The sequence below is a fragment of the Vitis riparia genome, chromosome 17 (genome assembly GCF_004353265.1).
Source record: "Vitis riparia cultivar Riparia Gloire de Montpellier isolate 1030 chromosome 17, EGFV_Vit.rip_1.0, whole genome shotgun sequence".
In the NCBI taxonomy this organism is placed as follows: domain Eukaryota; kingdom Viridiplantae; phylum Streptophyta; class Magnoliopsida; order Vitales; family Vitaceae; genus Vitis; species Vitis riparia.
Genome location: NC_048447.1, coordinates 15,500,444 through 15,622,013, shown reverse-complemented (window position 1 = coordinate 15,622,013; position 121,570 = coordinate 15,500,444). Strand labels below are relative to the sequence as shown.

The 121,570-nt window shown below is 34.3% G+C and overlaps 14 protein-coding genes, 1 long non-coding RNA gene and 1 pseudogene across 18 annotated transcripts in view; 6 read left to right on the top strand and 10 right to left on the bottom strand.

Moving 5' to 3' along the window:
- Positions 1-668: 668 nt before the first annotated feature.
- On the bottom strand, positions 669-2,577 carry LOC117904346. Its single transcript, XM_034816924.1, has 4 exons — positions 2,257-2,577; positions 1,987-2,108; positions 1,130-1,279; positions 669-1,013 (listed from the first exon to the last, which is right to left on the bottom strand). Exons 1-4 carry the CDS (start codon positions 2,473-2,475, stop codon positions 872-874), a joined length of 633 nt encoding a protein of 210 aa, XP_034672815.1. The 5' UTR covers positions 2,476-2,577; the 3' UTR covers positions 669-871.
- A 4,466-nt stretch (positions 2,578-7,043) lies between these two features.
- On the top strand, positions 7,044-8,889 carry LOC117904466 (peptidyl-prolyl cis-trans isomerase CYP26-2, chloroplastic). Its single transcript, XM_034817075.1, has 2 exons — positions 7,044-8,008; positions 8,622-8,889. Exons 1-2 carry the CDS (start codon positions 7,140-7,142, stop codon positions 8,722-8,724), a joined length of 972 nt encoding a protein of 323 aa, XP_034672966.1. The 5' UTR covers positions 7,044-7,139; the 3' UTR covers positions 8,725-8,889.
- On the bottom strand, positions 8,778-25,347 carry LOC117904464. 3 transcript variants are annotated; one of them, XM_034817074.1, is made up of 8 exons: positions 25,055-25,347; positions 23,998-24,202; positions 14,155-14,278; positions 13,697-14,037; positions 11,646-12,651; positions 11,067-11,561; positions 9,836-10,017; positions 8,778-9,175 (listed from the first exon to the last, which is right to left on the bottom strand). In XM_034817074.1, exons 1-8 carry the CDS (start codon positions 25,135-25,137, stop codon positions 9,092-9,094), a joined length of 2,520 nt encoding a protein of 839 aa, XP_034672965.1. In that variant the 5' UTR covers positions 25,138-25,347; the 3' UTR covers positions 8,778-9,091. The 3 variants fall into 3 exon arrangements, with proteins under 3 accessions (XP_034672965.1, XP_034672964.1, XP_034672963.1); XM_034817073.1 differs by having other exon boundaries at positions 11,067-11,593; positions 11,636-12,651; positions 25,055-25,346; XM_034817072.1 differs by having other exon boundaries at positions 11,067-12,651; positions 25,055-25,345.
- Positions 25,348-25,646: 299 nt separating this feature from the next.
- LOC117905133 (mavicyanin-like) lies at positions 25,647-26,593 on the top strand. The gene is made up of 2 exons (XM_034818042.1): positions 25,647-26,007; positions 26,123-26,593. The coding sequence occupies exons 1-2, from the start codon at positions 25,821-25,823 to the stop codon at positions 26,467-26,469; spliced, it is 534 nt and encodes a 177-aa protein (XP_034673933.1). The 5' UTR covers positions 25,647-25,820; the 3' UTR covers positions 26,470-26,593.
- A 518-nt stretch (positions 26,594-27,111) lies between these two features.
- Positions 27,112-31,343, top strand: LOC117905165 (RNA-binding protein PNO1-like). Its single transcript, XM_034818090.1, has 2 exons — positions 27,112-27,218; positions 30,243-31,343. Exon 2 carries the CDS (start codon positions 30,268-30,270, stop codon positions 30,940-30,942), a length of 675 nt encoding a protein of 224 aa, XP_034673981.1. The 5' UTR covers positions 27,112-27,218; positions 30,243-30,267; the 3' UTR covers positions 30,943-31,343.
- Positions 31,344-32,827: 1,484 nt separating this feature from the next.
- On the bottom strand, positions 32,828-41,688 carry LOC117904559 (DEAD-box ATP-dependent RNA helicase 27). Its single transcript, XM_034817232.1, has 12 exons — positions 41,265-41,688; positions 39,900-40,085; positions 37,394-37,579; positions 36,272-36,355; positions 35,411-35,452; positions 35,224-35,295; positions 34,835-35,134; positions 34,436-34,474; positions 34,230-34,334; positions 33,982-34,050; positions 33,770-33,895; positions 32,828-33,288 (listed from the first exon to the last, which is right to left on the bottom strand). The coding sequence occupies exons 1-12, from the start codon at positions 41,613-41,615 to the stop codon at positions 33,106-33,108; spliced, it is 1,743 nt and encodes a 580-aa protein (XP_034673123.1). The 5' UTR covers positions 41,616-41,688; the 3' UTR covers positions 32,828-33,105.
- Positions 41,689-41,851: 163 nt separating this feature from the next.
- Positions 41,852-46,967, top strand: LOC117904560 (RNA-binding protein PNO1-like). Its single transcript, XM_034817233.1, has 2 exons — positions 41,852-41,941; positions 45,939-46,967. Exon 2 carries the CDS (start codon positions 45,964-45,966, stop codon positions 46,636-46,638), a length of 675 nt encoding a protein of 224 aa, XP_034673124.1. The 5' UTR covers positions 41,852-41,941; positions 45,939-45,963; the 3' UTR covers positions 46,639-46,967.
- Positions 46,968-48,906: 1,939 nt separating this feature from the next.
- On the top strand, positions 48,907-53,406 carry LOC117934392 (kinesin-like protein KIN-8A). Of its 2 annotated transcripts, none has more exons than XM_034856046.1 (7): positions 48,907-50,011; positions 50,529-50,802; positions 50,951-51,001; positions 51,082-51,174; positions 51,276-51,641; positions 51,913-52,599; positions 52,909-53,406. In XM_034856046.1, exons 1-7 carry the CDS (start codon positions 49,239-49,241, stop codon positions 53,014-53,016), a joined length of 2,352 nt encoding a protein of 783 aa, XP_034711937.1. In that variant the 5' UTR covers positions 48,907-49,238; the 3' UTR covers positions 53,017-53,406. The 2 variants fall into 2 exon arrangements, with proteins under 2 accessions (XP_034711937.1, XP_034711938.1); XM_034856047.1 differs by having other exon boundaries at positions 48,909-50,011; positions 52,975-53,406.
- A 3,210-nt stretch (positions 53,407-56,616) lies between these two features.
- LOC117904627 lies at positions 56,617-58,515 on the bottom strand (annotated as a pseudogene).
- A 184-nt stretch (positions 58,516-58,699) lies between these two features.
- On the bottom strand, positions 58,700-67,248 carry LOC117904626 (protein Dr1 homolog). Its single transcript, XM_034817320.1, has 6 exons — positions 67,082-67,248; positions 66,877-66,939; positions 64,959-65,048; positions 61,451-61,545; positions 59,237-59,305; positions 58,700-59,068 (listed from the first exon to the last, which is right to left on the bottom strand). Exons 2-6 carry the CDS (start codon positions 66,929-66,931, stop codon positions 58,910-58,912), a joined length of 468 nt encoding a protein of 155 aa, XP_034673211.1. The 5' UTR covers positions 66,932-66,939; positions 67,082-67,248; the 3' UTR covers positions 58,700-58,909.
- Positions 67,249-70,074: 2,826 nt separating this feature from the next.
- Positions 70,075-72,887, bottom strand: LOC117904625 (wall-associated receptor kinase-like 8). Its single transcript, XM_034817319.1, has 3 exons — positions 72,060-72,887; positions 71,844-71,960; positions 70,075-71,441 (listed from the first exon to the last, which is right to left on the bottom strand). The coding sequence occupies exons 1-3, from the start codon at positions 72,874-72,876 to the stop codon at positions 70,255-70,257; spliced, it is 2,121 nt and encodes a 706-aa protein (XP_034673210.1). The 5' UTR covers positions 72,877-72,887; the 3' UTR covers positions 70,075-70,254.
- A 2,057-nt stretch (positions 72,888-74,944) lies between these two features.
- On the bottom strand, positions 74,945-79,465 carry LOC117904885 (wall-associated receptor kinase-like 2). Its single transcript, XM_034817693.1, has 3 exons — positions 78,139-79,465; positions 77,882-77,992; positions 74,945-76,241 (listed from the first exon to the last, which is right to left on the bottom strand). Exons 1-3 carry the CDS (start codon positions 78,953-78,955, stop codon positions 75,010-75,012), a joined length of 2,160 nt encoding a protein of 719 aa, XP_034673584.1. The 5' UTR covers positions 78,956-79,465; the 3' UTR covers positions 74,945-75,009.
- Positions 79,466-81,818: 2,353 nt separating this feature from the next.
- LOC117904886 (wall-associated receptor kinase-like 2) lies at positions 81,819-85,963 on the bottom strand. The gene is made up of 3 exons (XM_034817694.1): positions 85,011-85,963; positions 84,729-84,839; positions 81,819-83,091 (listed from the first exon to the last, which is right to left on the bottom strand). The coding sequence occupies exons 1-3, from the start codon at positions 85,822-85,824 to the stop codon at positions 81,890-81,892; spliced, it is 2,127 nt and encodes a 708-aa protein (XP_034673585.1). The 5' UTR covers positions 85,825-85,963; the 3' UTR covers positions 81,819-81,889.
- Positions 85,964-96,476: 10,513 nt separating this feature from the next.
- LOC117904901 (wall-associated receptor kinase-like 8) lies at positions 96,477-99,786 on the bottom strand. Its single transcript, XM_034817713.1, has 3 exons — positions 98,762-99,786; positions 97,987-98,091; positions 96,477-97,811 (listed from the first exon to the last, which is right to left on the bottom strand). Exons 1-3 carry the CDS (start codon positions 99,597-99,599, stop codon positions 96,601-96,603), a joined length of 2,154 nt encoding a protein of 717 aa, XP_034673604.1. The 5' UTR covers positions 99,600-99,786; the 3' UTR covers positions 96,477-96,600.
- Positions 99,787-110,497: 10,711 nt separating this feature from the next.
- On the bottom strand, positions 110,498-111,477 carry LOC117904155 (wall-associated receptor kinase-like 1). Its single transcript, XM_034816669.1, is given in 2 exon segments — positions 110,498-110,841; positions 110,844-111,477. Coding segments are annotated over 2 exon segments (807 nt in total). The 5' UTR covers positions 111,307-111,477.
- A 7,217-nt stretch (positions 111,478-118,694) lies between these two features.
- The window catches only part of LOC117904903, a 5,881-nt gene continuing 3,005 nt past the window's right edge, over positions 118,695-121,570 (top strand). Inside the window, exons 1-3 of the long non-coding RNA XR_004649632.1 lie at positions 118,695-118,895; positions 119,660-119,749; positions 119,847-119,941. This is a non-coding gene — a long non-coding RNA (uncharacterized LOC117904903). The remainder of the gene's footprint in view (positions 118,896-119,659; positions 119,750-119,846; positions 119,942-121,570) is intronic.

Sequence of the window (121,570 nt, the reverse complement as noted above, 5' to 3'; positions counted from 1 at the left end):
TGTGCCACGACGCGTTCTACAACTGTTATGCCATGATGCATACCATGATCTCTGCCAAAATGAGTTTAAAGTAATATATAAAAATTATTTATTAATTTTAAATATATTTTTTAATTTTTTATTTCTTCTATTTTTTTTCTCTTCTTTTCTTCTTATTAAATCATTATTTAAACAAACAAAACCTAACTTAAGTTATAGTCATCTCATGAAACTATTATTTAATTTTTTATTTTCTTTCTTTAAATTAGTTTAAAACTATATTTTTAAAGTACGATCCAAAATATGTATTAAAGCCATGATCTAATACCACTTTTAATAATTTTTATTTTAAAAAATAAAAATAAAAGATAAAGTATGTAACATATTTTAAACATTCATTTCAAAAGTAGGTCGAAATGTATATGACTTTAAACTTAACCTCGGGTTATTTAGTACTTACTCTTAATGATTCATTTAATAATGGGACATTGTGGATCTATTTATTTAATTATTTAAGCTTTTAGTAAAATTAGTAATTTAATATGTCACTAAATTGATAACCAAACATTCTAGAAAAACAGAAGTTCTTAAATTACAATCAAATGATAAGAAAACTTTTCCTTTTTGTTCCACTCCTGTGGAAGGACAACCAAATCGATGAATCAAAGAGAAGCTAGGGTCACTCTTAGTTGTGCCAAAAGAGACAATGCCATAGCAAGATGTTACAGGGGTCAGAACTTTGTAATTAAGCATCAGCTGAGAACTGGATGAAGTCAATTGGACTATTCTATATGCAAGTGTGTTGTGTAAAGCATACATTATTAAAGCTAAAAAAATCAAACCCACATTCAGACCCCTTCAAGATCACTGTGACAACAAAAAACACAAAGAGCTATGTGCTTCTAATGAGACGAAACTGAGCCTCCTCCCTCGAGCTGCTCTTCCTCCTTGAGCTGCCGCTTGATCTCCATATTATTGCAGAAGGGCTTGGACATATTCGGTATCGAATTTTCGGGGGAAGGGGGTCAGGGACACTGCAAAATGTTGACGCAATTGGATCATTACAAGGCCCTAAATTCTATAGTTTAGACTATGTTAAAAGGGGTGGTTAGAGATTAGAACAGTTTTCAGAATGTGATAAGAATCTCACTGTAATCCAGCGAGATCGATCTGGGAAAAGTCCATGTTGGTTGAACTGTCTGGTATTGACGAACTGTCTGGTGATGAGTTTGCATTGCTCTTGACGGCAAGGACTCTGCAATTGAAGCTGCTCGCTATGTTGTTGTGGGCCATTGCCAACCTGCACCATATGAAAAAGAAAACCCTACATTGAGTTACAAACTTACTTACAATATCGTTTTCTTCTCTTCTACTACCAGCGCAAACTCCACAAAGATTCAAAGCTTTTACTGTCTGTGTATGCTTTTCATCCTCTCCACTCGTATTTGGAGCTTATGTTTGCCTCATGTGGAATTCATGGACCCCTCCATTAACCACAGAGCACATGTATGCACTGAATCGCAGAAATATATGTGATGGTCAAATGTTTTTTATCTTTATATTTGGTTGTCTTCCCATGAGGGTGCCTCATATGGGAAGACAAGGGCCCAACCCCAAATGGGTCCCAGCCACCCATACTGTGGTGATGATGATTCTATGATTTTTTGAGCCATATGATCTTGGGTTAATTTGGTCCATACCGCCCCATCACAAATGCGATCTTTCCAAGATGCTTCGTGTTGAGATCCACATCAGAAAAAGGGTGCTCCAGAGGCATCTACTCTTCCTAAGAGTCACACGGAGCTTTTTCCTTTGTGGAGCCCAACATTTATGGATGCCTTCTGTGAGTGCCCAACACTCTCCAATCACTTGCATTATTGGGGAAAAAAATGGTTGAGACAATATTGCTAAAAAACCAACAGAAACAGTTGACCATTTCTTCTTCTTCTTCTCCGTCAAGGCAATGAACTGAAAACTCCAGAATTATGCAGTAATTAATCAACTTACTTGTAAAGAAAGCTCTGGTCATGGAGCCCCACGACCAGCGCTGAAGCACCGATCTCTCGTACCACGGCAACGATCCTATCGCCTTCTTGGTCGCCTTCTGTGACAACTATCTCGATCTTTGTCTGTAATAGTACTAACCATTTAATTATGGTATGCATATAGACACGAACATGAGGGTGATCAGTCACATAAAACGACGGAAAGAACCCCACAAAGGAAAATACAAAAGAAAAAAAGAGGGAATTTTCGAGTTTTGAGGCAGAATCTTACATTAGGGAAGTCGCTGCATATGTCCTTGAAGGAGAGAGCCAACTGGAAGCCTTTCAAGCGTGAGAGCCTAAGCTTCTTCTTGCTTCTGGACCTCTTGGGGAAGACATGGAGGAGAGTGATCAAATCTCCATAACGAAGCAGATTGTGAAGAGCCCATTCGAAAGCCGTTCTTGCTGCTTCCACATCTTCAACAACTACTACTATTTTTCTCATATCCATTGCACCCCTCTCTCTCTCTCTTTTGCTGGCTCAACTTTTTGACGGGTTAGGGGGTTTGTCAAATCTTAAAATGCAGAATACTTGAGCCTTGTCTCTTTCTCTTTCTCTTTCTCTCCTAAGTCCTACCTCTCTAGGGGTTGGCCCAATTGGATTGGGCAGGTTAAGACATAGAGTGAATGTAGCAGTGACTTGAGCCCACCCAATCCGAATTATTTAATCATATAGTGACATGATTGTTGAGAAATCTAGCCTCATCATAATTCTTACACTTTCAAACCTAATCACACTAGACATCCCTTTTTATGAGTTTGGTGTTCAATCAATTCAAATCATTTATCTTTTCTTTCATAGTTTCAATCGAAACATGAACAAGAACGACAGTAAATCACGATATCATTTCACAAGACGAAACAATCGAACATGAAATAAAATTTTAATTCTTAGTAATTTGTTTTGAAAATTATAAAAATTATTTTCATAAATTGTTATATAAATAGAAACATAGATCAAATGAGATGGCATGCTAAGGAATCTTCATTAAATAGTAAAGTAGACGAGACTTATCTAAGTCTTCATAAGGTCGGTCAACTTCATTAAATAGTAAAGCAAACACGACTCCTTATTTTTTAGATGGAGTTGCAAATGGGGTCTTTAATGACCATGCATCTTTTGGAGAAAGCATTTCTAGTATCCCAGTCCACATTGGATTTTTTCTATTTTTTCTATTATTTTTTGAAGTAATATGTATTTTTCGAATATAATTAATGCAATCAGAACCTCGTTTGATAATAATTTAAAAAAAAACGATTTTCACTCTTAATGTTGAAAAATTATTTATAATATTTTTAAAAAAAATATTTAATTTTAAAAACATTTCCTAGAAGTGTGGTCTTAATTTGCTTTTACATATTTTATAATTTCTTAGAAAAAAATACCTAGGTTTAAGACAGCCCATGTAGTGGATGGGCGCTACGTGTACGGTGGGGAAGGCTGTTGATTAAAATAATTTGAGTTGAATCAATGGCTGTGATGTCACCACCAATTTTAAAAACTCCGGCCATGACGGAGGAAAGGGTGGCAGAGTCGTCAGAGAGTTGTGGCCTTGTGTCTGGCTTTTTCCCATTGTCTGTCTCTCTCCGGCTCGTTCGGGTATCTATTTATTTTGCCTTCTCTTTTTAGGTTCTACTCCCATTGTGTAGCCCACAAACTTAAGTGGCACCTTATGCTTTGACATAAAATTGATTAATTATATAAGTGGCTTATCTTTAGGAAAAAAATTATTTTTTATTAGATTATAAAATAGCTTATTTCAATTTGAAGGAATTTAGTAAGTTCCATGTTAGTGGTAGAAATAAGAAGAAACCAAAAGAGGAAATCTAAAAATCTTAATTTTAGGAAAAAGTTTTAGTCTAAAAAATGTTTTTAAATAAAATAAATTAAAGACCTATTTCATAATCGTATTTAAAAAAATTTTTAAGAATGATTTTTGAAAAATGATATTTTATAGAATAAAAGTTTATTTGAAAACTTAATATATTTTTAATATTTTTAAATGTACTTTAAAAATAATTTTTATATTTAATGTTTTATTTTTAATCATTGTATATATATATATATATATATATATATATATATTTATTTATTTATATAATTATTTTTTAAAATAATCATTTGAAAATAAGTGAAAACGATAAAAAATAATTAGAAGATATTATCTAAAAACATCATGTTTTTATTCTTAAGAACAAAAAATAGAAAATGATTTTTGGTTGTAAAATGATTTTCGTATTTTTTTGTTTAAGAAAATAGAAAACTGTTTTAAAAAATAGTTGCTAAATATGCCTTTAAGTGTTTTAGAAAATTTAGAAAATATTTTTAAAATTTTGAAAAATCATTTATAATATTGAAAAATCACCTATAAATTTTTTAATTTATTTTTTATTTTTTAAGAAATACTTGGAATGTGATTCTCTTAAAAACACTTCCAATAAAAATACTTCTGTAAAATCGCTCCAAATAGAAACACTCCCAAACTGGTTGTAAATCTATTTAGGGGTATTTGACCTATTAAATATTGTAATATTCTACACTAGGAAATATTGTATATTTCTTAAAAAGAATTTAAAAAATAAAAATGGGAAAAAAACCTTTTAGAAAAATTAGGCCAAACATTTCGAATCACGACATATTTATTGGTATATGATTGTATATTAATACAATAAAGCATAGTAGCATAAAACCACAATGAACAATGCAAAATTGAAGGACAAGTTTTCCTAAGAATTTCAAGCCAAGGACTTTGCCATTAAACACAAGAATGCTTTAATTTATGTCCTTACCAACCCTAGAACCCATTGTCCTCTACCCCTTTTTTTTAGCTAGCTAGCTAATTAATAATCCATCATCCAGCAATTACTCACAATGAAGGAAAAGAAAGAACAGCAGCAAGAGTGTTGGTCCATCAATAATGGGTTTTTACTTGAAGCTCTGGGCAAAGTATCACACAGCAGAAAACAGATAGGACAGTCCAGTTGCCACCCCCATTAAATGGCACATGCATGTGGATGGATGCTTGGATATGTGCTTTGCAATTGCATCCTTCTAATGTCCAATAATAACTCCTGATTGTGATCCCACCATTTTAGAAATTGGATCATGGGTTTTTTCGGCTATCCGTCTCATTTTTAATATAAAATTTTGAATCTCCGTCTTACAATCTGAGGTAAATTCGTCCGACCCACCTTGGTACCATGCCCCAGCAATTTGGCTTGACACCATCTTCTCCTTACTAGCTTAATTTCCCCTCGAGACACATTGAATAAGGGGTAAGTACTGCTCTTAAGTCTTAAGACTCTTAACCACTCTCTTACACAACAATTCATTGTTAGCCCACCACATATATTTGACTCATCTAACAGTTTAAATTTTTGGGTTAAATAGACCACCTAACATGATCTTAATCAATTAAGACTTTAGCATTCAGGTCTCTCAATATGTTTGTGGACAAGGACGAAAGGGTATTAAGTTGATATTCTTTTAATTGTTTTTATTTTGTTGTACATTGTGATTGTGGACAAGTACGATCTTCATGCTTTGTTTGTTTTCTAGCACATACCAATATTTTAGCTCGCTTTTGATTTGTTCTCTTGTGAGACTTTCATGACAATTACAACAAAGCAAATCAAAATTGCATCACAAGATTTGATGAAACTATTGATTGAGAAAACAAATAAACCTTTGTAATCTAGATGGATTGTTGGAGTTTGACTCAAATTTAGAATTTATTTAAGAGTGATTTGATTAAAATGTTTTTTTTTTTGTAATATCCTTATTATAATAAGTCCTATAAAAAATCACTTAATGTTTGGATATAAATTAAAAATGTGTTTTTTAAATTTTGTCAAACATATACAGTCTGATTGATAACTGTTTTCGAAAACAATTTTTTTGTTGTTCAAAATAAAAAATTAAGAAAACCCGTTTGACAATTAATTTTTTTTTGTTTTTTATTTTTTTAAATTATTTTATATTGTTTTCACTTGTTTTTTAAGAACTGTTTAAAAAAATAATCATATATATATATATGTAAAATAATTAAAAATAAAATACTAGATATAAAAATTATATTTAAAAATATTAAAAATAAGTTAAAAACATTTTAAATTTTGAAACAAACTTTTGTTTTTTAAAACAAAACAATATAAAACAAGTTTCAAAACTGTTTTTCAGAACCATTTTAAAAAACAGTAACTAAACAAATCCGTAATTTTATAAAAAAAAACTTTTAAGCATTAAGAAGTTGTTTTAACCACTTTTAAAATCATTGACTTTTAGTTATCTTACAATAAATTTTAGTTCCAAGCTCAAAATATGCACATTTTTAATTGAAAAATTTCCTCATCCACCAATATATTCATTAAGTAATTAGTTAATCTATTCCATTGATTTGATCAAGTAGAGTATACCTATTACATATATTCTTCTATGGAGACAAGTCAGTATCAACTTCAAGAAAACATATGTTGATCTTTTTTAATGTTTTTTGTACAATTTAGCACCCTACCTCTCTTTACCCATGATTGTACACAAGGATTTGGCTGGTAAAGATCACATCAAAGCCATTGTTTTGCTGAGTTTTTCACACCCATTTCCTCTTTTAACCTTTTTTTTTGTTTATGGGACCAAATAATCTTATTAATTACAAATGTAAAACTGGTTTCTTTTGAAGTCGTAATTATCAATTGAAACTTCAATTAAAGAATGAAGCCTTAGTTGATGATTGAGGTTTCAATTTAATTTTTTTTTCTTTTTTTTTAATGATATAACTCCAATGTGACAATAAAAGTATTATTTTGAATATAAATTTGATAAGATAATTAAATTTATTTATTTTTCTTTTTTTGCATAAAAGAGATGTTTTGGCCCAAACTCCAACTTCAAATCCAATCCCAGTTAAATTTCAGTGCCTTTGCACAAATCAAAAGATGGCCCAACCCATGTGGGGCGCCACATGATCTACAAATACACATTCCAAAACCATGTATGGTTTCGCCTTTTATCTTTCTTATCCACAATCTCTCTGGGGGCAAGGAGAGGCTTCGCTTTGTAAGTCAAAAGAAGGGCTTTTGTATGAGGACTCGGGAGGAACGACTTCTCACATAAAAATGTTGCCAAATTCTAAAATTCTGCAGTTCCTTCACTCTCCACCACCAGCCCTTCCTCCTCTGCCACAAGCCCCCAACAACATACCCACTTATCCATCTCCTCCCATCCTCAAACAACACTGCAAATTCTCCCGCCGAGACTTCACAATTTGCAGCAACTCTTCCTTGCTTCTTCTCCTGGGCTCTGCACTTGTGGAATCCAGGGCACGGGCTGAAGAAGGTTCTGCAGTTGATGCTGATAAAACTGATGGACTACAAGAGAACGCTCTTCCAAATTGCACTGCTAAAGCTCCAACTAAGCGAGCATTCCTTGATATATCAATTGATGGGGAGCCGGCAGGAAGAATAGTTATAGGCCTATATGGAGATGATGCACCAGCTGGAGCTGCTAGATTCAGTGGCCTAGTTAGTGGGGCTGCTGGCATTAGCTATAGAAGAAAGGAGTTTGTGAAGATCATGCCAAACTATGTGCAACATGGTGGGGTGAGGTCTTATGGTGTGGATGCCGAGCTTGCAAAGCGAACGGGAAGCAATTTGGCAGCTGAGAGTCTGGTAACAGAATGGGAGAAAATGAATGAGAAGTGCCCAGGAACAAAGAATTTGGCAGGGAGTGTGGGCATTGTTGTGAGGGATCCAACCAAACCCCCACCTAAAATAAAGCTGGTTGCGAGGGGAGGGAAGTTGGAGATTGATGAAGAGGATGTCGGAGCGGACCCCAATGGAACAGAGTTTGTGATTACCAGCAAGGATTCGCCCGAATTAGATACCTCAACTTTGGTAATTGGAAGAGTATTGGAAGGTATGGAAGTTGTGAAGAAAATTGGGCAGGTGAAGACTGTGCAAGAGAACACTGGTTCTCCTTATTTCAGGTAGAGTTCGGTTCTTACAGCCTTAGCCACAACATGAATACATCAGAGAACTTCTAGGCCTACAATATTGAAAATCAATTATTTTTCTCCCCAAAACAAAGCATTAAAATGATGATTCAACTTAATGTTGGTGGATGATGTTTGTATCATATTAAAAGATCAATAGGTCAACCAAAACACGACATAAAAAACAATCAAGTTAAAAATATAAATCCGAACCTAATCTAATTATTTAACTCATTTAATAATTACGTGATATTCAATAGTCGAATCAAATTAGATTTTGAATGAGTCTATATGATAACCTTCCTAACTTGAAATGTTTATTTAAAATCAAATTTTAAATGTTAGAACTATAATCAATCTACTTAACATGATTATTAAATAAATCAACTAGAGTGATATTCATATGTCATGCATGTTAATACAAAAACAACCTATTTATTAAACGAATTAAACTCAAATATGATCATACTCAATTTAAACCTGTGAAAAACGTATTGGATTCAACTTGTGTTGACAACTTTATGACCCTTAATCCAACCTACAAACCAAGCATGAAAGCCACAAATGATTAGAGAGATGATAGAACTTCTCACTGTTTAATGAGCAGGGTTGCCAAGTTGATCGGAGATAAAAGAGCAACGGTTGCAGAAAGAGGCTTCAACCGCCCTTATTCCAAGGTGCTCATCACAAATTGTGGCTTGATCCAATAGCGGAGAAAGATGTTCCCAATTTTTGCCTTTTGATTTTGTCATAGAGTGTACAATTTCATGTGACAGAATGAATTCTATTGCTATGACTCGATATAGCTCCACTTACATTGTATCATTGTGTAAGTAGACCTGGATATGTAGGGAAAATGCATCTTAAATTCTCAACTAGTTTGGCAGTAAATTACAAAGCTGCTACTACGGTACTACCACAGGTTTGCTGACATTTTATGGACTTCAAAAGGGGATAGCATGCCTATGGAAATACATTTGTCTCAAGTACCTAAGCATCCTACCAAAACTGGCGAAATCGGGATGTTTGAGGACCTCTTTTGGACACAGCAAATTCAACAACTCAGCATACAGCACTTTAGGTCGATCCATGAGTGCGCTTCATTCTTTTTTCTGATGACGACATGAAAAGCTTTCTAACTGAAGCAATGGGATCATCCACCTGTGCAGAAGTATACAGAGAAAAAGGATTTCACTTTAAGATGACACTACAATAAACAGAGACAAAAGACTAGAATATGTTGAGGTTCTCACTGAAATATGGAGTGAGTGGGTTTGCCTGGGTGGACATGCAGGCAATAATAATTCAAATCATGAATATATTTACTGGGTTAGGCACTCTATTAATATTATTTACTTTGATTTGCCTATCCAAAAAAGGTAACAGTTCAGATTTAATATACTTAAAATTTGGACAGGAGTGCTAAGCCAAAATTTCAAACCCCAGGACTAATTAGAAATATTTTTACTTAACATCATCATCATTGTTGTATCTAATATTCATGAAAAGTCGCTCACTGAGTGTGCTACACTTCAATACCATAGACAAGTACTCCAAACTCAACACAAATCTGAGATGTGTTTGAATTAAATACCTATCTTAGAGACAGCAAGATTAGGGCAGGATAGGTTCCTACAGGATCATGCTAGGTGGGACTGGTTCAACGCTACTGTTATTCCTAAGTCCATGTGATACCACAAGATGTATATGCACTTTACCACCCAATTGGTTCAACCCTGTTGTTATTCCTTGGTCCATGTGATACCACAAGACGGATATGTGCTTTACTGCCCTAACAATGGTATTGAAGTTTTGAAATACCTTGATCATGTTCGAGGGTGAAGGATGAGAAAAATCTTTCTGCTGTTGTAAAGCAGAGAGAGTTTGTTGCCATCCAGGTGCTGCACCGCCTGCTGCTGCAATCCATGGGCAAAAGTGTCTGTGCTGCCAGATTGGATCAAACTCCATGGCTTTATCTATTGGTTGTTGCTTCAGATCATTTGCTAGAAGAATAAAGGAAGCATGGTTAATCTCTGCTAAAAATTAAATATCTTTATGAAAATGTAAACATAAAAAAGCATGTCATGATCAGTTGCAAAAACCACAAGTTGTTGAGGCAAAGCTCCTAGTCATCAAAGGAGGGAATACCTGTTCCGAGCCACCAACCAAATTATAACCAAAGAATCTGGATAAAAGAATGTGCAGAGACCGGTAACATGATATACTATGTGCTCCAATCATCTCAACAATAAAGCAGGCACATTTGGAAATAGCACCAAATTATAGAGATAAAACTGATGTCTTAAGTTCTATTACCTAAGCCTTGTTTAGTGTGGCTTTTTAATTTTGCCTAAAGCTCTTTCTGAATGTCAAAGAGTTTTATAATGTATTCCACTACCAATAAAACATTGCAAAGTAGAAGAGGTTTGAGGCCTAAAAGCTCCTTTCAATAAAATTAGGAGACACATTTGTAGATGCATAGAGAAAGAAGTTTCAGAATTCAAAATTATTTTACATGTTGAATACAAACATCTTCTCAAAGAAGGCAATTCACTGGAAGTTACAACTGTGCTAAATAGGCAATTGATCTTCCTCTCTGGTTTTACAAACTCCCCATTCAAAAAGGAACCTCACCCTTCCTTCTATCAAATTAATCTTTTGAAGAAAAGGGCTTCTTCTAGAAGGTCATAATAAGTTCTTCCACCACCAAATTTTTACTGGAAAAAACTTTTGGAGCTAACAAGCCTACTTTGACCCTTCAAAGGTTGTCCCAAATGCAACCATAATACTTACATCCTCATATGTGACCTCCAAAGGTTCTCCCAAATGCTACTATGACATACATCCTTACATGTAATCACTAAAAGAACATGCAATAATCTAGAATCAATGCTGTACTATTTACATCTAGTTCATGAGGAAGTATGATAATAGCAATAAAAGTGGATTGTTGAACCAAGAATGCAGAACCGAGCAAAAAACCAATAAACATTTTTTTTTTTTTCAACACTCATGATCAGGATGCAGAAAGACGAGCAACATTTATGCTTACCTATGCCACAGGCTACAGCTTCGTTATTTACAGGAATCTGTCCTCTGTCTTTGACCCAATCGTCACCCTGGCTATTTGGTTGAGTGCTTAAAATGTTTTGGACCTCAGAATATTTGTCTCCTCCTCTTATGTGTATGTTACAGGCATTATCAGTTCCATGAATCTGCTGAAGATTGCAATCATCAGCCCCAACCACCATTAATGAATCATCCTCACTGATTTCTGCATTTCTAGTTGTCATATTAGCATCTGCACTTGTCATGCAAGAATCTCTAACTTCATTATCTGCACTCTCAGTTGCTGCTGGGTTAACTGCTCCAACATTATCTGCACTCCCAGTTGTTGTTGGGTTAACTGCCCCAACATTATCTGCACTCTCAGTTGCTGTTGGGCTAACTGTCCCGACATTATCTACACTCTCAATTGCTGTTGGGTCAACTGTCCCGACATTATCTACACTCTCAGTTGCTGTTGGGTTAACTGTCCCGACATTATCTACACTCTCAGTTGCTGTTGGGTTAACTGTCCTGACATTATCTACACTCTCAGTTGCTGTTGAGTTAACTGTCCCGACATTATCTGCACTCTCAGCCAACTTGCTATTTTGACCAGAACTTTGTACTACATCTTGCGTTTGAACTTTGAAAATAGAATCATGCATACCAGTTTCAGGAAAACCCAGTCCCTGCTGATTGACATTTGGTCTTTCCAATGACATGTGATTGTTACTATTTCTAAATGCATCATCTTCCTCACTGATGTTGTTATTCAAACATGGAGATTGATCATTGCTTGTAGCATTAAATTGTCCATCACCATGTCTTTTGCTTTCTAGGAGGACAATGGATTCTGGCTGGGCAATTTGTGGAGTGACAGTGTTTTCTGTGTGGTTTTTTCCCTCCAGAAATAAACCCTTTTTATTGGCACCAGATGGACTATTTTCTTGATTAACACAGCTACGATCCCTAAAATCATGATCAGAAGAAAACCGTGCCCTTAAATTCTGACCTATAACAGGTATGGAAATTGTTGCTCTGAAGTTTTGCTCCGTTGGTGGAGGACCCCCTGCAATTGTCAAATTTAAATTCAACAATCTTTCATTTGATGATCTAGCACCATTTGCATCAGCGATCATGACAGCTTCAGTACTGTTGACATGGTTTTCTTTTCCTGAATCCTGAATTCCAGGAGCACCACTGACAGGGCAAAAGACAGTTCCTTTACAATGAAAAGCATTGCTTTCACCAGTAACTTCTGAATTTCCAACTAATCTAAAAAACTCTGTTGGACGTTGAACTGTAGAGAAAGCCCATAATCCAACGGTGGCTCCACAAAGGCTGCATTCTAGAACAACAGAATGCTCAGACTGTAGTTCACTAGATGCCATGGGATCTTCATTTGCTTGCATACTCTTATCAGTGGCAGAAGAGTGGATGCTAATTGGAGGAGTCTGCATATTAGCAACTATACGAGACAGATCCAAATGATTGACATCTTTAGCAGATTTACATTGCTGATCCTTGGAGTCAACCACATAAGGCAGCAAGCGAGGCTTCCAACCACATAAACTTATGAGCTTTTGTGCCTGCACATGCTTTAAAACATCAATAATCTTCATCCAGCATCCCAAAAAAAAAAAAAGAAATGAAAATCACAACCAACATGAACGGGCGCATTTAACAGAAACAAGAACACAAAACAGAAGATCTTGTAATTTAAAATTCATTAGAACACAAATGGAATATTTTCACTATCACCAGTTCACCAATCCTGTTGTTTGGCATAAACACTACATAAAATTCAAAATAGTATCATGAAACATTATTATCATTTAAGTAGTGAGAATTAAGAGGAAGCACATATGCAAGAGAGCCTAAGACAAATAAGAGAGAAGCAATGTCAAACTCACTTCCAGATAAAAGCTATTACTAAGAATTACCAGTAACAAGAAAATGAGCATGATGCTAAAGCTATCTCTCATTTTACAACAGGCATAACCAGTGAATTAGATGTAATCATCACAAGGGACAGAAATAAGCTGGCTTTAATCACAGCCATAAGGTTCAAGGAGGGAGAAAGAGAAATGCTAATGACCAAGAATGCATGGCAGAGAATTTTGAGACTATATGGAATCATTTTTTCTCTCACAAATATATATATACACAAACATACATGCCTATGAATAAAAGTATTAAAATATGAGGAGTTTAGACATCAGAACAGGGAAGCTGATAGGCTTCACAAAAGAGGAGACTCAAGTGTCCTTTGCTTTCTTGGGAACAGTAACACCTTTACTTGCGCAATGATTGCTAGGGGCATCCTATAGGGTGTTTTTTATTTCTTCTTTTTTTCTCCTGCCTTTTTTCTTTTCCTTTCTGCTTGTACTGCTTCTTTGTTGAAGGATCTCTCATCTTTATTTCTAAATTTTCTCTCCTATATATGATATTCTTCATTTCTCATGAAAAAATAAAATAAAATACAAAAAAAGGGGGGAAAAAATCAGTAGACAACACTGATACAATCAAATGCAAATAACTACAAGCCCTACCCACATACACATATTTAGAATAAAGTACAGATATCAGAAACAGCTTAGTATCTATAGCCCTCTAAGCATATAAGCGTGGTACCTGAAAATACAAATTAGCAGAAACTGCATCACATTCACTTCCAAGATATTCTGTCTGAGAAGAATCCGCAGACACACTGCCAAATTCCAACACTGAAGATTGTCTAAGAAAATGCTCCAGCTGAGGACTTCTCATGTAATTAATGGCTGCAGATGAAATCAAGGGAAGGGCTACAAGTTGCAAAAGAGCAGAAGATCGTTCTTTGTAACCATCCACTAAATCTTGAACTGTTGCAGGTGGAAACTGTGCTAGCATCTCATCACAGGCATTGTCCATCCATGGGCAAAGTAGTTTGTGTCCATTATCCAGCTTTAAGCTGAATACCAAGGCTGCCTTCTCAACTGAGAGAATAAATGAAAAAGTTTTAATCCAGTTATAAAAAGGACAACAGTTGCTGCACAAGTCAAATCATTGATTATTAGCACATGATATAGAGAGGAAAGAGAAGCATGGCATGCCTTGCTGCTGTGTCCAAGATGATGGAGTAGAAAAGAGAAGACGTGCTCCACAGGCTTCACAGGCTATGATGTCCATTTCCACATTCACCCAGCCTCTTCTGGCACAATTTACAGCACTTATCACCTGGTAAAATGGAAGACATCATCATTACTACTTCAAAAGAAACAACTTTAAGACCAAATGAATATAGAAATTGGACCAAGTTAAAAACAAACTTATGCACACCCTCTTTTCATTCAGAGAAGGACAAGGAACCACACAGTTTCTCTGAAGAGGCAGATAGAAAACTATGAGGGTAAAAAAAAAGGATTCTAAAAGTGAAAACACAAAGCTTCGAAATGAAACATCCAACGAAGAGATGAAAATTTTAAATTAACTTTGTATATCCAAAAAAAAAAAAAAATTAATTTCATGTAATTCCACATGAAAAAAATAAAATAAAAAATTGAGCTTAAAAATTCAAGCTTCCAGAGTTTCATATGTAAAATGTAGAAGTTAGGCAAATGGAAAACTGCATACATTCAATATCCCAAGAAAATTAGAAGTTACCAGAAAGTAAGGCATAGTGAAAAAAAAAATTGAAAAATATTGATTCTCTGAGTGACTCTTTGTTACCATGTCGTTGAACATTTTATGAATGAACTGTCAAGCAGAAAAAAGGGAACATCCTAGATATGTACCTTATTCACTACTGAATCAGCATCAGAGAAGGTTCTCAAGCTTGATGGTTTATAAAACGCTAATTTCTTTAAAGATTCAAAGTTCAACATTCGTATGGGTTGCATTTCACAAATGTAACATTAAAAAGCTAACTTCAGTTGCATCTAACCCATTAAAATGCAGTGACCAGTTTGGGAAGCACACATGTAAGAGATGCAAGGGAGATGGAAGAAGCAAGGCAGCCTTAAAAATATATAAAGAACATGGGAAGGGTACTTACTTGAAAAATGAAAATGACTGACAATCCTAATGGCATTAAGGGAATCTGAGGTGTTATGGAACATATAATAAGACTCAAACTTTCATTTCCATCTTCTGGACCATGGCTATGTTAAAACAACTGGATTAAACAGGGGGCTTTTTCATCAAAGCAAGAGACTTGACCTAGACACAACAGGTTTCTGGCTTAGGCATTTGTTAGGCAAGTGCCAAGTTTTCTGAATGGGCCTGATGGGAGGTTTTCTGTACATAACAAGATAGGAGTACTCAACCTAAGGGTGTTGAGTTATGAAAGAAGACACAAGGGACTAAATTTTTTCATTCTCTCCTTCCCCTGTGATCAACAAAATGGATTTGGTGATATTGGATTAGGATTGTAGAAATTTGATTTGGAAAGATGTGGGAAATTTATTCCACAAGAGGTTACCTCTCCCCTTTTTGGAGAGTTCTCAATCTCAACAGGCTGAGTGGTTGCATTTTGTTTTTATTTTCCCACCATATTGCCATCTTCTATTCTTGTCATTTGATGGTGGAAATCTATTGGCAGCTCACAAGAGACAAGCACGGATCGCTTTCAAGCAAAGTGCATTCACTTATCCAAGAGCACATAGATGCAAATGTAAGATAATTGCAAAGCTGAAGTAACATAAAACATATGATTTCATCCATCCAAAGCATAAGCTTCTTCTATTTATATTACTAAAAAACAAAAGCAATTCTCTCTATTTGGTGTCCCAACAAACAATTTGACTCAAGGAAAAAAAATCATATTTTTCCAACAAATTACACTTAAAATGTGCTGGTTTTTAATATAAAATAAAGAATATACTAGTAAAGAAAATATATCTTAATGTGAAATAAAGGATATACTAGTAAAGAAAATATATCTCCATCGATAAAAAAGAACTCCTTTCCACATGGAAAACTCTCCCTTTCCTTGGTATCTAGATGGAGAACAGAATCAACATCATCTACAGGAACCATTTAGAGATTAGATCTATAAAAAGTCTTTAACATAGATCACAACTCCCTCTTCGAGCAGCAACTGCTCACAACTCCCTCTTTGGAAAACAATGATTCACTTTCCAACTCCTCAATACTTCAATTTTATACATCTTCATTCCCAAATCCTATTCATCTAGAAGTTAGTTTTTTATGTATTTCATATTTCAATCTTTTCATTCATAAGGCAATTTTTCCATATCTTGAGAGGACAATTACACAAGCATTCTACAATGCTATACAGAGATAATGTGTATTGACAATAGATTTTGAGAATCTGATTTTGGGAAGATTTATGGTGGGCTGACCAACCTTTGTGTCCACAATTTCCAAGTCTCTATAGAGTTATCTCAGTGAAAACCTTCACCATCTCAGTCCTCTTTGGTAAGTCCTATCCGCTCTCTTGGAAATTTAACTTCTATCGCAATTTCATTGATATAGGAATTGAACTTCTTGAAAGACTCGTGTCTTTACTTAACTCGGTGCACTTGTATCATTCTGTTGTAGATTCAAAAGCCTGGTCTTTATCCTTCTCAGGCTTATTCCCAGTAAAAAAAATTTTCTTGGCCTTCTCAGGCTTATTCACAGTAAAAAAAAAATTTCTTGGCCTTGTCCAATTTCTCAAATCTTATCTTGTTCCTTTTAGCCAATTTTTTTTAGAAATCAAAAACCCCTACCAAGGTCAAAGCCTTTGCTTGGTTGGTAGCACATGGGAAGGTAAACACCAATGACATGCTACAGTTGAAAAATACTCTACAAATCTCTTAGTCCTCATTGGTGCATTTTATGCAAAAGATATGGAGAATCAATTGACCATCTTTTTCTACATTGCCCATTAACTTTAGGGCTATGACATAAACTCTTTAATGCAACAAGGATGGATTGGGTTCCGCCTAGGGGTATTGGAGATATGATGATTATTTCTTTTTGAGGATTGAGGAATTCAATTAGAGGCAAGACTCTTTGACAAATTGCTTGCCTCACCTTATTGTGGATTGTGTGGCAAGAGAGAAATGCTAGAATTTTTTAGGAAAAGTGGATAATAGAAGAGATGTTGTATCGTATCAAAAGCCAGCTGGCAGATTTGCATAATGCAGAGGTCTCAAAGCTGTCTATTATGGTGATAAATTAGTATAGAAATGAAGGGAGGAGGCAGATGTTGGTTTGCAGTGGATTCAAAATCGTTTGAAATCTCTGTAGAGGTGATTGGGGAGAGATGTAGGGGAATCATTGTGGAAAGGAGTAGAGGTTTTACTTCGTGGGTCAGGTTTGGAAGTCTCAGCTTGTGCTGCTTGCTGGAAGGGGTGGAGGTTTGCTGTAGGGGTCTTGTTGTGCAGGGTCTGGTCAAAAGGTGGGAAGATGGAGGAAGGAGGTTTAAGTTGGAAAGTCGAGCAAATGAGGCAGGTAGGTTTTTATTGTGTTCCGTGGTTGACCTGGAATCAAAGAGATATTGTTTAGTGTTTCCAGAAGGAAAAGGAATTTTGGGAGGATGGGTTCTGCTGGCTGAAAAGCTTCGCTCTCTGGGGGTTATTTCTCGGGTTGAGTCTAGGGGAAATGTTACTTCTTATGGGACAGGGAATACAGTAGGGGAATCTGAAGGAAAAGCCCAAAAATCCTATGTCGATGTGGTGAATTCAAGAGTGAAAAAGGCAGGGGAAACACTATGGTTACAGTTGGGAGAGAAAGACATCTCAACTGAGAGGAAGTTAATGGACCGATGTCTGGTTGGCAGATGGGGACATAACCCTCTGTTGGATTCAGAAATGCATGCTCTTGAAAGTTGGGGGAGAACCTGTTGGAATATTAAAGGAGGACTGAAGTTCGCAAGGCTAGGGGGTCCTCTCTTGCTGATCGAGTTTGAGAATAAAGACGAGGCAGACAAGGTGCTTTTAAGAGGAAACAGATGGTTCAAGGAATCGACTATGCATTTGGACAGGTGGGACCCAAAAGTGGGGTGTTCTCAAAATGGCGAAAGAGCCAAGAGTGTTTGGGTAAGAGTCATGGGATTGCCGTTGCACCTTTGGAGTCAGGAAGCCTTCAGAAAGATAGGAGACTGTTGCGGGGGATTCGCTGAAGTGGATGCAAATACTGCAAATCTCAAGGAACTAAGGTGGGCCAGAATTTCAGTGAGATATGCAGGCGTAGAATGGCCGAGTACCATGCAAGTAGTAGTGGGATCTTTTTGTTATGCTCTCCAGCTATGGTGGGAGGTAAAACCAGGCCTGTCGGAAGTGGTTCCGGCCATTAGAAAAGATAAGGGCAAGGAGCGGGAGGTCAGGGATGACGGAGAAGGAGTTACACGCGCTGGATTCATAAGGGTGGGAGAAAAGATGTATGGGGAACCTGCAAAAGTGGCTGAGAGGTACAACGCAGAAGAAGGCAGCTGCAGCACGAAAGTTCAGCCCTCTGGTACTGTGCAGGGAGCAGCATCAGAGACTGACGGGTCAAAAAGAGACCGATCTTCAGCTGGGGGGAAGAGTTTGCACTCTGGGCCTGGAGATTTTATGCCACTGGGCCGGCAAGATGATTCGGGCTGGGAAAGAGAGCCCGCTGAAGAGGGCCAAGGGATTAAAAAACCAGAGGTAATGGGCCGGCCCAATTTAAAGCTTTTTAAAGGCCGGACGGGGGAGAGAATATCCATTTTGGAGAATGCAAAAGGGGTTAGGGCTCCCGATGGGCGACGCAGTGGTGGCGGAGAGCAGGAGGGGGATTTGATTGGGTTCAAGCTAGGATCGCCTCGTCCGGTCGTCAATTCCTTAGAAAACACTGACGAGGCGTTATTGGAGGAGGCTTCCAGGTATTCCGATCAAACCTCTTCTCCTTTCTCATCTTTGGGGAAACGGGATATCTCTCTCTTTTCTACTCCTTCTGGGTGGGACGGGAAAGGTGTCGTCATGGCAAGGACTTCCGACCGGGGAACAGCTTCTGATGACGAAGGGGGTGCAGTCATGGACCCGCTACGAATGATTTTGGCGGACGGAAGGGAGGCTGAGGTTTCGGACATGGTGGGTAGAGAGGCTGGGAATACCGAGGAATTATCAGTGGGGGTTTTGGGAAGAGATAAGGAGGAGAGGGGCAAAGAGGGGGATTTGTGTTGGCAGTCTAGTAGCCTGGCTAAATTTAGCCGTTATCTAGGAATGCCGACGGAGGGATTTGAAGGGGAAATATTGTTCTTGCTCAAGAGAATGAAAGAGAGGAAGATTCAAAAAGGCAATTTGGATGGCACAAAGAGGAGAAAATTAGAGACGTCAAAATTCGAAAGAGAATTGAGAAAATTGGAATGGACTGTGAACTATATTGGAGGTGGAGGAGGAGGTGAAGGAGGGGGAAGCACGAGTAGGTCTAAATGAAGCTCCGAATGCTCACCTGGAATGTAAGAGGGGCTAATAATTGCGACAAAAGGAAGGTGATCAAAGCTTTGATTAGGAAAAATAGGGTGGACTTGGTTTGCCTACAGGAAACCAAGATTCAGGAAATGACCACGGGCATTGTTCGGAGCTTAGGAGTGGGTAGATTCATTGAATGGGGAGCTATAGACTCAAGGGGTGCAGCCGGAGGAATAGTGGTGATATGGGACAACAGGATGCTGGAGTTGGTTGACATGCAAAAAGGATTGTTCTCTATTACGTGCACTTTTAAGAGCTGCGAGGATGGTTTTATATGGACGTTTACTGGGGTTTATGGGCCAATTTTAAGGAGGGAGAGGGAGAGTTTTTGGGAAGAGCTGGGGGCCATTAAGGGGCTTTGGAATGGGCCGTGGTGCGTTGCAGGGGACTTTAATGCCATCCTGAGTCCGGAAGAGTGTAACAGAGGAGGGAGATTGAACTCAATTATGAGAAGGTTTGCAGAAGTGAAAGAAGATCTGGAGTTAAAGGACCTGCCCATGGTGGGGGGCCCTTTTACATGGACTGGAGGAGCGGGTAATCAGTCTTCTTCAAGGTTGGATCGTTTTCTGGTTAATGAGGAGTGGGATAGCCATTTTGGAGATGCGAGGCAGTTTCTCCTTCCAAGACCCGTGTCCGATCACTTCCCGATTCTTATGGATGGTGGGGGTATGAGAAGAGGCCCTATCCCGTTTAGATTCGAGAATATGTGGTTGAAAGCTGAAGGTGTCAAGGATCTTCTGAAGCAATGGTGGGAGGAAGGCAGATTCAGTGGATCTGCAAGTTTTATCTTGGCTGAAAAATTAAAATTTATGAAGGCTAAGCTGAAGGAATGGAACAGAAACAGTTTTGGAAGGGTTGAATATAGAAAGAATACGGCACTGGAGCAGATGGAGTATTGGGATGCAAAGGAGAAAACCAGCAGGCTGTCATTGGAAGAGCTGGAAGCCAGAAACGAAGCGAAAGAAGAGTATAAAAAATGGGTCTTACTTGAAGAAATCACGTGGAGGCAAAAATCCAGGGAAGTGTGGCTGAAAGAGGGAGATAGAAATACCGGTTTTTTCCACAAAATGGCCAACGCACATAGGAGGAGGAATAATGTGGACAGAATTAAGATTAACGGAGCGTGGCTCACGGAGGAAAATGATATCAGGGAAGGGATCGCCAATGCTTTTAAGACGTTGTTGTCTAATCCGGGGGAATGGAGACCTTCTGTTTCTGGGCTGCAGTTTGAGATGTTAGAGCCTTTGGACGTCAGTGCATTGGAGTCTCCTTTTATGGAAGAGGAGGTGCGTGACGCCTTAGAAGGCTGTAATGGGGATAAAGCCCCGGGGCCAGATGGATTCTCTATGGCCTTTTGGATTTTTGCTTGGGATTTCGTGAAGGCTGATGTGATGAGCTTCTTTAAGGAGTTTCACGAAAATGACAAATTTGTTAAAAGCCTAAATGCAACATTTATGGTCTTAATTCCAAAAAAAGTAGGGGCTGAAGCTTTAGGGGATTATAGGCCTATAAGCTTGGTGGGAAGCTTGTACAAGTGGCTAGCCAAGGTATTAGCCAACAGGCTAAAAAAAGTGGTTGGAAAGGTGGTCTCAAAAGCTCAAGGGGCGTTTGTGGAGGGTAGACAAATCCTAGATGCAGTGTTGATAGCCAATGAAGCCATTGATTCGACCCTTAAGAATAATGAGAGCGGCATTTTGTGCAAATTGGACATAGAGAAGGCGTATGATAAAGTGGACTGGAACTTTATTCTCACAATCATGAAGAAAATGGGCTTTGGGGAGAAATGGATTAGGTGGATTCGGTGGTGTATATCCACTGCAAGCTTCTCAGTGATGATCAATGGAACCCCTACGGGCTATTTTCAAAGCTCCAGGGGTTTGAGGCAGGGTGATCCCCTTTCCCCCTACCTCTTTGTCATTGCTATGGAGGTCTTTAGTGTTTTCATTAAAAGGGCAGTAGAGGGAGATTTTTTATCTGGTTGTAGGGTAAAAGGTCGGAGCCAAGAAGGGGTCCTAATTTCCCACTTGCTGTTTGCTGATGATACACTGGTGTTTTGTAAACCTTCTCAAGATCAGTTGACGTACCTCAGTTGGCTCCTCATGTGGTTTGAGGCTGTTTCTGGATTGAGGATAAATTTGGAAAAAAGTGAATTAATTCCAGTAGGGAGGGTGGAGAGTATGGATGATCTGGCTGAGGAGTTTGGATGTAGTATGGGTAGTCTTCCAACTACCTATTTGGGATGCCCCTGGGTGCTCCTTTTAAGTCAGTCACAGTTTGGGATGGAGTGGAGGAGCGCTTCAGAAGAAGGTTAACTATGTGGAAGAGACAATATTTGTCCAAGGGAGGAAGGGCGACTCTCATTCGTAGTACTTTATCGAATTTACCCATCTATTTAATGTCATTGTTGTGTTTACCAAGCTCAGTTAGACGAAGATTAGAGAAAATTCAAAGGGATTTCCTATGGGGTGGGGGCAACCGGGAGCATAAGCCCCATTTAGTAAGATGGGAGTTGGTGTGTTTAAGCAAGGTGAAAGGAGGCTTGGGGGTCAAAAGCCTATCCCTCCTTAACAAGACTCTTCTTGCTAAGTGGAATTGGCGTTTCGCAAATGAGAGAGAGGCTTTGTGGAATCAAGTGATTAGAGGGAAGTATGGAGAAGCTAGAGGGGGATGGTGCTCGCGGGAAGTGAGAGAGGCTCATGGTTTGGGTTTGTGGAAAGGAATTAGGGCGGATTGGAAGTTGGTGAGTGATAGGATGGCTTTCATAGTTGGTAATGGAAGAAGGGTGAGCTTCTGGAGGGATAGATGGTGTGGGGAGTCTCCTCTGTGTATGACCTTCCCCTCTCTTTTTGCTGTGACGGTTGAGAAGGAAGCGAGGGTGGCAGATATATGGGATCCTTTGGCTGAGGGGGGTTGGGGGGTTGGAACCCCTGTTTTTTAAGAGCGTTTAATGACTGGGAGGTTGAGGAGGCAGAAAGATTTATGGAGAGGATCAGAGTAAAAGAGTTATTGAGGATGTGGAGGATATGGTATCGTGGACTGAAACCAAGAGCGGTAAATTCTCGGTCAAGTCTCTTTATATAGCTCTTGAAGCGGGTGGTTCATCTTTGTTTCCTTCAAGCTTTATTTGGAATGCGAATGTGCAGCCCAAGATTTGTTTCTTTGCATGGGAGGCCACGTGGGGCAAAGCTTTAACATTGGATCTAGTCCAGAAAAGAGGATGGGCCTTGGCGAACAGATGTTTTATGTGTCTTGAGAAAGAGGAGACCATAAACCACCTCCTTCTTCATTGTTCCAGGACGAGGGCTTTATGGGATCTTCTCTTTGCCTTATTTGGGGTGTCTTGGGTTTTGCCCTTTTCAGTTAGAGAGACCCTTCTGAGTTGGAATGGCTTCTTCATGGGTAAAGACCGCAAGAAGGTGTGGAGAGCTGCTCCTCTTCACATTTTTTGGACGATTTGGAAGGAGAGGAATCGTTTGGCATTCAAGGATGAGTCGGTGTCAATTCAGAGATTGAAACAATCTTTTATTCTTACTTTATGGGCTGAGGCTAAGTTGTTCATAGACGATTGCCCTCTAACTATAGCTAATTTTATTGATTGGTTGGGCTCTAAGTAGGCTTGTGGCTATAGGTTTTTTGTCTTTTGGCCTTTGATGGCGGGTGTATAGGTTTTGTATACTTAGAGTCGCTATTTTAGCGTCTCTTTCCCCCTTTTTTAATGAAATTCATTTACTTATCAAAAAAAAAAATAGAAGAGATGTTGTGGGACTTACTTCACTTCTACTCCTCTCTTTCGGCCTCTTGTACTATTGTTTTTAGCGGAGTTCCACTTTTTTTTTTTTTTTTTTTTATAAGTAAAAGCAATTGTATTAAGAATGCCTAAAGAAGTACACTTGAAAGTAAGAGGAGTTCTACTTAATGTCATTCAATGCAGTTGGTTTTCAGTTTGTGATTCATAAGGGATGGATAATAGTAAGATGAGTTGACTTTTGACATGATTTATGCAATTTGGACTTTGAGATATGTGGTTAATGCCTTTGTGTATAGGTTCTTGTATAGTGGAGGTGTCTAGTCTTACTTTGATCAAACTCTGTATTTCGAGGGAAGGACCTCTTATCCTTCTCTTATACTTTTTTTATTATTATTAATATATATTTTGTTTATGATAAAAATAAAATAAAATAAAATGTGTTGCACATGCATAGCATGTGCTTGGTGACTAGTTTAAAAGAAGCAACCACAGCTTGAACTGAAACAGAAAAACTAAAGTAACTTACAGATATAAAGAAAGAAAAACACGAAGCTTTAAGAACCAAAAGTCATGAAATTAAAGCCCTCCTTTCTTATCATCTCCAGATCACAAAAATAAATAAGGATCCCATCATGGCATAAATTCAAACCCAATGCTATATGCATTTGAAGACAGTATATGGGAAATTTTTGCTAAGTTTGTATATTTTTTATTCCAAAAAATAAGACAGGAGACAAGGCTATAATAAAGTGGGCTCCAGAATGAACCTTAGGTTTAGCAAACCAAGTCATAGATTTGAATGTAGCTAATCTCTTCATGAGATCTTCTCGATCCCATGGCCTGCACAATGGAGCCTGTACTGGAGTAGTTGACTTTTGAATATCCTTTCTTAATTTTGATTCAATTGCGGATGCAGACATTGGATTTGGGCGCTTTTTGCCTTTTGACGATTGACCATCAGATGAACTATCACTGGAGAACATAAATGAATCAAACAAATAACAAAACTGCAAAAAGAATATGTACATACATGCTCTTGAGCTAATGCATACACTTTCAAATTGCATAAACCCTTATCAAGAATATCCAGTGAATCACCGAAAGCAGTTGGGTGCAAGATATTACGTTAAGCAAACATAAACCCCGAACAGTAAAAATACTAAATCAAGAAAAAAAATTATAGAAAAGAAACCAAATATCTGTACTGTATTTTCATTTACAAAACAAGAACATCTGTAGAACAATGAGAATTGAGAAAAAATATTGTGTTAAACTCTGTATAGCTGCTGAGGAAACCAAGGAATATAGAAAGAAAATGAAATATTTTGCGTCATAGAATTCTTAAAAGTGCGTTCTTACTGTTTTGATCAACTTTTCTAATGTGATTCAAACAGATACTGTTTTTTCTTCTTCCTTTACCTTTTCTCTACAATCAAACAAGAGCTAGGAAAACATTTGGATTAGCTTTGATTAAAATTAAGCAAATAGAAATTATAAAAATCTTTACCCCGTAGGCGATGAATTCGATTCAAATTGCAAAAAACCCTAAACACGATTCAAACACCAACGAAAAATAAGAGAAAGATAAATTTAACCTCTGATTGTTCGCCAAAGAAACGAAAGAACACACAAAATAAAAAAGACTGCGATTTTCCTTGTCTTCGTAATCGGAAAAATGAAAAACCCATCTGAATAACATCCCCAGCTGCGTGGAGTTTCCTGTTTTCTCATTTCCGAACCCAACAGGTCCAGGAATTTTGAATATCTATTTCTTTCCCTAAATTTTCTCGGCAAACACTCAGAAGCAAGAATAAAAAGGCTAACCTGGGAGAGTTGGGTTTGGACTTGGGGGGATGGAAGAGCTTGGCCATGACAGACTGAAGCCTTTTCTCAGCCTCTTCCGACATTGTTCTCTTCCAATTTCAGAGAAAATAAATAGTCTTTTAGAATGTTTAGAAATGCCAAAGCTTCTTTGTAGTGGATTGATTGAAGAGGTCCACGCGTGAATTTGGACGATAGGGTAAAATCCTGAGAGAGAAAATCGAAACCCTAGTCTCAGTTCCAATTCCAAATCAAAATAATCAAATCTCAGTTCTTTAAAATCTGTGGAGGCGGAAGGTGGTGGTCCGTAGTCTTTTGAGTATAGTACAAAAACGAAGAAAATTAAACGATGTCGTTTTAACTGGTAGTGAAACGGAGAAATTGAATTTTGGGAAGTTTAACCACATCAAATTTGAGTTACTGGACCCCTTGTGAGTGGGCCTGAAACACGGGCCAACCCAAACCCATACCCAAACCCAAACCCAAAAGTAAAGTTTGGAAAACAGTTAATACCAAGTCAAAGATTACAATCCCTCAGCGGTTACCGCCAACCATGCCCACTCCCCTCAGATTCCTCTCCCTCATCTCCCTCTCTCCTTCTCTCTCTCCCCCTCTCTCCCTCTCTCTCTCCAACAACCTTCATCCATCCTCTAACTCTCCCTTTTAATTCCAACAAACCCCATTATTCTCTCCTACACATTCTATTCTTCTTCTTATTCTGCTACTACCACTTCCCAAAGAGTTGAACCCAGCAAAAATAGCTCCCCAAATGGCCTCCGTCTCCAAAGCTTCTCTCCTCATATTCCTCTTCTTCTCCCTCCATTTCTTCCCTGTCATCTCCGTCGAGTTCCTAGTCGGTGATGACGACGGCTGGGCTCTTCCATCATCAAAGAGTGGAGAGCAAATGTACAATGAATGGGCATCCCATAACCGGTTCAAAGTCGGCGACACCGTTCGTGAGTAGCTCATTCCATTAATTTCTTTGCATCATGGCATAGTATACATGTCTAACTTTCTGAGCTGCTGCTGATGCTTTCCTTTTTTTCTTTCTGGTAATTTTCATGGACGTAGATTTTAAGTATGAGAAGGATTCAGTAATGGTAGTGACGGAAGCTGAGTACAACAAGTGCCATTCCGCCCATCCCATTCTTTTCTCCAACAATGGCGATACCATCTTCTCACTGGATCGTCCTGGTTTGTTTTACTTCATCAGTGGGGTTGCAGGGCACTGCGAGCGAGGGCAGAAGATGATCATCAAGGTCTTGGAGCCGCCGAGCCCGCCGGTCCCCAAACAGAATGGGACGTCAAATTCGTCGAATTCGTCTCATAGCAGTGGTGCAGTTGACATGGCTGCTGCCATTTCTGCTTCAACAGTTGGGCTGTTCATCATCTCTTTCTTTGGGGTTCTTCTGTTCTAATTGTTTTGGTGCTTCTTTCCTTTAGTTGGGTGATTATTAAGACAGTGAGATTAGTTATTGCTATTATGAGAATGACTTAATTTGATTCTGAAATTTTAATTAATCTTTCTCCTTCTGATTTTCAGTCCTTATTTTTACTTATTTTCTGTGATGTTTGTCAGTTTGTGAGGCCCAGGGCCCATGTTTTGATTTTCGTTAACCTCACATTTTCTCTCCCACATCCAATTTGCGGTTATAAGAATTTATAAATTTTAATTACACTTCAATTTTTGTCAAATTTAAAAATAATTTTTTATACCACAAAAATAATAAATATAAAAAAAATTAATTATCTCTATTAAATTTCATCAAACTTTCCTAATTTTTGTCAAATTGCATACATGTCGTGTCTAGATAAATTGATGATACATTTTCGACAGATACTAAATTATTATTATTATTATAATAAGAGTTAATATAAACTAAATCAACCGGCTAAAATAAAAATATTTTGAAATTATTATTATTATTATTATTTGTGGAAACTCCTAAAATTGAAGTTTAAATTTCCCCTTATATCGAATGGGTATTATAGCCCGTGATGGGGGACAAATTTGTCAAATTACACTTGCGAAGAGACATAAGACTGAAGTTCCGTGGTAAACCCTAGGGTTAGGGTTTTTGGCGAAGCTGTGGTCTCTGAGGAAGTAGAAGAAGAAGAACAACAGCTTCCGAAAATCTCTCTCCTTTCTCTTCAAACAGCCAAGCAGGTCACCACTCTCTCTATATTTATCTTCAGATTTACAGCCAAACGAGTTAGGATTGTTTAGGTTTTTTTGTTTTGTTTTTGTTTTTGTTTTTTTTTTTTTTTTGGGAATAATTATCTCAATTCTCGAGCCTGATGATGTCCGCTACATTCAAATGGGAGTGGGATTAAATCATGTACTGTTTTTATTCAATTTTTCAATACAAGGGACGAAGACCACAAAAAAAAAAAAAAAAAAAAAAGAACGCTGCGTTTGAGTTCGAGTTGATTTTATTATTCACAGATATATGTAGCCTGCGGAAGTAAGGAGTCATTCTCCAAAAAATTTGAACTTTGATGGAATTCGAAGTTATAAATAGGAAGATTTTTCTTCTTTTTAGTTTTTTATTTTTTATTTTTAATTTGGCAATTTTTCTGGGTGATATATGACAGGTCTAGCATTGCAAATTCTATATAATTGCTGTTAGTGTATGCCTTAATTTTGTAATGTAACTTTTTATATAAAATTTCTTGTTAGATTATGTAAAATTGCATGCCTAAATTAGGTTGCACCTTGAGCACAACTGAAAAGAATTAATGGAAAACAACTTATTTAATCATGGATGTTCTGCATCGAATATTTTAGGTGGAAGATGTATGTGACATTAAATCGAGGAAGACCCTGCTTGGGTTTCTGTTTGGCAGAACCCCTAACTCATGTTGGAGATTATATCATACAAGTACCAGGGTGCATTCCAACCTCCAAAAATAGGGGCTTAATTTTGTTAAGTCAGATTCTCACAAGTTAACCTAGATATTGGATGATTAGGTGAATATTATTTTATTTTATATCCTGGAGGAGGTGGTGGCCATGGATAGATTGACATCTTTATTTGGGTGCTTGGTTGGAATGCTCCTGTCTTTTATCTTGGTTTGCCTTTGGGAGTGTTTCATAAGTCTTGAGCAGTGTGGAATTGGTAGAGGAGAGAGTTAAAAGGAGACTGGCCTCTTGAAAGAAGCAATAATTGTATAAGAGGAAGAATAACCCTTATAAGTTATAAGGGATTACTTTCTTGAGTCTTCCAACACATTTCATGTCTCTATTTGCAACACCCAAGAAAGTGAGGATCGGATTGAAAAAGCTTCAGAGAAGGAAAATGCATCTAGTCTGCTGAAGGATTGTTTGCACTGTGAGGATTAGGAATTATGAGGCTAGAGTAAGGCAAATGGTTGTGGAGGTTTGCTCATGAGCACGATAGTCTATAAAAGAAGACCACACCAGGAAAACATATGAAAATGGATAGGTGGTGGAGCACTCTAGAGGTGGGAGAGACTTTTGGAGTGAATTTATAGAAAGCCGTTAGAAGAGATGAGAAGATTTAAGTCTTTGTATGACTATTTAGGTCAAAAATGGTATGAGAATCAAATTGGGGTTGGACAGATGAGTGAGTGGAAGCCCTTTCAATGAGGCTTTCCCCTTGCTTTTCATGTTTGCCTTTTTCCAAGAATGGTACTGTAGCAGATTTATGGGGAGGGAAGAGTAGAGCCAATGGTCCTTGCATTTCAGTAGGCACCTTCAGGATGGGAAAGGGCGGTGGCAATTCAATTGTGGGGCTTATTCATTATGTGAGAGTGCAAGGAAGCATGGACAACTTATTTTGGAAAGAGGATATAAAGGAAAGCTTTTGGGTTAGGTCTTATTGTAATTCCTTATGTGTTGCAATTAATGAACTTTTCCCTGCCAAAGGAATCTAGAGGTCTTGTTCTCCCCTAAGAACCTTTTTTTTTCTTCCTTTATTTTTTTCTTTCTTTCTTTCTTCTCCATTTTATTTTTTGCATGTGAAGCAATATGGGGAAAGACAGTAACCCTATATTCCCATGAAAAGCGGGTAGACAATGGTAAACAGATGTAATCTCTATAAATATAAGGTTTATGAACTAAACTAGATAATCAATTTTTTATTGGGTAGTGTTTTGAAGTTTTAGTTTAGCCCTCCCTTTTTGTTTCTTTAATAAATTCAAGGCTTTCATCTCTGAATGAGATGGTAGTCTTCCTTTGAGCTATGCCATACTTAAGAAACCGAGATTAGCCTTTTGAAGAAGCTCACATGTGATGTCCACTTGTGTCCTTCACTGTTCAGTGGGTGAGTGACATCGATATTAAGTGGTGTCATGGGAGAATGATGAATGGGTAGATCTGGACCTTGTTTATAGAATAACTGCCCTTAGGAAATGATTGTAGATTCTATTCCTCTATTTAGATCTTAGAAATGAGAAGGGATATCACTTATTGTTTTTTGGTTTTAATTGAAAGTAGGAAGAAAAATAACATATACAGGAAATTAGGAGGAAATTTGTTCATATTGAAACTCCAAATTGTCTTTTAAAAGGAGGAAAGTTGGAGAAAGAGTGAAAGAGAAGTTTATTGGTTTTAAGCTTGTGGTTGCTTTTTATTCTGTCTTATTATTGTTATTTTTTCACCTTTCTACTCCTTATGTTACAGTTTTTGTTAATCAAATGGAACCTAAACTTCTTTACATTTATTTGTGTTATATTAGGGGGAACCCAGACGAACTCATGTTTGATTTCAATTGGTTTTTTAGTCCTAAAACTTCTTTCCTTATTTTAGACAGACAGCAAAATCACTTGTCATGCTCTGTTTAAATTAAATACTTGACTTTTATTCTTATTTTTGTTTTTATTTTTTTGTAAATAATGGTTTTATATGTGCTTTTTGGTTAAAAAGATCTTTAATATGCTATGACCTATTTTTATTATTGTTATTATTTTGTGAAAGGGAACTTAATAGTATCAAATGATATCTTTGATGATGATGGTGTTCATATTATTATAATTGGGTGGACATAAATATACTTTTAACTTGTGAGTCTTAATATGCTTATTGACGGCTATTTTATGGTATAAGATCGATCCAGCTATTGCATTACGATGGATCCTATTGCTCTGAACCATCACCTCTTGACATTTAATATAATCTATGTGTACATATAAACATTATGAATTGAAATTTATTTTGATATTTCCTCAGAGCCAGCATTTAACTGAACCACACCATGCAATCCAACGAACCAGCCACTTCCATGGAGGTTGAAAATGTTTTATCGGAACCAAATCCCACATCTGGGACTTTTCCATCAAAGCCAAAGTTTGAGCCTCTAAAGGCTCATGAGATATCTGAAGGCCGAGTTCAGTTTCGGAAGGTCTCCGTTCCACCCCATCGATATACTCCTCTGAAGAAAGCATGGATGGAAATCTATACACCAATATATGAGCAGATGAAAATAGACATTCGAATGAATCTCAAAGCTCGCAAAGTTGAATTGAAAACCAGGGCAGACACTCCTGACATTAGCAACTTGCAGAAGTGCACTGATTTTGTCCATGCTTTTATGCTAGGGTTTGGTGTGGTAGATGCCATTGCCCTCTTGCGTCTGGATGAGCTTTACGTAGAATCTTTTGAGATCAAAGATGTTAAAACTCTTCGAGGTGAGCACCTGTCTCGTGCCATAGGAAGACTGTCTGGTAAAGGAGGCAAAACAAAGTTTGCAATTGAGAATGCTACAAGGACGAGGATTGTAATTGCGGACACCAAGATTCACATATTAGGATCTTTTTCCAACATTAAAATTGCAAGAGATTCTCTTTGTAGCCTCATTTTAGGGTCCCCTGCTGGAAAGGTATATTCAAAACTCAGAGCAGTTACTGCTAGACTTGCAGAAAGGTTTTGAGCTTTGCATTTTTGCTGGTTACTGGTAGACATGCAAAAAGGTTTTGTGCTTTCATTTTTGCTGTTGTATCGAGTCATCAATTTTGGATAGTTTGCTTTAAGATCAAAGGCAGTGAGCTCAGGGGGAAATTTTCTGCAGTTGGCTGTTCAACGCATTCATTTTTCAGGTGTCTGCTTGTATTCCAGGGGTTGGATGCAGGTGGATATCTGCTTTTAAGGACTTTGATTTTCTCAAGCCTTTTTACTATATGTTTTTGTTAACATCACGTGTCTTGCATAGGCATGGTTGAATTAATTTTGGATTGGATAGGAGTTTCTCGAGTCTTGAGCTTTCATCTCTAATGTATAATTGAACAACAGTTTTCTGGCAAATTAATACCAAATGTACTTCATTTTAGTTTATATATTTAGTCTGTTTTTTTTTATTAAAATATTTTAAACTTTCAAAAATATATCCCATTCTTATTATTTCATGTTAGATATTAGATATTAAAATATATTTTTTTATATAGGTAAAAGCAAATAGTATTAAGATGTCAAAAGGGGCACATTAAAGTACACATTGTGTATCGAATGACCACCAAATAGCGTAAAAAAGGATAGGGAAAATAAAAAATACTCTTCCTCGATCTGACTCCAACCAATCAATGGAATCAACTAAGGACATAGATGAATGTTCTATAAACAAGTTAGTTTAAAATAATAAACTTACAAAAATAAAAATTTCAGTTTTCGAACAAAGAGTTTCACATTCTTAAAAGATCTATTTCTTTTTTTCCAAATTGTCTAGGAGAGTTGTTTTCCACACTTTTTTTTCAATAAATGAGCATACTATTCTAACAAAGTCTTTTTTAACTGTAGAGTGGAACACCTAAAACACCTTGAGCAAGAAGAACAAGAGCTCCCACAACACAACAATCTTGTTTTTTCACAATATAGTATTTGATCAATCAACTCCTCATGAACATAACAAAGGGAGCATTTACTGCTAAAGACTACCTTCTCCTTTGTAATTGGTCTAAAGTCAAAACTCCCCCTCACATTGCCTTCCAAGCAAAAAAGCTAACCTTTGGAGGAATCCATGCCACACAACACTTGTTGGAAAAGGCTCTATCCTTCTTAGCTCAAGGATAGAATAAAGAGACTTAATAGAGAATCATCCACTCTTAGTTTAATTTATATTAATTAGTTTAATTAATTAATAAAAATTAAACTAATTATGCAACTTTAATTACTTCTATAATTGATTTTCTTATAAAAATTCATTTTCATAAAGATGAATTTCCATTTAATATCTTCTTTCTAATCATATATACTTATGATACAAAACTTTTTATTTATTTACTTCTTGTTCTCTTCAACATGATTTCATATTTCTCATTGGTGAAAGAAAAATGGTAAAAGCAAAATCAGATTGATAGTCCTCATCTTCCAGCTTATTTTAGTTCTCCTTTTAAGTTGCAATGTTTTTTATTTATGTGGTAGATCCTGTGCCTAACACTAAGAAAATGATTTCATTCTGGAACCTTATCTTTGTCTATTTGATTTCTAGACATGTTGGCTAGGCCAAGGGCCTTTGTACTGATTTTGGTGAAGCTCGTTAATCCTGAGAAATTTGAAGGAAAATGGGAAAATGTTACTGGTCTTTAGGAAAAAATCTTACCTAGAGACACAGGAGATCAATACCAAATAATTAAAGATAAAATTTGTGATCTTAAGGCTGTATGAACTCTCAAAATCTATTATATGCTCACCTATGTGTGTGTTACATGTAAAAAATAAAGATATATAATGACTATTTGGCCACTTTCATTCTCATCTTCTTGGCTGACCAACTGTATATTGCTAAAAAGATGGCTTATTTCAAATTCCATGGCAACCTAGAATAAAAATGAACCATGAAGTTCTTTTCTGAACAAAACATACAAATTGTAGCTTAACATTTCGCATAAATGATAGATGCTAACAGGTATAGTTCATCCAGGGTTTGTACCAGTATCACAATTGAGCTACAAGCTTTGCTGGTAGTTAATAAAATACTTAGAAAATTTTTGTATTATATCAACAATACCTCAACATGGAAAATTGCAAAAACAACAAAACCTCTGATCAAAATTTGTGCAGAAGCATGCATTGTTTCTGGATTTGAGCTCTACTGCTTCTGTTAATACCTCACAAATTGTCTCTTATCATCTTGACCTCTTTGCCTCCCATAAGGGTTGCTCTCGCTGAATCCATTCCGGCTTCCTTCAACCTTACGCGTCTTCTTTCTAAACTTAGATGCACTGCTGTCTATGCTTAGATTTACCTTTGGCGGTGAAGAAAAGCAGAATGAACTAGCAACCGCCTGTCCAGATCCAACCAAGTTTACAATTTAAATCTATACATAGAATGCTAACATTGTGATATGTCCAGCAAATTCTGTTGAACATACTCAATTATGCATGAAATGTTCATATATAACACAAAACATGGTGCAGAAAATTACCAAATTTGTGTTTTATCTTAATAATCCATGAGGTATTCACATATAAAATAAAAATACGGGTATTTCCTAAATTATTTGTCAAATTTCCCAACAGAACTTAATAATTTGGGAATACCCCATTTTTTAACATCCATCAGTTCCCTCTTACTCAAATTCATCTCTGAATTTTTTTCCCCAAATTAGTTAAGATTATTTCCGGTTTTTTGAACAACATTTTCCTGAAAAGTCCTAAACATAGAACAAATTTAGGCACCACTAAATCATATTTGTCACTATGTACACCACCATAAGCAGATACAAAGAAGAAACTGCAATTAAGATGATGGTAGAAGGGCCACACCTGAAGATCAAGGCGGTGAACATTGAAGATATCCTTCATAGAATGTGAATTATATGCCAATATATAAGATCTATATGCATCTTTAGCAGACTTGTTCAAATAATAGTTGTTGCTCACCAACTTTTCCTGCAACAGTTCCAATAGTCCATTTTAAGTTCCCCATAGTATTAAAAATAAATGTTAGTTTTAACTTTGAGAAAGCAGATACATACCAGGTGAGATTGCACATTAGCCAGCTTCTTTACATCATATTCATACTCTTTAACAGGTACCTTTGCAGCCTGAAAGAAATGTTATTGCTTAATAAGAAATTTTTTTCCAAACCTCTTCCACATAACAAACAATAAATGTGGAATTTCTTTTAATTGTTTTCTTCAGGCAGGGGGAATTGCATCATTGATACAAATTACCAGCTTTCTTGGATCTTTTTCCCCTTTCTGTTGCATTAAACAAAATGTACCTTAAGATAGCGAAGAAATTGCAACTCTTCTGGAATCAGAAAAAGCAGGGCATTTCCTTTTTTACCCTCCCCACGAGCTGTTCGGCCAACTCTATGGATGTATTCCTGAATCCAATCCCAAGTTGCATGTTATTCCAAGGATACTTAAGAATAGAAACAAGAAAAAATAGCATTTAACGTATAATCAAAAAAGAAAGAGGTGAAACCTTGGGCTCATCTGGAGGGTCATACTGCACTATCCAGTCCTATAAGAGGAGAGAAAAAAAAAAGTGAATCAACAATAGTGTAAGTTATCAGCATAAACAATAACTTCAACTTTTTGACTTCGGAAATAATAAAGTTTTCATCCATAAAAATGGATGTATTTGGATTAAAAGATTATATTATTAAATAACATAAAGAAGCTAAGGGTAGAAACAAATAACAAGCAGTACAGTTAATAGCACCATTATCATGGCAGTAATATCTTCTCTTTTAAAATAAATGGGGCTGAGGTATTCATTGTTATAACAGGCATGCAAAAAGAAAAGAAAAACCTTGACACCATTGTAAGATTAATAACTCCCCTTTCTAAAGCCTTGGTCACTAAGATGCAAGAAACATACCACATCGGGAATGTCAAGACCACGAGCAGCAACATCAGTACATAACAAGATGCCTTTCTCAGCTTTACAGAAGTCAAAGAAGGTGGAGGTCCGCTTCTGCTGCTTTTGCTTCCCATGAATATCAAGGCAATCCACCTGAATGTATCTGAGAAGTTCTGAATGGTACTTCACCGAGTTACATGAAGAGAAGAAAACCATCACTTTCTTTGACAGATTCCTCTTCAAGAAGGAATACAAAAGAACGAATCTCTTGGCACTTGGCACGACACAATACCCTTGCTGCAGCCCTTCATTAGTGACCTACAAGGTCCAGTATCTTGTGAGGCTCTGAAAGTGAAGATGTAACAAGCAAAGCACATTCATAACTAAAAATTTCAACCATTCATTACCTTTGTCCTCCCATCATCCACATCAATATAGACAGGTGTTGTCTGGAATGATAAGCGTGCAAGATCCTCAACCTGCAGACACATTGCTTTGCTTAAAATCTAACATAAAAACTAAGGCTTAACTATCAGTTTTAGCATGAATCAATAGGATTGTAATCACTGTGAGACTAAAATAAGACAAACAAACCTTCTTAGTTTGGGTGGCTGAGAAAAGAGCAGTTTGCCTCTCCTGCAAGTTAAATAGGATGGTAATCAGCTCAGGAACTCCAGATGTCTTTATATATATATATATATATATGTATGTATATATGTATATGCTCTGATGACTGATACATACATCACTCAAACTATGACTAGAATAATGGAACACAGAACATAGCTGATTTTAACAAATATTTTAATGTGTAAACAATGCTTTAGTGTGTAAACAACTTGACTCAACACAAGAAAGCCTTTTTTTTTTTTTTTCTGGTAGGCAAATAACAAAGTAAAATGACTTAAACTAAAGAAAGCCTTATTCCCAACTACTTGAGGTAAGCTCCAACTAGAGTTATCTGTGAGTGAAAAAGCAATCTAGGAAAACAGATCGCAAGCTAGGTGTAGGGATCAACTTGAACTGTTTCTTCAAAGAGATAATACTCCAAATATCAGGTACACTATCTAATGCCATCATTTGCCCAAGTGAAGGAATCTAAACTTGAGAACAGTGCATTTTCTAGAGCAATATCACTTGAGAGGCTATACTCCCAGCCAGACTCACTAAATAGAAAAGAAGCTCCATTTTCAATATGCTATATCTGAGTGTAAATTTGACAATATTATTTATTCAAAGTCATCCCTTTCAATATTATTATTTTCTTTATTGTTAGAATAACAAGATTTTTTTTTTAACTCATGAAAAAGATCTATTGGGCTTCTGACCAAAAAAAGAAAAAAAGAACATCAAGAATTTGACATGAAAAGGCAAAGTCAAATTACATTTTCTCCTGAACAATAACAGGCTTATGTCAACTTAAAATCAGGCATATAGATCACCAAAAAAATTCACCTTTGGTAGAAGCTTAATAATTTGCTTCATTTCTTCCTCAAAGTTCGCTTCCAATATCCTGTCAGCCTCATCGATGATGAGGCACTGCAAGTCCAAGAGATTCGAAGAAAAATTAGAATATATACACAATGAGACATGCCTTCAATGACTAATTTCTTTCATAGAAGACAGCAATGGGATTCAGATATATGCATGTCCTATGGGCTTGGCCATGGAAGGTTCCTCGATTATAAAAAAAATGGGATTCAGATATATGCATCAAATAACCTTATCCCAAAGATGAAGATGCTTCATTTTCTTCAACTAGAGTCATAGCTCAATTACAAATTTCATGTAAACATGAGAAGATGTCAACTTTGTTGTGCTAATAATCAAGTAAATATATTGGACTCTAGATGATTTCATGACAAGTGCCACTTAGCAATAAAATTTCATGGGGAAGAAAAAAATTACTGAATCAGACATGTAAACCCTAATTGTGAGAACATCTCAGGGCATGTTAAACTTGAAAGAAGATAGGCAAAAAGGGCCAAAAAAAGACATTGATAAAATCAACAAAAAAAGATTCTAACTCTCCAAATGAAGGCATGAATTTGGGATAACTTTAAAACTTGTGATGCAGACCAAAACATTTGGAAGGAGATCACAGTGGGTAGAGTAATACAAGAGGAAAATTAGTCTACTAAAAGCATAATGTATAAGTAGGTTAGACATAGAATAACTAAGGTTGAGGCAGATTTCTTATGAAATAGAAAATAATTAAAATGGTTATTTTTCTTGTTATGACTTAAATAGAAATCATTTAGGATTTCTTTTGCCTCACAACTTTGAATTATGCTATATCCTTTATGTTCTCAATGATTCTTTAAAATCTCGTATTTCTTTATATATACATCCATAGTTACGAATTAAAAAATAAAAATAAAAATTCATAGAAAGAGAGCAAAAAACTTGTCAAGCAGTCTCAAAGCAACAACATAAATGGGGCTTATGGGATAGGTGCAGTAAAAGTTTTCTCTTTTCTACATGATGACTCCTAAGTTTCTTCTAATCTGATTGAACAAATAATCTTCCCTGCCCCTAGTAACCAAAATATAAAATGCATGTACATATGTATTTTACCTTCAAGTTTTTATATATGAATCCCTTGGTATTTTGAAGGTGGTCAAGAAGTCGGCCAGGAGTTGCTACTAATAGATTTGCACCTTTTGCAAGGCGTTCGGCTTCTCCCCTTCTAGCTGAGCCACCGATTACCAAGCCAAGAGTCTGTGTATGATACTTGAGAAGGTCCTTTGCCACTGCATGAGTCTGCATTATTAGAATGGGGAATTAGTCCACAAGTTGAAGTTCTTCATATAGAATGTCATTTTATTTCTACTGAAGCCAAATTTGATAAAAGAATCTTACTTTAGAAACAGAAGAAACTTAAGAATGGAACAAAAATGTAAGAATATAAAATGTATAACTTAGGAATTAATTTATTTTTGAGTGGTGCTATCAGCCTTCCACCCCCTAGCTCTCTACCATGTATGTGCATCAGAATTTTGTTCGGAGAGGCAATTTAAGATCTATATATATATGGGGGGAAAAAAGGTACATCATAGCACACAGGATGTACAACGGGCACAAAAAGGCAAATCCATTCAAGAGAGAAACACAAAAACGTGTGTGCATTAAAAATTATAATTTATGATTATAAAACATATAAATGTGCCAAAAGGAAATTAGAAGCAGAGCACAAATACGATTTATCCATTTAAAGCACACCTTTTTTATTTGCCTTTTTCAGGATAAGTGAAAGTACATAACAGAAAGATTTGGAGTGATAAGGACACTATAAGATGCAAGCAGAGCTTCTGACCACACTCTTTTAGGAGCTAAAGCTTTAAAAATAACTTTTGGGTTTCCAATAAATGTAGGAATTAAAGATATAATTTTTGCAACTGACTCTTCAGCCTGATTTGATTCAGGTGTCCAATAAAAATTTTTCAAAGTAGTCACCAAATTAAAAACCTTGCTTGCTTCCAAGGTATGCAAGGACTGCAATTATGCATATAACAAGAATTTTTCAAACATCAAACACTAGGAAAACTACAAAAGCATGTAAAATTGAAGCAAACAAGAACATTAGTGACGTTTTAGTGGTATGGTCTAAAAATAGACCAATACCATTTTCTCAAAGTATTGAATGAAACCTTGATGTATCATGATACATATTGTCAATACAAGAAACAAACATGCATAGGTTAATATTTAAAAACTATATAGTTTGACAAGAAAAATCCATAGCAATAGTATTTAACCTTCTCTCCAACTCTATTTCACCCCTCAAAAAATTTGAAAGGGCAAATGAAAAAGAGGATTTTATAGGAAAAAAAAAGAAAAAAAAAAAGAAAACCATTCTAACAGAATTTTATAGTGAAATAGTTTAAGGAACTTTTCAGAGGGGAAGGGTATGATTATTAAGACCTTGAGGACATGTATAAGGCAAATCAAAAAATGAAAAGGGCAAACCAAAAAGAGGATTTTATAGGGAAAAAAAATGAAAACCATTCTAACAGAATTTTACAGTGAAATATTTTAAGGAACTTTTCAGAGGGGAAGGGAATGATTATTAAGACCTTGAGGACATGTATAAGGCAAATCAAAAAATGAAAAGGGCAAACCAAAAAGAGGATTTTATAGGGAAAAAAAAAAAATGAAAACCATTCTAACAGAATTTTACCGTGAAATATTTTAAGGAACTTTCAGAGGGGAAGGGAATGATTATTAAGACCTTGAGGACATGTATAAGGCAAATCAAAAAATGAAAAGGGCAAACCAAAAAGAGGATTTTATAGGGAAAAAAAAATGAAAACCATACTAACAAAATTTTACAGTGAAATATTTTAAGGAACTTTTCAGAGGGGAAGGGATTGATTATTAAGACCTTGAGGACATGTATATAATATCCAATGTCATTTTTTCAACAAAAATTGTGATAAGAAAATATAGTAGAACGAATAATGAACCTTTATTAATGCATCGTGTTGAAATCAGGATATCTTTACCCACTCCATTATCCCATTGCATATCGCATTTTTTTTTTTAAACTTTCATATTTTTATGTTTAATAAATTTTTCTGTCATAGCATATTAGCAATACAATACCAAGCCATATTAGGCTCTCCTAGCAGGGAATGATAGAAATTTCTTGGTATCTTAACCATGGTAAGCATAAAAGGATTATGATCTTCAGTTGTATTAAAAAACAATAAATAATATTTGAACGAAGAAAATATCAATCCTGAAAAAAATTTAACCATACAACCGGCATCAATTAATCCATTTTCTCATCTCACTATTTGTAGAATCCAGGTTTAGTGAAGCTCATTATTGACCTAGAGGTAGAGAACCCAATAAGCATGGATGCAAGGCAACAAACACTGATTAAAATTAGAGAAGAACACATCCACTTCTCAATCAAAGAAATTTTGTAAGTTTAAAAACAAAACAAAATAAAGCAAAATAAACAAAACCAAACCAAACCCAGAAAAAAAGAGAGAAAAAGAAAAAGAAAAAGAGAAAGAGAAACAACCAAGAGAAGGTCTTTGAGTGTCAGTAGTGAACAACAATTACCAGGACTTACCTGAATAGCAAGCTCCCTTGTAGGGCAAATCACAACAACACCTGTCCCATTCCGTGGCATAAAACTAATGTGATATAACAACTCCACTGCTGGTATTAAAAATGCAAGGGTCTTTCCAGAACCTGTCCTTGCAGCTCCAAGAACATCTTTTCCCAACAAAAGTGGTGGGATTGCTCGGGCTTGAATCTGCAGATGTAGCAAGAAGTTATAAATAATTCACCTCAATGTGCAACATACAATATGATAGATAGATAGTGTCACACACACAAATCTGGGTCTCAAGTCTTTTGCATATGTGCGGTGCCTAGATGCGCTCTAGGCCAGCCATAGCCAGTATGATACAAAAAGGTCAAACAGTACCAAAGAAACCTAATGCAGTGAACATGATACATTATAAGGAGCTGGAGAAATCTTTGTCCTTCCACTAATTTCTTAACTTCTTCTATTTTTATTTTCCTTATTAACAGGTAAAAATAAATGACTGATAGTCCACGGATTTATACACACAATTATTGCCTTTCTTAGAATATCTAACTTAACTAATTATTTTCCGCAGAGAAATTCTGCATTTTCGTGAAGCATTCTTTTTAGTTGTGTAGCCCTCCATTTTGACTTCTTAGAGAACTGAGAAAATAACAGAAAAGAAACTTTTGAATCTTATAGTCTATACTATTTTTATTTCCAACAAACAAAAGAAGGAAAAAGAAAAAAGAAAAGACTACCCAAATTATTTGAATCAGCCTGGAAGGTTTGGGGTTTAGATTAGCAGCAAAAGGAGGTGTACCCAATGGCTTTCCTTTGCTTGTTTTGGTACATTCGGAGAGAGCATAATGATCATAGTTTTAATGCAGAAGAGCATTCAAATTGAAAGTTAAAGGAGACTTTCATGAAATCCCTATTAAAATGATCTAGGGTTCCATCGGAGATGGAAAATTGTGCAGTATTGGATTTGATTGATAGCCTACCAGTAGATAACTGCATATAGCTTTGCCTTTTTTTATTTTTATTTTTATCGGGCGGTTTGCCTTTCGAATGTTAGCACCAATTGCATACCTCAGTGCACATAGGGTGCCCCCCTTTCTTTAGGCGCATTATATAAATAGTTTTCATTGTTTCAATGAGTCAAATGGTGAAGATCTCAGGTACAAAATTTGAACCTCTCTAATGGAGTTCCACACACACACACACATAGATATAGATAGAAAGATATATAGGGTTTTCTCGAGTCACAAATAATGAAAGATCTTGGCTACAAAGCTTCAAAATTTTCAATTTTTTGTCCTTTCACTTCCCTAAGTTTTCTGGGCAACCAAACAGGAGAAACATGAGAAACCGCAAAACCAAACCAAATTTTCTGTAACAAACCTGAGTCATGTTCTCGAAGCCCATGTCATTAATCGCCTTCATGGTGGGCTCAGACAAACCCAAAGCCGAGAACGCCTCGGTACTCATGATTCCAGAACCGCTCTTCTTCGCCTTCTTCTTCTCCTTGTGGGACTCGACCGCTTCCCTCTCCTCTGCAACTTCCTCTTCTCTGTCTTCCGCAACTGCCTCTTCTTCTTCTGGTGTAGAATCTTCGTCATTGTTAGCGGTATCAGAGGGTGCTGGCTCTGACTCCTTCGGCATCTTCTTAGGTCTACTTCTCTTTCGCTTCTTCTTCTTCGCTTGATCCTCTTCAGTTGAAGCGTGAGGCTTTGCTTCTTCTGCAGTAGCCATGGCTGCCACTATGTTGGTGGTGGCTATAGTTAGGGTTTACTCGAGCAAAATCTCTAGAGCATGGGATATTAGAATTTTAGAATTGGTGGGTTTTAGACTTTTAGGGTTTTAGTGTGAGGTGTGTCTTTATGATTTTACTTAACAGGCCTTCTATTGAATGGCATTCAAACATGTGCATAGGGGCAAATTTGTCAATTAGTACTGACATTGACCTATATAATAATATTTCAGTTTGAACCCACTTCCTCTTTAGCGAGGCTGCGGTCTCTGAAGGAGGAGAAGAAGAAGAGCTCATTTCCATACGACCTTTCTTCTCTCTTCAACAGGTCTCCCCTTTCCCTTCAATTCTACATCCAATCAACTATGCGATTTTTTATTTCTTTTTTTGCAATTATTCTGAACACGTTTATGAATATTTTGGAACACTGGATTATTTTATGTTGTTTGTAAATTTTTTTCCCGAAAATTTTCTCAATGGAAGGATTTTTCATGAATCGAAGTTAGGTTCTCTGCGGAATTTCTCGTTGACTAAGTTTCTGCTTCCACAAGGTGTCCGATTTCTTGTTTGAAACTTGAAACTATTCTTTATGCCAAGGAAAAAGAATAAGTCATTATATGATTTTATCTTGGGACCTGTAAGATTTTTTTTGTGTTATATCACTTGTAATGCTTATTTCAAGTGTCTTTTTATGCAAATTGTGGATGGATAAACAATTTTTTTTAATATATTTTTTCGTGATATATGACGAATTTTAGGAAATGGTAGGTATGCCCAAATTTGCAAGGTAAAATTTTTCAATAATTGACTGCTAAATTTTATAAAATTTCATACCTAAATTAGGTTCTTCCCTCCACGTTTCAAATCAATCTTGCTTTCAATTTTCCAAGTAAATTATTTTTTTCTAAGCAAAATTTCAAACACTAGTGGGGAGAGTCAACTGGGGATGATGAGTTATCCTAGATTGTTGGATCATCGAGTGAATATTATTTTGCTGCAATTTCTTAGTTTAGAATAGAACTATAGTCCTTATGAGAGTTGGTTTCCGATCTAGAGTTATTTGGAATACATGGACCCAATGAGGGTTGACTTTTTTTGCATGGGAAGCAACTTGGGGAAGGATCATGACATTTGGCTGTTTGCAAAAAAGAGGGGTGTCTTTAGTAAATTGATGTTTTATGTGTAAAAGGGTGAAGGAATCCACCAACCACATACTTCTTCATTGTGTTATAACTGGATTTTTGTGATAGTTAGTTTTTTTGTTATTTGGGTTGCAATGGGTGATGCATTCTTCAATTAGATTGATGTTGCTAAGCAAGAATGAGGTTCAAGTAGGAAATAGAGAAAGCTTGGTTAGCTTCCGATTTGTCTTTTCTGTATCATTTAGCATGAAAGAAATCAGAGGGCTTTTGAAGATATGGAAATCCCAAATCAATTGCTAAAATCCTCTTTTATACATTTCCTTTTGGATCATGTTAGGCATCATATGGAAGGGAATACCATCTTTTTTATTTTGTTGATTGGTTAGAAGCTAAGTGGTTGTGGGCAGGTGTCATTTCCCTTTGATTGCTCTCATTTCTTTGTTCTTTTGGCTTGGTTCCCTTTGAATGCTCTTAGTGTACTTTGGTGAGCTTTAGCCTTTCCTTTTTGTGTTAGGATTCTTATTATACAAACTTAAGGTAAACACCTAAGAGGAGTGAATTGGGTGCTGATAACTTTTTGCAAATTATAATAAATATTAACTATGATGAATGTAAGAGACAAATGATCAACAATATTAGAAAACTATAAAGAACAATTGCATACAAATAAAGAGAGTAAGGAAGAGAGAAATGCAAACTCAAAATTTATAGTGGTTCAGCCCAATCCCGGCTTACATCCACTCTTCTCGAGCTTCAATCCCAAGTTTGAGGCTCCATTATATCAAGGCTTCCAAACCAAGTCTTCAAGCTTTACGCTTGAATTAATTGGCTCCAATGGACACTTACAATTTTTCTCAAAAGATGCCTCACTCTTGAATTATCTAAGTAGTACCCCACACTTGGCAAATCTTAAGTGATACCTTAAATCTTTTCCTCAAGTGATACCCCACCAGAAATTAATTTTTCAATACAAATTCTTAGTTTACAATTTTTTTTGCTTAAAGAATATAATAAAACTAAGATTGAGAGGTGTACTAAGAATAGAACGCAAGTTTAAGCTCAATGCACTCAAAATATTTTCATAAGACTCAAAAGATAATTAAATAATAGTTTGAAACTTTTCTCTCTTTTATAAATGAAGTATAGAGCTTTTATATAAGAATTAAAAGGTCAAACTAGCCATTAGAAATAGTCGTTAGAAATGTGGTCGTCCACGTGGTCGTCCGCATGCTAGTTGTTGGAGCATTTAATGAGGTATAGAGAGTTGTTGGACGCCAAAAGGTAGATATGGACGTCTACCTAGTCGTCCACATTGCCAAGCGAATGACAACATGGTCATCCACATGGCTTCCAATAGCTAAAACGACCAAAACAGAGCAAGTAGGCGATCGATTGCACATTCACATGACAATTGGATGATCTCTTAGACATCTAGATGTGCTCTAGCCCAATATTTTGTAAAGTTCATGCATGTTTTGAGGTTAAAGCCTTTTTTAACTAATTCATATGAATGTAAACCACCTTCTAACAAAGTTTTAACTGATAGTTTGAGATTTTCAAGTCTAAAGAACTTCAGTTAAGTTGATAATGTTTTTAAGAAACTTTAAGATTTTTATCAAAAGCTTGAGGTTTAGGTATGTCTTTCCATCCTCAAAATGATTTTTATATACATTATAATAGTATAAAACCAATAAAAAACTTATGGATGAATGTTTTGGTGCTTTGATAAAAATATGCAATCCTAACTTAATACACCCATCATCTTATATAAAGTATTCTAATGATAAACTTGATGAATATTTTTTTTTTTCTTCATGAATTCCTCTTTTGCTCCATGTATCTTCTTCTTGATGGTTCCAAGGAGATTTTTCTTGTCTATTACACTTAAATATAATCATTAAATCCAAATCTTGTTCTATTATCATCACAACATATTAACCTAACCTTGGTCTAACATTTTGTACCTCCTATTTTCTCTATCTACAATATTTTCTGCGTGCTTATAAAAAACTATCGTCCTTATAAACTATATCCTGTAGTCTTTTTTTTTTTTTACAGTGTAGTGTTTTGAAGTTCTATTTTCACCCTTGTACTTAGTAAACTTCAGGGTTTTGGACTGTGCGCTTCCTTTGAGCTGTACTGCATGCCATGCTTATGGACTGAAGATTAGAATGTAAAAGGACCCCACTTGTGTTCTCTCAACTCTATAGATTGGTGTCATTGATATTGAGTGGTTGCCATAGGAGAATATTGAATTGGTGTTTGGATCCAGACTGCTAATAGATGCTTGACATTGATATCTACCCTTGGAAATGGTCATTGACTCTATTCTCTATTTTGTTGATAGATTGGGCATCAATTAGATGTTGTGGCTGTTTTTACTGTTTTCCTTTCCTCTAGATGTGGTTTGTATGCATTGATTGTGCCTCCATCAATGCATTTCTATTTTTGTCTATCAAACAAAAAGGATGAGGGACAGGGAAAAAGCTTCTTTCTTTATCTTAGATTATCAATGCGAAATTGCTGGTTGTGTTATTTTAGATTTGTGTCCTTTTTTCTGAATTTTTTAGATATTGTTCTTATGTTTGCTTTCTTTTGTCTTTTTGTTAAAGAGATAGGTGAAATTCTTTGGACAATCATTTGTGTTACTATCTTTATTCTGTAAATTGAATGGGACTTTTTAGTATCCAATGATAATTGTAAGATGAAGGTGTTTATATTCTTATAGTTTAGGTTACATAAATATACTGATAATTCTTTAATTTTTTATGCTTGTTAACTACTTTAATTTTTTATGGCATAAAGTTAATCAGGCATTGCTTCAGGTGATGGGCCCTATTGCATTGAACATCACCTTTTGCCATTGACAACCCTAGTTTGTAATAAGGAAGCTAGGAATAAGATCTCCTTTGGAGAACTTATGGTTTTTCCCTCTCAAAATGTCTGCTTTAGGTAGTAGGAATGTTGATAGGACTGCTATCTAATTCATTGCAGAACTTCTATTTTATTATTTTGTTCCAGGCCATCTGATGAATTGAATCTTATTTTTGTGCAATTTCATTTCTAGTATAATCATGCATTTCATTTTGTTACATAATTTAATGGAAACAATAAAATTTTGAAATTTATATGTAATATAATTTTCATATATTCATAATTCGAACTTATTTTGATATTTCTCAGGGCGAGCTTTTAACTGAACTAGACCATGCAGTCCAGTGAAGCCACCACTTCCATGGAGGTTGAAAATGTTTTATCAGAACCAAATCCCACATCTGGGACTTTTCCATCAAAGCCAAAGTTTGAGCCTCTAAAGGCTCATGAGATATCTGAAGGCCGAGTTCAGTTTCGGAAGGTCTCCGTTCCACCCCATCGATATACTCCTCTGAAGAAAGCATGGATGGAAATCTATACTCCAATATATGAGCAGATGAAAATAGACATCCGAATGAATCTCAAAGCTCGCAAAGTTGAATTGAAAACCAGGGCAGACACTCCTGACATTAGCAACCTGCAGAAGTGCACTGATTTTGTCCATGCTTTTATGCTAGGGTTTGGTGTGGTAGATGCCATTGCCCTCTTGCGTCTGGATGAGCTTTATGTAGAATCTTTTGAGATCAAAGATGTTAAAACTCTTCGAGGTGAGCACCTGTCTCGTGCCATAGGAAGACTGTCTGGTAAAGGAGGCAAAACAAAGTTTGCAATTGAGAATGCTACAAGGACGAGGATTGTAATTGCGGACACCAAGATTCACATATTAGGATCTTTTTCCAACATTAAAATTGCAAGAGATTCTCTTTGTAGCCTCATTTTAGGGTCCCCTGCTGGAAAGGTATATTCAAAACTCAGAGCAGTTACTGCTAGACTTGCTGAGAGGTTTTGATCTTTCATTTCTGTTGTTGTTTTGAGGCTTTGTTTTGAGTTTTCGATTTTGGAAGGTTTGCATTAAAGATTAGAAGGCAGTGAGCTCAGTGGGAAATTTTCCGCATCTGGGGTTGTGTCAAATATTGAGATGAGACCATTATAGAGAGATTTTATTCACTTTTCATGTGTTTAATTTTTTCTAATTCCTATAAGCGATCTAAACTAAATATTGATGCTTGAATTCTGGTGGATTCCCTCATTACTCATGTCCTGCTTTTGAGGACTCATCTTCTCCACCTTGTTTCCACATGTTTGTTAACATCATGTCTTTCACGGGCATGTTTTTTTGTAGATAGGAATTTTTTGAACCTTGAGCTTTCATCTATAGTATGTACTTGGACAACCTTTCTCTGGGTGGGTCTCTGCCCAGGTTCAAAGTTCGTTTTCTTTTATGCTGTATTTGATTAGTGGAACTAGAATGAGGTGAATCATTAATCCATTGGAAGAGAGGAGTCGAAATCCTAATGAGAATATTAACAAATGAAGAATAAAATTGATTTCTGCTTGTATGTTTGGGGTCCCCTCTTGTTGGCGTTTCTTTGTACATGTTTCTTAGAACATGTTTTTGTTGTTTATAAATAATAAAAAATTGATTTTTTTATTCATATGAAAAATGACAATAATACCCTTATAAAGTTTAAAGTAGTTTTTTATTTTTTTATTTTAAAAGAACATTACTTAAGAGTTTTCTTTTCAGTTGAATTATAAGATTAAAAATATTAATAATTTTTACTTAATGATTAAAAATTAATCATAAAAGTTCATAAAAACCTAATGAAAAAATAGATGGGTGAAAGTCTTTCCATTGAATGGATTACTTCTACACAGTCTTGAATCATTACATGTTGCAAGGTGACTCCACTAAATACAAGTCTCTAATGGCATTTTGAACTCTCTGAAGCTTCCCATCTCTTTCCTCTTCCTTTGACTCATCTAGAATGGGTTCCTTCTCATTTCAGACAAATCATCCTCATCATCTTCCAAGTCATTTTAGTGTGTACATAACAAACAACAGCACTCTATAAAGCAATCATACAACAGAAAAAAGTAATGTAACATGACAGCAAATCCTACACAAACCTTCTGATGCTTAAATAGATGATAATGCCACAGTCCCATATCCAATGCCTTGTTTCTGAAGCGTGGCACCACATTAGCCTAATGACTGGCTTGTGATTAAGCATTGTTATATACTCTTCAATTAGGCTCTCATTAGGCGAGGCGTGGCACCGAATTAGCCGAATGGCGGCACGATTGAAACGCCATTCCGCTAGATTTTCCATCTAGCTTTTCGATTAATTATCATGATTAAAGAATGGGATAAGGGTGGATTTAAAAACTGGTTCATGATGAGAATATACCAATACTCAAAGGGGAAGAGCATCAATGCTCATCATTTGGTTGCTCTAATGGCCTTCCTCTTGAACACATTTGACAAAAGACTAATCATCCCCCAAACGGATAATCATGTCCCACTGATTTCAATCGGACGGCAAGGAGAATGCTAATCCAGGGATTCATGACTCACACTATTGTTTCCAAGTGTTTTTGACTTTTGAGTTAGAAACCTTAACAAGGTTTGATTAAGGAAAATAGATCACAACATTGGAGAAGGACTATCCATACTTTTACCTTGGTCCATCTTTTAAGAAAAAGTGAAAGACAAAAGGCCAAAGTACTGGTGATATAAAACTATAGGATGATTCTTATCATTCATCCACCATGATTCCAAGTCCTTTAACACCATCTTTAATTCTTGATCTACACCATCACTTATTTTAATTAGTTGTTCATGAGTGTACCGACTCTTTTGTCATGCATTCATTGTTTGGTATCTACACCTTAATTTTTATTTATTTATTTATTTAATCAGATAATATCCCTTGATATTTTTCCTATTTGTCTTTTGAATAGCTTTGTGTTGGTTGAGTAGTGTACCCATGAAGGTTGAGGCAGCTGAGGTGCACCATATAAAAGTTCTCTTTTGCTTACATTGAAAAAGGTCTGATCTTTAATTATTCACATAATTAAAGAGGAGAAATTCCTGTGCCACAGGAGAAATTGAAAAGTGGGCCCACACCGCTATGACCGTTTCGAGTACGAGAGATTTTTTGACCGTTGCAAGCACATTTCAAAATTTTCAAAAAGAGTGATAATGGCTATTCACACCCCGATTTTTGCTTCCTCCAAATCTCGCTGCGCTGCGACAAGTGGGGGAGTGTGGGAAGCAATAAATGGAGTGTGAATAGAATTTTGCCTTTCAAAATACCCTCTTCCCACGCTTTGCTGTTAGCCGTCCATTTCTCCAGACCAACGGTCCAGATTCCAAAGAAGCCCCCAGATCGCACCGGTCTTCAATTTCTCTGCTTTCCATCTTGTCTTCTTCAAGAGCTGTTACTGTTAACGCTTGCTTGGTTTCACATTTAGAGCGATTTTCCCATAATTTTTCTTGTGTTTTCCGGGGAAATATTTGAACTTTCTGGAAGTTTGAGCAGTTCCCACAACTGGGTCCGTGCCAAAAACTTTCTGGGTATGTTTGGATAGTGCGATTTCTTCGAAATGCCAGTGTCAACAAGGTCTCAGATCTTCGAGCAAAATGAATCCAATCCGGACCATAGAACCCGACCCGGGAACCGCCAAGATGAGACCCGCATTGGTCTTCCATCAAGAAACCCACACCACGGCCTCAAGGAGAAGATGAAAGCTCTAACACTCTTGTATGAGCAGCAGAAGCAAGCTTCAATGGCGCTCAAGAACCCCTCCTCCAAGCCTCAAGACCAGCGCTTTTCCACTCATCCCAGCGTCGAGCTTCTCAATTCCATAAAAGCCGAAGAAAACAAACCAAAACAAGGCAATGTGATGAAAGAAAACACTTTGCCCAATTCCACAATTACAAGAACTTTCGTCTTGCCACTCCCTCCAGTTGATGACGCCAAGGAAAATGTGATCGCGGGTGTCGATCGCATTGTGGGGTTTTCGTGTCCAAGAAGGGCTCCGGTCTCCAACAATGTGGCTCGGAAGCTGTCGATGGTGGCTTCGGAGCCTAGAGGGATTGGAGGGACAAAGAATGTGCAAGAATTGGAGGCTATTTCGGAGAGACCCGGAATTGGGAGTAGAATTCTTGTTTTTGTGAGGCTTAGGCCTATGGCCAAGAAGGAGAAAGAGGCTGGATCGCGGTGTTGTGTGAGAATCGTAAACCGGCGTGATCTTTATCTTACCGAGTTTGCCACTGAGAATGATTATTTGAGGCTGAAGAGGCTTCGGGGAAGACATTTCGCATTCGACGCTTCCTTCCCGGATTCAGCAACGCAGCAAGAGGTTTATTCCACTACGTGAGTTTGAACAAATTTGAGCTCTTTTATGTTCCTTTAATTATTGTTTTCATGCTATGTTTGGTCAATGAGAAAAAGGAAAAATTGGATCTTTAGTCTTATTTCCAAGAAATGATTGGATATTTCTGTTGACAATCTGCTGCCGTTGTTGCCTGAAACTTCAACCTAAATTTATTTAAAGTTTCAATTGTCAAAATCTGTGAAAAAATGTAGAAAATGTAGGCCTGAGCATACATTTGTTGTAGTACCAACTGATTGGCTTCTGAGAAAATAGAGGAAAAAAATATAGAAAACGTAGTCCTAAGCACACATTTGTTGTTGTTTCCATTTCCAGAGGAAAAAAAAAATTCTAGTTGGAGTAGACTGTAGTTGTGATCCTACTGTTGTGAAATTTCGAAAAGACTCGCCTGTTCTACATAATTACCCAAAATTCTGCATTCCTTCAAGTAGTTACTGGCTCATTTCTTGATTAGGAAGATGAAACTTTAACAAATAAGGTATCGTTTTGAATTTCCAGAACTGCAGAGCTAGTGGAAGCAGTATTGCAAGGGAGGAATGGGTCAGTGTTCTGTTATGGTGCCACAGGAGCTGGAAAAACATACACAATGCTGGGTACAGTAGAGAATCCAGGAGTGATGGTTTTGGCAATAAAAGATCTCTTCACCAAGATCAGGCAGAGGAGCTGTGATGGGAATCATGTGGTTCACCTCTCCTATCTTGAGGTCTATAATGAAACTGTCAGGGATTTGCTTGCCCCTGGAAGGCCTCTTGTCCTGAGAGAAGATAAACAGGTCTGTTTCCTATTTCGTCGTTCCTCATGAATGATTCAGAAGAATATCTACTACATTTTTGCATTTGTTTGTTGTTTTGTTGATCATTTCTCACACAGAAATAACTTGAATGATAAACTGAGACAAAAATGGTTCAAATACATTGCAGGGGATTGTAGCAGCAGGTCTTACACAATACAGAGCTTATTCTACAGATGAGGTAATTTTCTTATTCCCTTTTAGGATGACATAGATAGATGGTTAGACTGTTGGATTGAATCAGTGTTTGGGTTGTGACAGGTGATGGCATTGCTTCAACAAGGAAACCTAAACAGAACTACTGAACCAACCCGTGTCAATGAAACTTCTTCACGGTCCCATGCTATTCTGCAGGTGCTTATGAGACTTAAGACCTTGTTATTTCATGTACTTCCAATTATAATTTTATGTTCTGAATTTTTAATTTGTTTTATTCTGTGATACGTTTTACTCAGGTTGTGGTTGAATACAAAATTAAAGATGCTTCTATGAATATCATTAATCGGGTGGGGAAGCTGTCACTGATTGATCTTGCTGGGTCTGAAAGAGCTCTTGCAACTGACCAGAGGACGCTTAGATCACTTGAGGGTGCCAACATAAATAGGTCGCTCCTTGCACTGAGCAGCTGCATCAATGCCCTTGTGGAAGGGAAGAAGCACATACCCTACAGGAATTCAAAGCTCACCCAACTCCTCAAGGACTCTTTAGGAGGAGCTTGCAACACTGTGATGATTGCCAATATTAGCCCAAGCAACCTCTCATTTGGAGAAACTCAAAACACCCTTCACTGGGCTGATCGAGCCAAGGAGATCCGGAACAAGGTTCATCCTCTTAGTTTATCAGTTTTGCATTATTATTCTATGTTACACTTGTTGCAACCACATCCCCTTCGTTTTCTAAAACAGTTCTGAATTATGCACTACATTTTTTTCACTAAGCGAACTGATTTTTTAGTATGTAGCTGACAAAATGATGGAATGATTTCAATGTTTCCCATTCTCAAATGTCTTTCCTTGAACTAAAAAGCAATTCTTGTCTCTGTTGTAGATGCTGTTAGTAAACAATATTTCCTGTCATCTTATACAATTGCAGGCATGTGACACCAATGAAGAAATACAGCAATTACCTGAATCTGAAGCTGATCAGGCCAAGCTATTACTTGAATTGCAGAAAGAGAACAGAGAATTACGAGTACAGCTTGCACGCCAGCAACAGAAAGTTCTAACCCTTCAAGCACAGTCCTTGGCTGCAAACTGCTCTCCAACCCCGTCTTCAGTTACATCTCTGTTGTCTCCTCCATCTTCTATTCAACCAAATGAAAAACGGAAACCCAGATCCTCCTTCTTAGCTGGAAACTGTTTCACACCAGAATCGAAGAGAAAAGGAGCAGAGGAGACAGTTAGAGAGCTTCAGCGGACTGTGAAGGCATTAGAAGCAGAAATGGAGAGAATGAAAAAGGATCATGTGTTTCAGCTAAAGCAGAAGGATGATTTTATACGCGACCTTTCAAGGAAAAGTGGAAAACAATCAGAGGGAGTTGTAGTAGGCCAAGGGGTGAAGAGGGTTGTTACAAGAGCGAGCTTGCGCCCTAAGGAACCAACTGGTGGTGAGTTGAAGAGCCCAAGTCATCGGTTTCTGTCTCCAGCACCAACAGCTAAGAAACGAAGTTTCTGGGACATAACTACAGCTAACAGCCCTTCAGTGGCCACTTTAAATGGGAGAAAAACAAGAAGCCATGTCATTTCCGAGCCTGCTGCAGCTCCCTCAATGCTTCTTCAGGTACAGTGATATTTTCCTACCATTGCTTCTTCAGGTACAGGTCCCTTGAAGTATTGGCTGCTTCAAGAGGATGTACATGCATATAAATAGTCCGGTTCAAAAGAATTATGCATACATATATGTATATATTCATGTATATGTGACTATACTTGTATGTAAGCATGTATGTATTGTCCCGATCAAAAGAATTAGTAGACAGCTCCCTATCAAAGGGACCATTTTTCCCATTTGAAAATCTAATAGGCCTCCATAACTCTTTTTATCTTTAATGTACAAGTATCAGTTTCTTTTTTTCTGCAACTGATGCAGCTTGCATATCCATGTTTCTGGTTTGTGTTCATGTTCGGACCACACATGATCAATTGCATCAACCAGCCGGGTTTTTACTCATCAAAAGCCAACGCTTTGAAGCGGTAAAGCAGGAAAAGAGGGCAAAGGAGGGAGTGAGAAAAGGACAGATATGTGATCAAAAGGTGCGGAGACAGTGGCTTTTCATTTGTGATTTTTCTTCCTTAAGACAAGCTTGCTTGCTCAACATGGAAGAAGATATAGCTTGGTAGGCAGTGTTCCTCCTGGTTTTATTTCATGTGATCAGCCAAGCTCCATAAAGGAGATTTGTATTGCTTATTATGTCATTCTTTTCTAAACTGATTTCTTCACTTTAGGTCATTAATCCATATCTCATGAGCCAACCTTTTACACCGCTGCCTTACTTCGAGCTATTAGGGCATTTGAGATTAGTGAAAATGAAATTATAAATATTTCTTTCTTTAGCATTATATGTGAGCATTTTTCATTTGATTACCATTTGAAATAAGTTACTCCAATAGTTTAATATATTGCTTCATTCTAGATTATTCATTCATTTGGGTCCCTATCAGTCTTCCAATAATGCATTGGCAATTTGGCAGATAATATTTCTTGCACTGAAATATTAAATACTACCTTCTTAAGTTTTGAGTTATTCACTGGGGGAGTTCGAAATCATTCTTATTGCAATCCATTAGAAAAATCAATGATCTTCCTCTTGACTCAAGATTTTCTCTGCTTCCCCATTGTGTACTTTCCCCTCCTAGTCTAGTTCTACCTTGCTTTCTAATCTTTGGAAAAGACCTGTACTCTTTTTCTTGACACCTCTCTCTATCAGTGAGTGCATAAATTCATGCAAAAGTTAAATTTGAATCTTGTTGAGTTATCCACCATTTTAGCCTATTTCAGCAGCATGTTACATCAATCATTATGAAATGTTTCATTTTTCATTAGCATGCTGCTGCAACAAGATAATAAAACAAAGCTGATCAAACATTGCTAGGTCCTTCTCAGTTGCTTTCTTTAAGGTGCATTTGGACCATAACAAATGAATTCATTCAGAAGGTGCTAGATAAATAATTATTCTCTTAGACAAACATGATATATCTTTTGAACCAAAAACTAAATAAATCTTCCTGTTCTGTTCTTGCAGAACATAAATCCAATGGCACTAGACTTTGTACCCTAATAGGACACATTCATGGGCATCACACGATATGATGGCACATTGTAATGATGATGTTTCAACTATGGATTCATGTGAAGAAAATGATATGTGAAACATAACAAGTCTATTCAAATATCATTGTAATGCCACACTGAAGTCTCAAGATATCGACTCTTATTTTCCTTTCAACAAAGAAAGAACTTCTAAACAGAAAGCTTGCTTTGTTCAAAGGTGAAAATGATCTATATCATCACCTTTCAAACAATAAACCCTTCTTACCCAACTCTGATGAAGATCAAACCTTGCTCTGTATCACTATGCTCAAGCTCATAGTTAAGAAACCAGATTGTCATAAATCAGATAAGTGCCTAGAGTCTTCATGGCGACCTGGATTCACAGGCCCCTTTAGACAGGCCTGAACTTGGCCCTCAGCCATACTACTATGATAACAAACCATCAATTTTCCAAGCTTCTTAGGGATGGGCAATAGCCCACAGCTTACAGTAACCAGGCGGTTGCCCTTAGATGGTTTCTGGATGGTGTTTCACCATCTTTCCAATAAAATTGTACAGTAAATGCCTACTTACAACACATTCAGATGGGAAACAAAGCAACGGATTCCATAGCCATAGACAGTTAAAAAAGAAAACCATGAACATTCACTAATCCTTTGTGATTTCAATTTGATAATACAAGCATGTAGACTCAGTATAGACCATGGCTCATATACATGAGAGAGGAGAGAGGAAAGCAATAAGCATTTAACAATGAATGCAAGCTGAGTACCATTTTGATGTTGAGGGTTGTTATATCAAATCAAAATCATGTTTCCCACAATATTCCACACATCTCCAGGTATTTTGCTGGACCATGAGGCAAGCTTTTTGGGTTACTTCAACGGTCATTTTTCTTCTTGTTTACCATGACCTTTGCAAAAGCAATCCAATAGTTTATCTACCATCATGTTCCTAGCCCAATATAGAAAACCATTATATTTTATCATCTATGATGTCCAACTTGGATCCCTGGATCCCTTTATTATATATCTTACCATTAACTATTAAGATCAAATGACATGCAGCCTTATCTAGTACCATGGACACATCTTTTTCCTTGATTTTCTCATGAAACAAACATGACACCCTGCATGTTTCTTCCTTTCCCATGTCTGTTCCAGTACTTCTTTACAAAACAACAATCCATGCTACACTGTACTGTATGAACTTGCAGAGTGGTAGGGGCACCTGTTGCAGTAGTAATGAGGTAAGCAAGCAAGCAAGGGTGCTTTCATCACAGCAATTAATACCATAAAAGCAAGTGGCCAAAAGCCAAGCAAATAATAATAATAATAATAAAAGCAAAAAAAATAAAAATTCTTAAAAGAATGATGAGTAGATGATCAAAACGACCTCGGTTTTAGCAATTGTTATCCCAATTGGATTTGCCTGTCCCAGCTGTAACCCACACTCTCTGAAATCCCCTCTCTCCTTTTCTTTTCTTTTCATTTCTTTTCCTTTTCTTTCCTGAGAAAAAGAATGTATGAAAGCCTTGAAACTAGGGGAGGGACAACAACCTTTTGAATATCACAAAACTGCCCTTGTAAGTCCCTCAAACAATGAGAGCATGGCAGTCAACAAGATGGAGAAGAAAAGCAGAATTGTGCAGTGCTGTCAGGGTTGGAATTTCCTTTTCTTTATTTTTATTTTTTTCCTTTTTTTTTCTTTATGGGTAATATTGCTTTTGTGGACTTCTATGATTAGGGCTTTAATAAATTTCTTGGGATCATACCACACAAAATTGTGCATCAAAATCAATGATTGGAACAAACTTTAGACCAGATGCTGAAATTTTCATGGAATGCATGGCCCTAGCTGCCAAAATAGAACATGAGAGAGAGTGAGAAAGAGGAAAAGGAAAAACCCTCCCAAAAAATAAAGGGAATTGATTCAAGATAGTTCTCTTTACAGAGAACTACAGTTATCCATGGAAACACATAAGTTAATTGTATAAAAATGCAGTCATCAATCAATTTCTTTCACTGGTTGAATATCCTAGATGATCCAATCTATTGTGGTGGGTATGGTCAGTATATGTGGGTTAGGCCCCACTAAGAATCTGAAAGGTTCAACCATAGATTCCTCAGTTATAGAAATAAAATAAAATAAAATAAAATCACAAAAAAATAAAAATAAATCCTTGGTGACCATAATGGGATAGAAACAAACAAGGAATTCAATACTGAAATAATTATTTTGCAAGGTCCTATGTAGAAAAGGTTACATTCAAATGGTTACATGTAGTGGACTCCTTGTCAAATGCCCTTATAAACCATGATAAGATGTTCAACCATAACTTTATTGATGCTGAAACTATCCAGTGCTAACCACATATAGAAAAAAGATACAATATCTAGATTGTATAGGCAGTTTGTTTATGATCTCAATAATGAAGTACTCAGCACTATACTACCTTTTGGTAAGTTCTGCCATTTTTTTAATTCTAAAATAGTTTTACTTTCACAGTAAGAGAGAGAAATGATGTAAAGGTGGAAGCAAGACATCTATCAACACTCCATTATATGACAAATCTGCAAAAGAATGGAAAATGGAATAAGCCAAATTGCAAAGACAATCATGACTGCACTAGCCTCCTTGTCTAATCACTTGAGAAAGGATTGATTAAAGAAAGGAAAAAAGAGAAAAGTTTATACATATACACCTTCATCACCCCCCACCTAACATCAAGTTATAGTGTATAGCCATCCCCACCCTAAAACTAACAAACTAACAATAACCCCATTTTCCATTTTGACAGGAAAAAAAAAAGAAAAAAAAAGAAGGAAGAAAAAGGTTGGAGAGATGTGGAGCTCCATTTTGATGGGTCAAGAGCCAAGCAAAGTATCATTGGGTTTACTCTTGTAAAATCTCAACAACACAAAGGGAAAATTTGGTAGCTCAGACCTTCCTTCCATGGCCACTTAGACTCTAAGCAGGTAGATGCTAAGTTCAGGAGCTCCATTGCTGTCAGGGTTCATCATGTAGAAAGCCTCAGAATCTCTAGACCCAATAACTCGCTCGAACTTGGCCCTCATGTACATGAGTTCACCATCCGACCCAGTTTCAGGTCCTTCCCCAGGCAAAACCCCTGCACCCATTGAAATTGGTTCTACTGCTTTCAAAACATTCCACTCTTTGGGTCCACACTCGCGCTTTGTTGCGAATCCACACTTCTTCCCATTACAGTAGGTCCTCCACAGAGGCTCTTCCAGCAGTCTAACTGACTTCTTCTCTTCTTCTTTGTCACACTCCAATGCAATTCGAACTAACCCAGATGCCATTTCTCGGACTAATCCACTTATTGGGGTGGCCAGTTCAATCAAGAAGGCTGGTTGGGAAGTGGGATCCTTTTGGAAGGCAAAATGTACGTGCCCACGTCGGTTCCCGAAAAGAGTACCGACCACTCTGGGGCCGAGACCATGTGGTAATTGTGATCGGCTCCTGCCGAAAATGGTGAGAACCGATCGAAGCCTGGAAACTGCAACGGCCTGCAGTTTCTTCTTTGGTGTAGGTGTTTGTGCTGGAGCTTGAGCTGGAGCTGGAGCTGCCACTGATGGCTCTTGCACCACGCCCTTTTCGTTCTCCTTTTTGTCATCCTCACTAGTGTTTGAGGAGGATTTGAAGGTTGGGGTTTCGTCATCTTCGTTGCTAACCTTCCTAGTCCAGTGGAAGTGTCTCTTGGAGGAGAAATCTTGAGAGTTGCTCCTAGCCATGATTGTCTTCATCTGAGAAAGCAAATCAGAGGGAAGCCTACTCCTTAAAGAAGGTGGGTGATGATAGAAAGAGAAAGAGGGAGAGAGAAAAAAACAGAGACAGATTCTGGCTTCTTCTCTTTAATGGATTTGTGGGGGCTTTCATTTATTCTTTGTTTCTAGTCCTTTGTAGAGAAGAGAATCCTGACAAAAGAAACATAAGGTGCCCCACAAACTGTATTAGGAGGGGAGAATAGGGACAGCCAAGAAGAGAGAGTGAGGTATTTTGAAATGGAGGAAAGGAATCTTAGGAGACAATGTCTTGTGTTATTTCACTTTCTAGTGGGGTAGGGGGAGTGGGGATTTTCTTGACTGATTCTTTTGACTTGAATCCAAAAGACAGTTTATATATATGCAAAGATGAGAAGTGAGAACTAAAGCCACAGGTAAACCAGAGCCATCACTATTCACACTAGACAAGCTCACCACACCCTTCTGCATCAATGTCTTCTAGTGGTAACAGTCATCTGGGTTACTTCGCCCCTTATATTGGGTGTAGAGTCCACATATCACCCACCTGCGATGCTAACACCCCATCATCCTTCATCCTTCATCCTCTATCCTTCATCCTTTTCAACATTGACACTTCAATCACCAGTGGGAGACACCAAAAAACATCCCTCATTTGAATGGTCCTACAAAGGGCATCCTAAGTGGAACCCATTGGGAATTTGCTCTTAAGTGAGCACCAATAGAAGAGATTCAAACACATGGCAAACTGAAGAAGTCCTCCACTATACAATTTTGTTCTCAAGGGTATCTTCCCCTTTCAAAAGAGTAATCATAAAAGTAACACCCACATACAAGTGATTACGTATGGAACAGAGGCAATTTTGGACAAACTCAAACTAATTACATTGAGTTACAAGCATAATCCATAGAGAGAATAAAAATAAACTGCGAGTCCATATAGGTGCCACTACTCTTGCAAGAGCTTTTGTACATAACATAAGGGGGATTAGAAGAATATATGGGATACTCAAGGATGCTTGCCTATGGTCCAAAAGAAAATTGAAGTCCTAAAATTAGCTCTCCAAACTTGGGTCAAGTTCTGATTGTTTTTGGATAGAGGCCCCACCATTCATTCTTGCGCGTGCCTCAGCAAACATCCTCTGCTGCTCTGCCAATGCTTCTTCCTCAGTCATTTCCGCTCCATTGCTCCACTTCCCACCTTTTATGGTGTCCTGTTGGATTGCATTTCCAAAAGAATTATCAAAGAAATTTTGTGTGTGGTATTTTAAAGGTGCAATCAGAGTTCAACTACCGGAAACAACAAACAATAGATAGACAAACACTCTTGTGCAAGGTCAAACTCATTTATGGGTACAGAGAATGAAGAAGTGAAAAATTACCATAGTTTCAAGCTTGTGTTGTTCATATGCAGCATACACCTCCTCAATGTACTCCCCAAATCCAAGAACCTGACAGTTAAATCACATGTATAAATCATTATACAATATGTCACACATACTCTAGTGTAAAAACTGAAAAACCCAAAGATTGTAACTTAAGCCCATAAATACACGCAGTGAGCGTATGCACGTATGGTTTTTTTTTTTTTTTTGATCAGTAAATAATATGTGTATTGCAAATATGCATGTATGTGTACTACACTCATTTCTCTAATTAACACAAAACAACCTATTCCAATGTCTCCAAGAAGTTGTGCCATTTCTTTGGTTCCTAAAAGCATAGAGAAGTATTTATGAGGCCAAAACATATCATATGCCACATTTTTTGTTCTGTTGGTTCCTGAGGTGTGTGGGTCCATTAATCCCAAAAATTTTATATCTGTAAAGCCAGAAGCAGGCCTCAAGTAGATAATCTAAAAGTCCACCCCATACATATTAGTTGATCATCCTTCAAATTCTCTCATTAAATTTGCCTTTATGAAAGGGAGAAAATGATTAGTGCAAAAATCATCTAAAAGTCCTCGTAAATATTAGATGATCATCCTTCAAACTCCCTCTTAATTTTGTTTCTATCAAAGGGAGACAATAATTAGTGATATTATTAGCAAACATGGACACACAAGCAGAAGAGTGTCAGATGCATGCATGCAACAGAACTGGCATGATCACAGCTCCTCCATAGAATGACTAGCAGAAAATAAGACTAGTCACAAATATAAAGCAACATGGCGTGCAATATTGTTTTCTTTGGTATGCACAGGAAGATTTGTACATTGCATGACACCTTCTCCTACCCTACCCTCTGCTCTAAACACCCACAGCCCATTGCATTGCTGTCAGATCAACAGGGTCATACAGATGTGAATATTAAATGCATATTTCGTTTCTCAGGGAACAGAATGTGGTGCTTATGGGCCCATATGGAGGGGAGAGGACACACACAGTCACACAGCTAAAAATATATGCATATGAGTGCTGGTTGAAGAATCATAATAGAGTGAAGATAGGGACAAACACTTTTTTTTTTTTTTTTTTTGTTAATTTGATATTAGTAAGGACTCAGCTACAAGATTTGTCTTTTTGAGAGAGCCATGTTGATCATCATTTGCTACAGACTAGAGGAAAACCCTACCAGAGCCATCTAATGTGATCATAGGAAGCTTAGGAATTATTTAATAGTGGAAGTGAAAACGGTTTTATTTTTATTGCCTTTTTATTTTAATTTTTGCATCATTTTTTATTATCATAGGGTCTGAAATATGGGAGCATAAAAAACATATCTTTAACGTTTTCTAAAAATGACTCCCTTTTCAGCAAATATTCAGTGTTATTGAGAATATGTTGCTAAAAATATTCAGTCTTAACCTGTTTTTGAAAATATGTTTCTAATTTTTTTTTTTTTCACTATTTTTTCATTTTAAATCATTTTTATTCCCACTCTGAAACAAGCCTTACAATCTCATTTAGACTGTAGGTGTATCATTTCCTTACGGTTGTAGTCCTTAAGCTCAACTGAGATAAAACTGCACCACACACATCTTATTAACACACCCACACACAAAAACACACTCTTGAACTAAATACTTATTGATTCATCTACTCTTTCAACAATCTTGCTGGCCACCTCTGTAGTGTTCATACTTCGCAGGAAACATTAGTTAATGATGTTGCACAGTTGAACATTTCTGGACTTTCAGAATAAATGGATTACTCTTTTGATCATCCACAAGAAAGATACTGAAATGGAGCAAATGTATTAGTGTAATTTTCTAGAATATGATGGCAATCATGGGTTACATAGGCATATGCACCACATATCAGTAGAAAGAAATCTAGTGAAGACCTACAAGCATATGCATAATCCTACTGATAACAAAATTTATCATTCCCCACTAAAACGGAAGGAACTTACATATCGGTCAGCAAATTGAAGAACTACCTTCCTAACAATTCTAAATAGAGAGGGGGTGGTGGTGGTGTATTGGTCAGGTGAATTATTTTTTGGTGTGTTAACTAGCAGTTGAAAGTGAAACAAATATGCTGCAGGAAATATTCATAACAGACAGAAGACCAGCCAGAAAGGGGCAGAATACACACAACCATACATTCAACAAATGCAAAACTAAAACATGAGATATTGGATGGGTTAAAAACCTCTAAAGCCTTGAGAACATGCTCAGGTGCAATGGTTCTTTTTTCTTCTCTGCTACAGACGTCATTGGACTCTGAGGAGATGAGATTAATAAACTCTGCAAGTGCACAGAACAGAGAAAGCAAAGTTCATCAATACAGAAAATGTAAGTGCTATAGGCATTTCTTTTTCTCCTCAGTTTGTGCACTTCTTGTATAATTTGTGTGTTCTTGGGTTGTGGCCCCCATTTTTGTTAGGTGCTTATTCTAATACAATTATTCTAATTTGCCTTTCAAAAGAAAAAAAAAACATGTTAGTTGCCACATACTAATAATAAAAGCTGGCAACTATTGCACAAGGCCCTAGATTGAATTGTTAATTTCTCAGAGCTTTGTACCAATAATCAGTGTTTGAGTCACCTGAAAAATTTTCAATTTAACCTTTTGAAATTTTGGTACTAATACACAACTTAAATGTGAATTTTGGAACCTATTAATATTACAATCTGGTTTGAAACATAAGTAGCCATGAATCAAATGAAACAACAAACAGTGTCTTCTCTCATAAATGTGGTTTATTATAAACGATGATGAAAAAAGCAAACATACATATGAACTCTGCAACTATCTACCTCCCCTTTAATTCTACTGATGGAGCTGTGGAGGCTTCTAATGGAACTCAATGGAAGCCTTAGGAGGGATGTTGGAAGATTTTGACAAGGGGAAGGGCAAGTACAGGGTGCCTTTATTTTTATTTTTACTTTTTGTTTTAGGATAAGATAATATAATATGTCCATTTAAAGTGCTAAAAGGGGCAAATCCTTAGCCACATGAAGTACACAAAAGACCACCTGATCAACGTGGTAAAAAAGATTATTTTACTAATCGCCTTATTCCTTAAGATGACAATACAATACAATAACCTTTTGTGGTGTGTTTAGGGACCAAATAAGAGTTCTTCGGTGGGTGGGTGAGTATGCATGTGTGTGTGGGGTGGGGCGGGGTGGGTTTGTTACAATCCTAGAATAAATTTGAGGATAAGCAATTGTTGTCTACTTGTGAAATGGGGATATTGGTTTTTTTTTGGCCTTAAATTTGATCTGCTGGGTGGATTGCCTTCTGCCATCCCATGACAGGTGGCCACTGATGTCCCCTTCTCAAAGCTATGCCAATTGGTAATTCATTAAGTGCATTGAAAGGAAATTGATATGATAGAAGATAAGAATGAATCTGCATCAGGAGGCAGGCTAGCTCTGGTTGGTACCCTTCTAACACATGTTATGTTGGCTTCACTAACCTGGCTTAGTAGCTTTCCAAATTAGAAGAAGTTTTGGAGTGACCAGAAGAGGAGCACACAAATTTGTAAATTATGACTTAAGGGTCTGAGAAAAGGAAACCATTGTAGAGGAGAGCTCTGCTGTGGAAGCACTAATTTGGTTCAGAAGTGTGGTTCTCTGAAGAGTGGGAGGGTCTGGTTCTCAAGTGGGATTATGAGTGGCTTGGAAGTGTTCTTGGGGTGGGAATTTTCTTCTGCCAGAGAAAGATTACTTCTGTAGGCTACACTGCTTTTTAAGGTTAAGAGTTGCTAAAGTAAAGCTTTAACATCTAAATTAGTCCCTACACGCCTTCCTGAACTAAGCTTGGTGCTGGTTGGGCTTAGATCAAATGGAAAAGAAAAAGACTTAAAACAAGCTTGAGCAAAATTCAACTAAACTGATAAAAGAGCTTGAACAAACTGCGCGCAGGTCAAACTCTAGCTATTCACATGGCACCTTGGTCTTTATCATTCCTAACCTTAAGGTTTTCATTGATGAGATTTAGTCACCTTTGGTCCAGATTTTAATTAAACATTTTGTGTTCTGTAATGATATTGTCCTTTTTATTTCAGAAAATTGAAGTCTACAAAGCCTTAATCTCAAACTAACATTGATGAGAGGAAGGGGAAAACATTGGTTCATATCCCTTAGAGACTGAGGACTCTTTTGGTCACTTTGGGTCCATATTTTGAAGAAGCACTTTGTGTTCTGTAATGATATTTTCCTTTTAATTTCAGAAAATTGAAGTCTACAAAGCCTTAATCTCAAACTGCGAAAATCACAACCTTTGAGTATACCAAAAAACTCAACAAAAATACACACCCAGGACCTAACCTTCCGCATTATCCCAAAGATTAGTGCTGTCTACCTAAATATCCTTCAAGTTTACAATTGACAGTTTCAAAAGCACAAGAGATCAGTGTTGTCAAAAGCAAAAGGTGATATCAAAGCAATAAGACTCCTTTTAGTCTAAGGCGAAAGGCGAAAAACAAGGCGATAGCCTAACTATAGTAAGGCGATAAAAAATATACATATATTTACCTATTCGATATTTAACTAATATAAGTGTTGTCTTCAACAATCAATATTATTAATTTTTCATTACTCATGATGTCTTATAAATTAACAAAATAGTAATAATTATTGAAAGTGTTAAATATTGTACCCCATATTATAAAAAACATCATATTGTTTAAAGATATTCATCCTATCTAAATGTATATTCTAATTTTTCAAACATCTAAAAAGCAAAATAAAACACAAAATAAGAGATTGAACATTCTAGAGAAGCTTTAGGTATCATCATCATAGTCATTATTGAAATTAAAATTGTCATTACTTCCATCAAGACTAGATTGATAACCCTCCATCTTATTATTTCTATGATTGATAATATAAAATTTTATCTTATACTTTGTTTAATCCAATATTAGATTGAATGAACTTATAATCTAAGTATGCTTAATCTTAATTCATGGTCAAAGGCCTCGCCTCTATGCCTTGTGCCTTATCCCAAGGTGATTGCCTAGGCGTTGCCTCTTTGAAGTTGCCTTGCCTAGGTCTTGAAAAGGTGACTTTTATCTACCCTGCCTGGCCTGATGGCCTAGGTGACCCAAGCGATCACCTTTGATAACACTGCAAGAGATTCTTCTGTTACTTCCCTTCCAATGTACCCGGTCAGTCTTGATTCCAACTTTAATCCACCAACCAAGGATCAAGTCATCAGCTGAGCAAGGAACTTTTAAACTTAACTTTAAGGCTCACATTGATTCAATAGGAATTCTTCCCTATTTCTATCAATATAAAAAACATTGATGGAACTTAGATCTTAATGCAATTTTTTTCTCCCAAAAAAATAGCCAAAAAAAAAAAAGAAAAGGTCAGAGCAAATCCAACATATGTATCAAACCATGTACCCAAGGATGAATAACTACAGTCATATATGCCCCTAGAAATTCTTCTAGAATGTGGCCCCAATATATTGGGCATATAGATGGGGCAATCACAGTTTTTCAAGAATCATAGCAGTGACTGTTCCTGGTGTCTTCTCTTGCATTGCATATAAAGAGGGAGCTGAGTTATCAAAGAAAAATATTTAAATAAATTGCTACCAAACTAACAAACACCAACTATTATGGACAAAAACATTCAGTAATATGAAAACCAATAGGTAAAAAGTTGATATACATAAAGGATTTCCATTCTTATCTACTCACCTACACAACATTCAATCAGAAGGTCTTGAGCATCTCTTGCAACACGTACATCTGGGGGCAACATCTCCTTGATAATTTTTGTCATAGTAGCTGAAGAGAAATCAGAAGTTGCATAAGCAATCAAATAAACTAATTTAAGTGGTATAACATCAAACTAAATAAGTGCCAAACCAGGTAATGACTAAATGAATCAAAACACATGCATAGATTAATAGTTCATTTCTGGTCACAACATGGGAGAACATGGTGCAACTTCTTAACATAGTTTCTCAAGATAGCCTCGTCTTTCAACATTTCGTTATAGAATAAGACGATTCTTGAGTCTGGTGCCTAAAATAATAAGATGATACTATAACGTAAGAGTCTGTGTACTGCTAATAATTCCTGACTGCTTGACTAGATATTACATCAACTAAACTAAATGCATATTTAGTTTATAAGAACTAAATACATCAGTAAGTGTAAAATATGGTTAATGTCAATAGAGACTCAAAGACAAGACTTGAGATAAAACAAAGAAAGAACACAAGAGTATGGCAATATAATGCCAATTCCACCAAGGGATGAAAGGAAAACTATCTAGTCAAAGAAAAGCAGTTACAATTAATTGCTATTCCTGGTCCAGCAGTGTTTTGTGTTTTTTTTTTTTTTTTTAATCGGTAAATTTTTTTATCCCCATTGGGACTTGAATGTGGAACCTTCCACAAACCCTCCCCAAACCTTTACCACTTGAGCTAGGCCTCAATGGCTATTTCTGGTCCAACAATGTTGTCTCTAATCTTCCACATAATTTACCCATGCTGCCACCATGCTAAGCTCCCTCTCCAACCCAGGAAATCACAATGGCAGAGTTGCCCTCCATCACACAGCCTCAAAACCCTACCTCCCAAAACGTCCAACAAGACTTGGTTTGGCCTTAATAGAAAATCCTTCTCCAATGCAATTTTACATACAATATCAACTGGTTATGCCATTAGCTGTTCATTGTATACTTCTTGTATGCTTTGAAACGCCTTATGGCCCCCCCTTTCCTTTAATATTCTCTTTTGTTTTACCTATCCAAAAAAGGAAAATCAACATTGTGGCAATCTTCATCCCCATTCCAACCCCATACAACTCCAATTGTTGTGGCATCTCTTCCTTACAGAATATTCTAATTCTTTGATTACACTCTTTCCAAATGCACCAAAATAAACATAAGGAACCATGCACCAATCCTTCCTTTGTCTTTTCTTCATCCCCTTTGTCATCCACACTACAAGAAGGTTTTTCGTGCAAGAGATCATCATTAACATAAAGCTTCCAAGGTTTTTCACTGTGCAAGGGATTGTCATTGACATAAAGCTTCCAACTCTAAAAAAAAGGAATATCTCCAATAATGAATGGCCAGTTCATCCATAAACCTTAATAACCACTTCTAGAACTTTTCAAGCATTGAGTCTGATAAAATTAAATTTGTAAATACACTAAAGTTGTAATTTTCCCACTTAAGCATCCACCTATACCACTAACTTAAAAAAAAAAAAATTAATTTAATTTTTTCACAGGGTATTTCATCGGATTCAGTCCTCGCTTCATCCAATTCAGTTGACAAATATATTAAATGAAAATTGGCAACAATTTATTAAGCACTGACTGGTGAAATTTAGTTAATTTAACTGGAAAATCAATCAATTTATCAAAAAAGAAAAAGAAAAATCACTGTTTCAATTTTACTACAATTTTTTTTTAACATCTAATAATTATTGCATAAAATTGAAGCGATTAACCCATCGAATTTCACAAAAAGATGAACCCTTTAACCCAGAAAATCAGAAAAAAAAACGTAAACATGAAAAACATGCAAGAATTTTCCATCATATTCCTCAAAATTAACCAAAAAAATGAAAACAAGAAATTAGAAAAAGAAAAAACAAACCTTTTGGCAGAGAAGCATCCTCTTTGGACTTCCCGACTATATCCATAGGTTCCATTCTAACACCTTCAAACCAAAAACATAAATCAATAAATATGTATAGTTAAACAAAAATTAATTAAAAAAATATAAATAGAAGAGACAATGCAGATCTAAGTATCTAACCCTAATGGATACAGAATAAGAATTTGCGATTCGACTCTAACACCGAATCACCGTGTTGAAATCAACGGAGGAGAACGATTGATGACGAGTCAACGGACTGGAGATGGGAGTTGTTGCACAGAAATCGGATGAAGCGGAGGAGACATGGTGTAGTTGATATACAAAGGCGACGAGTCGTCGCAGGATAAGAGGCTGAGTTCGTTTGCAGGCGATTGTGGGAAACGATCCCTCAAGCGCGTCGAATCCTTTCCTTTTTCCCACGCGCTGTAGGGCGCGTTTAAAGTGGCGTTCCCATGTGGGACCAGGAGTTGTGGTTCAAGCGTGCTGCGAACTTTCAGAAGAGCGCGTGGATAAGTATTGATATTCTTTTCCATTTTTCCATAATACAATTTTGTTTCTCGATGTTGGATCTGATGAACTTGCCAATGAGAGAGGGCGATGTGATAAAGCCGTAAAGGGCTCTCATGGGCCCAATTCTTATGGGCCCGGGCCCGGGCCCGGGCCCGGTCCGAAAAGACCATTCCATTTGTTTTCTAATATGGCCCCCTTTTTGGCATTTAAAGAAAAAATAGTCATATTTGTGGAAACTAAAGTTATAAAAAAGGAAACCTATTTGTATTGGGTAGAAGTCAAAAGCATTAAAAACAAAAAAAAAAACTCAATATTAAAGCTTTTGGACATGGATAATTTTATAAAAAATGCTTATAACTTAAGAAGAATTTAATATGAAAAGTAATCACTATTTTGATTTATGTACAAAATTATTTTATGTTTAATGAAAATTTTAATATTAATGTTATGGTGTTGATGTCGAATTTTGTAGACTCGACCTATCCATCCCTACCATATGTTCCAATATGATAAGTAGGATCATAAGTAACGTGTTGTTATATGTATCATATGATTCTCTGCTTACATGATTATGCATGTCTTGAATAAGAGTGCAACTTGGACATTTAACTTGACTCAATTCGAATCCAACGGGATGTTTGCATAAGTTTAGATAATTATTTTTAATGCTTGGATTAAACTTGGGTTAAGTTTTTCAACCCAAGCTTAATTTGGGTTGGATCAGGCCAAAATTTAGATAACCCAAGCCTAATCCAAGCTTGAATTAATTTTTTTTTTTTTTTTAAAAAAAGTTTATAATGTTTGTTATCGTATACAATAATACTCATTTTCTTTTAAAATTTTTAAATAAAAAATATGAAATTATAATTACATCATATAAGTTTTCATTTAAATATATATATATAAATTTATTTTATTATCTTGAAATTTGGGCTCATTTGCTATAGATATATTAAGAAAAAGTTTAAAAAAGTATTGTTGATAGATTTTGAATTATACAACCTAAACAACTTGACTAACGTGAATTTAACCCGGGTTCAATAAAATAAGGTTAGATTGAACTTAAGTCGAATACTTTAGGTTAAAAGTTGAGTTGTGTTGGGCTTGGGTAATTATTTACTTCTTATCTTGTTGAATTTGTGTTGGAATAGTGTTGATTGTTTCTTAATTCAAGTTGGACATGGGTTAGCTATCAACCTAACCTAGCCTAACCAAGTTGCAACCCTAGTCCCTCATTGTTGCATAAGTGCATTGATGCAACTCATGTTATGTTGGAATGCACACTTACAATAGTGGCAACCCTACCTTAATAGATGCTCATTTATAATGGATCAGGATTCTATTAATTATTTGATTAAAAAGATAAGGGCGACCTTTTCAAGCTCATTAAGGTGGTCTCATAAGATTGGTCAACCTAGATTCCCAAAAATATTGGTGACAACTAGATCCCTCATAGAAAGTAGGCGATAACCAACTCCCCCATGAGGGAGCATTGATTTTACCCTTGTATGGGTGGTGTTGACACACATCTCTCTCATTTCATAAAGGGTAAGGGATGCCTTCAAATCGATATCACCCTATAGCCTCTCTACTTAGTCTTCATACTCCCTTGAAAACGTTTCACTTAGGATAAGGCATCCTGATGCCATTAAATCTACTCGAGTTGGGAGAATGGCTTATAAGGTCCTACTTGGACCTTGTGCATCTTGGTGGTGGGTGAGCTTGGCCTTCCCTCTATTGAGTTCTTAGGATATACTCATGACATTGTTTTGATGAATGGAGGTGGAGGTTTGTCAAGACAAGGATAGATTATAGATGCATCAAATTTGTTTTGACCAAATTAAAGGAAGAGGGGCATGTCGCTTCTAAGGCACCTATTGTCATTGAATGCCATGACTTACCAAGAGCATAAGGATATTGGTGCAAGAGCTCTCTTGTTAATATGAGTATGTGAAAGTTTCTAATTGGATGGACGACTTCAAGCTTGGGTCTCTATAACTTTGGGCCTATTCAAAAGGTCCAAAGATTCATTTGTAAAGAACATATATATAAGAGGATTATAATAGCTCATAGTTTAAAATCCCTAAGAGCTCAACATCAAGAGTCCTTGTCAAGTGCTGCTTTATTCTCTACTTCCAATTAAGGACTTTTGTCACTCACTCTCCCTTACTCTCCTCTAGTCCATTTTTCTCTCCCTCGAGTCTAAACATCTCATTGTCCTTATGTCCCACCTCCAACTGTACTAGCTACCAACAACCCACTAGAAACATATATTTTAAAAATTATTACTTTCGTGTTGAAACCATTTGGAAATATAAATTTCTTAGTAATTAATCATAGACTTGATGATCCAAATTAAATTGTTTATTAGAATAAATATGAGAAGTTTAATTAAGAACATTGTAAATTTTTTTTGAAAATTTCTATTTGTTACACAAAAAACTCTTAATTAATTGACTAAGACTTTCCAAACTCTAATTCCTTTCTCTATATTTTTTTTTTACTTCATAGCTAAATTGAATAAAAAATCTCAAGATTACTCCCTTACCATCCCTAGGTTTGATTGATAGACCCGGTCTTTAAATGATCCACAAAATTAATTTTATGTAGATGTGAATTAAATTTGCATGATGCTATATATGGTGGCTAACTTTAAAATGATCAGATTAATGGAGGCTCCTAATTATTCTATCACATCAAAATCTCCTTACCTTAGATATTGGAAACCAAATTGATGGAAGAAAAGGTTCATAAATGCAGCTAAGACATAGTTCAGTAGCCTTAATGTATTACAACACAAGAGAAACATAAGCATATATCTAAATCTTTCCTATCATAATGTCTGAATTTAAGCAAAATCGTTGACTATACATCATATGAAGATGATTTCTTGTCATGCTGAAACCATTCTGTCGATGTAGAAGTGCCATCCAAAGGCCCCGTCATTTCAGTTACCATGGATTCACCCTTGTGGATTTTTTGTGGTACATGACTGAAAGGTAAAAAAGATGTTCTGAAATGTTCTAACTCCTTTGTTACTTCTTTCATGGTGGGTCTTTCCTTTCCTTTGAAGTGCAAGCATCGACTTGCAAGGTTAGCAACGGCTAAGATCTCATCTTTTCCTCCCTCCTTCATAACACGATTATCAATGATATCGAATAGACGACCTTGTTCCAATGATGATGTAAAATATGCAACCAAGCTTCTTTCTTCTTCCGATCTTGTTGAAGGAATTGGCTTTTGACCAGTTAACAATTCAACAAGGACAACGCCAAAACTATATACATCATTTTTTTCAGTAAAGTGATTTGTTACAAAATATTCTGGATCTAAGTAGCCAAAGGTTCCTTGTACAAGGGTGGTCAAGTGGGTTTGACCTAAAGAGACCGACCTTGATATTCCAAAATCAGATACTTTTGCTTTATATTTATCATCTAAAAGTATGTTTGAAGACTTAATATCTCTATGATATATGGGTACAGAAGATGCTGAATGTAAATATGTAATTGCATCGGCAATTTCTGCTGCTATTTGCAATCGCATCTCCCATGAAAATGGAAATTCATTGTTCTTATCATGGATAAGTTGGAAGAGAGTTCCATTAGAGATGAACTCAAACACTAATAGAGGAACCTCGGTTTCTAAGCAACAACCCAATAACTTCATTATATTTCTATGATTTATTTGTGATAAAATCATAATCTCATTAATGAATTGCTCCAATTGGTCTTCATCAACTATCTTTGATTTTTTAATTGCCACGATTTTCCCATCAATTAACATACCTTTATATACCGTTCCTTGTCCTCCTTGCCCAAGAATTCGATTCTTGTTGAAGTTTTCCGTTGCTATTGCCAATTCTTCTGAAGAGAAAATTTTTGTCTTCTCAACAGCAATCCTATCCGAAGACATTTCTTGTTGCAACAATAAGCCACCATTTCGTTTAAAGAAATGTTCTTTGCACTTTATAACCCTTCGCTTCTTTATAAATTTATACAACCAGAAAGAACCAATAATTAGAAATATCGATCCTCCTATCCCAAAGCTGAGACATGCAAGGTAAAAAAATAATGAATGAAAATTACTTTACTTGAATATATATTTATATAGAGTCAGCAATAGAAGGGAAAATGCTTTAGTACCATCAAGAAAAAATATTGTCACATGTCATATGGAACCATGGATCATTATACTATAATTCATGTTAATTTGAATTTGCCCTTGTTCTTGATTTTCGCAATAACCAAACCCTAGATCCATAATTTGGTTTTGTCCCATGGCACATGTCATGGTTTTTGCATCATCTACCTCTTTATAATCAGAATAAAGAAATATTTGAAATCAGGGGACCTCAAATCATGAATTAACTATGCCAAAAGAAAAAGCTTGAGTATCAACCCATTGTTCAAGGAAATAGGATCAATTTCAAAATATCATGAGAAAATCAGTATTACCTAGAATCAAAGGCTTTGGAGAAGTGGATGAAGTTGAAGTTGAACCTCTAACCACGCAAGAGAAACTGCCATCGGGGTCCTTGCGACATTCGGCGCAGTTCTTGCATACTTCCGGAACTAAGATAAGGAAAAAAATATATATAAGTTGAAAATGTCACCATCTTTTGTAATTGTAAGCAAATCATGGATAAGACTATGGGATTGAGTTGTGCATACCTTGACAAGCAAGGGGTAGATAAGGGTTGCCTTCCTCGTAAGGCAGACAGGAGCAATTGTAGTAAGTATAATTTCCCACTTCCGCTCCGTTCAATGTGTTCTTCTGACACTGACTGCCCTCTACTGCTTCTTCTATCATCCAGGTCAGTTCGATTGAAGCCCAAGATTGCTGGGGAGAGGCTTGATCCGTTGAGAATCCGTTTCCCAAGGCAGCAAACGTACAAGGCGACTCACTGCTCAAATAAGAAGTAGCAGTGGTATTTAGACGGAAAAAATTGAGGTTAGATGGGATTGTGGCTTGGCAGCAGTTGATACCAAAGCAACCACCATTACCAACAAAATTGTTAGTTGTATTCTGGCAAAAGGACGAGCAGCCCGCCAAGGTAACCCCACTCCGGGTGACGAGGACAGCGTTCCCACACCCTATCACCCTCAAACTATTGCGTTCTGCAGAGAAAAAGAAGGGGGTTTCTTTCAAGTCGATGCTGTCCCACGTCCGGTTGGTCTCCTCCTGGTTTTGGCAGTAGGCAGGCATGGGAGTTTGAACTGAAACAGTTTGGTATTCCACTGAAATCTGCTGCACCTCCAGATTGATCCTCGGATGACTCAAGAGGGGTGTTGGGAAAGAAGAAGAACTATTGCAGCTGATGGCGAACCATTCGTTATAGTAGCAGTCCTTGCCTATGCCGAAAGGGTAGGGGATGGAGTAGTTTCCGCAGCGATCTTCGCAGCCTGGTTTAGCCGGAGATGGAGCAGCTGCCGATGCTTGTGTCAAGCATAGTATCGAGATGAGATGGAGCAACAGTGACCCAATCATTGTTCCTTGTGTAATTTAACTCCATGGAAGCTCAATGTTCCCTTTTTTTATAAGTGGGGATTGCAGGAAGAGAAATTTCCGAGAAGGAGATGTGGTTAGGCCCACAGATGCTAAAGTCTACCCCTCATATTTGAACTTCTGGATCTAAGTTCTGGCATTTGGTCAAACGACGGAATTCATTTGAATACCTGACTTCAACAGAAATGTTGATTTCTTAACCTTAAGGGCCACTCCTTCCAGTCCCATGGCGGTCCTTTGAAAAATTGAGTATGGGAATTGGCCCAACATCTGCCACTCGTCATTCATCCATTTTTCCACTTTACTCTTTGAAAAATACTAACTTGAGTTTCAGCCTTGACCCACGACTAGTCATCACTTTCACATTTCAAGGGGTGCGTGCACAAATAGAATGGTTCAAAAATATAATTTTGGATTTCAACTTGCCCATTTGACCTGGCTGCTCATAATTTTAGAGAGTTGACCACCACGTGAAAATGTGGTTTTTTATTCCATGATATTTGGAAGTACTTTACCAACAAAAAATATCTTACATTTTTCCTTATTTTTTCTTATTTTTTGGGTCGGTTTTTCAAACGATTTTTAGCATGATTCTTTTATTTTATTTAATTTAGAGAAAATCATGTAAAAATAAACTATCTAAAAATAGATTTTTAAAAAAAAAAATTTACTTTTCAAAACACATGTTAAAACGAGAAAAATAATTCCATAAACATGGATTTTAATAGTAATAATAATTAAAATTTCAATATCGCCCTCCAGTCATTCTCTCTTAATGATAAACCTTTTTTTTTCTTTTCATATTTAATTATTTGTGGATATTTAAAATTAAATAATAATATATAAGAAATAATTAATGGAAAAAAATTAATATATAAATTAAATAAATATATCTTTATTAATTATATTATTTATATATTTTTTTTAAATTTAAATTTTCATAGACAAATGAGAATCAATGATCATGATTTTAACTTTTATTTATGATTTTAATTCAATGGTGTACCCAACTTTTTGTTAGGTTAAAATGTTTAATTTTTTTATTTATAAGAAATGAAAACTCGATCGGGTTCTAACTTTTACTAAGTTAAAATTTTGAATTTTAGGTACGCAACCAAGTTGCTACATGTTGAAAGTTTTGCATAGTCATGTATTATAATGTAATGTAAGAAGAGTACTCATGCCTCAATTTATCAAGAAGCATGGACCACTTAACAAGTGAAGAGTTATAAAAGGCACTAGACATCCTTATCATCCATGGTGAAATGTCCCAGGATCACACTCAACTTCAATAGCAAAACTATAAGCAATTGACAAGCCCGTCATTTACTAGGATATGTCACTGTTAAAAAACAGCTGATTAGCCTGATTTGAGGAGGACAAGAACATCCACATCAACCACCATCAAAGAGTACCAAGTGCTCAAGCAGCACATGCCCTCAAGGCTTAGGAAAACTTGAGAAGATACTGAGAACTTGGGAGTCTATAATAGGCTTAAGTTCTTGAGTTTTAGCATGTGTCCCACACAACAATAGAAACAATAATTTCATTTTGAATCATAGAGGCAACAACAAGAGTTTCTATGCTAGAAATAATCAACAATAATTTCAGTTTAGTTGTGAGCCCATGCTGAACAAAGAAGTCAGTGCATTGGCTAAGGTACAGTTAGAACATTGTTTGCCAATGCTAACAAAGTGGATGGTGCATGATCTTAGCAGGAATCACTTCAGCTGTGTTGTCCACTAAAAACTTCTCCCCGAACTCATTGTGGACTACAGTCTGATGACCAGGGGCTGTGCCAATCTGAATGAAGCATTGCCTTAAAGTCCTATTTTAAACTGTTCTGGGATCCAAATTTATTCAGATTAAAATTCACAATTTAAGATATTTTGGTGGAGACAAAGTTTGTAATCAGTAATCTGATAACTTCTTTCAAATGAGACCAGTGAATTATGGCTGCCAGTTGATTTAAGATGATTAATTTGCAATGACAAATTTCTAACTTGGAGGGTGCCTTCATTACCCTATGCAATAGATGAAAACCAATTAATTATGGAGAAATGAGTAATAGCATTGTGTAGGAAGCAAAATAAAGAATTGTACATAGCTTATTAATCATCTTATGTTATACATAAATGGTTGAGAATCAGATGAGGAAAATGATTTCCCACAACTCAAATTTGAGGCTATTGAACACGAAGTTGTAGCACCATCCAAAGGCCTCATTGTTTCCACTATACCGTATTCATCCACTATACCGTATTTATCCTCATCAAGAATATCTTGTTGAGAATTTTTAGGCAAAGAAGACATTCTAATACTCTCTAACTCAAAGGTCACTTCTTTCATTGTAGGCCTTTTCTTGCCACTCAAGTTCAAGCACCGCTTTGCAAGGTTGGCCATTGCCATAATTTTCTCTTTCTCACCTTCCTTCCTAACTCGGTCATCAAGAATATCATATAGGTGATTCTCCTCCAATGATAAAATAAAATGTACCACCAAACTCTTTTCTTCTTCGGAACTTGCCCAAGCAACCGGCTTTTTTCCTGTTAAAAGTTCAACCAAAACAACTCCAAAACTATATACGTCACTCTTATCAGTGAATTGACTTGATTGAAAATATTCAGGATCTAAGTAACCAAAAGTCCCTTGCACGTGGGTGGTCAAGTGAGTTTGATCAATGGAAATGGACCTTGATGTCCCAAAATCTGACACTATTGCTCTATACTTTTCATCTATAAGAATATTACTTGACTTGATGTCTCTATGATAAATGGGTACGGAAGATGATGAATGCAAGTAAGCTAGTGCTCCTGCTGCATCTACAGCAATTTGCAAACGCATGCTCCATGAGAATGGGAATTCATTGTTTTGATCGTGGATGAGTTGGAGTAAGGATCCATTGGAGATGAACTCATAAACTAATAGAGGCACCTCTGTCTCCAAACAACATCCGAACAACCCAACTATATTTCTATGGTTGATTTGAGAGAGAATCATAATCTCATTGATGAATGGCTCTAGTTGACTTTCATCAACTAAATTTGATCTTTTAACTGCAACAATTCTTCCATCATTTAACATGCCTTTATAAACTGTACCTTGACCTCCATGTCCAAGAATTCGGCTCTTGTTGAAGTTGTCAGTTGCTTTTTCTAACTCCTTAGATGTGAAAATTTTTGTTTTTTCAACAATTTCACTAGAAGATAGTTGTTGCTGTAGTAATAGACCACCATTTCGTTTAAAGAATTTTTGTTTGCGAATGAGCTCCCTCCTTTTTTTGACTCCTTTGTACAATCCGAAACTCCCAACAAGTAGAAGAAATGATCCTCCACCTATGCTAAGACCTGCATGGCTCAATAATGAATAAAATTACTTTATTATGCAAAATATGTGTAGAAAATAAGAATTTTGATAATGTTATAATATATATATATATATATATATATATATATATATAAAGTTAATTCTCATATGAATACTAAACTGCTACCATTAAAACTACTATATATACTTGAAAAAAATTCCCATGAAAGAAATAGTAAGATTCACTTTAGACCTGAGAGAATACATATTGTTTGGATATTAAAGGCAGTTGCAAAATTTGATTTCAAATTTAAAGAGTTGAACATCAAGGAAAGAGAATGTGTCAGCCCTTAAATCAAGGAAAAACTAATCATTATGCATCAAACCATTAATTAGCATGGCAATGGAGAAAGTTGGTCCCCTAACCAAATATTCAAGCATACCTTAACCAAAATAAAAATTAGTTCAATAATTTCCTAAGCACAAATGGTCAAATTCAACTCATATCTCCAACCATTTGACCTATTATAATAGTGTTAATGTTATAATAAAAGATAGACTAATAGAAATTACCAAATAAGAAAATAAAATGAGAGTAATAATGGAACTAAGGTTTAATATGAGAAGTGAACAAGGAGATTAAGAAACATAATCCAAAAAGCAATTGAAAAATTCCATTATGAAGAAAAATGATTGGATATAAGCATTACCTGGTTTAAGTTCATCAATCATTCCCAAACTACTTAACTATAACCTTCTAATTTTAGGTTCACACTTTTTATTTAGGAACATACTTCAAATCAATACCGAACTTAATCACAGTCCTTGATGTCCAATCAAGAAGAAAATGAGTTTTACCCCAATTTAAAATCAATAATGAGATAATGGATGGATGAACTAGATGAATTAACCCTTTTTTTTTCTTTTATAAGAAAACCTATTGAACACCAATTTACTATTCAAAACAGGATGGATTTTCTTTGGAAAGAAGGAGGAGCTTAATGGGAAGTGTATAACAGCTACTATGTTTCTCTTCAATCCTAATTTTGAAACTTGGATTTCAATAATGAATATCGAGATCAAGGTTGTGATTCATTTAGAACATTTTAGAAGAGTGAGTTTGTTTGTTTGTTTGATTGATTGTTTTTTGACCAAATTATGATTTGGACAAATAGATACATATATCAGAGTACTGCCGACTCTCAGTTCTAAGGATGGATCGATCATTCTTAAAGATGAATTACAAAACAGAGCACAAAAAGATTAGGGACAGAGCACAAAAAGACTGGACAAAACAGAGCACAAAGGGGGGGGGGAGGAGGAGGGGAAGGTCTTCTATTGTAGAAATTAACCAAGGCAACTACACCAGAATTATCAATCTAGCCACCTAAACCATTCATAATATACTTCTTTTGAAGATTGACATCTAGCATTTGATGATTGTGTGTGCAGTTAAACCATTTCAAACCATAAAATATGACTCAAAGTAGCAACACCAGAGTAGTCAGAAATTAAGCCACTGAAAGTGTTGAGAAGAAAGAAATTTTGATGATTGAAGCTAGCTCCTTCAAAATCTTTCGTTCATGCAAAATTCATCGAATACCAAGTTGTAATTTTCAAATGAATTATGGTCCAATAGAGATTCTGATAAAGAAACAAATCAAACCAAATTGAAGGTTACCTAGAATCATAGCTTTTAGCTGCTTCGCCATTCTGTTGCTGGCAAAGCAATGATATTCAGTCCCTATCATGCCACAGTCAAGAAGGCTGCAGTTGGCACAAGCTTCAACCACTAAACATGTACAAAAAAAAAGATCAAAATTGATAAATTATATACTAATTCTTTGAATTTAGAGGAGATGCAGGGCAAGCCAGCTTGTTGAATTCTATTAATTCTACCCAATAAGGAAAGGTAAAAGAAAGAAGAAGAATATATACCTTGACATCCATTGGGAAGATAAGGGTTCCCTTCGTATCTATGCTCACAGCTGCAAATTTCGATAGTTTTTCCGGACTGCCAGTCAAGATCTTGACGGTAACAGCTTCCCAATGAAGTAGTTTTCATCTCCCAGAACATGACCAACGGAGCATAGCCGGAAGTGGTAGTATTAGCTGGATCAGAGTTGTTGTTGGCGTACCAGTCCCTACCGCCCATGAAGGCATATACGCAACCCTCACCTGTCTTGACATAACTCACATCGTACATACCAAGGTGAGTGGATTGATTATTGTATGAAATTGAGGTTTGGCAACACTGTATGCCATAGCAACGTCTACGTGTTCGAGCAATACGACTATCACAATTGGATGTGCAACCCGCTAAGATTTCTGCTTGATCGCCGGTGGCGAGGACTGCGTTGGTGTCACATCCGACCACCATGAATATGTTATGAACGCTGGAGAAACGGAAGGGGATTCCACCAAAATCATTGCTTTTCCATGTTCCGTTATCTGCACATAAGGAAGGTATGGGACTGTTTACCATCACAGTTTTGTATTCCAGTGATACATTGAACAGCTCCAGGTTGAGTTCGGTGTGATTCAAGAAGGGCTTCGGAGGAGAAGAAGAATCGTTGCAGTTGATTGAGAAATAATCATTGAAGTAGCAATCTTTCCCGATGCCAAACGGGTAGGGAATGGAAACATCGCCGCAATAAGCGACACAGCCTTGCTTTGCCAAAGATGGAGCTGCTGAAGCTTCGTTTAGCCATAGTAAGGAGACGATTAACTGAAGCAACAAGGTGACCGCAGCCATGTTCTCTGGTCTTTTGGGTTTTCCAGAGATAGAGAAGGGATGATTTAAAGGTTTAGCCAGAAATCTTGACTCACAATAAATTTCTCATTTCAAGTCCAAATAATGCTTCTGCTTTGTCATTTCTCAATTGGGCGAAAAACCCAGCTCGACCTCAACCAATTTGGTTTTGTTCGCCACCTTCCGCTGACTTAAAATCCAGACGCGTTAAAACTCAACTCAATCAATTGCTTTGACTCACAACTACCACCCACTCCTCATCTCGCTCCTTATTCTCACCTTACACTTCTAGAAACCAAATTGTAAGCTTGAAAGTACCAACTTACCCAGTCTCCTTTTCAACTCTTAAAATACCAGAGCCTCGCTTTGCCAAAGATGGAGCTGCTGAAGATTCTTAGAGGGACAGTAAAGAGATTTTAGCTGAAGCAACAAGGCCAGGCGACTGACTTTGCCTCTGATCTTTTGGGTTTCCCACAGAGAGAAGAGGAAAGAGATAAAGGTTTAGCCAGCAATCTTGACTGGATCAGATGCTTTGATTGATCACAGCCGCCAACCGCCCCACATTTGACCTTTTATCAACAAATTGTCTTGATTTCAACATTCACTTAAATTAAGCCCCTTGAGTCTGACTCTCCACCTGCCACCCCCCACTATTTCGCTTCACCTCTTTGACAAATACAAAATTTGAGTTGTATAATATACCCACATGCCACCTTCACTTTGAAAAATGTGAAGATTGATTTTGTGAGTGAAAGACAAGAAAAAGTAAAAGATTAGATTATTCTATTTAAACTTTAGACAGTACTTGTACAACCCAAATTTCAAAGAGAAATCTCTAGAAAACAAAGACATGGTCTTCGTAAAAGAATCATGATTTAAAATAGAATATGATCATCGCGTGATCTATGTCCAACTAACAAAGTTGTGGAAGTATGGTACATAAACAATAAAAAAAGAAATAAAAGATATATCAAAGAAGACATATATTTTTATATTTGATAATTATATTATAAAAATATTAAAATAAATAAATATAATAAAAATTAGTTAGAAATTTATATATATTTAAATTATTTTATTTGTATATTTATATTAAAGAGTGAATCTCTAGAGAATAAAGATCTATTATCTGGTCTTCGTCAAAGAATTATGATTTAAAATAAAATATGATCATAGCGTGGTCCATGTCCAACTAACAAAGTTGTGGAAGCATTGCACATAAACAATAAAAAAAGAAATAAAAGATATATTAAAAAAGACATATTTTTTCATATTTGATAGTTATATTATAAAAAATATTAAAATAAATAAATATAATAATAAAAATTAGTTAGAAATTTATATATTTTTAAATTATTTTATTTATATATTTATATTAAAGAGTGAATCTCTAGAAAACAAAGATCCATTGTTTGGTCTTCATCAAAGAATCATGATTTAAAATAGAATATGATCACCGCGTGGTCCATGTCCAACTAACAAAGTTGTGGAAGCATTCCACATAGACAATAAAAAAAGAAATAAAAGATATATCAAAGAAGACATATTTTTTCATACTTGATAGTTATATTATAAAAAATATTAAAAAAATAAATATAATAAAAATTAGTTAGAAATTTATATATTTTAAAATTATTTTATTTGTAACTTTATATTAAAGAGTTAAAACAAGTGAAATAAATTTGAAAGGAGATGAAAAATAATTTATTAATTTTAAATTTATTTATTTTTATTAATTTTCTTTTTAGAAAACACATAAAAAAAAAAACAATAATAAAAATCTTGATGTAGAATGAAAATAGTTAAGTACTATATTTATATACTAAGCAATCTTGACGAATGAATAGATGCGCTACATTGATTTATAAATTTCATATCTTGACTTATATTATAATTTTGTCAAACAATGCATTATATGTCAACATTGCTTCCTCCATATTCTAAAAATGTCATTGTCACTTTCACCTAATTTATATAGGTCGTGGCTGCGCATTAGAACTCTTTACAATGACATGTGAAGAATGTGAAGCATGTGAAGGAGTCATAATTCAAAGTAGGTGCCTTTTCTTGTTGTGTAATTACAAGTTGTGGTAATTTGGAGACCATGGAATGCTATTGGTGGTGGCGGTTGCTTGTAAGGTTAATACGCTTGATGTTTGTGAAACCAACTCTCTTTGTCTTTGGTGGTGGCCTTATTTATGGAGCTTATTGGTGGGAACCAACTCCAAAGATCGTTTGTTTATTAAAACAATTGTGGAGTATGGTGTTATGAAATGATAGCCGCAATGATAAATAAAAACAAAATAGAATAATAAATAAAATAATAATAAAAAATATTTACGTAATAAAACCTTTATAATTACGAAGGAAACCTCTAAGAGGTAAGACCATTATGAAGGAAACATTTAGGAGGTAAGACCAAAAAAAACATCTCTTATGAAGACAAAATTATGACCTCTCTCACAATTAAAAGGAGAAAACATAAAATCTTTACAAAATGTTTTTGGGGATGAATAGTGTAGGGGGGTGTGGTGAAGGCCCCCTTTTATAACATAAGGAAATCCCCATTCCCTCTCTTTTTTTTTTTTTTTTTTTTTTGTCTCCTTTCGATTATGGGATGGCTTCAATCTTAAAATTGTTAGTGTGGACATAAAGATCAGTTGACTAATACATGGTTAGTAACACAAAAGATGCAAAAAAAAAAAAAAAAAAAAAAAAAAAACCATTTTTTAAATCCAAATATCCATAATTTTACAATAAGGAAATCAATAGAAAAAATTATTTAATTTGCAATGACAAATTTCTAACTTGGAGGGTGTTTTCATTACCGTATGCAATAGATATCAATTAATCATGGAGAAAGAAATGAGTAATACCATCATGTAAGAAGCAAAATAAAAAATTGTACATAGTTTATTAATCATCTTATGTTTTACATTATGGTTGAACATTAGATGATGAGGAATATGATTTCCTATAACTCAAATTTGAGGTTATTGAAATAGAAGTTGTAGCACTATCCAAGGGCCTCATTCTTTCCACGATACCGTATTCATCCTCATTAAGAATATCTTGTTGAGAATTTATAGGCAAAGAAGACATTCTAATATACTCTAACTCAAATGTTACTTCTTTCATTGTCGGCCTTTTCTTGCCATTCAAGTTCAAGCACCGCTTTGCAAGGTTGGCTACTACAATTATCTTCTCTTTCTCTCCTTCTTTCCTAACTCGATCATCAAGAATATCATATAGATGACTCTCCTCCTCCAATGATAAAATAAATCGTGCCACCAAACTCTTTTCTTCTTCAAGACTTGTCCAAGAAATAGGTTTTTTCCCTGTTAAAAGTTCAACCAAAACAACTCCAAAACTGTATACATCACTTTTCTCAGTAAATCGACCTGATTGAAAATATTCCGGATCGAAGTAACCAAAAGTCCCTTTCACGTGAGTAGTCAAATGAGTTTGCTCAATGAAAATGGACCTTGATGTACCAAAATCTGAAACCTTTGCTCTATACTTCTCATCTATAAGAATATTAGTTGACTTGATGTCTCTATGATAAATGGGCATGGAAGATGATGAATGCAAGTAAGCAAGAGCTCCTGCTGCCTCTGAAGCAATTTGCAAACGCATATGCCATGAGAATGGGAACTCATTGTTTTGATTATGGATAAGCTGAAATAAAGTTCCATTAGAGATGAACTCATAAACTAATAAAGGTATTTCTGTCTCCAAACAACATCCTAACAACCCAAGTATATTTCTATGGTTGATTTGAGAAAGAATCATAATCTCATTGATGAATTGCTCTAGTTGACTTTCATCTATTATTTTTGATCTTTTAACTGCTATAATTCTTCCATCATTTAACATTCCTTTATAAACTATACCTTGACCTCCTTGACCAAGAATTCGGCTCTTGTTGAAGTTGTCAGTTGCCATTTCTAACTCCTTAGATGTGAAAATTTTTGTTTTTTCAATAGTTTCAATAGAAGATAATTGTTGTTGTAATAATAGACCGCCATTTCGTTTAAAGAATTTTTGTTTGCGAATGAGTTCCCTTCTCTTTTTGACTCCTTTGTATAGTCCAAAACTTCCAACAAGTAGAAGTAATGACCCTCCACCTATACTAAGACCTGCATGGATCAATAAGGAAGAAAATTACTTTATTGTGCAAAATATTTGTAAAAAGTCAAAATTTTGATAATGTTATAAAACATACAAAAATATTAGATAATGTTGTAAAAGTATATACATGCAAAAATGGTTGATCTTCTCATTATGTAATTTTACTCAATTTCCATCAAAGTTATTTGGTATGATTACTAAACTACAAACCACTCCCTTAATTACTTCAATATGAAATTAAGCAAATGATGATAAAAGTTAAAACTAAAAAAAGATTGCTAGTCCTATGATAAGTGTAGTTCTTGTTCATTGAAACAACTCACATAATTTACATGAAAGAATTCTAACTAGTAGCAAATTTTAAATTTAAACCATCTACTAGAATCTCTAGATCAAATACTTATATGATCATTGAATTTGAATGTGAATTATTAATTAATAGGTGATCACCTTGATTAGATCAAATGTACGCCTAATTTGTTTGTATTTGTCATTACTAAGAAGCATCAAATCTAAAAGTGAATTACTATTGATTTATTCAAGGGTGTAACAAAAATTGTGATATGTGTGTATAAGAAAATATATATATATATATATATATATTGACTACAATATCCAATAAATCAAGACTAATTAGAAGATAAGTCAAGTCATTTTTTATGTATAGTAGAAGACAACATACCCTCTTAATACTGTTAATGTTAATTTATTACAATATCCAACCTAGCTCCCACTTGTGTGACGTTGTCAATCCACATAGTAGAGTGCAATAAGAATCATTCAACTTGATTCCTTCATTGCACTAGAAAAAGTTGAATAACTTATTTGATCCAACCATATAATCTTTTCTCCTCTATCCACAAACCTTTCCTTGTCCCCAAAACACCTATTATAATAGTGTTAATTTCTTCAACCATTTAACCTATTATAATAGTGTTAATTTTATAATCAAGGATAAATTAATAGAAATAATTAAATTAAATGAGAACATAAAATGAGAGTGATAACGATTCTAAGATTTAATATGAGAAATCTCAAAAAGATTAAAAACCATAGATCTATAAGCGATTAAAAATTTCCATTATGAAGAAAAATAACTAAATTAATATATGAATTTACATAGCTTATTCATAAATCATCTCTTAAATTATTTAACTAGCACCTTCCAACTATATCTACACATTTTTTTCTTTAGGAACATACTTTGAATCAATACCAAGCTTAATCTCAGCCCCTTCTTGATGCCCAATCAAGAAGAAATTCCCATTGATTCAATCACATTTATCCATATACACAAATTACTTTACTTCTAAATTTTTTAAATAATCTTGATTTCGAATATGCAAGCAGTACTCCAAGGAAGGATTAATTTTGAAGGCCAAAACTGGGAGTGCACGTAATAATTTTCTCTAGAAGGATCATAAACCATATATGACTTAAACTAGTAATACCAGAATAGCCAGAAATTAAGCCACCAGAAGTGTTGAGAAGAATGAAATTTTCGATGATTGAAGCTAGCTCCTTCAAAATTATTCGTTCATGCAAAATTCATCAAACACCAAGTTCTAATTTCAAATGAATTATGGTCCAAATAGAGATTCTGATAAAGAAATAAAGAAACAAATCAAACCAAATTGAAGGTTACCTAAAATCATAGCTTTTAGCTCCTTCGCCCTTCTGTTGCTGGGAAAGCAATGATATTCAGCCCCTATCATGCCACAGTCGAGAAGGCTGCAGTTGGCACAAGCTTCGACCACTAAACATGCACAAAAGATAAAATTAATTGACATCTGTTACGTAACAAAGTTGATAAATTTTGTGCTAATTCTTTGAATTTAGAAGACATGCAGGGAAGCCTTGTTGAATTCTATTAATTCTGCCTAATAAAGATAGGTGAAAAAAGGAAGAACAATGTATATATATATACCTTGACATCCATTGGGAAGATAAGGGTTCCCTTCGTATCTATTCACACAGCTGCAACTATCGATAGCTGTTTCAGACTGCCAGTCAAGATTTAGACTGTAACAGCGTCCTAATGAACCAGTTTCCATCTCCCAGAACATGACCAACGGAGCATAGCCGGAATTGGTACTAATAGCTGGATTGGACATGTTGTTGGCGAACCAGTCCCTAACGCTCAAGAAGGCATATGAGCAATCCCCACTTGTCTTGATATATTTCACTTGGTACATACCAAGATGAGTGGATTGATTACTGTACGGAATCGTGGTTTGGCAACACTGGATGCCATAGCAACCTGTACCAGTACTAGTAATACCGCTATTACAATTGGATGTGCAACCCGCTAAGATTTCTTCTTGATCATCGGTCATGAGGACAGCGTTGGTGTCACATCCCACCACCATGAATATGTTATGAACCCTGGAGAAACGGAAGGGCCTTCCACCGACATCAGTGGTTCTCCATGTTCCATTACCTCCACATAGGGGGGTTATGGGACTGTTTACCATCACTGTTTTGTATTCCAGCGATACATTGAGCAGCTCCAGGTTGAGTTTAGAGTGATTCAAGAAGGGCTTCGGAGGAGTAGAAGAATCGTTGCAGTTGATTGAGAAATAATCGTTGAAGTAGCAACCTGTCCCGATGCCAAACGGGTAGGGAATGGAAACATCGCCACAGTGAGCTACACAGCCTTGCTTTGCCAAAGATGGAGCTGCTGAAGCTTCTTTTAGGCATAGTAAGGAGATGATTAACTGAAGCAACAAGGTGATAGACATATCCTCTGATCTTTTGGGTTTTCCAGAGATAGAAAGGGGATGACGATGTAAAGGTTTAGCCAACAATCTTGACTCATATGATAGATTTTCTCATTTCAATTACAAGATATGCTCCTTGGTCATTTCTCAACTGGGCGAAAACCCCAGCTCAAGCTCAATCAATTGGTTTGGCCGCCACCTTCCACCGACTTAAAATTCGGACGCGTTGAAACTCAGCTCAATCGATTGCTTTGACTCACAGCCACCACCCACCCCTCATCTCGCTCCTTCTGACCTAACACTCACTAGAAAACAAATTGCAAGCTTGAAAGTACAAACCTATCTAGTCCCCCTTTAACAACTGTCTTTCAACAAAAATGGCAAGCCCAATTGACGCTGTCTTTTTAATAGACAACTACAAATTGGATTCCTCCTAATAAATTTTAAAAATATTTTTTTTTGAAATGTCCACTTTAAAAAATACTTTTTCAAATGCTATATTTTTTTTTCAAAATCATGGACGCGGCGGCTTCTTGATAGAAATTTAGGGTTAAAACCATGGAAATCTGGCGTCGATATGTCAATGGCCCAACACGTCAGTGACCCCCAGAACTCTTTGGGCCTCAAGATGTGGATCACGGCCCAGTCCAGCTGTGAAACAGCTTGGCTAAAAGCTGCACAATCCTAGCCCTAACAAAGAGATGGCCATTGCGAATCCGATGTGGGATTGCCACTTAAAGAGCTGAAGACAGAAAAAGCTTAAGACCAGGGTTCGTACCCAGGTCTTTTGTGTGAAATAAATTGGCCCTCGCTAACCAAATCTGCTTTATTATTTGAATCACACATGTAGTTTATATATATAAATAATATCATATATATTATAAATCATAAATTTTTTTATTTAAAAAAAGTGTTTTCATGCACTTATATAAAAATAATTCAAATTTCATGAGATCATCAATCAAATGAAGTGCTTAAAGTGGTAAAAAATATGTAATACCTAAATGATCAAAGATGGTACCTTTGACCAAAAAGTGCTAAGTATTTGAAATTTGTATTTTATATTTTATGATTTTTTATTCATATGAATATATGGAAATATACTTTTCTTAGTAAAAACTTTATAAATAAGTTAATTTTAATTATATTAGTATGTATTTTATATAATAAATTAAATACAAGATAATTATAAATTATACATAAAATTTTCAATATTTCTAAATAAAAAATTAAATACATTCTTATTTTAATATTAATAGATTTTCAAACTCAATACATTATTGTTTAATGTTATAAATTCATCATGTATGTATTAATTTCTTCCTTAAAACAACTTTAATTATATATTATTGTTTACAACTCCAATCATATATTATTGTTTTTTCTACCATTTTGGAAGTTTTAATTAATTTCCATTTATCATTTGTTTTTTTTTAAAAAAACATCCATTGATATTTTCTAATATATCCCAATATATCTATAGAATCCAACTACTATTTGTAATATATCCCAAGTTAATGGTGGAAAGGTGTTGCTGGAGAACAACATGAGCTGCAGTGTGGTTGGAATTGGCACAATGGCTATTAACATGTTTGATGGAATGACAAGAACTCTCAAAGAAGTCAAGCACGTACCAGACTTGAAGAAAAATCTAATATCTCTTGGAACTTTGGACGAATCAGGTTATAACTTCAAAGTAGAAACTGGGAAATTAACAATTTCAAAAGGTGCCATGGCTATCATGAAGGGTCAGAAGAGAACTGGCTTGTATATCCTAGAAGGTCACACATTGAAAGGTTTAGTGGGATCAATGTTAAGAACTAAAACTGATAAAACAGTTCTTTGGCATAGAAGACTTGGTCACTTAAGTGATCGAGGTCTAAAAGAATTGCACAAGCAAGGCCTATTGTGTGGGATAACATTAGCAATATTGATTTTTGTCAATATTGTATTCTTAGCAAGCAACACAGGTTGGCATTCAAAGTTGCAATACACAAGTCAAAGGATGTATTGGAATATGTGCATTTAGATTTATGGGGACCTACAAGAATCTCTACTCACTGCGGAAAGATGTACTTTCTATCCTTGATTGATGATTACTCTAGAAAAGTTTGGCTATACTTGTTAAAAACTAAAGATGAACATACTATCTTAACAAAAGTTAAGAGTGGAAGGTTTTAGTTGAAAATCAAACTAATAAAAGAGTAAATATGTTAAGGACGGATAATGGGCTAGAGTTTTACAATGAGGAATTTGAAATGTTTTGTAAAAATCAAGGTATTTTAAGACACAAAATAATAAGGAATACACCTCAACAAAATGACCTAGCAGAGAGGATGAATAGGACATTGTTAGATAAAGTAAAGTATATGTTGTATAGTTCTGACTTATCTAAACATTTTTGGGTGAAGCTGTAATGATAGCTTTCTATTTAGTAAATAGAACTCCATCTAGTGCTATAGACTTTAAAACTCTAAAAGAGCTTTGGTTTGGAAAGCCTTCTAACTATGATCACCTTAGAATTTTCGGCTGCAAAGCTTATGTTCACCAAAGTGAAGAAAAATTAGAACCAAGGTCAATAAAATGTATTTTCTTAGGTTATCCAGAGGTCTTAAAGGTTACAGGCTATGGAATAAGGAATCTCCAGGTGTTAAAATAATAATAAGTTATGATGTTATGTTTAATGAAAATGAAATGCTTTCTATGAGGACTAACACTGTAGGTATAGAGGAAGATTATGAAAACAAGAGTGAGAAAATAAAGACTAATCTTAAATGAGAAAAACACCCAAGAGATGGGTGAATTGGGTTTTTCAAAATTTTTTTCAACATAACAAATTCAAGCATAATAGAAGCAAATATAAAGAGATAGAATTAGAGAAATCAAACTCAGATTTTATAGTGGTTTGACACTTCCTTACCTATGTTCACTCTCCTTAAGCTCCTAACCGAGTGAGGGTTCCACTAACTTGAAGCTTCAACCAAACTTCTAATCTCCTTTACACTTAGATTCCGACTCCAATGGGCTTTTACACAATCTCTTCAAGATTCAACTCACTTGAAGGCTTTAACACTCAATTTTACAAGAATGAATCCCTCAACCTAGCTCAATGATAGCTCAAATACAAATCAAAGTTAGGATGAATCACAAAGGTGCACTAAAGGATATGCAAGTGAAGATTTCATGCACCAAGAAAGAAATGAGAGTTTTTAAGGCAAGAACAAGTGGGTAGACAAATAAATGCAAGTGTTCTCTATATCATAAATGAAGTGGAACTCTCAATTTATAGGTTTTTAACCTCGGGAGCCAAGAAAAACAAAAAGTAGCCTCAACTTGTCGAGTTGAGGGTCGATGGGATCACTAGTCGTCGTTGGAGCATTTATTGCTTTGGCAGGTTACCGTTGCTTCAATCGGACCTCGATCGGAGGTCGATTGGGAAGGAGGATACCTCGACCGGGAAAGGAAGGCTACTAAAAGAGAGCAAGTGTTTTTGCACTCCTCGATCGGACCTCGACCAGGCAAAGGAAACCGGTCGACCGGTACCCTGGCCGATTAAACCGGATGGCCCAGTGCCTCGACCGGTTCAATATTTTGGCTCCAAAAACCTATATTTTTTTGTTCTTTTTTCTTCTAACACTTAGGCAAGGTCTTTAGGTAATTTAATATGTCAATTTTGAAACGTTTTGCCTACGGTACATTTGATAAAAACTCGGGTATTAATGAAACTTTAACTTTAAGGAATAAACCAAGTTTTCCAAAGATGCATAAAATGATATGTAAAACATAAGTGCACTCATTCATTCATCTTACATTTGTTTCCTATGATTAAAGGTTTTCCAAAAGTCTTAATCTTGTATCCATTAGGTCATTTGATGAATTTCCAAATTAATACTTGAGATTCTTTACAATTCAAACCAATTAGTAACTTAACCATGGTTTGTTGTCATCAAAACCTGATTAGGAGAACCCTTGGGCTAACAAAGAGCTTGACACTTGACAAAAGACCATTCTGAGTTTGAGGTGGAGTTATCATCTCAAGATGGTCATGATCAACAAAATGATTTAGCACATAGTGGCCTAGCGACAAAAAAATATTGAGGTGACAGGTTCAAATGTTGAAGGTGGTGTAGAAACCAACTCACAAGAAGCTGGTCTTGATTATCTCTTGTCAAGGAATAGGGCTAAGAGGAACATAAAACCCCAAGATAGGTTTGGCTTTGTAAATCTAATTGCCTATGCTCTATTGACTACTATGAAGTATGAAGAGAGTGAGCCACTCTCTTACCAAGAATCTATAAACAACAATGAATCAATGAAATTGCTCACAACAATGACTGAAGAATTTGAATCCTTATAGAAAAATCAGACCTGGGTGCTTGTAAAAAGATAGCCAAATCAAAAAGTGGTAAGTTGTAAATGATATTCAAGTGAAAACAGGGTGACACTGAGAATGAACCCATATGGTTCAAAGTTAGATTAGTGGCTCGAGGGTATACTCATAGAGAGGGCATTGACTACACCGAAGTATTCTTTCTAGTGGTGAAACATACCTCAATCAGAGTATTGATGTCCATTGTAGCTCAGTTTGATTGGGAATTGGAGCAACTAGATGTTAAAACTAGTTTTTTACTTGGAGACTTAGAAGAAAAAATTCTAATGACTCAACCTGAAGGTTTTAAAGAGCTAGAAAAGGAACATCTAGTGTGTTTACTTAAAAAAATCCTTATATGGATTGAAACAATTCCCAAGACAATGGTATAAAAGATTTGACACCTTTATACTAAAGATTGGTTTCAAAAGGAGCTGTTATAATGGTTGTTTCTATTACAAGAATTTACAAGGAAGTCTGATGATGTTTCTTCTAATAAGTCACAAATTCAAAAGGTGAAAAGGATTCTAAAGTCAGAATTTGACATGATAGATCTTGGGAACGCAAGAAGAATACTTGGCATGAAAATTGTAAGAAACAGAGAGGATCGTACTTTATTCTTGTCACAAAAGGGCTACTTAGAAAAGGTTTTGAAGAGATTTTCCATGGAGAATTCAAAACCTGTAAGTATACCATTAGCAGGACATTTCATATTGTCAATGACACAATGTCCTCAATTTAACGCTAAAAGGAAAGAGATGAATTTTGTTCCATATGCTAATGTTATAGGGTCACTCATGTATGCAATGGTGTGCTCACAACCAGATATTGCTCATTCAGTAAGTATTTTGAGCAGGTTTATGGCTAACCCGGGTAAAGAGCATTAGGATAGTCTCCTTCTGGCACATTCTTTCCCATACTTCTAGAGTGGTTCGACCGTTACTCATCCTTGATATGGTCTTTCGAGTCGCTTTTGGAGAGTCTTAGAGGAAGCCTGGGTCCTCAGTGCGGCTTCAGGGACATTTTGAGACATCGTTTTCTCTCAAGTTTAGAGCCTTTGTGTTTGTCTGTTAGTTTGAGTGAGTTCGTGTTACACTAGCATCGCTGTGGGGGTCTCTTGGTTTCTTCGGTAGAGTTCACTTCATTCCACTCACTATTCACACTTTCTTTTCACTTCAGTGTTCATGTTCCTTGCACTCGTGAACTCTACTGAAGAGGGCATATTTGTAGACCCCCTAGAGGTTTTTTTTTTCTTTTTTTTATGTTTACTCTTCTGACCACCCCAGGAATTAAGCTGATGGGGCGGCTAGATGGGAATGGGGGGTAGAGAGTTGGTGGTGGCAGAGAAAAAGGGAAAAAGCGGGAAAACAAAGAAATGGGGGATTTCGCAAAGAAGGGGGATCTGGAGAGGAAGACACCTTAGGGAGGACCGAGCAAGGAACCAAAGGAGAAGCACCTTGAAGAGTGGAGGTTTAGGTATCCTTCTTTTGATTACGTTCACTCCTCTTCATAGCATTATCTGAATATATATGAGATCCTATATGGGCGTTTGATGGTGTTTTGTTGGGGGTTTTCATTTATTTTTATAGAATTTGAGCTTGTTCATTTTCGTTCTATGTTTGTTTCCCATATGTTTTGGCCCCTATTCCAATGCTTTCATATGAGATTATTATCATTCATGTTTTGATTTCATTTTTGAAACTCACCCATCCGCGCGCATAAGGACTGTGTATGCGCACTCATCCTAGCTTCCATCCAACCCATTTGCTGCATATTTATTCAACCATTCAAACCCATTTCTCTCTTCGTGCCCACTGCTAGTAGCTTTCTTCACCATCACCCTTATTATTTCATTCTTCCTAAACCCAATAAGACTCGTCATTCTCACTACCCATCTAGCCAAACCATTCCCATGCAAACCTATTTTTTTAGTCTCATGCATGCAAAACTGGATGAGGAAGCCATGTAAGCTGAGTTGGGATGAATGCCAGCCGTGAAGGCTATCCAAGTGCTGGAGCTTCAAGCAATACACGCCAGCCATGCACAGGCCCCACGACGTCAGTGCTGGTGGCGCCACCTTCATGGGTGACGAGCCCCGCGTCCTCCAAGCTGCTGCCGGCGCTCATGGCGAGGACCTCCTCGCCACCTGCATCGCAGGCGGCCCTAACCCCGACGACCACGGCACCCATGTTGGAAGCTCCATGCCGAAGATGTTGCCTAGGTGGAAGATTTCGTCTTGTTGAAGATTAAAGGCCTGGGTCATCTTGCCATTGGATATGGACGTTGAGATATAGCCCAAGCCCATATATATTGTTGTGGAGGGCCTCATGTTTGGCCCACCTATGTGAAGTCAGCCCATGCATATCCTAAGCCCACTGGTATAATCTTATCCTATATGGCCATCTTTGATGGCCCATTTCCAAGGCCTATATAAAAAAAATGGATTTTATAAAATTAGTTTTTTTAACAATTCAACTCTCTAAACACCTCAGCTTTATAATTTGCATATTCTCAATTCTATCTCCTAACTTCCCAAAATCCCAATTTCCATATTTATTTAATTAATAATTATTATTTCCGCTATTATTACTATTCGATTGTTTATTCACTTATCTTAAAATCTCATCCTTTAACAAACCTTCAAAATTCTGACTCTCAAATGCAATTCCAGATTTTATTATTATTATTATTATTATTATTTAATTCTAATACTCACATTTCATTTATTTAATTATTATCCTCGTCATCTCTATTGCTTTTCCATCCACTTATTCATTTATTCATTTTAAAATTCCACCTTCTCACAACCTTTAAATTATCTTTCAAAATCTTGATCTCTAAATTTAATCTCCTAATCCCAAAAATTCTCAATATTCACATTAATCTATTTAATTATTATTATTTTATTTATTTATTCTAAAATTTCATTTTAAACAATCATTAAAATTTTCGACTTCCAAATTTTAATTTCTAATTCCAAAAATCCCAATATTCACATTAATCCATTTAATTATTATGATTTTATTTATTTTTTTTTCTAAAATTCCATTTTAAACAATTCATTAAAATTTCCGACTTCCGATTTTGATTTCTAATCTCAAAAATCCCAATATTCACATTAATCCATTTAATTATTATTTTATTTATTTGTTTATTTATTTATTTATTTATTTATTTATTTTCTTAAATTCCATTTTAAACAATTCATTAAAATTTTCGACTTCCGATTTTAATTTCTAATCTCAAAAATCCCAATATTCACATTAATCCATTTAATTATTATTATTTTATTTATTTATTTTCTAAAATTCCATTTTAAACTATTCATTAAAATTTTCGATTTTCGATTTTAATTTCTAATTTCAAAAATTCCAATATTCACATTAAGCTATTTAATTATTATTATTTTATTTATTTATTCTAAAATTCCATTTTAAATAATTCATTAAAATTTCTGACTTCCATTTAATTTCTAATTCCAAAATTCCAATATTCACATTAATCTATTTAATTATTATTATTTTATTTATTTATTCTAAAATTCCATTTTAAACAATTCTTTAAAATTCCAATTTCCAAACTTAATTTCCAATTCCTAAAAATCCAACTCTTAAATTTAATTCCCAATATCCCAATTTTCAAATGAACCCCAAAAATCCAGTTTTCACTCGAAAAGTTTTAATTCTATTTCGGTTCTTAAATAATCTTCTAATCTTCTTAATTACACATAAGCAAAAAATAAATCCTTCATAATTCTAAAACACGGAATTTGTAACACTAATTCATGAACCATAAATTGGGCTTTGGTGGGGGCCCGATGCTTGATCCCTTTTGATCGTCAACTGTTGTACTTAATGTATTTTGTTTGATCTTCATTTTACACTTCGATATGCATGAGCTATATTTCGCATTCATTAATTGTGTGCTAACCCTCTTTTTTTATAGCGCATTAATCGATTGATGCCAAGGTATGCCCCGTTCTCACTTCGGTCGATTCTTTATTGAGTGTTTTGATTCCCTCACGTGCATGATCATCCTGAGTATTCATTGATTTCCACATCAATTGTCACAACAGTTTCATTTTATTAGTAGAAACCCGACTTTAGGGATTTAGAGGGGTGTTATGGTCTTTTACCGTACCTTCCCGATAAGTAACCTGACCCCCGAGCCCGATCCGATTTTTCGTAGATCATATTTTCCAAAATAAGGAGTCGCACTTAGGGTTTTCTTTCTTATTTTGTTTGCCTTTTTAAAAATAAAACAAAAATAAGTGGCGACTCCAAGTCATTTTCTTAATCAATAAAAATCATTTTTCAAGTTAAAATCGAGCTCGCCATCGAGTGGGAAACGCATGAGCCGAAATGCGGGGTCCACGCAATGTTTTACATTACGACATTGGAAATTCTTTTCCAAAGGTCAAAAAAGTTCTATAAGGCATAAGCTTTGTGAAAGCTGAATCAACCAATAAGCTACAACAAAAACTTCGATAACTAATATTTCAAATTATATTAGGCAAATTATGTGCTACAAAATTTCCTAGAGATCTGCATATTTTCTATGATTTAATGATTATTTTGTTAAAGTAATTAATGGGGAAAAATAGAGAAAATTTTGAAAAACATAGTAAAAATATTAAAGACTAATTTCCAAAAAAGTTGAATAGTTTTTTATTTTTTTTAAAAAATTATTTAACTAAACAAATTTTAACGGTTTAATATTTTGTGAAAGTCATTTTTGAATTTATCTTCAAAAAATATTTTTCAACAAATTTTTTTAAAATTCTTGTTTGATTTTGATTGTAAAAAAAAAAAGAGTCAAGCATGTGAGTTATTTACAAGTTGGCCCAAACCATCCTCACTCTTAGGGCCATACTACCACTCTTCTCATGTAACCACCGAAATAAAATCCCTAAAATTCATGAATGTCAATCCAACTATCCAAGAAATAATTTATGATTTTGATTAATTTTACTTGAATTCTTTGACATATTAAAATTTAATGATATTTAAAGAGAGAAAGAAATCAATCCCCACTGAATAAATTCAATATTTTTTGCACTTTATTGTTTCCATAAGCTAGTATTGGAAACAAATTAGAAAACTAGAAATTTGCTACACTATTTGTAGCACGAGAAATTTTATAGTTTGAAAAAGTTTAAGTTCCTTCATTAATAAAATTATAATTCATATTTCCAAAACGTTAACCATGGAACACTTTTATTTTCCCCGTATTATAGCATTATTGTAATATAATAAATACCTTAGGTTTTTATTTGGGTACAATACTTGCTTTAAAATTAATTCTTATGAACATAAATTTTTTTCCAAAAAGAATACTAATTGTTGCATTTTTACTTATTTTATTTCTTATTATTACTTAGAAATTTTGTAGCCAAATTTTAAACCACCAAACAAATTGCATAGATACGATTTTTTATTTTGAAACTGTTGCTCAGAATCTTAAATTTGTTGAATTAGCATGAAACTTTTGTGGAAAATAAATGAAGAAAAAAAAATTACGAATGAGTTTTGAGGCCCTTCAAAATCAAGTTTGAAGCAATTTTAATTTGAGATCAAGCATTCACATCTAAAACTATCTCTTAGGCACTTTTGCTCAAGTCTTCATATCATACTGCACCTCATGGGTGCTTCTATATAGCTAATTGATCGAGGATGTGCTTTTTATTATTAGTTTCTTTTCCTCTCTCACATCCACTTTTTTTCCCTTTCTCTTCTCCATATGTTATGTTGAACTCTTCCTAGAAACTTGAAATCTTGTAAAATGGTTTAAAAGACCTTGAAAACACATAAGTCTCTTCAAACAATTTGCTAACAATTATTTAAATTAAGAAAGTTGATTAATACTAAATTAATATTTTAAAAGCAACTTTTTAACCTCAAAACATATGCATAATTGAATGTTAATCATCAAAGACAAATGCTAGGTTTAATTTAACCCAAGGCTTGAGCTTATGTAAAGTTAAGGCTCGAGCCCAAATTAAGACCTAACTTGAGTTAAAGTTCAAGCAAACACCAATACCCAATTTAAGCTTTTGCTAATTCTTGTTCAACAATTATATATAAAGGAAGAATTAGGAGATAGAAGAATTGGAGGATACAATAGAGATTATACTCACATTTCTACAAATTAATAAAGATTTCAATTCACTCGTAGTTTTTCTATTTAAGAGAATTTTGTGTGTGTATATATATAGCATAAGAAGTGAAAAAAAATTGGTGTTATTATTGTTCAAGGAGATTAATAAAGAATTGTATTCCATGGGTTCAAATTCATAACAATTCAATAAGTGGAAAATATAACATAAATTTCTCATAGATATATATATGGTAAGGGATAATACAAGACTTAAAAACACAACCTAAAATACAATCGGTGTACAACAATCATATATCTATTCTATTTTTCTATCATAACGTGTGAAATAACAATGGTTGCACATCAAATGAAGATTCTTTAGTGTCATCTAAACATGATCCCCTGGAAGTTGAAGTATCATCCATATCCAAAAACTTTGTTATTTCAGTTACAACACATGCATTTTCTTGGAAATTTTGATCAACATTCAAATGTAGGGCAGACACTCTAATGTTATCTAATTCTGTGGTAACTTCTTTCATCGTAGGTCTTTTCCTTCCATTCAAATTTAAGCATCGACCTGCAAGCTTAGCAAATGTCATGATGTCCTTTTTCCGACCTTCCTTCACAACTCGAGCATCAAGAATATCAAATAGACGAGACTCTTGTAAGGATAAAATGAAATGTATTGCCAAACTTTTTTCTTCTTGTGATCTTGTAGATGAAATTGGCTTTTGCCCGGTTAAAAGCTCAACAAGAACTACTCCAAAACTATATACATCACTCTTTTCAGTAAATTGGCTTGATTGAAAATATTCTGGGTCCAAATAGCCAAGAGTCCCTTGTACAATAGTAGTCAAATGAGTTTGATCAATGGAAATAGACCTTGATGTTCCAAAATCTGACACTTTTGCTTTATATTTATCATCTAAAAGTATATTGGTAGACTTAATGTCTCTATGATAAATGGGTATGGAACATGCTGAGTGTAAATAAGAAAGCGCACCCGATACCTCTGAAGCAATTCGTAAACGCATTTCCCATGAAAGTGGAAACTCACTATTTTGATCATGGATAAGTTGAAATAAGGTTCCATTAGAAATAAACTCATAAACCAACAAAGGCACTTCTGTCTCCAAGCAACACCCCAAAATCCCAACCACATTCCTATGGTTGATTTGTGAAAGAATCACAATCTCATTAATGAAGTGCTCTAATTGGTTTTCATCAACTATTTTTGACCTTTTAACTGCAACAATTCTTCCATCATTTAACATGCCTTTATAAACGGTTCCTTGACCTCCTTGACCAAGAATTCGATTCTTATTGAAGTTGTCAGTCGCCTTCTCTAACTCTTCAGATGTGAAAATTTTTGTTTTCTCAAAAGCAACTTTATCAGAAGAAATTTGTTGTTGCAACAACAACCCACCATTTCGTTTAAAGAATCGCTTTTTGACTCTAATATCCAATTGTTTTCTCACTACTTTATATAACCCAAAACTGAAAATGAGTAGCAACAATAATCCCCCACTTATACTGCAGCCTGTATGGTCAAAGATGTAAAAACAGTTTGATCAAAAGACTTAAATCAATTTAATTTTATTTAAAATACTTGAAATAATGAATAAGAGAAGTCAAAAAGAAAAGAGAAAAATAAATAAATAAAGAGACATATTACTAAGAATTAGATGGACATATGAAATTAAATGGGGTATTACCTAGAATTAAAGCTTTTGATTTGCGGCAATGGAAGTCATATTTGTCAGTGCTGCTATTGTAATGGCCATCACATCCCCATCGACAGTTGGCACATTCTCTAACAACTAAAACCAGAAAAATGTTGATACTGTAAAATTGTATATCCAAGTTATAATTGCACACTAAAAATTAAAAATAAAAACTGAGAAATGAAGGAAAAAAATAAGGCTATGTTTGATTTGGGAAGAAAAAAAATGCTAAGAAATTTCTCATTTGATTTTACTCAATGATGAAAGCGAATTAAATATAATTATAATTAATTATAAATTTATATATTTTAAAATATTTAGTTTTTTTATAGAAATATTATAATAAGTAAAATAAGTTTATATATATATATATATATATATATATATATATATATATATATATATATATATATATATATATATATATATATATATAACATCTTTTCTTTCTAGCTAGCAGCACTATTTTCAAAATATTATCATTCTTTATAAATTAATCCATCTATGAAAATATTCTAATTTTCTGAGATTCCATTCTGTTGATGAAAAAACTCATTTCTCTTTGAATTCACATGTAGAATTTTCGAGTGAAAATTTCGTACAAATATAATTGGTAACTAAAAATTTTTAAAAATAAAAACTTTGTATAATTAAATGCTAATTGAAAAAGGTTAATTTTGTAAATAGAATTAAAAGACGAAAAATGTCAAGTTACTTCAATAATCAGTATGTCATGCACACACAAGATATTAAGAAAGAAGCATACCTTGACATCCATGTGCGAGATAAGGGTTCCCTTCTTCAGCCCAGTTACAGTCACAACGATAATTGGAATAATTTCCCCGTGAAGTATAGACTGTGTCATCGACGCAGTTCTGAGGGTCGACTTGTTCTGGGATAAGCCAGGATATGAGTAATGGGGCAAATTCCGCATCTCTAACAATGGTAGGAACGTTCGAAACATTGTTGTAATTGTACGCTAAGAAAGCGTATGTGCAATCCCCTCTTTCACTATAACTCGCAGTGGTATTCAAACTGTAGACATCCAGATCCTCCTGCAATCTGGTTAGGCAACAGTTGATGCCATACAAGCAACCTTTAGTAGTAATAAATTCCTCATTCCTGCCATGATTGTCGCAAGTGGAGCTGCAACCTGCCATGATTTCCTCATTCCCGCCTCTCAGCAGCACATTGTGACAACCCACCCCCACGAGATCGTTATGAAGAGAGTAAAGGAATGGGCTTCCCCTCAAATCTATGCTTTGCCAAGAACTACTGGTCACCTCTCCATTTTCACAGTTGGAATATATGGGACTGTTAACCATCACACTTTTCTGGAAGCCGCCCATTTCTATACTCAGCACCTCCAGATTGAGTTTACTTAGAATGGGTTTTGGAGGATCGGACGAATGAATACAATAGATTGAGAACCATTCATCCTTATAGCAACTCTTCCCCATGCCAAACGGGTACGGAATGAGCATGTCTCCACAATGATCCTGCTCACAGCCTGGCTTTGCCATTGATGGGGCAGTAGCTGATGATTCATCTGCTAGCCATAGTAAGCAGATGATCGTCAGCTGAATCACCCATTGCCCTCTCATTTCTTCTGTAATTTCAGAGGTAGTTTTATTACCAAGCAGATGTACCTAGGCAATGCTCTTTCATGTAAGCTTTATAGAGGGGAATCAAGACGTGAATCGCGTGATCACCTACAATCTTGAAGACCTTTATTTTGGACTCCATTGACTTAACCATCGGCCATCACAAATTTCGGGCAGATGCTCTTGGACTTGGTCCAGGATTGAATTTCTGAGGAGAAAAACTGTGAGTGCACTCCAATGTGGAAATTAATAGAATAAGATTTTCCATGGGAACCATTTGATTTCATCCGTTTCTCATTGGTCTACGCACATTCAGCTGATTTGAAAAAGTAAACACTTCGGAATTAGTATTGGAAATTCCCCATCTTCCATGAAATTCGTTTTCAGTATTGTTGGGTCCCCATCATTTCCATAGTGTATTTTATCAAGTTGTGTAAGTGGACTCCATTGACTTAACCATCAGCTATCACAATTTTCGGCCTTTTATGACCTTATTATAATACCCAAATCTAAATTTTCACACAAAATGACACCACATTCATTTTTTTAAATTTGGGATAAGTCTTATTTTAAAAACTAATCAAATTACGTTAATTTCATATAATTTGAGTGAAAAATAAATTTAGTATAAATCAATGAAGTTGTCATTTAGGAAAAAACCTAATCTAATTGAAATATGTATAAACACTGTTTTAGAATTACTGTCAAACGACTTGTCATTTCCTTCTATTGACAAAGAATTTTTTTTTTTTTTAATAATCTCAGTTGAAAATCCTGTTACATGTTACATTTATATAAAAAAATTCAAAAGAGTATGGGCAAATGCTTGAAAACCGGTCATCTTGTATGTATCTGTGTCATATTCAAGCAACAAGATGAGTGGTTCTAAGGCATTTGCCCGAGTCTTTTGAAATGTAGTGAATTTTTCTTCTAATTTCATTTGACAAGTCTACTGCTACATAAATCAAATTCAAAACAAAAACGTCTCTCTCATGTCTAACCATAGGGTTGAAAAGCCATAAGTAATTCCTAATCGAATCAAAATTATTCAATTAACTAATATTGATTTATTCCCAAATTAAATCCTTTAAGATTGACTACGTTAGTTTTCGAAAAATTTGAGAGAAAATGTAAAAGAAAAAAAGTGAAAGGACAATAAAAAAAAATCATTTTAAATTAATAAATTATTTTTATATATCACTTTAAATTCATTTAACTTATTTTTTCCTTTTATGTAAAAATTAAAAAAAATAAAACATATGAATTTTTAACTAATTTTAATTATACTTGATTTTGTTTTATATTTTTCTAATAATATCGAATATGAAAGAATTATTTTCTCTAATATTTTTTTTAAATAATTTATGAGAACCAAGTATAATCTAAATGACCAAATTGCAATTATTTATTAAGAGAAACAACTAAGAGTGCTAGCAACGCCACAACCACTCTAAGCAATGTCCAATGACAAAATTTACAAGCAAAAATTACTCTTTATTTAAACACCCAACTAATTTGTGTTCTTTCAAAATGAAAATATCATTCAGTAGGTTGAAACAAGTTATGTCCCAAATATGAATAAGTTATTTTCATAAATTAATTTTTAGGATATTTTAAAATTAATATATTAAACAATTTTTTAAAAATTATTAGTTTTCAAACTAAAAGAATAAAAAATATAACAATTAATTTTATAATTGGTGTTAACATGTAAAAATAATTTAAAACAAACAACTTAAACATCTATTAATGAAGAGTTCATTTGATAGTGTTTTGAAATAGTAATTTCAATCTAAAAACATGTTTTTTAGAAAAATTATATATTTGACAAAATTTTAAAAAATTAAAAAGTCTAACGTCATATAAATCATATTCAAAACAAAACATTCCTCTAATGTCCGACCATAAAGTTTAGAGATGGCAAGTAATTCCCAATCCATTCAAAATTATTCAACTCATTAATCTTTACTTTATTTGTAAATTAAATCCTTTAAGACTACCTCTACTTCTCAAAAAAATTGAGAGAAAATGTGAAAAAAGAAAAGAAGAAAATAATAAGTATAAGAAAAGAAAAAGTGAAAAAAAATAATTAAAAAAATTAAAATCAATAAATTATTCTTATATATCATTTTAAACTCATTTCACTTATTTTTCTCTTTTATGTAAAGATTAAAAAAAAAATGTATGAAATTTTGACTAATTTTAATTATATTTAATTTTTTTATTTTTTCTAATAAAATCAAATATGATATAATCATTTTCTCTAATTTTTTTTAATACTTTTCAAAAACCAAGCATTATCTCAATAATCAAATAGTAATCATTTATTAAGAATGTTACCAACCCCATAGCCACTATAAGCAATGTTGAAAGACAAAATTTACATCCCACAATTACTCTCTATCCAAACACCCAACTAATATGTGTTCTTTCTAAATGAAAATATCATATAGTAGGTTGAAGCAAGTTATGCCCCAAATATGGATAAGTGACTTCCATATTGTGACTAGGTTATTACTTAGAAAAATTTGTTAATCTCACTAAAATAAACTATTGCACTAATCAAACTCCAATTTAACCACCCTTTTATGTTAAACTCATGAACTTAAGAAAAAATAAATCAAAGGTTAGGATAAGAATGTTAACAAGATAGGTTCAAGATGGATTATGTGTTCAAAACCGGAAAAGTAAAAACAAAAAATGAATTAAAATATTTTTAAAACTTTCTATAAATTAGGGGTGAAGGAATTCTGGGTAATCGATTTGTGGTTCCTTCAAATCCATCTTATTACCAAAAAAAAAAAAAAAGATTTAGACGAGCCCACATATCTTTGAAAATAACTCTCTTCTATACTTTTCTAGACAATTAAGTAAAGGGCTCTTTTCATCACCGTTGAAAAGAAAGACAACGTAACATTTAATCATTCAATAATTCCAATTTTGATAAGTCAGTTTGTGGCACAAGTTCTAGCCCACGCATAGAGATATTGTAACAGTCAATAAAAATTAATAAGTATATCATTTCTTCTATGCATGGCCAAATCTACTTGTCAAATCAGGATCAAGTGGAGTTCGACTTTGCTTTTCAAGTCCCAACTTGTCTATTGGCTTGACAGCTGGACCAAATTGCGCAGAAGATTCATCAAGGCAAGAATTCTTGTGACAACACGATTGATAATTAGGCTAACATTCAATGCTAGAGAAAGATATTGAATTATTGTGAGGACTATTTTTACAAGTCAATATCCAAAAATACTTTCTTTCTTTTTTTTTTCCCCCTTTTAAGGACGATTCTTTGTTGTCGACCTTGAAATGTGAAATGGTCACAAGAAGTAAATTTGAACTCAATCCAAACTTTTTTTCGTACTCAAACCCTAAAACATGTATGGATTAAACTCGAGTTGGGTTTGGTTGGATTTAACTCCTATAAGTTATATTTTTAATTTTTTGTCCCTTTTTTAAAAAACAATTTTGTAAGGCGAAATTTTTTTAACTTTTAACTTAAAAAAAAAAATCGTTTTTTTTCTTCTTTCTGTTTACCACCTTTTTCACCATATTATAATAGCTAAATCTAATTTTTCATATAATATAAAACCATCTTCATTTTTTTTTTTAATTTGGGATAAGTCTTATTTTAAAAACTAATCAAACTAGGTTAATTTTATTCAATTTGAATAAGAAGTAAATTTGGTATAAATTAGTAAAGTAGTAATTCAAAAAATAAAAACAGAATATGATTGAAATTATTGAAATCCAAAAAAAAATTTCAAAGAGAAAAAAAAAAAAAGGATTTCTCATTATGAATTCTCTTACAATACCAATTTTTTTTATTTATATAATCTCAATTGACAATTCTACTATATTTATTGAAAATTCAAATTTCTGCTATATGTTACATCCATATATACATTCCAAAAGACCATGAGGAAATGTCTGGATCATGTGTTGTATCAGTGTGTCATATTCAAGCGACAAAATGAGTGGTTACTAGGCATTACCCTAGTCTTTTGAAATATAGTGAATTTTTGTTCTAATTTCATTTGAAAAGTTTACTGCCACATTATCATATTTAAAACAAAACATCTCTCTCATATCCAACCGTAAGGTTAAGAAGCAGGAAGCAATTCTCAAAGCATTCAAAATTATTTAACCCATTAATCTTTGATTTATTCTCAAATTAAATCCTTTAAGATTATATTTAATTATAAAAAAAATTAAGAGAAAATATAAAAAAGAAACATAAAAAAAAAAAGTGTTAAACAATAAAATAAATTATTTTTAATTAATAAATTATTTTTATATATCACTTCGAATTCGTTTTCAGAGTTTATGTTTAGTCCCTATCATTTCCAACTGTATTTTATCAAATTTTATCAAGTTGTGTAAGAGGACTCCATTGAGTTGACCATCAGCATCAGCTATCACTGATTTAATGCAGATGCTCTTGGGTCCAGGATTGAATTTCTGAATAGAAACACTAAGGGCACCTTTTTTTATAAAAAAAATTTTGCATTTTTTATCTTAATAAAAAATTTACTTTTTTTATCTTATTCCTCTTTCCAACCTTTTAACCTTATTATAATACCCAAATCTAATTTTTCATACAAAATAAAACCATATTCATTTTTGAAAATTAGGGATAAGTCTTATTTTAAAAACTAATCAAATTATGTTAATTTTATTTCATTTGAGTGAGAAATAAATTTAGTATAAATCATTTAGGAAAAAACTTAATATAATTGAAATATGCTTTTTTATCAAATTTTCTTTTGCTTTAAAAAAATAGATTTAATTTTTTTAAATAAATTGTTACTTCAAAGCAAAACCAATAATATAAAAAATCAGTCATTTAAATGAGGAACTATTCTAAAATAAATATACAAAATTTCAAATAAAGAAAAAAAATGAAAATAAAGGGAAAAAATGAAGAAAAATAATAATAATTTTAAATTAATAAAATATTTCTATTAGTTATTTTCCTTATGTTTCCTCTTTTACGTAAAAATTAAATAATTTAAAAATATATAAATTTTTAATTAATTTTATTATATTTAATTTTCTTTTGTATCCCTTTAAGTGAAACCATGCATGAGAAAATTATTTTATTTATTTATTTATTTTTCTTTAATCATTTATTAAGATGACCAATTAAGAATACTAGCAACCCAATAGCCACTATAAGCGATATCCAAAGAAAAAATTTACAACCAAGGATTACTCTTTATCCAAATACCCAACTAATGTACGATCTTTCAAAAAGAAAATGTCACTTACTAGATTGAAGCAAGTTATGCCCCAAATATGAATAAGTTACTTCCATATTATGACTAGATTATTACTTAGAAAATTCTATTAATCTAACTAAAATAAGTTATTATGTTAGTGGATTCTATTTTATGCTAACTCTACTTGATTATCTAAGATTATATTTGGTTTCCGTAAAATTTGTTAAAAATAAAAAATAAAGAAAAATAAAAAAATAAATTTAAAATTAATAAATTATTTTTATATATTTCTTCAAACTTATTTCATTTTCTTTTTCTATTATATAAAAATTAAATTACTTTTTTGAATTATATAAAAGTTAAATAATTTTAAATATATAATTTTTTAATTAATATTAATTATATTTTATTTTATTTCATAGTTTTCATAATAAAATTAAATACGAAAAAAATCATTTTCTTAACATTTTTATTTCTTTCTTTCTTTAGTATATTTTTATAACCAAATAAAACCTAAGTATATTTTCATCTTCTTTCCTTAGTATTTTCCAATAACCAAATTAAAAATTTTATATTATATTTTAAAAAAAAATTATTAATCCTAAATAAATATAATTTACAAAACATGTAAATAATTTTTTCATAAAATTTATGTTTTCTTTCAGGAAGTTAAAAAATTCAGACGAGCCAGTGGATCTTTGAAGATAACCTTCCCATTCCTTTGGCATAAGCATCTTCAATTTTTTTTAATTTTTTTAATTATTTCTTTTGTCTTTTGCAGGACGATTAGGTAAAGGGGTCTGTCCATCACCATTGGAAAGAGAGACAACGTAGTATTTGTTCTCTAATTCCAATTTTGACAGGTCAGTTGGTGGTATAACTTCTACTCCACGCACAGAAATATTGTAGGAGCCAATAAAAATTGGCTGGACTGCCGGACTCATCAAGGCAAGAATTCTTTTGACAATTATGGATGGCTAACATTCAAAGGAAGAGAAGTGAAGGCTGATTTGACAAGTCAACATTCGAAAATATTCTTCCTTTCTTTTTTAAAACCTATGTAGGAGGAGGATCCTTTGTTGCAGGCCTTTCAACCATTTGTATTTTTATTGAAATAGGAAAAAGAAAATATTTTAATGAAATTTTAAGATCAAATTTTACTATCTCAAATATCTTAAAATTTGAGATGATAATTTTTTTTTAATATGTCAATTTTTTAAATATTTTTTAAAATCATTTTCTTTTTAAATTAGGACTTTGAAAGTTTTTATATTTTATGTTTTTATATTTTATTTTAAAATTCAATGAAAAAATTAAGTTTTAATTCAATGTATAATTTTTTTTCTTTCATTTTTAATTTTATCTTAAAATATAATGATCTATTTTTGTATTTATTAAATTTTTTTAAATTTAAAACTTTTAAAACTTCAAAATTTATTTTATATTAATTTGAACTCAATTATATTTTTAAATTTAAATCTCAACTACATAAATTTTTTACTCCACTCACTATCTTTTATTGTTATTATTATTTTTTCTTCTCCTTTCCTTTTTTTTTTTTTTTTTTTTTATATTTTTTCCTTTTTCTTTTCCCTCACTCCTCTCTCCTCCCACTTACCCCACCTACGACACATTCTCCCACTCCCTACGGCGGGAGACACATCCCGTATCCCCCCTCCTCTCTTCTCCTTTGTCTTTTCTTTTTCCTTTTTTTTTTTCTCTTTTTCTCCCCATTTTTTCCCCTTTCTTCTTTTACTTTCTTACATTCTTCTTCTTCCCCCACCTAGTCCACTCCACCCACGCCACCATCTCCCCCCACCCCCTTTTTTTCCTCTTTTTTATTTTTTTCTCTCCACCCAAACCCACTACACCACACCAACTGTCAGCCGATTATCGGCCAGTCGCCGTCGGCCAGCCGGTGACGACACGTCCTGCAGCCGACGACCACCCCCCATTCCCCTCATCTCTCATCTCACCACTTTCTCTCTCTTTTCCTCTTGGGCCCATTTGTTGTTAGTGAGTTGATATAGAATTTGGGTTCCTTTACTGTTAGTAAAATATGTTGGATTGGTTGATAATTGATATGAGTTTTGCTTTTGAATTATTTAATTTAGGTATAAGACAATTATGCATATTTAGGATGTTTGGGATTTACATATTAAATAGGGTTTTATTTTGAGCGGTGGATTTGGGTTTTTATATTAAATTAGATTTAAATTATAAATTATAAAATTTAGGTATAATTAAATTTATTTTAATTTGTCACATTTAGGCTTTGGACTTCGCCTATCATGTGGGATATATTCATTGGGCTTTATTTATCAATTTAGGCCCATTTTTATTAATGAAATTTATTGCAAATTCCATATCCATACTCTTATATGTGAACACAAATATATTAATCATCTGTATGTCACAAGAAGAGTCTATAGACCAGTTGTTTTTTGTGAAGGATTTTTGCTTACAAGTATTATTCAATTATACCTTAATTTAATCCTAACCATATAATTGTATCCTAAAACATGGTTAAGTATATATAACCTATCGACAACTCATTGAAAAATGTTTGGTGACATGATATATAGCTTGTCCAATTGTTTGGATGAAACCATAAATTCTAATTTGCAGTCCAATGCATCTCCAAGAAATAAAATGTTCAAGATTTAGTAGAAGGGAAGAATTATATTGAGCCTATTAATAATAATGCAATTCTTAAATTATTTGAATATAAGTTTGACTTAAATAGGAATTAGGATATATATCTTTGTTAGATGCTATTAGGCTTTTTGTTGACATCTTCTTAAGGTGCTTAAAAGATTGCCCCATATGAATAATAATAATAATAAATAAATAAATAAATAAATAAATAAATTGGCATCAATTTATAGCCTATTTACTACTATTTTCATTGTTGATAATGAAATTATCTTTTTTAGTAAAAGTTATGATTCACATTAATATCAAGGTTGGTAAAGTTTGATCAAAATAGTTAACACAATTTGAATCTAATAGATTTTTCATAGATTTAGATTGAATATAATTGTATTTTAATCAAATTTGTATCAACTTTTTTTTGTTTAATAAACATATGGATTTTTTTTATTTTTTATTTTTGTTAATCTATATAACTTGAATTCATCTCAAATTGACCTATTTATGTTGATTAACTTTATTATACTTATAATCTATTTAACTCATTTAAAATTTATTTTGAATAAATAAGTCAATTAAGTGGTAAATATATCAAGTTACAAGGGTAATCATATTAATTTAAATAAGACTTAATTTGACCTAATTATAAAATAAGTTACACAATGTCATAACTATTTAATAATTATGTAATATTTAAGTTCATATTGTTAACCTAATTATTACTCATGTCATATTTAGATTGACCTATTTAATTTTGAGTGTCTGAATTTCAAGGCAATATGAACAAAACCCACCAATATGAATCAACAACTCTAATTTAACATTAAAAAATGTCAACTATGGTGGCATCAAGAGAGACATTGCACACGTTATCAATGTTTTGCATTACGACATTGAAAATTCTTTTCCAAGGTCGAAAAAGTTCTACATTTTTACAAGGCATAAGCTTCGTGAAAACTTAATCAACTAATACGTTATAACAAAAACTTTAGTAACTAATATTTCAGATTACATGTTGCAAAATTTCCTAGAGATATGCATATTTTCCATGATCCAATCATTATTTTGTTAAAGTAATTAATGGAAAAAAAATGGAGAAAATTTTGAAAAACATAATAAAAATATTTAAAGACTAATTTCAAAAAAAGTTAAATAGTTTTTTATTTTTGTTATTTGTAATTTTAAAAAAATTATTTAACTAAACAAATTTTAACGGTTTAATATTTTGTGAAAGTCATTTTTTAATTTATCTTCAAAAAATATTTTTCAACAAAATTTTAAAATCTCTTGTTTGATTGTGATTGTGAAAAAGAGCCAAGCATATGGCCTATTTACAAGTCGGCCCAAACCATCCTCACCCTTAGGGCCATACTACCACTCTCCTCATGTAACCACCCAAAAAAATCCACAAAACCCATGAATATTAATCCAACTATCTAAGAAATAATTCATGATTTTGATTAATTTTACTTGAATTCTTTGACATATTAAAATTTAATGATATTTAAAGAGAGAAAGAAATCAATCCCCATTGAATAAATCCGATATTTTCTACTCTTTATTGTTTCTATGACCTAGTACTGGAAACAAATTAGAAAACTAGAAAATTTCTAATACTATTTGTAGCACTAGAAATTTTATAGTTTGAAAAAGTTTAATCTCCTTCATTAATAAAATTATAATTTATATTTACAAAACATTAACCATGGAACGCTTTTATTTTCCCCATATTATAGCATTATTGTAATATAATAGATACCTTAAGTTTTATTTGGGTACAATACTTGCTTTAAATTTAATTTTTATCAACATAAAATTTTGTCCAAAAAGAATACTAATGGTTGCATTTTAACTTATTTTATTTCTTATTATTATTTAGAAATTTTGTAGCCAAATTTTAAACCACCAAACAAATTGCCTAGACACGATTTTTTATTTTGAAAATGTTGCTCAAAATCTTAAACTTGTTGAATTAGCACGAATTTTTTGTGGGAAATAAATGAAAAAAAAATATTAAGAATGAGTTTTGAGACACTTCAAAATCAAGTTTGAAGCAATTTTAATATGTGATCAAGCATTCACATCTATCAGTGTCTCTTAGGCACTTTTACTCAAGTCTTCATACCTCATGGGTGCTTCTATACAGCCAACTCACAGAGGATGTTTCTTTTCCTCTCTTGCGTCCACTTCTTTTCCCTTTCCCTTTTCCATATGATATGTTGAACTCTTCCTAGAGACTTGAAATCTTGTAAAAATGGTTAAAAATACCTTGAAAACACACAAGTCTTTCAAATGATTTGCTAGCAATTATTTAAGTTAAGAAGGTTGATTAGCATTGAATTAATATTTTAAAAGCAACCTTTTAACCTCAAAACATATGCATAATTGAATGTTAATCATCGGAGACAAAGCCCAAGTTCAATTTAACCCAAGGCTCGAACCTATGTTAAAGTTAAGGCTCTAGCCCAAATTAAGACCTAACTTGAGTTAAATTCAAGCAACACCAATGCCCAAGTTAAGCTTCTACTAACTCTCATTCAACAATTATATACAAAGAAAGAATTAGGATATAAAAGAATTGGAGGATACAATAGAGATTATACTCACATTTCTACAAATTAATTAAGATTTCAATTTGCTCACAATTTTTCTATTTAAGAGAAATTTGTGTGTATATATAGCCTAAGAAGTGAAAAAACAGGCATTATTATTGTTCAAAAAGCATAATAAAGAATTATATACCATGGGATCAAATACATATCAATTCAATAAGTGGAAAATACAACATAAATTTCTCATAGACATATATGATAAGGGATAATACAAGACTTAAAAACACAACCTAAAATATAATCAATGTACAACAATCATATATCTATTTTTCAATCATAACTTGTTAAATAATAATGGTTGCACATCTAATGAGAATTTTTTAGTGTAGTCCAAATATGATCTCATGGAAGTTGAAGTACTATCCATATTCAAAAACTATGTTATTTCAGCTACAACACATGCAGTTTCTTAGAAATTTTGATCAACATTCAAATGTAGGGCAGACACTCTAATGTTCTCTAATTCCATTGTAACTTCTTTCATTGTAGGTCTTTTTCTTCTATTTAAATTTAAGCATCGCCCTGCAAGCTTAGCAAATGTCATGATGTCTTCTTCCCGACTTTCCTTCACAACTTGAGCATCAAGAATATCAAATAAACGAGACTCTTGTAAGGATAAAATGAAAAGTGTTGCCAAACTTTTTTCTTCTGATGATCTTGTAGATGAAATTGGCTTTTGCCCAGTTAAAAGTTCAGCAAGAACAACTCCAAAACTATATACATCATTTTTTTCAGTAAACTGGCTTGATTGAAAAATTCTGGGTCCAAGTAGCCAAAAGTCCCTCGGACAAGAGTAGTCAAATGAGTTTGATCAATGGAAATGGACCTTGATGTTCCAAAGTCTGACACTTTTGCTCTATATTTATCATTTAATAGTATATTGGTAGACTTGATGTCTCTATGATAAATAGATATGGAACATCCCAAGTGTAAATAAGAAAGTGCTTCTGATACCTTTGAAGCAATTTGTAAACGCATTTCCCATGAAAGTGGAAATTCACTATTTTGATTATGGATAAGTTGGAATAAAGTTCCATTAGAAATAAACTCATAAACCAATAGAGGCACTTCTGTCTCCAAACAATAGCCCAAAATCCCTACCATGTTCCTATGGTTGATTTGAGAAAGAATCACAATCTCATTAATGAAGTGCTCTAATTGGTTTTCATCAACTATTTTGGACTTTTTAATTGCAACAATTCTTCCATCATTTAACATACCTTCATGAACTGTTTCTTGACCTCCTTGACCAAGAATTGTATTCTTATTGAAGTTGTTAGTCGCCTTCTCTAATTCCTTAGAAGTGAAAATTTTTATTTTCTCAACAGCAACTTTATGAGAAGAAACTTGTCGTTGCAACAACAACCCACCATTTCGTTTGAAGAATCGCCTTTTGACTCTAATATCCAATTGTTTTCTCACTCTCTTATATAACCCGAAAGTGAAAATAAGTAGCAACAATGATCCTCCACTAATATGGAAGCCTGCATGTTTGAAGATAATTAAAAAAAAGTCATCCAATTATCTTACATTAATTTAAAAAAATCAATAAAAGTGCATAGATGAATATATCTATATATGTTACAATTAATAATAAATAGGAAAAGTAAAAAATAAAAGAAAGAAAGAAAAATAAAGTAAAGGGACATTACTAAAAATTAGATAAACATGAAATTAAACGGGGTATTACCTAGAATTAAAGCTTTTGATTTGTTCTTTGTGCTGCAATGGAACTCATCTTTCTCGGTGCTATCATTGTAACAGCTATCACATCCCCACTGGCAGTTGGCGCATTCTCTAACAACTAAAACAAGAAAAATGTAGATACCGTAAAAATTGCAAATCTAGCTAATAATTGCTAAACGCTAAAAATTACAAACAAAAACTGAGAAATGAAGAAAAAAAAAGGCTATGTTTGATTTGGAAAGGAAAAATGCCAAGAAATTTCTCATTTGATTTTACTCCATGATGAAAGAGAATTAAATATGATTATAATTAATTATAAATTTATATATTTAAAAAAAAATTTGTATTAAAGTGTTAAAATAAGTTTTTATTTATATATATAGGTTTCTTAATTTTTATAGGAATAACAAAAACATATATACATAAATGTTAGGTCTATTTGGTAATCATTGTTAAAAATAGTTTTTTTTATCTTAAAATCATAAAAGAATTTTCAAAAATCGAAAACAAGTTTGCTAATTTTGTTGACAAAAAAAATGGTTTTTTAGGAATTTATTTTGAAAATAACATATGTTTTTTGTAAAATATTATAGTTGTTTCTCATAACTATTTTAAAAGAAGATTATTTAATTAAAATGCATGAAATAAGTCTAACCTTCTATACTTAGCCTAAAAAATACTCTTTTCTTTTTTTACAAAAATACCCTCATTTTTTTGTTGTAAAAATAACTTATCTTTTAAACCTTCTTGCAAATAAGGGAAATGTTAATTCAAACAGGGGAGAGTAGAATTTATAAATTTGAGATTATGTTATTGTTTTTAATTTATTAATCTTTTAAAAAATAATGATATAAATATGAAAAATAATTGAAAGTAGAGAATTACGGATAAAAGTTATTTTAAAAAGTATTAAAAAAACATGGAAATCGAGTTGAAAACATTCTGATTTCCAAACTTTTATTTCAAAATAATATAAATTAAATTATTTTTAAAAAATATTTCTCAAAAACACAAAACACGAACGGATTCTTCCAAAGGAGCAACATGGAACCAGACTGGTAAGGATATTGTCTTTTTTTCGATTGTTGCTGTATGAGCTTATCCAAGATCGAAGCACAAAATTAAGAAAGAAGCGTACCTTGACATCCATTTTTGAGGTGAGGGTTGCCTTCTGTCTTCGATCCGCAGGTACAAGGATCCCGAGAATAAGTTCCCGTATCAAGGTCATAGTGTAGAGAGCGGTTGCAGCGAGAGCTGGCGTACCCGTCATTCTCTTCTGTCGTCCACGCCAGTACCAATGGAGCATATCCCATTTTTATAACATCTTGACTCGAAAAGTTGCGAGAAAACCAGTCTCTGTCGTAAGATTCACACTGTAGTTGTTACGAAAGTAATTATTTGCGTGTGGAATTGTGGTCTGGCAACAGTTGATGCCATAGCAATTTTTAGTATCAACAGAACCACTCTCGCATATCGCTTCACAACTTGCCAATGCCATGGCTTCATTGGATTTGTCCATGAGGCGTGCACCGCCGCAACCCAACACCATGAATATGTTGTCTAGCCTTGAGAACGAAAAGGGACTTTGGTTCAAGTCGATGCTTGCCTTCGTTTCAGTCATCACGTCCTCTGTATCTTTGCACAACGAAGATATGGGACTGTTAACCGTCACCGTTTGGTAGTCCAGTGATATATTCAACACTTCCAGATTGAGGCGGGTATGGTTTAAGAAGGGTTTTGAATGGTTGCAGTTGATGGAGTACCAGCTATTGGCATAACAGGCCTCTCCCATACCAAACGGGTAGGGAATGGTGAAATTCCCGCAGTTGAAGTCGGTACAAGTGGGCTTCACCAGATATTCAGGAGGGGGTGATGCTTGTAGTAGCCCAGGAAAGGAGCTGATCAGCACAAGAACCAACCCTGCAATCATTTCTTCCCTTTTGGGTTTTGATCGAAGGGAGAAGAATTATTGGATGTTTTCTATGATGATTTCCCCACTCTATGCTCACCCCTTTGTCCCAAGGTAGGAATAAATAGAATAAGATTTTCCATGGGAACGATTTGATTTCATCCATTTCTCACTGGTCTACGCACATTCAGTTGATTTGAAAAGGTAAACACTTCGGAATTAGTATTGGAAATTTCCCATCTCCCATGGTCTCAGTACTGTTGGGTATTTCATGGCTCAACCATCAGCTATCACAAATTTCGCCCAGATGCTCTGGGACTTCGTCCAGGATTGAATTTCTGAGTAGAAAGACTGAATTTTTTTTCTTTGAAGATTAATCAATTCCACAAGCCCCCGCTTTGAGAAAAACATGCTTCGAGATAGTTGAATAGCCTAAGCCTAAAGCTCAGCCAAACATAATTCTAACCAAGCCCAATCGAAAACTTTTTTTTCATTGTCGAATTAGAAAAAAAAAAAAAAAATGGAATTGGGCTTGGTTGGATTGAATTCATCTAAATTGTACTTCTAATTTTTTTATCACTTTTTTTGTAAATAATTTTGTTTTAATACAAAAGGTGAATTTTTTTAAACTCTTATCTTAATAAAAAAAAAAATTTCATTTTTCTTCTTCCTCTTTTCAATCTTTTAAACTTATTATAATACCCAAATCTAAATTTTCATAAAAAAAAAAATAAATAAAATCATATTCATTTTTTTAAATTTTGGGTTGAGTCTTATTTTAAAAACTAATCAAATTATGTAATTTTATTTAATTTGAGTGAGAAATAAACATAGTAGAAATCAATAAAATTGTAATTTAGGAAAAAACCTAATATAATTGAAATATGTTCTTTGATCAATTTTTCTTTTGCTTTCCGAAAAAAATTAGATTTAATTTTTTTTTTAAATAAATTGTTACTCAAAAGCAAAACCAACAACATACAAAATCACTAATTTAAATGAGGAACTATTCTAAAATAACTATACAAAATTTTAGTTTTTCCCATGCAGTCACTACTTTTATGTCATAGACTCTATAGATTAAAATTCTATATTTATACAGATTTTTCATTCAAAATTAAAATAAAAAAATCATGAAATTTATATTAAAAGTGAATTTAAGACAAATTTTCAAAATTCAACTTTTTGCAATATAATAAAACCAAAATAAACTAATAATCATTCCTTCTCAAAATCACTACCAAATAGACTCTTAATATTAAATGTTAGCACTGGGAAAGATTTATTATTATTATTATTATTATTATTATTGTCATTAAAAAATTGTTGGAGTCACAAATTTGGGACTCTTTTGTCGTGAGTGGAGCTCTATCGATTTTATAGTAAATAAAGTCTAGAATAATAAAATTCTTATCATTATGTATTTAAACTTGAAATACTCCCTTAACAACCCAATAATTGTATTTTAAAACATGATTAGTAACATAACTCTATAGATGGCTTGTTAAGAAATGTTTATATTGAAAAGCATTCCAAATTCCTAATTAGTATAGATTTATTTTTGAAAAAAAAAATTGTGTAAAATATTTTCTAAGTTGATATATTATTATAATATTAGATTTCTCTATAAAATAAGGAAAATTGTTAGAAATATCTTTACAAATTTGAGAAAAAATGTTAGGTGGTGGAACAATGGGCTTGTGGCTCAAAGTACAGATAAATGAGTGGGGAAATATGAAATATTTTTTGAACCCATATTTATTTTTGGTTCTGTCTTTTATAATATTTTGTGCTATAATGAAAATATTCTCTCATTTGTGGGTGAAACTAAAACCTCGTAATTCTCTATGCGATTATTTTATTTTTGTATCCTTTAACTAATATGTTTGTATCGAAACTTCCGATGGCACAACAATTTAATAGCATGACAAATAGCTTGTTCAAATTGTTGTTCATATATGATGTCATTGTTTAAGCCATAAATTCTAATTTGCACTCCAATAGAATAGTAGATCTCGTAGAAATGAAATGTTTAAGATTTATGAAAAATGAAGAACTATATCCTGCATATTATTAGTAATGCAATTCTTAAATTATGTGAATAGAAGTTTAACTTAGCTAAGAATAATATATATATATATATATATATATATATATATATATATGTTAGATGTTATTACACTTTTTATGTATATCTTTTAAAGGTACTTTTAAGAGTATCCTATCAAAAAATGATATTAATTTCTAATTTATTTATTACTATTTCTATTGGCAAATCGGAAGGTTGACTGCGTCCATCAACTTCCCTCGTGTTTGTTGTGGACGCTTGAATGAATGCGCTATAAGGTTAGGATATATATATTTTCTAATAGCAATTGCTTTTAGAAAAGTTGGTAGCGTTTGAGGTTCTACATGTGGTACCAGAGTCAAGATCACGAGTTCGAACCCCATGAATGTCATTGGGGGGAGATTGTTGGCAGATCGAAGGGTTGGTCACGTCCATCAACTCCCCTTAGGTTTATTGTAAGGTTGCAATCCTCAATGGTGAGACTCCATTGATTTTTCTTCTAAGTGAGACTCCTAGAAGGCCTTGGTGAGACTCTAAGGTTTTCCATCTTTTTTTCATTGTTTCTTCTTTCTCTCTATTTCTTATCTTATAATTTTCTCTACCATAAAGTTTATTCCTTCTTCCTCTCCTTACACCCTAAAAATAAAATCCTAACCCACCTACCCTTGAGTGTAGGCAACCATCCTAGGATTGTCCTACATCAATTTTTTCTATTGTTGATAATGAGATTTCTGTATTTTAGTAGTAGGTATGATTCACGTTAATTCTAGGGATGATAAAGTTTGATAAAATCTATTAACATAGTTCAAACCTAAAACATTTTTCATGGATTGAGGTTGAGTATAATTGTGTTTGAGTCAAATTCGTGTTAATCTCAATAAATTTAATTAACATGTTTTTTTAAAAAAATTTTATCTCTATTATACAAATTTGATGTAAATTGACTTATTTAATAATTGTATTGGTTGGTTTGATTATAACCATTACTTATTTAAAATTTGATTTTAAAATAAATTAATCAATCAAGTTATGAACATATCAAGCTGAAAGGTTAATCATATCGACTCAAATAAGATATATCATAACCTAACTATTAAATGGGTTACATAACATGTCATATTCATATCATTTCTAACCTTTAGTTGTGATCATTACCCGTTGTTATAAACCCTTCTTCCTATGATATCCCACTTAAACTAATTCAAAAACATGGTAAAAAGAAAATTTAAGACTAATTTTGAAAAAAAAAAAGTAGAATGATTTTTAATTTTATTATTTTTAAAAAATATTTCCAATTTATATGACTAAACAATTTTACATAATTTTATATTTTGTGAAAGTCATTTTTGAATTTATCTTTCAAAACATATCTTCAACAAAAAATTTTAAAGTTTGTCGTTTCATTTTGATTGTAAAAAAGAGCCAAGCATACGACCTATTTTCTAGTCATGATATTTAAAATAGAAAGAGAAATCAACCACATTGAATCAAGCCCATACTTTTTATACTTTATACTTTTTATAACCTAGTACTAGGAAGAAATTATAAAATTAAAATAAATTTATAATTTAAATTTACAAAAAATTAACCATGGAACACTTTTATTTTCCCCGAACATTATTGTAGTATACTATATATGAACAACAATAAAACAGTGCATAAAATTTAAAACCCCGAAATAGATTGTATAACACAAATATATATATATTTTTTTGACGCGTTGTTTGGAATATTGACATTTATGTAAGAATGAACATAAAGTAGATTTTAAGATATATGTGGGACCATCTTTGATGCTTTGGAATCGGGAGCGACAACGGTATTGCTTGAGTGATGTATTATGGGGAAATTTATTGAATTAATATGATTTTTTTTTGGGAAAGTGTGGGAAAACTTGTGATTACCTTTTTGCATTGCCCAAAATGTAAAAAATAGTTGTTTCTTCAAGAATAGATCCACATTAAAATTGAAAACCACTTTGCTTTACAGCACAAAAACATTTCCTTTTTATTTTTATTTATAGAGAATTTTTCTTCTTGAATTCTCGGATATTTGTTTTCCTATGAAAAAGTAAAAAATGAGAGAGGGATCTCTCATTTTTTATTTTTTTATTATTATATTTACTAGGATGGTTTCTAGATAGTTTTTAACAGTTCCAACTCCTAAAAATTGCTTTTAGAATCCCTTATTTGGTTGGATTGAGTTGGATCAGTCAAACTTGGGTACTCACCCTACTCGAATAAAAAGAAACGAAAAAACAACTCTAATAAAAAGAAACAAGAAAAATAAAAAAACTTTGAAGGGTTATCCATCGAAAGTTATGAAGAGAATAAAATAAAAAGTGTGATGAAGTTTTAAAATAACTAAATATATGGATGATTATTCTTTGAAAATAATAAATTTTGTAAATTGATATAATTCAAAATAAGAATAGGGAAATTGTTCAACGTTATACTCTTCCTTTTAAGCTTGTCTTTTTTCTTTTCATTTTTTTTACTTATTACCCATCTCTATTTTACATTGAAATGAATATATCACGCGTACTTCACTATGACATGTATTTAGATGCTAATAAATTATGAATGATAACATAAAAAAATAATAAAAAAATTTATAATCAAAATTTCTTAAACAAATTCTACAAAAATGTTTTTCTTTTGGTTGTTACACATCAATAGATTTTTGTTTCCTTTTTGCTTTTAAAAGCAGAAAAACATAATTGGAATCAGTAATCATATTTGATACTTTTAAAAATAAAAAATATAATTTAAAAAGTATTTCTTATATTATTTTTAAAATTATAAAATAGTAGTGAGTATGAGTCGTGACACATGAATTAAATTTATTTTGTTTGAGTTTTTTTGGCTTACGTGGCTATTAGAGGTTAAAATAATGAAAATGGGAGGGAGCTGATTCCAGTTTAGTTATTGAAATGCTCCGGGGTTCTTACCCTGCGATCATTTTCAGGAACCCTAATTCTTAATACTCATTTTCGTTAGGATGTTGAATCGATTTCCAAATGAGTAGGAATAAAAAAAAAAAAATGATCCGATTGAGCGTGAGGAAGAGATGACCAGTCGTAAGAAGAAAGCAGTTGCTGAGTCTTCTAGTCTCTTGCGAAGCCTCCTTCCCTGGAAGCAAGAGGTATTCTCGTTTGCTTTCTTGTTTCTTTGTTTGGTTGCTGAGAAAATTGAGCAAAAATGATAAAAGTACAATATGGTAGTATTATGGTAATGTGTCGTGCTGTTTTGGTTTCTGAAGAAAATGGAGAAATCCCCCGTTACTAATTCATATGGCTCTGTTGAATGAAGGTGCTTATTTTTTCTGATCCCACCCCATGGAAACACTCTACTAGTACAATTCAATAGAATGGTATAAATTTATGAAACCTAGATAAGTAGGATCAACAATTAGATAGTTACAGAATCCTTGACTTATTCCCGAATCTGTCTTGATCTTTTGAGTGTTTTTTTTTTTTTTTGTCAAATTAATCTATAGAAAATTCATTTGATTATTCGCCAAATAATTATCTATATTCCCCAATTATTCCAAATAAGTATGCAATTTTATTTTTTAACTTACATATTTCATTTTGGATTTTCTATGAAATATTGCCTCAATAACTCTGATCCTGGATTATTCCTTAATGGAGCTGAGGATTTGTTATCTTCATGAGGTCAATGGTTAAATGGCTGGTAGTGAATGTGACCCCAGAAACTTCACATATAATTTGAAAACATATGGATCTAGTGTTGTCTGTGGTGACCAACGCTGGTTGGACTGGCATAAATTTACTTCTGTTTTTTACATAATTTTGGTCCAAGTAAACATATCTGATGCTATATTTTTACTATTTCATTGCATATTCTCAACCACACATTGCCTTTTTTATAATTATGAATTTTCAGGTTACAGATGAAGAATTGCAAAGGTGGTTTCATGGACCATTTATGGAGGGTTTTCTGCTGGATACTATAATACTGTGGGCTGTAAAGAGGGTAATAGTATTATGTGCATTTGAACTAAAGTGGTCCTGTGAATTCTGAATTTCTTTAGTAAAGCCTAATGAGTAAACGAAGTGAAATAAACATGCAGGGTGGGCTCCACAGTCATTTACCTCGTCCTGGAAGAACCAGGCTGAAGTTAAAAAGCAGAGTATGTTTAACTTCTTAGATGATGGTGAGAAAGTGGTATGTTATCTCACCTTCTCTTATATAAATATGTATATTTTTTATTTTACTGGATAAGGTTTAAGTCTCCACTTTGGGCATCAATTAGCATTATATGGATCTACTTTAGTAAATATCTAGCAACTGCATTTGGGCAGCTTAAAATTTAGTATATGTTTGGGAACTGTTTTAAAGATATCAAACTTTGCATGGTACTCAATTTTTTTTCTTATGTAAAGAGAGGAGTCATAATGCTTATGGTGCTGAATATTTGTATATGGTTATTAAGATTTTGCAACTATTCTGATATATCAGGAAGCATGCTCAAACGAATAGGTTCCTTATATTTTTTTGTTCTATTGGTTAAATATATGAATAGTTCTCTTCGGTCATCATAACTTGATATTATGTAGCCAAGTTTCTTGAAACTTCACTTCATTTTGGCTGAGTTAATAGCCTTAATCTTCAATCATTGATTGTTAAGTTCTTTATGCCATTGAGAATGGATATAAGTGAGGTTCTTGCTATCTTCTTTTAATTGGAGAGAACAGTAACATATTGTAAATGAAACTGAATGGCCTGAGTTTGGGGCTGTAAAAGGGTTGTGGGATGCCACCTGGTGTGTTGGTAAGATTTTAATACAACTAGATTCCCAGGGGGACTTAGGAATGGTGATAGAATGTCTGCAATCATCAGAAGGTTCATGTAGATTATATAAGATCTAGATTTGCATGATCTCCCTTTGATGGAGGGCCCCTTCACATGGTGTGGTGGCTTGAACAATCAGTCAATGTCAATATTGGACCTTTTTTGGTGTTGGAAAATTAGGAAAGCCATTTCAATGGGATGTTATAGTGTCTATTATTGAGACCTATGTTTGATCACTTGCTTGAGGGATTGGTTGAGGAGAGGCAAAACTCCATTTAGGTTCAAAAACATTTGTCTCAAAGTAGACGGCTTGAGAGATTAGCTTAAGAATTGGTGGATGGGGTAGAACTTCAAAGGTTCTTATAGTTTCATTCTAGCTTCCAAATTGAAGGCTTTGAAGACACCTCTTAAGCCTTGGAACAAATGGTTGTTTGGTAGTGTATCAGTAAGGAAAGAGCAGGCTTTAAATCAAGTGAGCTCTAGGATTCTAAGGAGATGGGAGTTGCTGTAGTTGTAGGAGAAGTTGAAGTTAGGAGGGTAGCAAGGGAAGAGTATTATGAGTATGCCTTGTTGGAAAAAGCTTCTTGGATGTCGGAGTTTAGGGGGATTTTGTTGAAGAAGGCAGATAGAAACACTCAATTATTTCTTAAAATGGCTAATATGTGTAGGCTAAGGAACTTTTTTACCTAGGATTAGGGTGAATGGTGTATGGCTCTCCTAAGAATGAGATAAAGGAGGGGATGGCTCAACCTTTTTGTAGCCTTTTGTCCAAATTGGGAGATTAAGGACCTAGCATCAGTGTTATAACCTATGAAGCTATGAATAGCAAGAAGCAAGGGGTTTGAAGGTGCCATGCTCAAAGGAGGTGTTAGTACTTTGTTGGATTTAAGTGGAGATAAAGCTCCATATTTGGATGATTTCTCTATGACTTTTTTACGGTTTAGTAAGTTTTCCATCTATTGGTTGCGGATAATACTTTAGTTTTTTGTGAGGCCTTTTAGG

Coding starts and splice junctions, on each gene's coding strand:
- LOC117904885 (XM_034817693.1), bottom strand. CDS start 78,955: ATGGCTGCGGTCACCTTGTTGCTTCAGTTAATCGTCTCCTTACTATGG. Junction 77,993..78,138: donor TCTTCCCAATGGATGTCAAG/GTATATATTCTT, acceptor GTACATGTTTAG/TGGTTGAAGCTTGTGCCAAC. Junction 76,242..77,881: donor GCTAAAAGCTATGATTCTAG/GTAACCTTCAAT, acceptor TGAGCCATGCAG/GTCTTAGCATAGGTGGAGGA.
- LOC117904886 (XM_034817694.1), bottom strand. CDS start 85,824: ATGTCTATCACCTTGTTGCTTCAGTTAATCATCTCCTTACTATGCCTA. Junction 84,840..85,010: donor TCTTCCCAATGGATGTCAAG/GTATATATATAT, acceptor GTGCATGTTTAG/TGGTCGAAGCTTGTGCCAAC. Junction 83,092..84,728: donor GCTAAAAGCTATGATTTTAG/GTAACCTTCAAT, acceptor TGATCCATGCAG/GTCTTAGTATAGGTGGAGGG.
- LOC117904625 (XM_034817319.1), bottom strand. CDS start 72,876: ATGATTGGGTCACTGTTGCTCCATCTCATCTCGATACTATGCTTGACA. Junction 71,961..72,059: donor TCTACCCCTTGCTTGTCAAG/GTATGCACAACT, acceptor TCCTTATCTTAG/TTCCGGAAGTATGCAAGAAC. Junction 71,442..71,843: donor TCCAAAGCCTTTGATTCTAG/GTAATACTGATT, acceptor TTTACCTTGCAT/GTCTCAGCTTTGGGATAGGA.
- LOC117904626 (XM_034817320.1), bottom strand. CDS start 66,931: ATGGAACCTATGGATATAGTCGGGAAGTCCAAAGAGGATGCTTCTCTG. Junction 61,546..64,958: donor TCTGATTGAATGTTGTGTAG/GTGAGTAGATAA, acceptor GTGCACTTGCAG/AGTTTATTAATCTCATCTCC. Junction 59,306..61,450: donor ATGTTCTCAAGGCTTTAGAG/GTTTTTAACCCA, acceptor TTTAACTGTCAG/GTTCTTGGATTTGGGGAGTA.
- LOC117905165 (XM_034818090.1), top strand. CDS start 30,268: ATGCAATCCAACGAACCAGCCACTTCCATGGAGGTTGAAAATGTTTTA.
- LOC117904901 (XM_034817713.1), bottom strand. CDS start 99,599: ATGAGAGGGCAATGGGTGATTCAGCTGACGATCATCTGCTTACTATGG. Junction 98,092..98,761: donor TCTCGCACATGGATGTCAAG/GTATGCTTCTTT, acceptor TTCTGGTTTTAG/TTGTTAGAGAATGTGCCAAC. Junction 97,812..97,986: donor ATCAAAAGCTTTAATTCTAG/GTAATACCCCAT, acceptor TTGACCATACAG/GCTGCAGTATAAGTGGGGGA.
- LOC117904559 (XM_034817232.1), bottom strand. CDS start 41,615: ATGGCTACTGCAGAAGAAGCAAAGCCTCACGCTTCAACTGAAGAGGAT. Junction 35,453..36,271: donor TTATTAAGCTTCTACCAAAG/GTGAATTTTTTT, acceptor TTTAACTTGCAG/GAGAGGCAAACTGCTCTTTT. Junction 34,475..34,834: donor GTCTTGACATTCCCGATGTG/GTATGTTTCTTG, acceptor CTCCTCTTATAG/GACTGGATAGTGCAGTATGA.
- LOC117904466 (XM_034817075.1), top strand. CDS start 7,140: ATGTTGCCAAATTCTAAAATTCTGCAGTTCCTTCACTCTCCACCACCA. Junction 8,009..8,621: donor ACTGGTTCTCCTTATTTCAG/GTAGAGTTCGGT, acceptor TTTAATGAGCAG/GGTTGCCAAGTTGATCGGAG.
- LOC117934392 (XM_034856046.1), top strand. CDS start 49,239: ATGCCAGTGTCAACAAGGTCTCAGATCTTCGAGCAAAATGAATCCAAT. Junction 50,803..50,950: donor TCCTGAGAGAAGATAAACAG/GTCTGTTTCCTA, acceptor AATACATTGCAG/GGGATTGTAGCAGCAGGTCT. Junction 52,600..52,908: donor CTCCCTCAATGCTTCTTCAG/GTACAGTGATAT, acceptor CAACTGATGCAG/CTTGCATATCCATGTTTCTG.
- LOC117904464 (XM_034817072.1), bottom strand. CDS start 25,137: ATGTCGGAAGAGGCTGAGAAAAGGCTTCAGTCTGTCATGGCCAAGCTC. Junction 24,203..25,054: donor TCCAAACCCAACTCTCCCAG/GTTAGCCTTTTT, acceptor TATGTTCTCCAG/TGATAGTTCATCTGATGGTC. Junction 10,018..11,066: donor AGCTGTAGCCTGTGGCATAG/GTAAGCATAAAT, acceptor TTATTCTTCTAG/CAAATGATCTGAAGCAACAA.
- LOC117904560 (XM_034817233.1), top strand. CDS start 45,964: ATGCAGTCCAGTGAAGCCACCACTTCCATGGAGGTTGAAAATGTTTTA.
- LOC117905133 (XM_034818042.1), top strand. CDS start 25,821: ATGGCCTCCGTCTCCAAAGCTTCTCTCCTCATATTCCTCTTCTTCTCC. Junction 26,008..26,122: donor CAAAGTCGGCGACACCGTTC/GTGAGTAGCTCA, acceptor TCATGGACGTAG/ATTTTAAGTATGAGAAGGAT.
- LOC117904346 (XM_034816924.1), bottom strand. CDS start 2,475: ATGGATATGAGAAAAATAGTAGTAGTTGTTGAAGATGTGGAAGCAGCA. Junction 2,109..2,256: donor TATGCAGCGACTTCCCTAAT/GTAAGATTCTGC, acceptor GTACTATTACAG/ACAAAGATCGAGATAGTTGT. Junction 1,014..1,129: donor ATCGATCTCGCTGGATTACA/GTGAGATTCTTA, acceptor AACATTTTGCAG/TGTCCCTGACCCCCTTCCCC.